General features: G+C 35.1%; 1 protein-coding gene across 2 annotated transcripts; it reads left to right on the top strand.

Moving 5' to 3' along the window:
* Positions 1 to 45,902: 45,902 nt before the first annotated feature.
* Positions 45,903 to 134,477, top strand: LOC124082247 (transmembrane protease serine 11F). 2 transcript variants are annotated; one of them, XM_058574045.1, is made up of 11 exons: positions 45,903 to 46,061; positions 64,098 to 64,177; positions 95,881 to 96,032; positions 103,068 to 103,186; positions 115,827 to 115,894; positions 117,479 to 117,642; positions 120,757 to 120,795; positions 121,779 to 121,980; positions 123,577 to 123,836; positions 124,299 to 124,441; positions 130,960 to 134,477. In XM_058574045.1, exons 2-11 carry the CDS (start codon positions 64,167 to 64,169, stop codon positions 131,116 to 131,118), a joined length of 1,317 nt encoding a protein of 438 aa, XP_058430028.1. In that variant the 5' UTR covers positions 45,903 to 46,061; positions 64,098 to 64,166; the 3' UTR covers positions 131,119 to 134,477. The 2 variants fall into 2 exon arrangements, with proteins under 2 accessions (XP_058430028.1, XP_046284677.2); XM_046428721.2 differs by lacking the exons at positions 45,903 to 46,061; positions 64,098 to 64,177 and having other exon boundaries at positions 95,743 to 96,032.
* Positions 134,478 to 144,179: the final 9,702 nt, after the last annotated feature.

Genomic DNA, 144,179 nt, shown 5'->3' with positions numbered 1-144,179 from the left:
ACAGGTTTAGACTCAGTGAAACATTGTGGTTGTCTTAACAAGAGAGTTCCTTTATTCCCAGGAGCTGAGTGTCTGAAATTAAGGTCCAGGCTCATAAGACTCTAGCACAGAGCCTCCTCATGAAGGGCATTACCACAGCAGCTAGGCATTTTGTATATATTAGTTCTACACTTGATCGTCGCCAAAAGGCTGAGAAGCGATGTATTAGTTCTAATTGACTGGTTACTTTGAGAAACTGCAGAATATTCCAACAGTGGAAAACAAAACACCTGCCTGTTATTCTTTGGGAGTTTGCTCACCAGAGGAAATTTGCTGTCTTGTACATTTCACAGCCAGTATCATTACAAAAGACACTTATAACTCAACCACTTATATACCTGAATATATAAGAAACATCTGAAGTCACTAAATCTGACTTCTCATCCGGTAGATAGAATCGCTCTTCTTTACTTGAGCACTACTGATAGCAGAGATCTCCTTACTCCTTTTTTTAAAATTTGTTTTAATAAGTTACACATGACAGTACAATGATCTTGACATATCATACATTTGAATCAGATGGGGTATAATTTCTCATTTTTCTGAGTTTTCAGGTCGCAGAATCACATTGGTCATGCAGTCACGTATAATCATACAGCAATAATAGAATCTATTTTATTCTGCTATTTCATTACTCCTTAATGGTGTTTTTCCCACTTAGAGTGCCAAAAATTAATAAAATTTACCAGCTTAAGGATAGCTACCAATAGTGTGATTTTGAGTGAAATTGCTTAGTTTAGGTTCATTTCTACCAGCAATTCTCATGGTATCTTAAGGATATACTTACGTTCATTTAAAGAAACTAAGACACATATCAGATACATTTCATTTAAGATTAGTATTTCAACTGAATCCAACTACTGGAATTTTGACCAAAAAAATGTTTATCCCTTGTAGCAAATCTTAAGGTGCAATTACCTTGGAGATATTGTTTGTAGATTTGGTTATAGATAATAGCAATACAGTGAGTATCATAATAAAGTGAGTGTGCAATAGCATTATGTTTAAAAATTCACATACCTTAATTTAAAAAATATGTATTGTTCCAGAAATGCTAACATTCACCTGAGACTCAAGCAAGTAGTAATAATTTTTCTGATGAGGGATTTTGCCTCAATGTTGATACCTGCCGATTGATCAGCATGGTTGTTGCTAAAGACTGAGGAGGCTGTAGCAATTTATCAGAAATAACATAATGGGGCTGGGGATGTGACTCAAGCAGTAGCTCGATTGCCTGGCATGCATGGGGCACTGGGTTCGATCCTTAGCACCATATAAAAATAAAATAAAGATGTTGTGTCTGCGGAGAACTAAAAAATACATATTGAAAAATTCTCTCTCTCTCTCTCTTTAAAAAAATAAAATAAAATAACACAATGAATATTGCCACATTGAATTGATTGATTTTTTTCTTTCACGAGAGTTTTCTGTAGCATGCAATTTGGTGTGACAGCATTTTACCTGCAGTAGAAATTCTTTCAAATTAGAATCAGTCCTCTAATTCCCTTTGACCACTTTACCAACTAATTTTATGTGATATTCTAAATTCTGTGTTATCATTTCAGCAATGCTCCTTGCATGTTGACAAGGAGTAGAGTACACTGCAAGAAACCCCTCTCTTTATTCATCCATGAGAAGGAACTCTCCATCCACTTAAATTTAATCAAGCAATTTCAGCAATTCAGCCACATCTTGAAATTCCACTTCTAATTCTGGTTCTCTTCCTATTCCACTATATCTGCAGTTACTTTTTCCACTCAAGTCTTGAACCCCTTAAAGTCATCCATGAGGATTGGTATCAACTTCTTTCAAATGTTGCTATTTTGGCATCTTCTAATGAATCATATATATATTCTTAGTGGCATCTAATATGGTGAATCTTTGCAGAAGTTTTGATTTTGCTTTGCTAAGATCCATCAGGGAAGTCACTCTCTTTTGCAGCTATAGTGTATTTCTTAAATAATTAGGCTTGCAATGATAAGGTTGGGAATGTAGCTCAATGGTATAGCATCTATCTGCCTAGGATGCATGAAATCCTAGGTTTGATCCCCAGCACTACAAGAAGGAAAAATAAATTAAAAATAAAAAGACCTCAAAGAAAAATTACTCCTTGATTCATGGGCTGCATAATTGATGTGTTAGCAGGCAAAAAAAATATCAATTTCCTTATGTGTATCTGTCAAACCTCTGCATAACCAAGTACTTTGTCAATCAACGGTCATATTTTAAGAGTCCTGTTTTCTAAATAGCAGGTCTCAGTGGGGGGGGGGTGTTAAAATATTCAGTAAGGCATGTGGTAAAGAAAGGTGTTGTCCAGGCTTTGCTGTTTCCTTTATAGAGTACAGCAAAGTAGATTTAGTAGACCTTAATGCACTGGGGTTTTTCAGAATGAAACATGAGCAATGACTTTAAAGTCACTGGCTGTATTATCCACTAGTAAGAATTATCTTGTCCTCTGAAGCTGTAAAGCTGGACACTGAGATTTTCTAGCTATGCAAGTTCTAGATGGTATATTCTAATATAATGCAGCTTCATCTAAATGGAGAAATCTGCTGTTTAGCATAGTCACCTTTATCAATTATCCTAGATAGATCTTCTAGATAATTCACTGCAAATTCTTTATCAGCTCTTGCTGCTCTTCCTTACACTTTTATGTTATGGAGGTGTCTTCTTTCCAAAAACCTCAGGAACCAACTTCTGTCAGCTTCAAACTTTCCTCTGAAGCTTTTTCAACTCACTCAGACTTCATAGAATTGAACAGACTTAGGATCTTGCTCTTAGGGTCTATGCTCTGCATAAGGTAATGCTGTGGCTGGTTCGATGTCCTATTAAAAGAACACTAAAATTTTCCCCATATCAGCACTAAGGCTATTTCACTTTCTTATTATTAATGTGTTCACAAGAATAGCACTTTTAATTTCCTTCAAGAATTTTTCTTAACCAGGAATGGTGACACATACTTGTCATTCTCACAATTTGGGGGGATGGAGGAGGAGGATCACAAGTTTGAGGCCAGCCTCATCCTGTCTAATATAAAATAAACTCAAATTTAATTTAATTTAAAAATTAAATTAAATTAAAAATTAACTTAAATTAAACATTAAGTTAAATGGACTGGGGATGTGATAAAGCACTCTGGGTTCCATCCTTAGTATTAAGAAAAGAAAAAAAAAAGAAAAACTTTTGCATTCACTATCTGGCTATGCAAGAGCCTTCCTGTCAGTTGATGCCTTCCTCACTTATAAGCTCAACTGTTTTTCCTTTTTATTTAAAGTAAGAGGCCTATAATTCTTTGTCACTTGAATACTTAGAGGCCATTAGAGAGTTTTTAATTAGCTTATTTATGGTGTTGCTATGTCTCAGGGAATATAGAGGCCTGAGGAACAGGAGAGTAATAGAAAAACAGCCGGCAGTCAGAACAAAACATTTATCAATTAAGTTCACCATCTTAGATGGGCATGGTTCACAGTGCCCTCAAAACAATTATAATATAGGGATGAGAGATGCATGGGAATGGGAGAGAGAAGGGGAATTGCATGGAAGATGGAAGGAGACCCCCATTGTTATGCAAAATTACATATAAGATGGTGTGAGGAAGGGAAAAAAGAGAGAGAGAGAAAAGTGTCAAAGAGTGGGTAGATGGAGGTGATGGGAGGGGAAGTGAGGAGAGGGGGGAATAGGAAGGGTAGCAGAATACAATAGACACTAATATGGCTGTATGTATAAAAGTGGCTGTAAAACCAATGTGATACTGCAATCTGTACACGTGGAAAAAAAAAGAATTCATACCCCACTTGAATCAAATGTATGATATGTCAAAATCATTGTAATGTTTTGAGCAACTAATAAAAAAAATTACACCCAAACAAAAACAAAAAAAAATTATAATAATAACATTGAAGATTCTGAATCACAGATCACCAAAGCAGATATAATGGTAATGAAAAGTTTTAAATATTGTGAGAATTACCAAAATATGACACAGAGTGAGCACATGTTGTTAGAAAATGACTGCAATGGACTTGATCAGTGCAGTGTTATCACAAATCTTCGATTTGTAAGACACATAATATCTGCAAAGCACAATAAAACAAAGTTCAATAATATTGGGTATGCCTACATTATTCTCAGGTCTCAGATCTTTGTACAGTGCCAGTGACTGTGTGCACTTCAGTGTTTTCCTTAAAACTCCTGTGTCCTTCTGTTGGATAAGCTTATAGGAGCTGTTCTAACGATTTGCTGGAGTAACTGCTCAGAATACCTAAAACTTTGTCAGCCCTTTTGATATCTTGGAATACTTGCAGATTTTTTTTCTAATTAATGATTTTATCTCAATAAACATCCTTCAATTCCCCAAGAATAAGAGACCTTGACCACCCCCCAACCCCCCACCCCCCACCTCCCATGGAGTACCATTGCCTTCTTTCTCTCTCTTGCCAGAGTCCCTTTGAGTCTTCCTGGATGGAATCTTTCTGTCCCTTAGTTCAACCCCCACTCTACTACCATGTTTTGCTGTTCAGTTATATTCTGCCTTTGGGGAACTGAGATCTGCCTTTCTCTAAAAGCTACTCATTTGTCCTAGCTTTGTCCTCAGAAATGACATAGAATAAAATTAATCTTTCTTTCCCAGGGTGGCTCTTTAAACACCATTAATGTTCCTTTAAATATTCCTTTTCAAATAATGCTCCTTCATCAAGGGTCAGCATAATAATGAGCTACATACTGTACCTTCCTAAGGCACATTTACAATTGTCAGTGGTTGTCTTTAAATCTGGTCCACAAAAATGAGTATCATCTAGTGGCTGCATAACCGGTAGAGAATACAGTAGAATATTCCCTTTTTGATCTAATGTAATCCTCTTAAAATTGTATTCTAAGAATTTCTAATGAACACATTGTACTAGGCAAAAAAAAATAGCTAGTCAAAAATGGAAAATTTAGCTTTTTTTAATAGCAGTTTTGTCATTGAGATTCCACTAAGTCAATTCATGTTTTTTTCTGCTTTTTTCCTTCTCATATTCCCCCAGATTTATGTGTAAACATAGTTCATCTATTTAATTAAAGATATAGAGCCTTTCATAAAAGTAAATGATAAGTTGGCTTGCATAGCATTGCACTTTGCAGAAGCAAAGTTCTTTTTATTTCTCTGCCATGGATTTAGACTCTTTTCCAGCACTTATGATTATTATACTTATGATAAGATACATTTGTTGCTTTAAGTATTTATTAAATTCAATAAATACTTTCTAAGAATCACCTTGCAACAGGTACTGTGTTGCACGTTCTCAAAATAAAAGATCAATAAAAAAGAATCCACATTTTCTTAGATTCACAGAGAGACAAATACATAATCCAAAATAATGTAGGCATTGTTATAAGATCATATAAGGACTTCCTAAAACTTCTGGTAGATCATGAAATTCTCCTAAAAGGAGATATTTTAGCTAAATTTAACAACTAAACAATATTAAGCTGTCGAATGTATTTATTTAATTAAGTGAATAGAAGACATACTACGCTAAGAGAAAAATATGCACAAAATAAAATCAGTATATAAGCATATACCTGTTTGCAGAATTGCAATCACTTGAGCAGAAAAGGCTGAAGGAATTGTGAAGGATGAAGCAGGAAACCTAGATTGGACTATTGTTAAGCTGATTGAGAAAATAACACAAAGAGGGAGAAACATGACACAAGTATATATTTAGTGATTAATTACCAAATATTTTCTGAAATTATCTGTCTTCATAACATTAAACATTATTATTGATTCTAGTAAAGAAGGAAAAATATATGACAAAATATGACCCTTACCTACAATCTTGATAAAATATATGAAATGTTAGTGGACAAAGCTAGTCGGGATAAAGTTAGAAAGTATACTTGTTGTAGGCCTTCTACAATAAAAACAAATCAAGAAGAAACAGCTGTCTTGCAATGGTCTAGAAAGGCAAATTAGAATACTGGTTTAAAACAGCAACCTGCACTGGAATTCTGTCGTGCAATTGCCTACATGAACTTAAGCAAATTAAACTTTGCAAGTCCCCATGTACATCAAGACTTGTACAAAAACATAATCAATGTAAAGCATTTAGCACAGTTCCTAGCACACTGTAAGTTTGTGGGGGAAAAAAGATGATCTGTTGTTAAAGAAACTAGTCCTTGATGGGAAGAGAATTTGAATAGGTAGTTAAGTAAAGGCTGGAATTTCGGGTGAGAGGAATTCACAACTAGAAAGCCTGTACTACAAAACATACTCAACAAAATATTTCATGAAGAAGAAATGAAAAATAAAACTGAAAATCAGCAAAGGGAGGAACTACACTAAAAGAATATTCAATCAAAGGAAAAACTAATTCAAATTAAAAACCAGAAATAAGTCAAACAGACATTATATTATGTATTTATTTGCTTATTCTTTGTCTCTTCTCTCTTAATATAAGATACCAGTAGAGAGTATAGTAGAACATTACATTTTTTAAAAATTTTTATTGTTGGTTGTTCAAAACATTACAAATTTCTTGATATATCATATTTCACACTTTGATTCAAGTGGGTTATGAACTCCCATTTTTACCCCATATACAGATTGCAGAATCACATCAGTTACACATCCATTGATTTACATATTGCCATACTAGTGTCTGTTGTGTTCTGCTGCCTTTCCTATCCTCTACTATCCCCCCTCCCCTCCCCTGAACATTACATTTTTGATCTAAAGCAATCCTCTTAAGTTTGTATTCTAAGAATTTATAAGAACTTTGTTGTATTTACCACCATCATTCCGGCAACTAGCACAGTGTCTACATGTGGTAGACCTGCAGTAAATACTTCTGAATAAATAAAAAAAATTCCACAAAACACTACTTTTAAAGGCATGATCTAAGTTATGTTATATGTAGCCATTTTTACATTATCAATGAATAATTCAAATTACAAGATCATTAGGGCTGGGCATGGTGGCTCACATCTGTAATCCCAGAGGCTTGGGAGGCTGAGGCAGGAGGATTGCTAGTTGAAAGACTAGCAAAAGTGAGGCACTAAGCAATTCAGTGAAACCCAGTCTCTTTGGTTGTGGCTCAGTGTCCAAGTGCCCCTGAGTTCAATCCGTTCCCCCTCACCCCCCAAAAAAGCATCAGAAGACTTTTTACTTCCTCTTTATTGTCACTGTTAGTGGCTCTTCTCCTGAAGGAGAAATTCTTATTGGTAAGTGAGATACTACAGAAAAATTGGCTAGTTATACTAAAACATATGAGAGACTCTTTGCTCTAAAACATGCAGCTTAAACCTGTAAAGAAGCATTGCTTTTTAGATACAAATACATAACATAACTGTTCATTTCAGGGGTCAAATGATAAAGATATTAATCAGAACTTCCTCTAATATCAAATAGTTAAACCTCTAACATGCTATTTACGATTAGATAATGTGTGCTGCCACTTGGATGCCTACACATTTTGAACTTTTACAACCTCAGCCACAAGACAAAGTACACGTCATGAGATTACTTATGTATAATAGAAACAAGATCTATTATTATGTGTTAATCAGTCATCAAACCATATATTTAGCATTTGATCAGAAATTTGATATGACTGAAAGTACTCAATATATGTATATTCATTACACACACACACACACACACGTAAGGATCAGAGACTATCTGAATTTTTACTATCAATGTCACATTACTTGAACCCTTGTCATGTTGGGTCCCCTGTCCTTTATCCTGACACCTGCATTCTCAAATCAATTAGATTATCACTAATTGCAAGGCAATAATTGATAGAATTGCTAAAAGTATTTTATGTGACTTAACTTGCTTCTATCAAGAATTTGATAGGATAATGTTTTCACCCTATTCTCTCCCTGTGAGAGAAACGTAGTGTGCATACTATGCTCTTTTTTTCCTCCTAATTTTGGCTATTACTATTTAAACACAGTGCATTGGCAAATTTGCTCTGGATATTTTGTAATGAATGCATAGTATGCAGTGATATAAATCACAATAGCAAGCAAACGATTACATGTGGGATAATCTGTTTATCTATATTGACCTATTGCTAAATCACAGTTATTTCTGACATGTCTATTTCTTAAAAATCCTAAGCTCCACCTCTTGCAAATCAGGGAAAATATTTTCAGTGCCAGTGACTTGAATAGTTGCATGTGTAATTCCCTTCCACCCACCATGCTGTCTCTTACATACAAAGTGCCCAAGCAGAGTCAGAAAATTCCCCATGGTTCTTCTAGTGAGATAACCTTCTCTACTTTTTTGAAGCTTAATGAGCATGGTTTTCATTTCTGTTCCCTTTTTGTCTTTCAGTCAATTAAGTCTAAAAAGATTGCCTTTTTATAATTTACAGCTGTTACTGTTTCTTTTTAATAAGACAATACAATTTGATTCTAGGAAAGGAGACTAATGCTGGATTATCTTAGGATCACAATTATCTTCATTTGATTTCCTAGAAAAAAGACCCTGAGGCAAACAACAACCACCACTTATTTTTTTCTTTTTTAAGATAAGCAATTCTAGGGAAGGACTGAAAAAGAGATGGAGATCAAATGTAAATAGTAAAATACCAACCTCACTAGAGCTTTAAATCAGGCCAGTGGGATATCGTTGGAGAGACTGTTGGATCTGCTGTGTTTCTGCATAGTTTATGCAGGGATAGAAAGACAGGCACATTCATTTATGTCCTCTTAACTGCCATTGGAAAAAGTTCATCTTATAAACTTTTGATAGAATTATGACATACTTCAGAGTTGTACCACTTGGCTCTTCTTGCAGTAATGAGGAGACTATATCTCAGAATAGCAGAGAAAGCAAACACAGTAGCAGCCATACAGCATAGAGTGAGCTAGTAAATGGAAACAGGTCAGTGACACTTGACATCTGTCATGTACTCTGTAGCTTCAGACCAGTTGGTCAAGTCAATGCATCTCTACAGTGTCTTAAAGGCAGCAGGAAAACATCAGGTGGGAGGCAAGAAATGGAGCATAAAAAGTGAGGCACGATTATTGTTAAGTCTTATTTGAGACATCTCATGAGGAACTGAGAACAGTGACCTCCTAAGAAATTAGCTGGAAGAGTATTATGAAAACAGAGTCCCCACTGTTAATACCCCATTGAAGGTACCAACAAGCTTTCCCCAGCAAAGTGTGAAATTCCTCCTATATCATCTACCCTACTGTGGTAAGTATTGTTAATCTTCTGGAGTACCATCAGGAGCATTCTACAAAAAGTCAAGAATCCAAAGAATCCATAAAATCTGGGTTCAGCCAGTGACCTAGTAAAACTGGAATTGCATGAGCCCATAATGAAGGATATAGGTGTTATAAGAAAGAACTGCTTCTGGAAATTGAGCTTGTAAAAGAAGCAGGAGAATAAATTGTTCTTGCTTAAATTAACCTTTAAAAGTGTATCAATCATTTTGCATTTTTCATAAAAGCAAAGGAATGTTAACCAAACTAAGTAAATAGTACCTGAACCATGGGAAATGTGAGGCACTGAGAGACATGAAGAGAACTCTTTGGAAGTATAAAAATTGGATTCCAATCCCAATTATTTTACTCATATTATGAACTGATAAATATACTAATTTCCTGAATCCAGTTTGGTCTTCAGGTCAACAGTGATAATAGTGTACTCTTCACATCACTGCAAGAATTAAGGAAATGAGGTTCTGAAAGTGCTCTGTACAACAACAGAAAATCAGCAAATTTAATTAAATCAAACCTACTCTTGTGTCATACTTCTTCAGACATTTTTATATCTCAAATATTTGATTTCATGTACAAATATTATGCAAGTCTTTTCCACCAACTACATAATTCCAATTATTTGCATATTAAAGTGATTTTTCTGTGAAATAATTAAAAATCTACATATGTGTTAAGAATATTTTCTGAAGAATGATGGTTCTTGAGTATTACTATCTGGCCACTGTAAATAACTCACTAATAATAGCATTTATCAAGCACTTAAGTAACAGAAGGGTTAGCTAAGGATTAAACATGGATGATTTTATCTAACTTTCCATTAGCTTATTAGGTAATAACAGACCAGTTACCTAACTTAGAGTCTAGTGAAAAATGAAAATGCAAAGCTCTCTGCCTCTACAGGATGCATTCTGCATTTCCATTAAGTCAAACATGAGCTCATATGGATTTTCTCTAAGTCTAACCATTGCCACATGGGACATTCTAGTCTTAAAATTTTCGAGCATTTGTAATTTGAAAAAGCCCTATTTTTTCTCAAAATTTAACCAAAACTTTTACTGGATATGCTACTGGAGATGTTAAATGTACTTTATCAAACCTGACAACATTAGGGAAAATTTCTCATAAAGTATTTCAAAATATACATTCTAGTACATCTAGAATAAATTGGTCTCATAGAAGAATTTTTCTAAAAAGGTTTAACTTTCATAAAATCAGTTTTGTGCAAGACTAAATTTAATTTTAAATATAAATTTATACAATGATGTTCTGTTTCTTTTGACATTTTCTGTAACTTATAAAGTAATATGAGAAATTTAAAAGACTTCATGATTTCCGCATAGCTCAAAGCATCTGAAAAGTTAATTTTAAAGTTGTCTTTCTCATTAATAATTGTTACATACAAAGCTTCACATGAGGGCTGGGGTTATGGCTCAGCAGTAGAGCGCTCGCCTCACACATGCAAGACCCTGGGTTGGATCCTCAGCACCACATAAAAATAAATAAATAAATAAATAAATAAAGTTAGATAAAAAAGCTTCACATAAAAGTAACATTCTTTTCCATCAAATGTGATCATTGTTAAATGTAATTTCTTTTTTTTAAAGATATTTACTTTTTAAAGTTTCAGAACTTTTTAAAAAAACCAGAGATCCTAACTGCTTTGGAGAATTTTAATAACTTCTTGATAGGCCTCATTAAAATGCCCTATGGAATGTGAGAGACATCATTATCCAAAGTGCATGTATGAAGACATGAATTGATGTGAACATACTTATATACAAATAGAGGTATGAAAAATTGTTCTATAAGTGTAGTAAGAATTGTGAGGCATTCCATTGTCATGTATTTAAAAAATAAAAGCAGTAAACAAAAATAAAAAAATGCCCATGTATATGCTTTTATTTTGTAATAATTTATCAGTCAAGTTTATTGATGAATTGTAATAGTCCCTATGCCAATATTCAGACTGGAGAGTTAATATTTGTGCAGGCACTGAAGGGACAGTTTTAGGAATGAGCTGATCTTCTATAGGTCATTTCAGCCCTGTCTTTATGTGGAGATCTACATCTTTCTTGTGTCACTGTTAACTGCTGCTGCTACCTCTGTTGCTATTGCTACCATTGGTATGATCCATCTGAGCTCAATCTCATTCTGGCAGCTGCTCAGGTCTATAGTATCCTGAACTGCCCCAGGTATTCATGTACACATGTACACAGAGGACAACCAGGCCCACAGCTTTCTGCCTCCTTAGCACCATATGCTAAGACTATCATCCATATATTGCCTCTACTCTATATGCATGTTGAAAGATAAGATCATTATGAATTTCAGAACAGCAACAGAAGAACATCAAAACAAATAAGGGTCCTTCCGGTGGGAGGTACTTTGGGAGATTACATGAGTTGTACTCCTCTGAAGTCATCTCTGTGGTAGAGACTCATTAATCATATTAAAAATTTTGGGGTTGGGGTTGGGGTTGTGGCTCTGTGGCAGAGCACTTGCCTAGCATGTGTGAGGCACTGGGTTCGATCCTCAGTATGACACAAAAAAATAAATAAAATAAAGACATGCTGACCATCTACAACTGTAAAACAAAATTAAATTTGTTAACTGAGATTCAAAAAGTCAACTGCCTAAAATTGTAATCAGTAATAATAGGGCTGGGAATTAAATCTCAGCATATCCAGTTGAGAAATTAAGCTCTTAGTTATGGTACTATGTCATATGGAAAACTCATTACTAAAAGATTTTTTCTTAAACCTCTGGTTAATCACACAAACTGCAGATGTTTATTCTAATGAAGCAATAGCACTGTTTTAGTACAGGAAAATGACTTGCTCCTATCACTAAGAACAAAATGAGAAAACAAAAAAGAGGTATGTGGTACTTGTATCCATTTTTTCTCTTTTTAATTAACTAATTTACTTATTTGTTCAAATTTGTTATACATGACAGCAAAATGTATTTTGATTCATAGTACACAAACGAAGCACAATTTTTTCATTTCTCTGGTTTACACAAAGTAGAATCATACCATTCGTATCTTCATACATGTGCCTAGGGTAATGATTTCCATCTCATTCCACCATCTTTTCTACCTCCATGGTCCCTCCCTCTCACTTCCTCCCCTTTGCCCTATCCAATGTTTCTCCATTCCTCCCATTCTTCATGCCCCCTGGACCCCCATTATGGATCAGCATCCACCTATCATATAAGAGTACAATTCATAATACCTAAATTGTAGAACCATGTAGATGCCCTTCAATAGATGAATGGATAAAGAAACTGTGATATATATATATACACAATGGAATATTACTCAACATTAAAAGAGAATGAAATCATGGCATTTTCAGGTAAATGAATGGAGTTGGAGAATATCATGCTAAGTGAAGTAAGCCAATCCCAAAAAAACAAAGGCAAATGTTTTCTCTGGCACTTGTATCTTTAGCAAATACTTTTAGAATGAGCAAATGGATGTAAATAAAGCTCATTCTCTCAATGGAAGCTTTGGAGAAGCTGTATAGTACATACACCAGTCCTAAATCACAGCTGGGCTGCTTACTTGGTAGGTAGTCTTGGAAAAGTTGCTTGATTTCTCTTCTCCTATCTGTAAAATGATAGAAAAAGTAGTACCTACCTCATTGGGTTCTTACTGAGGACATGGTAAGGTCATTCACAAAAATCACTTTAGTAAATTGCCTGTCATATCTTAAGTAATAATTCTAACATTTATGTAACTTTAAAATTTCATAACCATTTCATATTTGTGGGTATAAGGAACAGAATTAAGAAAAATTGGGGTAAAACCCCAAATTTTAAATGGTGAGATTTTTTAAAAAGATTATACTTCATATTATTACTTATTTGCTAAATCATACATGGACTGATGACAATATAAACTCAGAAAAATATAAACATATATCAATCTATCAATCATACACTTTGACTAAAATTTCCATATTAATATATATTACATGTATACATAAACATGTATAAGTAATGCTCACTTCCCCCACTATTTTTAACTTCATCTCTGATAAAGTTAAATGGGAGAAATTTCTTTCAAATTTTTAAAGTGAGGTGTGAGTGAAATTTAAAAAAGCTATACATATTTAATGTATGCACCTTGATAAGTTCAAAGACAAATTTCCACCCATGAAACCATTACCATAAAGCCACAAATGTAGATATCAGTAGCTCAATATTATTCCACAAAATAAAGCAAAATTCTCAAAGATTAAAACACATAATTCTGCTCACCCTCCAGCCCCAACCTCTTGTTCTATGATACACACTCGGGAAGTCATATGCTCAGGAATATTCCCCCCTTTTCCACCACACCTCTTTCTTTTCACCATCATAATGACCCATTGTCTCCATTATTTCTTGCGGTCCATAATATTTTTTCTAAGGGAGTAAGAAAACATAGCTAAAACATAATACTACGGAAGTAAAGTAAAATAGTTTGAATCAGAGTAACATATCCTGTTCTTCCTGTCCATTTGTGTTTGAGCTGTCTCCAATTACTGTGTGAGTCATGAACCATGGTCCTTCCTCTGCTTTATTGAATCATCAATGATAGTTCTTGGGCAAATGCTCTGGTATCAGTTTTACTGACAAAAGACTTTTTTTTCTTTAAGAGTCAAGTTGAACTTGAGTTGATTCTTATATTCTTTATCTGTTTTTTTCTTTATTTAGCATTTTCATTGGTTTATTTTCAGCTGAAGGATCACCCTATTTGGGTATCAAGAGTTGCAACTTATTCTTGCTGTACGTACTATTTATTTTGGGTAGTAGTTCCTTTAAAATTGGTCAAGAGATATTTGCCATTTGAGCTTCTCACCTGACTCTTAATCTCACCTATCACATCACATTTTTTTAGACAAAAGTCATTAGATATTTTTTTAAATTAACTTTCAAAAAATAGTGGTGGAGCCAAGAATGAGTTAAATCTCTTCATCTGAGAATCAGCCTTGTATATCTGGAGAAGTCTCATATTTACCATCTTTGATTTAACAGTTCTTATACCCGTGGAATTGGAGACAGAAGTGAGATATTGATAGTTACTGATACTTCACAGCCATTGCTTAACTTTTGGAAAGGAGACATATAGAAAATTTTAGAACAGAAGAAAGATCAACATATATTAATATCCCTCTCCAAATTAATAGATAAAATAGTATAATAGAAAAAGTAAATATTTGCAATGTAAAATCTTCACTCTACTGTTTATTAGCTGTATGCCTTCTAGTTTGTTCTTGGAGCCTTGGTTTCTTTATATTTTAAAGAGTATAAAACTTTGTGTGTGTTCTTCTGTGAATTAAAGGTGGTATAATGTGGCACATGGCACATTATGGAAACTAAATAGTTCTAATCTTCTACTATCCTAACTGAAAATTCAAGGTTAAGTATTTTTAATAAAATATTTTCTTGAATGAGCAAAACTCTTATTCCAACTGTGAATTTTAGCTTTCCTAGTGATTTGATTACATCCAAAAAAATTGACATATGAGAAACTGAGGGAAGCAATGATGTGTCCTTTAGCTATTCTGATAAGGCCATATGTCATATATAATTTCATCACAAGAGAACTCCTTTGAATACACAGTGAATAATTTTACAGTGTTACTTAAGATCCTAGTTAGGGAAAAACCCAGAGGCATTGTAAATGTCAGTCTTGTTTCTTTTTCTTTTTCTTCTTCCTTCTTTCATTCTTTCTTTCCCTATTCTTACTTGTAGCCTAACCAAGGTATAAATTAACCATATCCATATTATGTTGGTACCTCAAACCATAATCTTTGAAGGCATTTTAGGCACATGGTTTTTAATAATGTACACCATTGCATTTTAAGAGAGAGAGAAAAAAAAGACATCAGATGATTTGAGAAAAAAATTCAAAGAGTTCCAGAATATAAGATATTTAAATTGATACCCTTTACTTCCTGTAAATTTCTTGATTGGAAGTCCTAGGACTATAGAAATAGGTTAAAAGATGAACCACAATTGATCACAGAAGCCTATTTCCAAGTAAGTCAATAAGGAGATGCATAGTGAGGTTACAGATGAGGTGGTGGTGGGGAGGATCAAAAAAAGAAGATAAGTGACTAAAAGATCTAGTCATTTTTATATCTCAGAAGAATCTATTAGTTTGTTCTCTAAAAAGTACAGTATTGAGGAAATAAAAGATGTCATATGTAATAAGATCTTTTAAAGTTACAATAGTATGCTTTTCTTTTTTTACCTTTTTTCATGCATGAATGCCTTTGCCAATGCCAAGCATATTCATTTGCTTTGGATTAGGATTTTTACAATGAAAATTTTGTAAGAGAAATATACAACTTTTAAAATTCAAGGTAAGATTAGTGTATAGTTGAGACGATGCAAAAAATTATGAAAGTTAACCTTTGTTTAAAAAGAAAAGCATTTTCTAAATTTTTCTAGCTTTAATTATCAGTTCTAAATCCAAGCCTGGAAAAAATTATTAAATTCCTTCCACAGTTGTAAATAGTATATTCCTTCTTTAAAACCAAACTGAGAATTACTCCCTCGGGGAAGGAAATTATTAAGTAAGGTAAATCTATGTTGGAGAAAAGGAAGAAGTGGACTCTCCATCCTTTCTGATTGGGTGAATTTTGGGGTTTCCCCCCAAAAAGCGGGAACAGAGTATGGAAAAGGATGTTTGATACTTCCTCATGCTTTTTCCTGTGGTGGAACTTTAGGGTGAGTGGAGAGACAAATAAGAGGAGTGGGTGGCCCACAAACAGAGCTGTGAGAGCTAAGGCAATCTGTGAAGTTCTAGATGATGCAATATTATGGCTTTCAAGCATGATATTGTAGCACTACTGCACACTTGATGGGGGAAGATGGCTATATAGACAAACCCGAGGCCTATTACTCATTGCCTATTCCATAGGTATAGGGGAAATAACTATCCCATGAACTTCATAGGGAAATATGGAGATGCTTAGGGTCCAGGAAATGATAGCAACTGAGGTTCAAACTGTTTGACTCTGACCAGAAGCAAATGGCCAAGACCAGCCTACAGTGGGGGATGCCAGCATGGTATCCTCAAAGCCAAATAAGATGTGTCACACTTCAGTGTTAACAAGTCTAAGGGTGAGATCAGAGAACAACAAAGATCACGAGTATCCTCCATGACTCTGAAACCACTACTGCTAAGCTGCTGCGGTCACAAACAATATTTACCCATACATAAATATACTGTCTTATAGAGAAGCAGGATAGGATTAAGAAATAGAGAAAAGAATCATAATAAAAATACTTATCCGATAATAAACATTTAGACCAGCTCAGATGGGAAATTGAACTCTGGATTAAATAAATAAATATAGTCCGGTTAAGAAGTAAAATACTGAAAATTTGTAAAAGAAAAGATGTGGGCATTCAAATCATACTATATACCATGCAAGGCCAAGGAGCATCAGGAGAAAGATGACATCTTTGACAGAAAAAGAAAAAAAAATATTTCCTTACATATCTGAGTGCTGTGACTAAATTTTGATTAAACAACATTCATAAAAAAGAAAAATAAAGAACAAAAGAAAATATGTAGATCCAATCTCAAGCCACAGTCTTTTCTTATATCTGCCATCTCTATTTACCAGATATAAGCAATATTTTCAAGTTAACTTTGATATCATGCACTATCAGAAAAGAAATCAAGGGCAATGACAAATTATAAATTCACAAAAAACTTAGTATTTTACAAACATCATTTCCTACTGGGGCAACAATCCAAATCATTCTATCTTAAATACAAAAGAAGGAAACTACAAAAATAATTGAAGGCTCTAACAAAACAAGCAACCAAAACATTACTTAAGAAGGAAGAAATCATGTATACTTTGGCCCATTTGTGATTTTTAATTTTTCCTAATTTTACATAAACAACATTATTTGATCTTTGATCATAAATTGTTTTCTTCATAAACTCATAAGTCTTGACATAGCCATTTAATAAAATACTATTCTTAAATAGGATTTTTTCAACATTTAGAAAGCACATGGTCAATATCTATTTGTTTTAGGCAAATTATCTGTAGGTAGAAAAGTTTAAATTACTGAAGAACTATAGAATAAATGTAATTCATCACATAAATAGAGTTAAGGATAAGAATCATATGATTATCTCAATTTATGCAGAAAAAAGCATTTGACAAAGTATGACACCCATTCATGTTTAATATACCAGAAAAACTAGAGATAGAAGGAACTTACCTTAATATTGTAAAGGCATAGGACAAACCCAAGGCCAACTGTACTGAATGTATAAAAACTAAAAGTATTTCGTTTGAAAATAGGAACAAGACAAAAATACCCATTTTCACCACTCCTATACAGTATAGTCCTTGAAACTCTAGCAAGAGCAACCAGGCAAATAGAAGGAAATTAAAAAGATACAAATAGGAAAAGAAGAGCTTAAATTATTCTGCTTGCTAATGATATGACCCTATATTTAGAATACCCAAAAAATTCCACCAGAAAACTTCTAGAGAGTACACATGAATTAATTCAGCAAGATAGCAAGACACAAGAGCTACATAAATCAATCATGTTCCTATACTCCAATAATAAATTTGCTGAAAAGAAACTAGGAAAACTATCCCATTCATAATAGTCTAGTAAAAACAAACAACAACAAAAAAGAACACAAAAAAGAATCAATCTAACGAAATAGGTGGAATACATCTACAATGAAAACTATATAACACTAAAGAAAGAAATTGAAGACCTTAGAAGTTGGAAAGAACTCTAATGTTCTTGGATAGGCAGAATTAATATCATCAAAATGGCCATACTATCAAAAGCACTATACAACTTCAATGGAATTCCCTTCAAAATTCCAATGATGTTCTTCAAAGAACTAGAAAAAGCAGATCTGGAATTCATTTGGAAAGATAAGAGAGCCAGAATAGCCAAAGTAATCCTTAGCAAAAGAGAGCCATACTGGATGCATCACTATACCAGACTCTCAAATTGTACTATAGAGCTATAGTAATAAAATAAGCATGGTACTCACACAAAACAGGCACCAAGACCAATGGAATGAATAGAAGATACAGAGAAAAACCCAAATAAATAAAGTTATCAGATACTAGACAAAGGTGGCAAAAACATACAATTGAGAAAAGAGAGCTTTTTAACCAATGATGCTGGGAAAACTGGAAATTCATATGTAGAAGAATGAAATTTTACCCTCTCTCACCCTGCACAAAATTCAATCCAAAGTGGATCAAAGTCCTAGCAATAAAACTTACACCCCGTAACTGTTAGAAGAAAATGTAGGCCTGACATTCCAACTCATTGGCACAAGAACTGAATTCCTTAACAAGATTCCTAAAGTGCAAGTAATACAATAAAAATCAATCAATCAATGAGATGGAATCAAATTAAAAGACTTCTGCATAGCAAAGGAAACAAGAGCATGAAGAGAGCCTCCAGAATGTGAGAAGATTTTTGCCGACCGCCCCTCAGAAAGTTCGTTCATATCCAGAATAAACAAAGAACTCAAAAAACTTAACACCAAAAACTCAAATAACACAATTAATAAATAGGCAAAAGAACTAAACAGATACTTCTCAAAAGAAGAAATGCAAATTATCAACAAATATATGAAAAAAATATTCAACATCTCTAGCAATTAGGAAAAAATATTCAACATCTCTAGCAATTAGGAAAAAACTACATGGAGATTTCATGTTATTTTAGTTATAATGGCAATTATCAAGAATATGCATAATAAAAAAGGTTGGTGAGAATGAAGAGAAAAAGGTATATTCATACATTGCTGGTGGAACTACAAATTAGTGCAACCACTTTGGAAAACATTTTGGACATGCTTCAAAAAACTAAGAATGGAACCACCATCTGACCCAGAAATCCCACTCCTCAGTATATATACAATGATTTTTAAATTATCATACTACAGCGATGCAGCACAATTCACAATAGCCAAGCTATGGAACCAAGCTATGGAGGTGCTCTTCAACAAATGAATAGATAAGGAAAATGTGGTATATATATATATATATATATATATATATATATATATATATACAGTGGAGTACTACTGAGCCACAAAGAAGAATGAAATTATGGCATTTGCCAGTAAATGGATGGAACTGGAGACTACTAAAATAAGCCAGTCCCCCAAAGTCAAAGGTAGAATGTTTTCTGAGATATATGGCAGCTAATCCAAATTAAGAGAGTGGTAGCGGAGAAAGAGAGAATAAAAAAAAATGAAAGGAAAGGGAATTTCACCAAAATAGAGGATAAATCAGTAGAGTAGAGGAAGGGGACTGAGAGGGAGATGAGGGATGGGATAAGGGAAGAACAATGGAATGTAAACTTTTGTAGTTTTATACATGAATATACCATCTATATTCATGAAATATATACATCTCTCTATACATTTCACACAGTGAATCTCAATTATCAGTCTCAAGTCAAGTATACCTTGACTCAATATCAATATCAATCTCAATATCAAGTATACCTACAAGACACTATTTATTAAAAAAAAAAAACAATAAATAAATTGCAGAAAGATCAGTAAAGTAAAGGGAAGAGACCAGGAAGGGAAGAGGGGTGAGAGGAAAAGTGCTGGGGACTGAATTGGAGCAAATTATGTTTCATGCTTTTGTGATTATGTCAGAATGTATCCTAATGCTATTTATAACTAGAAAGAATCAATTAAAAAATACAGAAAACCAAAGAGATAATATGACGAAATCAATACTAAACAAGATTTTCAAACTTGCAGATACAAGTTCTAAAAACCTAGTAGAGTTGCATAATTCAATATAAGCAGATATTTATCTGCAACATTAGCATAACCAGAATTATCTAAGATGATTGAGTGGCCTAGTAAACATCAAATCGTGCCAACTCTTGTTAAGAATTAAATCTTTCTTTGATTTTCATGACCTTGATATGTTGGAAACCATAAGCCACCTATTTTGCAGGATATTTGTCAGTTTGATATTTCATATTTTGATAGAAACATCACAAAAATAATGCTATTTTTTCCCTGTTATATTCTCTCAGTTAGAACACAATTTCAATTTTTCCCATTATTGGTGATATTAACATTGAGCACTTGATTAAGAAGATGTTTTTCAGAATGTTCCATTGTCATGTTTTTTGTAATTAATAAGTATTTTGTGGGGGATATGTTTAATCTATGCAAATTGTCTATTCTTCTTCAACCTTTTGCTTACTATATATAGCACCCATTTGTGTTTGAATCAACCACTGTTAGGCGGCAACAAAAAAGTGATTTTTATAATTCCATTATTATTTTTACATTTATTGATAGAACTCTTCCTATTAAAACACCTCTTTGCCCATTTCTTGGTTCATTTACTTATTTATAACAACACTGTTTTTCAGTTTATGGTTATGTTTAATGGATTGCAGTACTATTATCATTTATTTTGATTTTAAAATGGTCCCAAATTTGGTCAGTGGGAACCCCTTCATACTGGCTTTTGCCCTTTTTGACATGTCCCTACACATTTGAGTAACTCCATACTTTCTGGATGAACAAAATGTTCCAAACTCATTTTGTAATTTCTATGACTCAACCTTAGAATCAGCTATTTCTCCAAAGAACTCTGGTTCCTTTGGTGAAGCATAGGATTTAAAAATTAAGACTGGAATGCTGGGTGTGATCACCACTTTTGAGGTATTGCTGCTTCTCAGACCTCTTAGTGGACCTTGAAATAATCATCTATCTAAATGGAATTCTAGGTTCTGTTATTTCCTATTAATCTTTAAAAATATTATTATATTATTCTAGTTTTATCAAAAGCTCAGTGGTTTTCCCCAGTGCCAATATAATACTGAGAACAATTTTTTGAAAAAAAGAAAGAAAGAAAGAAAGAAATGTTATTGCTTTGCTAGCAAAGAAGAAACAAGGGGGCTCCTGTCCCAGATGTTATGATTCTAACCATTAGGGGCAACAGAGGACTTTTATGGAAGTGATCCAAAGGCTACATTTCAGTTGTGCCTTGTCAGGGGTCATAATTCACTTGAAGGCTTGAGAGGTAATTATTTCTTAGATCTTCTTGCACCATTGTAATCCAAATTAGCTCATTCCTGTGGAGTGTATGCTTGTTCAATATAGATAACTCAGCCTAAGATGGAGAGGTTAACCTTGCTTCTCCCAAGGTTAGGGAATGGAAGAGGGAGAAGAGAAAAGAAAAGAAAACAAAACAAAAAATCCCACCCATCTCAGATTTAAAATAAGCCACTGTGGAAGAGCAGCAAGTGTTATGTTCAAAGCATGACGTAGACCCCTATTACATTTTCCCACTGTCAATTTCTACCTTCAATTTCTATGGAAAAATGGGTGATAACATCAACAAGCTACTTCCTGCTGAAACCTGGTGATGAAGGGAGTCTTAGAATGGAAGATTTTTACCTGTTTTCATTTTCTTCTTTTCGACTTTTACTGGAAGGGATGAAAAGGTGACTCCAACCTTGGTGGGGACCTGGAAGAAGCACACTCCTGTACAATAATTGATATTTGATAGTTTTACGTACCATTTTAATCTAGTTTCTTTCACAATAGTCAGATTTTCCCCTCTCCCCAGGGTACCAAGATGGGTCTCTAATATACTATTTATTTCAAGGTAAGCCTACTTCTGGAGATACCTTTATTAAGGAGAGAAATTGGCCACAACTTATCCCATTGCAGGTAGGTTTCTTGGCATTTTTTATCCACAGTATGTCTCCCAATGTCTATAAGAGAACTTTAAGAGTTGTATCTTGTTATCCATTCATAGAGTCTTAACTTCTTTTGTAAGTCAGGCTGGCCTAGAACTGAGGCTATCATAAGGTTTGTTTTAAATTCTCAAAGGCAGTTTAGCATTCTGGGGTCCAAATCAAGTTCTATTTATATTCTATTTAAAGACTCATATGAAGATTTAGCAATTAATCCAAAATTAGGGACACATATATGGCAGAATTTATATATTCCCAGGAGCCCATATAACTGTCTCTGATTCCTGGCTTCTCTAAGGCTCAAGATGGATTGCTTTCAGTCTGACATTCTGGTTTGCTGGTTAATCCGGAATCCCAGATTGTGATTTGTTTTCCAAAACCGAGTCTTTTTAGTGGATACCTCATATCTACACGAGGCAAGAAGGTTTAGTACAATAAAAAGGCAGTGATCATGGTTGGAGCTGACTAAAAGTGGATCACCTACATATTGCAATGGCATTCTTTGATCCATCTGTAATTATTATAGGTCTTTTGTTAGACTCTCATTTTACAGAGTAGGGGAGGTTTTAAATCCCTGAGGTAGGACAGTGTAATAATATTTATTAATTATTTTGGTATCAAGTTTCTGCCAATCAAAAGCAAACAGTAATGGGCATTACTGAAAGCTTGGTCCTTGTCCCAGATGACAATTTCATAATGAGGACATGAATTTGAGAAAAAGGATAAAGTTTTATTGCTTTGCAAGCAAAGGAGAAGCACAGGGTACTCCTGTCCCAAAGGCTGGGATTCTGCCTATCAGGGAGAACGCAATGTTTTTTTAAAATAGGGTTTAAAAGCTACATTCCAGATGTGCCCTGATGGTAGGTTAAATTTTACTTGCTAATTTGGGAGATACTTATTTCCTAGATCTTCTGGTGCCATCTCCTTCCTGTGGTGGGTGTGTGTTCAAGGATAGATGAATAAGTCTAGGCTGGGGAAGAAAAGATAATCCTGTCTCCCCAGTCCTATTAAGAAAGAGGAGGAGAGATAGAGAGAATAAAGAAAAGAAAAAAATGTTCTTTAAAAATAAGCCTCAGAATAGCAAAGTCTATATCCCAAAGGTGACTCAGACCACTGTTAGTTAGGACTTTTCAGGGGAATAGAAAAGAATGCCTCCTTTAAATATAGCACTGTGAATCCACCATTCACAGTCAGTGGAGTATAGTTTTGGTACTGTGGGTTGAATATCCTAAACTATATAATTTTTTAGTTCTCAGTGGACCTTTATTTTATTTATTTATATGCGGTGCTGAGAATAGAACCCAGTGCCTCACACATGCTAGGCAAGTGCTCTGCCTCTGAGCCACAACCCTAATCCCCTAAACAATATTTTTTTTATAGTTCTCAAGTCTTACAAATTAGTACTCATCAATGTAAGTTTTTTTTTTTAACAGAATAGACATATTGTAGGTTATCTGGTGAAGCCAAATGTTTTATAATTTTAAAAATTTGTCCCAAAGCAGTTGGATCTCTATCAATACCTCTCTCTTAAAGGGGATATTGTTTTTTCCTGGGGTGAGTTACCTCCTCCTTAAACAAAATCGTAGTTATGATAAATTCATCTCCCATGCCAGGGTCCCTTCAGTTAGTAGACCTGCAGAAGACTTAAGTTTCCATTTCCTTTCTCAAGTGAGAGCTAGAACCACAGCATGTATTCTAGTGACTCTTGCAAATGGAGATATTGCTTTTTTGGGTGAGGTTATCTGAGTATTTAATTTACACAATCAATTTAGTCTCAGGGGAGGGATCAGACAATCTAACATATACAAAATCGAACAAACAAAACTGAAAATAATCTTGAGCCTTAATCATTTTTTTCCTCAGTTGTATTCAACCATTCAAGAGGTTGGAGGACAGAATATGTTAAGCTTGACTTGTCACTCAACATTGCCACAATGCCATCAATTTTAAATGAGTTCCCCACTGTCAATTGTACCCAGAGGGTCTTGTTGAGCCTTTTATTTACAGTGGGTATATTGATATTTAATGAAGGGAAGCCATATCCTTCCTTTTTTGTTTTAGGCTTCCTTGAAGATCCATTGCAGGGACTGCCAATAAAACATGAGTTTTCTGGGCCGGGGCTGTAGCTCAGTGGTAGGGCACTTGCCTAGCATGCGTGAGGCAGTGGGTTAAATCCTCAGCACCACATAAAAATAAACAAATAAAATAAAGGCATTTTGTCCATTTACAAACAAACAAACAAACAAACAAACATGAGTTGTTGTGTTGGTTTCTGTTCCTTCTAGGCATTATGCACCAGAAGGCCTTAATCAACTAGCTATGAGGGACTTATGTCAGTTTGCACCCACCACCCACTGAAGCCTTTTTCCTTCTTCTTTTGTCCAGTGAACTCTGTCCAATGAAGTTTACATGGACTATGGAGAGAATTTTTAAGAACTTCTCTCTGCAGAAACCATCAGAGTCAAGAGGCAGGTGCCTGCATACTTAGGGACTTCAGGAGGTCCTGGTATCTGAGCTCTGCAGGCAGCAGGTAGGGGTCCACTCAGAAGTGTTTGCTGGTAGGTGAAAGAGCTCAGTGATTGGTTCAGAGCATACAAGATAGGGGAGTATATACAGGGGGCCTTACTTCTCCTGGGATGCTTTACCCTCAGATTATAGTCAGGACCTGAGGGTCTTTGACCCTGGTGGTGAGGCCAGACAGGTGGCTCCTCTTTATGTGAGTGTGGCACCCCTACCTGTTGTTTGTGGGATAGTCACAGTATAGCCAGAGCAGTCTAGGGTCTTTAATTTTGTTGTTGTTGTTGTTTTTGGTGGACTTTAGGACACTGTCCTTACTGGACTCAATTTTCATAACTATTTAAATTGTCCAGAGCTCAAGAGTTTGCAGTTTTTTTTCTCTACTCTAGCCATTTGCTTTTGAGCCATAGCTGTTTCTTTCCTTTTTCATTTTCTGCATACAGTTGTTTATCCTACTCGTATCCCCATGAATTTAGGTTGATGAAATATTTTCATAGCAAGAATTGCTCTGCCCAAGTGATGGGTAATCCCTGACCAAGTGTGTTATCCTGTCAGATTTTGAAAGGGAAGACTATTCCTGTCCCCATATCAGAATCTAGCAAAGCTGGTGCTCGTTGCACATGCTTTTTGGCCAGCCACCTTTACTCTGTTCCCCATGGGCAAAAGGGATGGGAAGGCAGGGCAGAGGCCAAGTCGTCTTTGCCCATTTTTCTACAGCCAGGAAGCTCTTTTGGGATTTTCCCTGAGCCCAGAGCTGGTGTTCATGACTCACAGCGGGATAATCTATAAGGCAAGGCTAAGAAGCAGTGCCAGGTCTACCAGCACTGCATTGAAAGGATTTAAATCTTTGTTAACCTTTTCTTCTGATGTCCTGCTATATTTGCACACCAGAGGCAGTAACTTTTTGCACAATCAATTTAGTTTATGACTGTTTTTTCCAGGCCTCTGACAGGCCAATCCCAACTGATAAATTATATAATTGAGAAAAACATTAAATGGCCAGATTGTGTTACAATATAACATCATCATTTTCTTAGATAGGCTTATACCTAGAGGTGGCCCTTATAGCCAAAATCTTTCCCAAGAGACTACCAGGAGGATCACGGAAGCATTGCCCATGTCTTAAGAACCAATAACAGATACAAACAAAAACACAGAGACATACAAACAAAGGAGATGCCCCAAACCATGGCTCACAGACAGAAACCTTTAAAACAGATGGGGGATCCCTAAATTTCTACTCCCACTCATCTATGACTCCCACTCCAGTGGTGGAACAGATGTTCCCACAGAGGGACCAGATGTTCCTACAAAGAGGAACCAGATATCCCTGTGAAGGTCATATGTGTGGCATCAAGGGGCTCTGCATACATGCTGGGGGAACTTACCAGATGGCCAAGGTGTCATGACTTCAGTGAGCTCAGTTTTCTTTTTCTCAAAGTAGTTTAAATGGTGGAGCAACCCATACCATTCAGGAAGAAAATGTGAGAGTTCACCAAAGGAATAGGAACCTTGGCAGCTACTAGGACTATCCTCAGTCCCTCTTTTACTTATAGGAATATCTCCGCTGTTCCCTGTCTTCTGATTCTCCAGCCATGAGCTCTCAACTAGCTTACAAGCCACCTTGTATCCTCAACATGGAAGGGGGATGCTCAGACTGCTAGACTTGCCCAAGAAGTTTGGAGTGGGGATTCTTCTCAGGCTCCACTTTAGGTGCCAATTTGTTACCAAAAGCTTGGTCCGGGAGCTGGATCCAACATGGCGGTGGGCGTGGAGAGATCAAGTTTCTGACCTCTTCAGCTGCGCGGGCATAGGGAGTCTTAAACCGTCGAAATGCTGTTTGCTCAGGATCACTAGGCAATGCTGAGCTGACGTGGATCTGGGGCGAACAGTCTGTGCCTCTCAGAACACACACTGAGCCTGGATCAGCTGAATTCAACCTCCCGTTCGCCTGCGTCTCACAGACAAACCGCTGTGACTCAGCACTAAACCATCCCACTGAAACAACTGGTTGGCCCTTCTGAACCTGCAGAGGTTAATACCAACCGAGCCTTCATAGGCGGTGGCCACAGGATTGAGACGAGGCTTGGGAGAGCTAGTCAGGACCTACCCGTTGCATTGTTCACCCGGCAAAGGGAACAAACTGTCGCCATTTGCATGGGATACCATCATGGCAGAGAACTGACATCACCAGAATGCGGCGGAGGAGATAACTTCATTGAAACCAGTGGCGACAGGTGTGTAACCCCCTAGCCTTCCCTCTCCACACAGCGGGGAAACCTCAAGGGCCCCTCCCAGCTCTCCCATAAGGGCCCCTCCCAGCTCTCCCGTGAGCGCAATAGTCAGACCGAGGGAATTAGGAGTGGCGCGGGACCCGCGACGTGGAACCCCCGGCTACCGCTCCCACCAGTGCTGACAACTGAGATGTCTTGCACCAGCTACTAGGGGCGTGGTTACTGGAGGGCAAGCAAAATATGCTGAGGGTTCTCAGCCCCAAGCTCCACAAACTTAGGGTCTGAGGGAATGGCAAACAGGGAGAGTGTGCCCAGTCGTTCAAGAAAATAGGGCTCCAGGGAGCAGCAGACCTGGTGGACAGCCAGTATTGTGGTGAGCATCACCGGTGAGCGGGGCCTGGCTGGAGGAAAAGTGGGGAAGTGACTAGACACAGAAAAGGCCCTAGGCACTCAGGATTGGAGACTTGCCCAGTCTGGGAGGAGGAGCTGCTGCACAGTGATTGGTTCCCGCGTATTGAGAGGAGAAGCTTGGCCCGGTGGGCACAGCTCCACCTACTGGAAGAGAAGTTAATCAAACTCTAAGACTGCATTTATTAATTTTTTTTATTTGGGTTTTTTTCATTTTCATTTTTAAAATATTTTTTATTATATTTTTATTTTTTTAATTATTTTTTAAATTTTTTCTTCTTTTATTTTCTATTTCTTTTTCTTTTGTCTATTCATTTCTTTTCAATTTCCTTATTCCCCCTTCCTTGAATTCTACCCGTTTACTCTCATTCTCTTTAGTGACTTCTTCCCTTCCCTTCTAATACCTTTCCTCCCAACCATCAAATAAATTTATAGGAGTAAACACTAACTCAGCAGTCAAACAGAACAAGAAGTAACATGAGCAGCATGAAAAAGCAAGGAAGAAAAGGAGTAAAAACAATGCAGGACAGCCTAAATATTCAGGAGGACCTACAGGCATCAGAAAAATGGTCAAATAAAGAACTCAAGGAATATCTTAGACAGATGGAATGGAATCTTAAAGAGGATATGAGATAGCAAATTCAAACAATGAAAGAACACATTGAAAATGAATTACATAAACAGATAAAAGAAGCAAATAAGCATCTTTATCAGGAGATAGAGATTATTAAAAAAATCAAACAATAATTCTAGAAATGAAGGAAACTATAAACCAAATTAAAAACTCAAATGAGAGTATCACTAACAGAGTGGAGCAAGTAGAAGCAAGAATGTCAGATAATGAAGACAAAATATATCATCTTGAAAAGAGTCTAGCCAACTCAGAAAGGCTGGTAAAAAATCACGAGAAAAACATCCAAGAGATATGGGATAACATAAAAAAACCAAACTTAAGAGTCATTGGGATAGAGGAAGGTATAGAGGTTCAAACCAAGGGAATGAGCAACCTGCTGAATGAAATAATTATAGAAAACTTTCCAGAAATAAAAAAGGAAACGGATGTACAAATTGTAGATGCATACAGGACACCGAGCATACAAAATCACAGTAGACCAATGCCAAGACACATTGTTATGAATACATCCAATATTCAGAACAATGAGAAAATATTAAATCTACAAGAGAAAGGAGGCAGATTACATTCAGGGGTAAACCAATAAGGTTAACAACGGATTTTTCATCACAGACGCTGAAAGCGAGAAGATCTGTGGTGAGCCGCTTCTGCCTTTTCTGCAGATTATGGTCGCCATTACAAGATGACGCTGGCTCTGCTGTGGTCTGTGACAAACAACTTCTTATCTGGGAAAGTTGGCACATGATTTTTCACCACCCTGTGAGAAAGCTCCACGCGGCAGCTTTGCATTGGGGCTTGGGATGCTTTATTAAGGCTGGGAGGGGCATCCGGGAGAGAGAAGAAGAAATATCCAGGGCCTGAATAAACTGTTGAAAGAAGATTCCCGAGTTGCGTCTTCCTTGCGGGCAAGGGGTCGCGACAAGTGGTGCCGAAACCCGGGAACCAGAACTTTCAACAGTCAGGGGTGGTGCACCGGTTAGTCCCAGGTAAGTGGGATCCGCGATCAAAGCGGGGTTAGTCCCAGGTAAGTGGGATCCGCGACCAAAGCGGGACAGCTCCTCTGTAATGAAAGAGAGAGCCTTACATTTTATTGCAGCTGCACTGTGTACTTTCGCTCCTACTTTCGCTTTCTTTTTTTTGTGCTTCCTTTGTTGTTGTGTCATGGGTGCCGCATCTTCAAGTCTGCTTCTCCTGGCCCTAGATGGCCTGTTACGTTCCAAGGGACTGGAAGTGAAACATAGTACTTTACAGAGATTTTTACAAAAGATAGATATCGCTGCACCGTGGTTTGCATTTTCGGGCAGCCTTACTGTGCCTAGTTGGGATAAATTAGGCAAAGATCTTGACTTTGCTTCTGAGCAGGGCATATTAGAAGGTGGGGTGATACCCCTTTGGAAAATGGTCCGTGGTTGCCTTACAGATGACAGATGTCAGGAAGCACTTACTAAAGGACAGGAGGTTTTAGAGCAATTGCATGAGGAAAAATCGGAGACGGCAGAAAGTGAAGTGACTCGGGAGGATGGGAGTGTGCGGAGCATGAGACGGGGGAGGAAACGGTTGTATCCAGATCTCAGTACGCTGCGTACACCCCCATGCGAAAGTGGGTCAGAGGAGGAGGAGGATGAGGAGGAAGAGCTCGGGAGGCTGTCTCGTCAGCTAGGGAGTTTAGCTATAGGAGAAGGGAACAAAGATAAACAAGGGCTCAAGAAAAGCGATCCCCCGGATCCACCGCCGTATGGCGGGGGCGTTTCGGGAAGAGCTTTCCATGCCCAAACATGGAGGGCTGTTCATGCTGAGATGGGTCTTGCTTATCCAGTTTTCCAGGATGACAACAGGGGAAGAGTCCATGAACCCTTAGATTTTAAAATTGTGAAGACCCTGGCGGAGTCTGTACGCACTTATGGGGTGGATGCCGCCTTCACGCTGACTCAGGTGGAAAGTCTGTCTAGATACTGTATGACTCCCTCTGATTGGGCTAGCCTTGTTCGGGCTTGCGTTTCCCCGGGTAAATATTTGGACTGGAGAGCATTCGTGCTAGAGGGCGCAATAGAGCAGGCCGCCCAAAACCATGCGGCGGGACACCCCCATTGGGACAAGGATATGCTCTTGGGACAGGGTAGATTTGCAAATCAACAGACAGGATTTCCTCTTGAGGCATATGATCAAATTAACAACATTTGCATTCGGGCATGGAAGTCGCTTCCAAATAGAGGAGAGGTGTCTGGTAATTTGACCAAGATTCTACAAGGCCCTACAGAACCCTTTTCAGATTTTGTAGCAAGGATGGTGGATGCCGCTGGAAAGATTTTTGGGGATCCTGATAGAGCCATGCCCCTTATCAAGCAATTGGTCTTTGAGCAATGCACCAAGGAATGTAAAGCGGCAATCACTCCTTATAAAAATAAGGGCATAGAAGCATGGATGAAAGTGTGTAGAGAGATTGGAGGACCTTTAACTAATGCAGGTCTTGCAGCTGCTGTCCTTCGGGTGGCAAAAGGGGGCAATCCTGGTGCCGGAACATGCTTCCATTGTGGTCAGCCCGGTCATTTCAGACGTGAATGTCCTAAAAAAGATAATTTTACTGGACCCCCTCACGGTGGCCCTTCCAATGGCCTTCGTCAACCGGGGCTGTGTCCAAAATGTAAAAAAGGGAAGCATTGGGCAAAAGAGTGTAGATCAGTGAGGGACATCCATGGACAGCCTATTTCAGCTGGGCCAAAAAACGGCCGAAGGGGCCCCCGACCCCAGGGCCCACAAATATATGGGGCAATGGAGAATGTCACACCCAAACCCGAGACATGGCCATCTCTACGCCATCCCATGAGACGCGGAGAGCCACTACAGGTGCCGCGGGATTGGACCTCTGTTCCACCTCCAGACTCGTATTAACACCTAAGATGGGAGTCCAATTGGTGGAAACTGAGTTCAAAGGGCCTTTACCGCCTGGCACTGTAGGTTTGCTAATTGGACGTGCATCCTCTACTTTACAAGGTCTTCATGTCTTTCCTGGAGTCATTAGCCCTGATACTGTAGGGGCAATAAAGGTTATGGTGGAGGCTCCAAGGGGCATTGTGTCTATTTCCCCAGGAGACCGGATTGCCCAATTGCTACTTCTACCCAGTCTGCATACCCGCTTTCCTGCTGATTCCTTTTCAAGGACAAGTGATGAGATTGGAGTTACTGGAGGGAATTCTGTTTATTTGTCCTTAGATATGAATGACCGTCCTACTTTAAACTTAACCATAGAAGGCAAATCAATTTTGGGATTGCTAGATACTGGAGCAGATCGTAGTATAATTGCACAAAAGGACTGGTCAAAGGGGTGGCCGGTGCAGCTCTCAGATCAATCACTAAGAGGTTTGGGATATGCCCAAGCCCCTCAAATCAGCTGTAGACATCTATCTTGGAAGGACCCAGAAGGACACAATGGCACTTTTCAGCCTTATGTACTTGATTTACCTATCTCTTTATGGGGTCGTGATCTGATGAAAGACATGGGGTTCACTCTTAGTAATGACTATTCCCCGGTGTCTCAACAGATTATGCAAAATATGGGGTATAGGCCAGGTCTAGGACTAGGAAAACACCTACAGGGGCATAGGCATCCTGTGCAAGGTCATCAAAAGCTTAACAGATTTGGTCTGGGTTTTTCCTAGGGGCCACTGGGGCTCAAATACCCATAACATGGCTCACCGAGGAGCCTGTTTGGGTGCCTCAGTGGCCTCTTCCCTCGGTTAAATTGGCAGCAGCCCATAATTTAATCAAAGAACAACTGGACTTGGGTCACATCCAACCTTCTACTTCTCCATGGAATACTCCCATATTTGTTATTAGGAAAAAATCAGGAAAGTGGCGCCTACTGCATGATTTACGAGCAGTTAATGCTCAAATGCAACTTATGGGGCCCATTCAAAGAGGGCTGCCTCTGCTCTCCTCTATTCCTCAGGGCTGGCATATTATTGCTATTGACATTAAAGACTGTTTCTTTTCTATTCCTTTGCATCCTAAAGACTCACAACGTTTTGCTTTCACCCTTCCCTCGTGTAACCACGAGGAGCCAGATCTTAGGTTTGAGTGGGTAGTGTTGCCGCAGGGAATGGCTAATAGTCCCACGATGTGCCAGATGTATGTGGGGAAGGCACTCGCACCTCTCCGACATAAGTATTCCTCCATCAAGATCATTCATTATATGGATGATGTGTTATTGGCCGCTAAGTTAGAGCAGATAGTTAATGAGGCCTATAAAGACTTAGTAAAGCTGTTAGCTCAATATGGGCTACATATCGCACCTGAAAAGGTTCAAACGGGGAATTCTATTGAGTATTTGGGAGCAATAATTGGGTATGACAAATTGAAACCACAAAAAATCACCATAAGAACTCAGGATCTCCAAACTCTGAATGATTTTCAAAAACTGCTGGGAGATATTAATTGGATAAGGGGATATTTACATATTCCTAATGGTGTGCTCCAGCCTTTGTATGCTACCCTTAAGGGTGATCCAGATCTTGCTTCTCCTCGTAGCCTCACCAAAGAGGCTAGGGCAGCCCTTATAACAGTAGAAGAAGCTATACAACATGCTACTCTATGCAGGCTCCACAGTGATAAACCTTTCCAGTTATGTGTGCTTGCCACTATGCGGCAGCCTACTGGAGTACTGTGGCAAGATGGGCCTTTACTATGGATCCACCCACATATATCCCCAGGAAAATCTTTAGAATACTATCCTGATGCTGTTGCAGCGCTAGCACTTAAAGGGATCCACCAAAGCATTCAATTTTTCGGACAATCACCTTCTTCTCTTATTATACCCTATACTAAGGCTCAACTTAATGTTTTGTGTGCTACTCTAGACAACTGGGCTATTCTATGTTGCTCGTTTCAAGGGGATATTGATAATCATTACCCTTCCCATCCATTACTCCATTTTGTTAAAGAACATCCCATCATTTTCCCTAAGGTAACTTCACCCAATCCAATTCCGGGGGCTGTTAATATTTTCACTGATGGTTCCAAGTCTGGAATGGGAGCTTATGTAATTAATGATTCTCCCCCTGTTCAGCATCAATTTGCTCCTGGTAATCCACAATGGGTTGAACTGCAAATTGTTATTGAGGTTTTTAAACAGTGTTCTTTTCCTTTTAATCTTATCTCGGACTCCATTTATGTGGTACAAGCACTCAAAGTCCTGGAGGCCGTGGGAGCTATTAGTAATGCCCATAATGTATCTGCTTACTTTAATCAGCTTCAACAACTTATCTGTAGCCGCACTGCTCCTTTTTATCCAATGCACATACGGGCTCACACCTCTCTTCCTGGTCCGTTATCACAGGGTAATGCCTGTGCGGACTCAGCCACTAGAGGCCAGTTGATATGCTTGGCTTCCTCCTTAGAGGGGGCTAAATTATTTCACCAGAATTTCCATGTTAATGCTTTAACGCTGCGCAGGCGTTTTTCCATTTCAAGAGCGGATGCTCGTCAGATAGTATTACAATGTCCCCATTGTGTCACATTTCTTCATCCCCCTACTTATGGAGTGAACCCACGGGGATTGAAGCCATTGGTTGTCTGGCAAATGGATGTGACGCACATACCTGACTTTGGTAACCTCAAGTATGTACATGTTTCTGTTGATACGTGCTCTGGAGTTATTCATGCCTCTGCTTTGTCGGGAGAGAAGGCACGTAATGTTATTACTCATTGCCTAGAAGCATGGGCAGCATGGGGTGCTCCTGCATCCCTTAAGACTGATAATGGACCTGCTTATACTGGCAGACAATTTACATCCTTTTGTTCTACCATGGGAGTGCAACTTACTCATGGTCTGCCTTACAATCCTCAAGGACAAGGCATTGTTGAGCGTGCTCATCGCACCTTAAAGGAAACTTTACAAAAACAAAAAGGGGGAATAGGAGCTGAACACACTCCTAAAGAACGCCTGTCCTTAGCTCTCTTTACCATTAATTTTTTGAATTTGGATATTCATGGTCACTCTGTGGCCGATAGACATGTGTCCCCTCAGCCCTCTGTGATTGGCTATGTTAAGTGGAAGGATGTTCTTACGGGCCAATGGAACGGCCCCGACCCCGTGCTGACATGGGCACGAGGATCTGTATGTGTTTTTCCCCAGGATCGCACGGAGCCGTTGTGGGTCCCTGAACGCCTGACAAGAAGAGTCTTGACATCAACCGACCAGCAACAAGAGATACCACAGCAACCCTGTGATGAGGATCTTCACTCTGCTACGTGCTCTGGTTCTGGTGCTGGTGCCGATGGCACAGACGACACCAATGCAGTGGTGGGCAGTGGCACGGGCTTGGCCAATGCCGATGCCGGTTCATGGTAGTTCTAGTGTCCTCCCCACTCTTTTCTCTACCTCATGTGAGATGTCTGCTCCCTGTGCCTCTCCTAGAGGGGACGTGGAGAGCATTTTTAATCAATCTCAGGTTAATCTCACAGGAGTTTTTTGTTTCAGCCTTGGAAACGCTAATTGCATTAGCCTTAAGACCAAAAATTTGACTAACTGGGAGGACCCATTGCGGTCCAATCAGGTCTCAGGGAGTATTATTAATGCCGTACTGAGCCAAGTAGTTTCAGGGAAGCAATCAGGTTCAGGGACCCCTGTAAATAGCTCTGCTTTAAACATAACTACCTTGGCTATGATCTCCAAGGTACTAATCCCAGTGCCTCCTTCTTCTAATAGTACTTACAATGCCACTCATTTCAAGGCCTCTCCTTACTGTACCCCTAATCTTGGTTTCCCCCCAACATTTACGCCTTGTCAGGATCATTCTTGGGAGAAACTTCAAGTTGCTAAGGGTTTCTCCTTTTCCCCCTCTCTTAAGAGGTATGTTTATAACTTTAACCATAGTGCCAACTCCTCTACAGGAGTAGGTTGGTCCTGGTTTCAATGGCTGATTTCCAATGAGAAGGGGGCTTCAGCTGATATTTCTGCATTGGCTCAATTGCTGGGAGCCAGAAGCTGGCTGGCTAATGTTTCTGGCACTGTTAGGGAGAGTGAACGAGGTAATAGACTTACATCTGTTTCGTTCAACTCTTTGCTATATAATGCCACATTGCCCCCTGCAATGGTCTGCGTCCAATCCCCGTTCTTGCTCCTTTTGGCTAATGACACCTCGTCGGGGATGCTGGATTGTTCTAGTGTTACCTGTCTCTTATCTGAGTGTTGGAATGGTTCTTGGACTGTAGCAGTGGTTATGAAAATTCCAACCTTTGTCCCAATCCCAGTCACTGCGGACCCAGATAAATTCCCCATTGTTGAGCTACTTAGAGTCCGCAGGGATTTTGGAATTACAGCAGCTATAGTGACAGCTGTGGCAGTGTCTGCTGCTGCAGCGGTTACGGCCGGAGTGGCCATGGCCAGTCAAGTACAAACTGCTGCCACCATTAATCAAGTTGTTCAACAAACTTCCACCATACTTGAGTCCCAAAATTCAATTAATCAACATATTTTGTCAGGGATTTTAGCTGCCAACCAAAGAATAGATTTACTCCAAGCTCAGGTAGAAGAATTGGCCAACTTGGTGCTTTTGGGTTGTGTTGACCAACGTGCACATTTATGCATAACCTCTGTCAGATTTAATGATTCCAGGAATGCCTCCCGCATCATTGGCGAATATTTGGCCGGAAATTGGTCCATGGCAGCAGAAAACTTGATCCAGTCTCAACTAACTCAGATTGCTGTTTTGAATAGTACCCGTGTTGAACCAGTGACTTTGGGTCAATTCACCGATTGGATATCTTCTGCTTTTTCCTTCTTTAAAGAGTGGGTGGGAGTAGGCATTTTTGGTGCAATGTGTTGCTTCAGTGTTGTACTCTGTTTGTGGTTTCTCTGTCGCCTTAAAACTTGCCATGCACAAGAAAAGGCTATGATCATACAAGCTCTTGCAGCTTTAGAAAATGGCAACTCGCCTCAAGTCTGGCTTGCGCATCTTAAGCAGTAAACCTTTGTCATGGTCGTTACACCCCAAGTTATTATAACATTGCACTGGGATCGACATGACTTTCCTTGTTATTCTCTTAGTGTTGGAAAGCCCTTGCACTCTGCCGGTCTTACTGCCATTGCACGCAGATGGGTTTCCACACTAGTGCTTTTCTATCGCCTTAAAGTCCGTGCCTTTCTTTCAGGGTGCTGTCAACTTGTTTGTCATTATAAACAGCCACAGTTCAGCCTCAGCTATCCCCCTTCGTCCACCATCATCACGATACAGGATGCGAGGCAAGGCACTGCACTTGAGTGATCCTTGACGAGGACCTCAAGGAGAGCATGTCCTATTGCATGCAGGTTAGACGCGTCCACGCCCCACCCCACGAAAAAAGGCGTCGGCTGATATGGCTTCAGATCTGGGGAAGGCGCCTCCTTAGGACTGAGTCATACTATGCAGCCACTTCTGCACAGTGGGATAGGACCTCTACTCTCGCCTGTATTGTTTTAAGAAAACAGAAAAGGGGGAACTGTGGTGAGCCGCTTCTGCCGTTTCTGCAGATTATGGTCGCCATTACAAGATGACGCTGGCTCCGCTGTGGTCTGTGACAAACAACTTCTTATCTGGGAAAGTTGGCACATGATTTTTCACCACCCTGTGAGAAAGCTCCACGCGGCAGCTTTGCATTGGGGCTTGGGATGCTTTATTAAGGCTGGGAGGGGCATCCGGGAGAGAGAAGAAGAAATATCCAGGGCCTGAATAAACTGTTGAAAGAAGATTCCCGAGTTGCGTCTTCCTTGCGGGCAAGGGGTCGCGACAAAAAAGACAATGGATGCCAACCAAGAATTTTGTATCCAGCAAAATTAAGCTTCAGGTATGACAACAAAATAAAAATCTTTCATGATAAAAAAAATGTTAAAAGAATTTGCAGCCAGAAAACCAGCATTGCAAAGCATCATGAGCAAAACACTACACGAGGAAGAAATGAAAAACAATAACCAAAACCAACAGTGGGAAGTACCTCAGTACAGCCAGAGGGCAGGGGGAAAGCTAATCATGGAGAAACAAACCAAATTAAAAAAAAAAAGATAAATAATCAAACATGGCTGGAAGTACAAACCATATATCAATAGTAACTCTAAACGTTAATGGCTTAAACTCTCCAATAAAGCGACATAGGCTGGTAACATGGATTAAAAAAACAAATCCAACAATATGCTGCCTCCAGGAGACACATATGATTGGAAAAGACATACACAAGCTGAAGGTGAAAGGTTGGGAAAAAATATACCACGCACGTGTTCCTTGTAAGCAAGTAGGGGTGGCCATCCTCATATCGAATAAAATCGCCTTCAAGACTAAGTTAATCAAAAGGGATAAGGAAGGACATTATATATAGTTAAAAGGAACCATTCACCAACAAGACATAACAATTATCAATATTTATGCACCAAATAAGGGTGCTGCGACGTTCATAAAAAAAAACTCTCCTCAAGTTCAAGAATCAAATAGACCACAACACAATAATTATGGGTGACTTCAACACACCTCTCTCACCATTGGACAGATCCTCCAAACAAAAGTTGAGTAAAGAAACTATAGAACTCAATATCACAATCAATAACCTAGATTTAACTGACATATATAGAATATATCAACCATCATCAAGTGGACATACTTTTTTCTCAGTAGCACATGGATCCTTCTCAAAAATAGACCATATATTATGCCATAGGGCAACCCTCAGTAAATATAAAGGGGTGGAGATAATACCATGCATTTTATTTGATACTAATGGAATGAAACTGGAAATCAATGATAAAAGACAGAAGGAAAAATCCTACATCACATGGAAAATGAACAATATGTTACTGAATGATCAATGGGTTACAGAAGACATAAAGGAGGAAATCAAAAAATTCTTAGAGATAAACGAAAATACAGACACAACACATCGGAATCTATGGGACACAATGAAAGCAGTTTTAAGAGGGAAATTCATTGCCTGGAGGTCATTCCTCAAAAAAAGAAAAAACCAACAAATAAATGAGCTCCCACTTCATCTCAAAGCCCTAGAAAAGGAAGAGCAAAACAACAGCAAATGAAGCAGAAGGCAAGAAATAATTAAAATCAGAGTGGAAATCAACGAAATGGAAACAAAAGAAACTATTGAAAAAATTGACAAAACTAAAAGTTGGTTCTTCGAAAAAATAAATAAGATCGACAGACCCTTAGCCATGCTAACGAAGAGAAGAAGAGAGAGAACTCAAATTACTAACATACGAGATGAAAAAGGAAATATCACAACAGATGCTACAGAAATACAGAAGACAATTAGAAATTATTTTGGAAACCTATATACCAATAAAATAGAAGATAGTGAAGACATCGATAAATTTCTTAAGTCATATGATTTGCCCAGACTGAGTCAGGAGGATACACACAATTTGAACAGACCAATATCAATGGATGAAATAGAAGAAGCAATCAAAAGACTACCAACCAAGAAAAGCCCAGGACCGGATGGGTATACAGCGGAGTTTTACAAAACCTTTAAAGAAGAATTAATACCAATTACTTTTCAAGTTATTTCAGGAAATAGAAAAAGAGGGAGCTCTTCCAAATTCATTCTATGAGGCCAACATCACCCTGATTCCGAAACCAGACAAAGACACCTCAAAGAAAGAAAACTACAGACCAATATCTCTAATGAACCTAGATGCAAAAATCCTCAATAAAATTCTGGCGAATCGGATACAAAAGCACATCAAAAAAATTGTGCACCATGATCAAGTAGGATTCATCCCTGGGATGCAAGGATGGTTCAATATATGGAAATCAATAAGTGTTATTCACCACATCAATAGACTTAAAGATAAGAACAATATGATCATGTTGATAGACACAGAAAAAGCATTTGACAAAGTACAGCATCCCTTTATGTTCAAAACATTAGAAAAACTAGGGATAACAGGAACTTACCTCAACATTGTAAAAGCTATCTATGCTAAGCCTCAGGCTAGCATCATTCTGAATGGAGAAAAATTGAAGGCATTCCCTCTAAAATCTGGAACAAGACAGGGATGCCCTCTATCACCACTTCTATTCAATATAGTTCTTGAAACACTGGCCAGAGCAATTAGACAGATGAAAGAAATTAAAGGCATAAAAATAGGAAAAGAAGAACTTAAATTATTATTATTTGCAGACGAAATGATTCTATACCTAGAAGACCCAAAAGGGTCTACAAAGAAACTACTAGAACTAATAAATGAATTCAGCAAAGTGGCAGGATATAAATTCAACACGCATAAATCAAAGGCATTTCTGTATATCAGCAACAAAACTTCTGAAACGGAAATGAGGAAAAACACCTCATTCACAATATCCTCAAAAAAAATATTTGGGAATCAACCTAACAAAAGAGGTGAAAGATTTATACAATGAAAACTACAGAACCCTAAAGAGAGAAATAGAAGAAGATCTTAGAAGATGGAAAAATATACCCTGTTCATGGATAGGCAGAACTAACATCATCAAAATGGCGATATTACCAAAAGTTCTCTATAGGTTTAATGCAATGCCAATCAAAATCCCAATGACATTTCTTGTAGAAATAGATAAAGCAATCATGAAATTCATATGGAAAAATAAAAGACCCAGAATAGCAAAAGCAACTCTAAGCAGGAAGTGTGAATCAGGCGGCATAGCGATACCAGATTTCAAACTATACTACAGAGCAATAGTAACAAAAACAGCATGGTACTGGTACCAAAACAGGCGGGTGGACCAATGGTACAGAATAGAGGACACAGAGACTTATCCACAAAGTTACAACTATCTTATATTTGATAAAGGGGCTAAAAGCATGCAATGGAGGAAGGATAGCATCTTCAACAAATGGTGCTGGGAAAACTGGAAATCCATATACAGCAAAATGAAACCGAATCCCCTTCTCTTGCCATGCACAAAAGTTAACTCAAAATGGATCAAGGAGCTTGATATCAAGTCAGAGACTCTGCGTCTGATAGAAGAAAAAGTTGGCTCCGATCTACATATTGTGGGGTTGGGCTCCAAATTCCTTAATAGGACACCCATAGCACAAGAGTTAAAAACAAGAATCAACAAATGGGACTTACTTAAACTAAAAAGTTTTTTCTCAGCAAGAGAAACAATAAGAGAGGTAAATAGGGAGCCTACATCATGGGAACAAATTTTTACTCCTCACATTTCAGATAGTGCCCTAATATCCAGAGTATACAAAGAACTAAAAAAATTAAACAATAAGATAACAAATAGCCCAATCAACAAATGGGCCAAGGACCTGAACAGACACTTCTCAGAGGAGGACATACAATCAATCAACGAGTACATGAAAAAATGCTCACCATCTCTAGCAGTCAGAGAAATGCAAATTAAAACCACCCTAAGATACCATCTCACTCCAGTAAGATTGGCAGCCATTATGAAGTCAAACAACAACAAGTGCTGGCAAGGGTGTGGGGAAAAGGGTACTGTTGTACATTGCTGGTGGGACTGCAAATTGGTGCGGCCAATTTGGAAAGCAGTATGGAGATTCCTGGGTAAGCTGGGAATGGAACCACCATTTGACCCAGCTATTGCCCTTCTCGGACTATTCCCTGAAGACCTTAAAAGAGCGTACTATAGGGATACTGCTACATCGATGTTCATAGCAGCACAATTCACAATAGCTAGACTGTGGAACCAACCTAGATGCCCTTCAATAGATGAATGGATAAAAAAATGTGGCATTTATACACAATGGAGTATTACGCAGCACTAAACAAAATGACAAAATCATGGAATTTGCAGGGAAATGGATGGCACTAGAGCAGATTATGCTAAGTGAAGCTAGCCAATCCCTAAAAAACAAATGCCAAATGTCATCTTTGATATAAGGAGAGCAACTAAGAACAGAATAGGGAGTAAGACCATGAGAAGAAGATCACCATTAAACAGGGTCGAGAGGGGGGAGGGAAAGAGAGAGAGAAGGGAAATTGCATGGTAAAGGAAGGAGACACTTATTGTTATACAAAATTACATATAAGAGGAAGTGAGGGGAAAGGGGAAAAAACAAGAGAGAGAAATGAATTACAGTTGATGGGGTAGAGAGAAAAGATGGGAAGAGAGGGGAGGGGAGGGGAGGAGAGGGGAGGGGAGAGGGGAGGGGGGGGGGGGGGGGATAGTAGAGGATAGGAAGGGCAGCAGAATACAACAGACACTAGTATGGCACTATGTAAAAAAGTGGATGTGGAACCGATGTGAATCTCTAGTATGTATACCGGGTAAAAAATGGGAGTTCATAATCTGCTTGAATCAAATGTATGAAATATGATATGTCAAGAGCTTTGTAATGTTTTGAACAACTAATAATAAAAAAGAATATATAATTAAAAAAAAAAAAAAAGCTTGGTCCTTGTCCCCAGTGCCCATACAGTAATGAGAGTAAACTTTTGAGAAAAGGGAAGATGAAGCATTATTGTTTTGCTATAAAGGAGAAGCAAAGGAAACTCCTAACCCAGAGTTGGATTCTGATCAAGGGGTATGGAGAGCTTTAAAGCAATAATTCAAAGGCTTGATCACAGCTGTGCCTTTTCAGAGGTCATAATTCACTTGTGAACTTGAGGATAGCTATTTCTTAGGTCTTCTGCCACCATCCCAAAGTCTGAATTACTTCACTCCTGTGCTGTGCGTGGTCATTGACAGACGACAAAGCCTGAGGATGGGAGAAATGTTAGGGAAGGGGAGAGGGAGAAGAGAAAGAGGGAGGGCATGTCAGTCTTAAAATAAGCTGCAGTGACTGAGTAGCAAGGGTTATGTTCAAAGCATGAAGTGGACCCCTGTTGCAATTTCTTTCTTTTCCATGCTGTTTCTAATAGTAAGCTGTTTTACTTTCTAATGTTTTTTTCTTAGTCATCAGTATTCCTAAAGTCTCCTGAAATATTTTATGGACAAGGGCTTAAGACATTTTGTTCTACTTAAAATTCTTTGTGTCCTCTGATCTGCAAATTTACACCTTTATTTCTTAGAAATCTCTTCAAACATTGTTTCATCTCCACTATTTCCTTATATAATGCCAACGAAATATGTTTTTCATATTATTGGTTTCTTTATGGGTATTTTAGCTTAATATCCTTGCCATTTTAAATAAAAATTCTTGGACCCAGAATATTAACTATTGCTATTAAATTAATGTATTCGTTCTAGATATTTATTTTTAATTATTTTTTTAATTTATATATGAAAGTGGAATGCATAACAATTCTTATTACACATATAGAGCACAATTTTTTATATCTCTGGTTGTATAGAAAGTATATTCATACAAATTCTTGTCTTCATACGTGTACTTTGGATAATAATGTCCATCACATTCCACCATAATTTCTAACCCTATGCTCTCTCTCTTCCTTTCCCAACACTCTGCCCTATCTGGGGTTTGTCTATTCCTCCCATGCTCCCTCTCCCTACCCCATTATGAATCAGCCTCCTTATATCATAGCTAGATATTTATTCATAGTAATACTTGGAGGTGTTTTTTAACTCAAGATTTTAAAGACAACAAAAATATTTAATGAGACACTTTTAAAGTATTATTATAAAAGCAAAATATTTAAAAAGTGTATGTCATCAATTGTACATAGCTTATTAAATATTTATCTAGCAAGTGTATACAAGTAGAAAGTATACAAAAATAGGTCATTTAGAAAATGGAACTCTGACCCATCACCTGCAGCAACTAGCTCAGAGAGCCCATCCAATATCTGCAACAACTACTCCAGGAGGCCAAAACCCAACTTTCATAGCAATTGCCCCCAAATGTCTAGGGCTTTAGATTATATTGGGCAAAGATGGTGAGAAGCAGTCAGATTTGAAAATACATTTTGAAGGTAGATACTCTAGAATTTTCCTTTTTATTAATAAGAGGTTTTTTCCCCCACATTTTTATGAGATCTTTCCCCACCTTTATTTTCCTTTTTCCTCTCTAGCTTCCACATATGAACGAAAACATATGACCTTTAACCTTCTGAGTTTGACTTATTTCACTTAACATAATGGTCTCTGGTTCCATCCATTTTCCTGAAAATGACATAATTTTATTTTTATTTATGGCTTTATATTCACAAAGCTCCGTTGTGAATATATACCATGTTTTCTTTATCCATTCATCCACTGGTAGACACCTAGACTCCATAGTTTGGCTATTGTGAACTGTGCTGCTATAAACATGGGTATGTATGTATCACTGTACTATGATGACTTTAATTCTTTAGGATAAATATCCAGGAGTAATATAGCTGGATCATATGGTGGTTCCATTCACATTCTTTTGAGGAACCACCACACAGATTCCCATGGTGTTTGTACCAACTTACAATCCCACCAAAAGTGTAAAAGTGTTCTTTTTTCTCCGAATTCTTTTCAACATTTATGATTATTTGTATTCTTGATGATTGCCATTCTGACTGGCATGAGATGAAACCTCAGTGTAGTTTTGATTTGCATTTCCCTAATTGCTAGTGATGTTGAACATTTTTCCATATATTCCTTGGCCACTTGTATTTCTTCTTTTGGGAAGTATCTGTTTAATTCATTTGCCAATTTATTAAATGGGTTATTTGATTTTGGGGGGGGGGGTAAAGTTTTTTGAGATCTTCATATGTTCTAGATATTACTTCTCTGTCAGAGAGTACTCTCAAAGACTTTATCCCATTCTGTAGGTTCTGTCCTCATATTCCTAATACTTAGCTTTTCTGCGAAGAAGATTTTAATTTGATTCCTTCCCATTTATGAACCCTTGACATTATTTCCTGAGCTTTAGGGGTCCTATTGAGAAAGTCGTTGCCTGTGCCGATATGTGGAGTGTTGACCCTACGTTTTCTTCTAGGAGTTGACTAGTATTGGTTCTAATTTCTAGGTCTTTCATTAATTTTGAGTTGATTTTTGTGTAGGGTGAGAGAGAAGGATCTAGTTTCATTCTTCTACATATGGCTATACAGTTTTCCTAGCACCATTTGTTAAGAAGGATGTCTTAGGTTTTTGGCAACTTTGTCAAGGATCAGTTGACTGGGGATATGTGTCTTCTATTCTGCACCATTGGTCTATGTGTCTTTTTTTATACCAGAACCATGCAATCTTTGTTACTATAGCTCTGTAATATAATTTGAAGTCAGATATTGTGAGGCCTTCAGCATTGCTTTTTTGGCCTAGATTGCTTTAGCTATTCTGGGTCTTTTATTCTTCCGAATGAATTTTAGGACTGCTTTTTTCTAGTTCCATGAAGAATGTCATTAGTATTTTCATGGGGATTGCATTGAATCAGTATTGTATTGAATCTGCTTTTGGTAGTAGAGCCTTTTTAATAATTATAATTCTGCCTACCCATCATCATGGGAAGTCTTTCCGTCATCTTGTGTCTTCACTTTCAATTCCTTTCTTTAATGTTCTATATTTTTCATTGTAGAGGTCTTTCACTTCCTTGGTTAGATTTATTGCTAGAGATTTTGTTTGTTTGTTTGTTTGAAGCTATTGTGAATACAATTGCTTTCCTGATTTCTTTCTCAGCAGACTCATTGTTGGTACACAGGAAAGCTATTGATTTTTTATGTTGATTTTGTAACCCACTACTTTGCCAAATTTATTAATTCTAGCAATCTTTTTGTGGATAAGAGTAAATGTGATAGAAAAGATATGTGAAAGCTGAGCCTGAGAATTTGAAAGACTTAGTGGCTGGAAAGCAGTAGAGGATTCAGCAAAAAGTTACACTGTAATAAGCAGTTGTTAAGGAGGCTTATAACTCTTAGTTGTTTCACCTTTCAAGTATTAGATACGATCTACTACTGCCAAAGTTACGCTAATAGCATAGTATGTGGTTGTTTAAACATACCGTCTTTGTTAATTAGCAATAATTTACAGTCAAAATGTAGCTCTAATTATTTTCTTGAGATGGTTGCTCAATAACCTTTTGAACTAGAGCTCAAATCAAACACTAACAGTATTGTGAAAATTTATGTAATACTAATATCACTCGATCCTTCAACTCTTATTGTCTTAGTGCAGCTTGTGTCTTTATAATAAAATAAAGCTTACTGGGTAATTATTAAAAAAAATAAAGAAACTCAATTGGCTCACAGTTGTGGAGAATGGAGAGTCTAATATCAAGGAAGTCCCTTGCTGGCATCTGGTAAGGGACATCTTGCATCATCTCATGGTGGAAGGCACCAAAGAGAAAGAGAGAGAGAGGTGAAAAGAAAAGGTAGAACTCACTTTTATAACAAGCCCACTCTCAGGATGACAATGCTATTTCCATTATAGCGACATTAATCTATTCATGAGCACAGTGCCTTTATTACCTAAGTACCTCTAGAGGCTGCCGTATTAACAGTTGTTTTCAACACATGAACGTTAGAGGACACATTCAAACTATTTAAGTGACTAAAAGCACATTTTGCAATAGTAGGAACTGAATAAATGTTAGTTTTATGAGGGCATGTTTCATCAGCAGACATTTAATTACTGCAAAGTCATTTTATGTACTAGCAAAAACACCAAAAATTATTATTGTAGAGATTACTTCTCATTCATTTTCGTTAGGAGCACAAAAGCATACAGATGAGAAACAAAAAGATATTTCTTGAAATAAAGATCCCATATCCACAGGGCCAAGGTTGTGGCTCAGTGGTAGAGTGCTTGCCTAGCATTTGTAAGGCACTGGGTTCGATTCCTGGCACCACATAAAAATAAAAGGTATTGTGTCCATCTACAACTAAAAACAATTTTTTTTATAAAAAGATCCCATATCTAAGGTCTTTGATATTTTTTTTGCCTTTGAGATTCTATGAGATTTTGATCAAATTTTTGGACCCTTGTATAAAATGAACACAATAATATTTCTTTCTACATTTTGGAAGCAGTAAGACCTGATGGAATATATGCTGTCCTCAGATCTCTCTGGAAGAGAGCCACAGATAATGACAGATCATTAGATTATGTCTTAATTGAGTGGTTGTTGTTTTTAGCATGGCTCTATGATTGGCTAAGCAAAGACGGCATGTGACTTGCTTCAGTTAGATAAGAACACTTTTGAATCTGTAGCCCATGGCTGAGTCAGGCTTAAAGGATTAAGTCCTGGAAGAAGGAGGGTGACTACATGTCATTCTTCTATTTTGGATCTCAGGGGTAAGATTCTAGACTTTTCATTCCAGGACAGTTTTCAACTGCTACCAGCTTAAAAAAAAAGCAAATTCTATCTGATGTTGGAACTATTTCAAGATTATAAACTGCAAGGTATGGAAAACAATTAATACATTATTTAAAAATCTGTTTGTATTCCTTCCCTCTGCTCTGTTAAGTTTCTTCTCGTGGGTTTAAAAAAATATTTCTGATACTTATATTTAAACTCTCACACATTCAAAATTCATTCTTGCTGCTCAAACCTTAAATGAATAATTACACATTGTCATTTATTGTTAAGAAATGTTATTATTGTCAATTTAGAAATATTTTCAGAAGTTTATAATGGCATTTGTTTTGAGTATGAAAAGTTTAAATCAGTGCTTCTCAAAGTTTGTACCACAGTGACCTATGGATCTCTGAGATTCTTATGGATTGTTGAACTTAACACCATTTCATAATAATATTCAAGTATCATTTGAGATTTTCACTCTGTTAACATTTGTACTGACAGAGAAAACCAATGAGGAGTAAAACTACTGATATTGTAGGGTGAATCAAGACAGTGTCAACAAATTGCCAGGTATCATTAAATTTGAAGTCCAATTTCACTTAGGACTATTCTTGGTGAAGCAGTGAAAATTAATAATTTATTAAACCTTGATAATTTTGTACAGATTTTATTCAGTTGGTTGGATGACAAATTGAAAAGCATGTACAAACCTACATACTGAAGAACAGTGACTGTCTTTAGGGAAGTTTTTGGTCAGTTAAGAGCTTAAATATCTCATTATTTAATTTGTAACACCATTTTTACTTGAAATAACTACTGACACACCATGATTATTTAGACTTTGGGTTTTGGCAGATAGTTTGTTAAAAATGAGTGACATGAGAGTATCGCTTCAAGAAACAAATTAATAATTTGTCTTTAGTGATAAAATCCAAACTCTTATATGAAACTTGAAATTTTTAATAGGCTTATGTACTTTCTTGTGAATTTGAGTGTTTCCCAATACTTAAAAGATTTTTTAATAATGAAATTGATGTTGATATTAAGGAATGCTATTTTTATCATTACATAATGAAATGTCTCAACTCTTGGGAGAACTGCATGATTGTAAATGAAATGAATCAGTACTTTATCAATAGCTAGTGCATGATATTACAAAACAATATAGAAGATCCACTCATTGTGATTGAGATCGATGAGTTTTAACATAACAGAGGGAAAAACATTCATTTATAGTACTTCAGATTCTGTATTACAAGTAACCTTTAAGAAATCAATCTTTTCCTAGTTTTAGGGTACAATCAGAGCATATCCACAATTATTTAAAAAACCTATTAGAATATTTCTTCTAATTACATATCTGTGTGAATCAGGATTTTCTTAAAATGCTTCATATAAGACAAAACATTGCTATACATTGAATTCAAAGGGGAATAGACAGAAAATGGAATTCATAATTTAGGGGGGATAAAATATAATTTCCATATAAATATGATATATGTAATTCTTCATTATTATTTCAAATAAATTAATCAATACTTTAAAATTCCTTGTTGAAATTTTTAACAAAATAAGTATTGATAGCTCATATAAACTCTAACTCTTTGGAGTCCTTAATAATTTTTAGGAATATGAAGGGATCTTAATATCAAAATGGATGGGCAAACCTACATTAATTCTTTACTCTGGTCATAACAGAATTACGCAATTATAGGGTGTTCATTTATTAGACTTAAAGCCAGGTTACAAAAACAGATAAGCCCACAAAAAAGTTACTGTTATTTTTTCATTCAGTGACTCAATTCATCTGTATTTATCATAATGATGATGCATCTAATGACTAGACAGATCAAATGCTTTAAAAAAAGTGTAATGCTTGTGTTCTATGTGGTATTTTTTTTGTTTTAATTAATGTTTATTTCCTGTCCCTAGGCATTTAACATTTTAGTCATTTCCACAATCATACTGAGGATCTCTAGCAATATATACTTCTTGATGATCAGAACTTTTTTTCATTCTCATAAAAATAGTCCTAGGTTTTTCCTAGATTAGGTTATTAGATTCAAAAAAGTATAATTATTTTAGAACAGAAAAAGATAACAGAAATAATGAAGTTTAAACTTGCTTTTGGCAGAAATTAAATCAGATCCAGAAAAAGGCAGAAATATATGAGGTAGTCGGTGACTAATTTCAGAAATTGGTATCAGGTTTCTTAATTAAATGCTTTTTAAAAAAATCTTTAGTGTTACTTATTGTCTATAGTTCTCCTCTGTTTGGTATGCATAATCTTTGATACTGAGTAAGAAATATTGAATCACTACTTTGTAGCAATTCCATAGACCCAAATCAGTATTCTCTGAAACTTTCATTACTCTTTCAGCCAGTCCACTAGTAGGGGTTAATTTTATTAAATTAATGTTTTGAGGCATTAGAGTTTGGCAAATTCTGTGCTGAGAGTCAGACTTGCCTTAGTTGTTGCTATGACACTTATTTTTTTGAAAAAAAATATATTTTACTGTGATTATTTGGAGAACATTGCTACTTAAGTTGGTGTCTCTGGGAGTTACAGGAAATAATATTTGAAGAGCTATGATCTGAAAACATTCTGAAGTTTATACCTAAAGAAACTTTTTGAGTATTGTAATCTCCAGAATATTTTATGTTTTTTTACCTTCTTTAAAAATTGTTTCCTACCCATTTTCTTCTCTTTTTTACTACTCATCATCTTCTTCATCTTAAAATCTAGTATGAAGTTTGCATTAAAAATAGATTAGAGGGGCCGGGGTTGTGGCTCAGGGGTAGAGCACTTTCCTAGCATGCATGAGACACTGGGTTCAATTCCTGGCACCAAATACAATAAACAAATAAAATAAAGGTATTGTGTCCATCTACAGATTAGATTAAATAAGTGCCTATAATGAGTGATTGCACAAAGAAATTGAATATTATATAAATGTGTCCTTTTTGTAATATTTTTCCAAGTACTTTATTTTCCCTTTAAAATGCATGTATTTTTTTCCCTACATGGATCCAGCACATTTCTTAAGGCTATTACTAGTTATATTGTATCATTCTTTGTTCTCTTATAAATGAAGTTATTTTATTACTTACAGCTAGCTAATAATGATAAAGTTATTAAATTTGATATATTTATATTTTTGTATTAAGTCTCTGAAATTTTTTTTTATATTTAGTTTTTAGTTTTAGGTGGACACAATATCTTTATTTTATTTTTATGTGGTGTTGAGGATCGAACCCAGTGCTTCGCGCATGCCAGGTGGGCACGCTACCACTTGAGCCACATCCCCAACCCTCTGAAATATTTTTTCTTAGTAGTTTTTCTCTTAAGTAGTTTATATGTTCTATGAAAATCTCATCACCTGCAAATAATATTTTAACCTACCCTTTATTAGTAGTTAAATGTCCTTTTATGATTTCTTGTCATATCATAGTATCATGGACATGTAGAAAACTGTAGATATTTACATTTCTCATTGTAATAATGAGGAAAAAAACACAATTCAGGAGAAATAATAGCCTATATTAACACTAGCTAGGGAAAAAAAAGTATATATATCAGTAATCAATGCCTGTAATTCTTATGGACATAGGTTTGGAGTTATTGTCTCCTTGATGTAAAATAGCTGTCTTGACTATTTATATAGAACTAGGAATAAATAATCCTCTTTTAAATCTTTACCTGAAGATATTTGATAAATTTTAATTATTTATAATAAATTTGTGGAAATTATATAATACTAATTAAGACCCTGTTTACTACTGGTCTTTATCCTCAAGCAAAGAGCAGATAAAAGAAAATAATTTATATAATATTTGAGATGTGTCACTAAACATAGCTTTCTCATCTTGCTGTTAGTTGGGCATCTAACTATAGTTTTCATAAAGAAATCCCAACCAGCAAAATTGCATCATGACTGGTATCATTCATGAATTACAGGCATAAAGTAACCTCTCCAGTGACAGGTACTTGGATTATGCATAGATAATGAGAGAGATAACCAAGGAATTAGCACACTCACTGGAGATGAATGAAACAAAACACATGGTTTAGAAAAGGATAGATAGTAATGAACATCAGTTTCATGTGAATTGGAAATCAAATAGGAAATTGGCCAGAATTCAATGAGAGTAAAAAGTATATTATGGATAGGGTTTAGGGGTGGAGGAGAAATTGAAATGAAGCCCAGGACAGGGCCCAACTTGATACAGGAACTTCAAAGGGTAAAGATGGAGAGCCTTTGGGTAATACCCACCCCCCATCCTAGGATTTGGCCTTCCTGCTTATTATCTCTGTTTTCTATGCTGCTCCTAAAAAAGGCCAAATAAAATAAATCAGCATTTTCATTTCTGTTTTTGCTCCTAACTAATTAGCCTAACTAATTTCAATTTTGGAAATTGAAATTATGAAATCTAGTTCAGAAGGCCCCAGAGAAACTAATTCTGGAAATGTTTCTTGGTAATTCCCATTTGGTTGGCGAAAGATTTTTCAATATTAATGCCATTATCTGTAAATAATATTTTATTTTTTTGCAAACATATGTATATCTATGTGTGTATAGTTCTGTGAAGTAAAATGTGGTTTTACTGTGGAAAATAGTAAAAAAAAAATGCTGCACTAAGATGTGTCAGAACCTCCATATTGACCAGAAAAAATCTTATTTTCACAAAGATAAATTTAGAGCAATGATGAAGGAGGTAGGGTGGGGGTGGTTGTGGGAACTATCCACCTCCAGAAGGGAGGAACATTTTATCAATGATATTGTTTAGAACTGCTGATACAGGGTGGTGATAATAACCACACCAGCTTTAACTGGTTTCCTTATAGTTTAAATTCTTTATAAATAATAGACTCCCTTATTTCCTGTATGCAGAATAGACTGCTTCTATAATACCTAACTCCAGCTTTAATAACAGCAATGGAAGTTCCATGTTATTACATACCAAAGTCAGTCTCTTTCATCAAGTTACAAGTCTTTATTTAAGTCACTAGAAAAACCTAAATCAGCCACCAATAAAACAAGGAAACTGTTTATCCTGATCTTAAGAATAATTTCTTATAAGATTCTTTTTTATCAGTTAAGAAAGAAAGTCCTTAGAGAATTCTAGAAAGCTAAGAATGTAATTTGTATATATGATTTTTTTTCACTTCCTAGGCCAAAGCAGAAGAGGGAACATACCATAGTTCCAAATTCCAGAACAGTATAGGACAAATCAACCAGAGTTAATTGATTGCCTACCAAGGTCTGTACCAGACACTAGATGACAACTAAGAAACAAAAGTTTCCATTTATGTTCTTCAGGATTTAAAATGGAGCCCTAGAGACAAAACTAAAATATGCAGAACAACAATAAATAACACAAACCTGCATATAATTCAGGACTACATTGTGCAACATTGATTATAAGTGATAAAACAGTATACCAGAAGAGAGGCTAAGAGTTCTGGAATAACATAATAACTGCTAAATTATTGATGATGATGTAATATTTATTGAGTGATACTTTCGTCATAAACATTCCAAGGCCTATACATTCATTATTTCATCTGTTATTAACAATTGTTCTAAAATATAGATGCTGTTTTCATCTTCTTGTGCAGATGAAGAAATGGAGGCACAGAAAGATTAAAGGACTTACCTGAGGCCACAAAATTAGTGGCAGAATAAGGATTTGGATCCAAGCAATCTGTCTCTGGAACTTTACCTTAAAATGCTACTTAAAATGTCAGATTTCATTGAGGAGGTGATAATTAGGTTGAACTTTGACAGGATCATATTTAAATGAGTTAAAGTAACAGGGAGAACACCTAAATGTGAGGGAGGCTGTGATAATAGAAAGGAAATCACATAGTTAGAATAAGTACTACATATTTTAAGGATGACAAGCTTAATAAGACTTGGAAGTTTGTGATGTAGTATATCATGAGAAATGAAATTGCAATGAATTCGATTCTTACAGGATCCTGAATTTCATTCATCCAGTTCTTGATGAGTATAAAATAGGGAGCCATTAAAATATTTTAATAGTCATGTGTCAAAATCCATGTATATGGGCAATTTGTTTTTGAATTGTTAGCATAAATGCCAGGAAATAGAAAAGAATAAGGCTTATGGAGCTCAGCTAAAAAACTGTTCTAACAATATAAGCTAGGTTAGGAAGAAGGGAGAGGAAAATATGAGCTAAAGAAACCACTTGAAGAAATAATTATCCAAATCATTGAATGGATACAGAAAATGACACAGAAACCTAGATGGAGGATACCTTTCATTTTTTTTTCTTTTTCAAAATTTGTTCTAATTATTCCTAAAGATAGTAGAATGCATTTTGACACATCAGCATACTACAGTGGTGCAACCATGTCAATGCTTATAGAAATTCAATTCACAATGGCCAAACTATGGAACCAACCTTCAACAGATGAATTGACAAAGAACATGTGATATATATATATATATATATATATATATATATATATATACCCTTCAATTTTTTAAAGCAAGTGATTAGACATAGGATGGTGCCACTGACTTACACAGATAAGCTTGGAAGTAGAAAGATGGAATATGAGATACCTGACTACTGTAAATTCTCTCTGAGCGGAGTGGTGTCATATTTACCATTTTAGCTGTAGTTTTGCTCCAGGCACCATGCCTGACACATACTAGGAGAATAAAATATTCTTTAAATATGTTTTTCTAAACAAAGTCATGGTAAAATAATGAAACCTTAGTAAGGTATCTATTAAAACTACAACTATAGTGGTTAAGTGAGATACAGATTAAGGAGTTGTCTGAAAGAAGAGACTTCTATAAGATCATAAGAATGGATTAACTCATGAAAGACACATTGTTTTTTTCTTTTTGGAAAAGAAAAATTCAATGGCCTAGTGTGAAAACGTCCCACTTAAAGTCTTGAAGACATGAATGGAAAAAGAGCTATCATTAGAAAGATAAGAACAACAGAAGAGTATGCCAAGCCTCAGTTTCTATGTATCACTCTCCAACTCTTTGGGAATTGAGAGACTTTTGTATGTGAAGTATGTGAAAAAGTCATTTGTAAGCTACAATGTAAGTGATATTCACAATGATCATGATCATGACTAGGATTTCATATTGAAAGCAGAGGAGATGAAAGGAACTAGGAAGAAGAAAAGGTAGTTAAGAATCAAATATTGGTGGCATCAGTCATTCAGGGAAATATTTCTTGAAAGTGAGAGAAATATTACTTATCATCTGATACTTGTCCAGCAAGTTGGAGGATTATTCCTAAAGTAACTATTCATTCTTTCACTTGTTATTCAAATCTGTAGAGTAGATATTAGAATCCCTCTTTTACTGATGAGAAAACTGAGATTCATTGAGTCAGGTAAGCTTGCCTAGTTTTACAAAGCAGGTAATTAAAGCTTATTCAAAAGAGATATCTTTGGGGGCTAGGGATTATATAGCTCAGTGACAGAACACTTGCATAGTATATGTGAAGCCCTGGGTTTCAGCCATAGCACTACGAAAAAAAAATTTAAGTGTGATATGTTTTAATTCAAAAATCTTTTTCTACTATACCACACTGGGGAGTACTTACAACCTGAAAACTAAAGAAGTGAATGAAAAGAAAATGGAGAAAGACATTATAGATTTTTTTTAAGTAGGCAATACATTATATGGAAAAATAGATTACTAGATAAAATAAAACATCCAATTTACTATCCAGTATGTACACCTACAACAAATACAAAATAGCCTTAGTAAATTTTTTATTCATATTCTGTTTAAACATTTCCAGGGAGTATGAAATCATGGTTAAGAAGGTAATTCCATTTTGGTCAACACTAATTATAAATTGAATAAAAACTCTTCTTTAAAAAATAGCAAATTATCTGTCTCTGTAACTTCCATTCATTGGTCTTTTTATCACTACAGGACAGAAGGAAATAAGAGAATCTCTGAAGAGAGATAGGCATTTGACAGGCATTCTTTGTGGTGGGGAGGCTGAGGCAGAAGAATTGCAAGTTTGAGGCCAGGCTCAGCAACTTTTTGAGACGCTGTCTCAAAATAAAAAAATAAAAAGTACTGAGGAGGTAGTATGCTCAGTGGTATAGTGCTCCTTGGTTCAATCCTCAGTACCAAAAAAAGAAAGAAAAAAATAAAAGGTATTATTTCTCTTCTGTGTTTTGTTTTCCACGTGAAATAATCTCAATTTATTAAAAAAAATTGTTTCAGTTGTTCATAGATTTTTGTTGAACACCTATTATATCTTAAATTTTATTGTACACATAGTGATAAAAATGTGTTGAAGGGGAAATCCTCATAAAATGGATTTAATAGTTTCAGAAGTAGGAAGATAAAGCATCTCATCAACGTGAGACTGAGAATAATATTAAAACTGAATGTTTATATCAAGAGTGTCCAAAGTCGCCAGTCCTAGTGGCATACTCCTAAAATCCCAGCAATGTGGGAAGCCGAGGCAGAAGGATCACTAGTTCAAAGCCAGCCTCAGCAAAAAAACTCTTAGCCAGACCCTGTCTGTAAGTAAATAAGCACCCTTGGTTCAAGCCCCATTACCCAAAAAAAAAAAAAAAAAAAGAAAAGAAAAGAATATACAAAGTAGGGGAGGGAAGAAAAAGTGCTTTTGAGTGATACTGGACAAATTATAGTTATATTGTTTACATGTACAAACATGTAATAACAAATCCCATCATGTACAACTATAATGCACCAAAAAAATGTGGGAAAAAAATATACAAAGTAACCATTGTAGGGAGTTTCAGTCAGAATGAACAAAGGAGGAATAAAAGTAATATTGTAAAGCAGGAATGACCCAAATTAATCTGTTTTTGTTTTCCAGGGAATTGTTTCCATCATTGAGAAGTAAAATTACCCATAATATGAAATGTTAAGCTGGTAAACGTTATTTTATTGGATGTGAACACTTTGAATTTTTGAGTTAAAAATATGACCTCAGATGTTCATAAACTTCCATTTTACCTTAAAAGCACAAGTAGAAACATATGACTTACTGGGCCATTTGTGTAGGTGTTCAGGACAATTTTTGTGTCTGTATATTAGAACATATCTACCCATTCACCAAATTTTGATAGCTAGGAAATTCCTTGAACCTCTTTATTATATTCTACTTCACTAAATTTTTTTAATTCAGAGTTTACTTTATTGATGTTACAAATAAGTTTGACATAGTCCTCATTTTCATATACAATTTCATTTGTAGGCAACTTTGATTTCTTAGTAGATAGGAAACATTGGAGATAATCACACAAGTGCACAGGCACATATGCACACCCACACAGTTTACATTAGAAATAAAGAATCAGTAGTCAGTACAATGGAAACAAGGGAAAAAAAATACAAAGATCTACAATTGTTTGAATTATATTTTCCAATATTGATTCTGAACACTTAAATTGAAAAACTTAAATAAAATGTATTTTGTGAGTATTCAAAGACCTCACAGTTTTTAATTACAATCAAAGGTAGCACCACACATATCGGGGAGCTTACTCTGACAGCAATGAAAAAAATGGTTTTCTGTGGAAAACGACTGCTTGCTTTTTTTTTTTTTAAAGCTTAACTAGACATAGGGACTCTTGTACTACCTTTTAATTCATATTTTATTTCCACAAATACTCTTAATACCTTTTCTATTTTGTGAAGGGACTTCAGCTAAATCCAGATAAATTTTTTTCTTAAACAATTCACTTAATCAAATACACATTAATTGCAATGCAACAAAATCTGAAGAAAGCAAATCAACAAATGTCAGTGTCAGCATCAGCTGAACCATGAGTCTTTCATCAGGTATGTAGGATACCATATGTGCCACATGACCGTCTGACATCCAAGACTGCATGAAGATGCCAATGTCAGAGCATTTCATCTTCTCAGTATTCTTTATATTTAATTAATTCATGTAAAAGTAAGTTCTAGGAGTTTCCTCCCACCTCTCTGCTAATGACTTTGTGCCTCACCTGTCTCATTTAGATGCTTTCCAAATGTCCGTAATTAGAAGTAAACTGACAAAAATCAAAGCTTACTCTTGGAAATGGTTCAGAATTTCTGAGAGCAGGAAATACTTTCAAGATATAATCTTAAACACAAATCAACAAGACCATGTTGAATGTGGACTTCTCATGAAATTACAGCATCCTACTGAAGTCTAACGATTTACATAGCAGAAATACAACATGCTTGACTAGTACAGTGAAGATTCTGGGGTTCAGAGGAGCCAAACAAGCCATGTTTCCTCTAGGAGAATACTCACATAGTCTTATTTCATTCTGTATTTAAAATATTCAAATATTACTGGCTTTGCATTTCATATTATACCAAATAGGATAGTCTTTAATCTCTGTAAAAGCTTTAGGAGACACTTATCATATGCATCTATGGGATATTTTATAGATATAGATTATTTATTTTCATAATTCATGAGTTGTAATCCCGATTAAATGATACAGTAGAAAGGATGGGGGAGAGGAATTTTTACCCAATCCTTTGTTTTATATATTGTATGTAAATAAGCTGATGGACTCATAACAGGTTCTGGAAGTAGAAGTCAGTTTTCTATTATCAAACTGTATTTACATCTTACTTGCTCTCCCATCATTCTTTCAGCTCATGATTAATTTAACTTCCTCTTAGGTAGCAGTAGCTTAGACTCAAAAGTTCAATAATAATAATTGTAATTGTTAATTATTTGCTTGTTACTGGTCATCTTTGCTCAATGTCAAGCCTTTGTAGACAGAAATAAATGTTGTTTGCTTAGCAATTAACACACTGTGTGGCACATGGCAGGTGCTCACTAAATATTGCTTAATGACTGCATGAATAAATGAAAGTTTGAGTCTGGTATCTAGAAATATGCTTAATTTTAAAATTTTTAAAAATGACAAAATAATTTGATTATTTTATATAAATGTATGTTTTAGACTGAGAACCACAGAAAAGTATAATTATTAAATACTTCAAAAATTAAAAACAGGGGGGCTGGGGATATAGCTCAGTTGGTAGAGTATTTGCCTTGTGTGTACAAGGCCCTGGGTTCAATCCCCAGCACCATAAAAAAATTAATAAAAAATAAAAACATACATCCATCTATTTACATTCATACACATATGAATGTGCAACCATATAAGATATAATCTAAATGTGCATTTTTATTTTCTTATGAAAGATCTTAAAAATCTTAACCACATGTCCAAGAGACTATTTCTGTTGTACTCTTGATTGTCTCTTCCCCAATTCCTTGCCATCCATTTCCTTCTCTCCCTTTTTTTTTTGTTTGTTTCTTTTTCCTACTTCCTCCTCTTCATTTTCTTGCTAGTCTCTGGGTCTTTTTATTTTACTGTTGCTCATGTCTTTCTTCATCCTGCTTCTCCTGCATTTGCTTCTTCTAATGTCTGGAATATTCATTTCTATTCACACCAGGTAGTGCAGTTGCATGTACAGAATGAAAGAAAAAGAAAAGGAAAAAAAAAAAAGAAAAGAAGAAAGAAAGCATAGTGCAAGGGGACATGTGTCATCAAGACTATCCTGAAAATTTGGAAACAACTTGTTTCCCCTGGAGAAACAGTATTCCCTATGCACTTTCCTCCTGAAGCTCCGAGAGGAGAAAAAATTGTCAAGCAAATAAAATCCATTAGCACATCAGATTAGTGTTGGATTGGGTACTACATATTAGAAAAATAGGACATAATTAACCAACAGAATCTCAAAGATAATCTGTTTCAATAGTTCTCTCTCTGTCTCTTTCTTTAATTTATTCTAACTAGTTACACATGAGGGTAGAATGCCTTTTTGCACACTGTACACAAATGGAGCACAACTTCTCAGTCCTCTGGCAGTACATGCAGAGTCACACCAGTAGTGCAATCATAGATGTGTATAGGGTAATAATGTTAGTCTCATTCCACCATCATTCCCATCCATCCCCTCCTCTCCCCTCCCCTTGCTCCCCTCTGCACAATCCAAAGTTCCTTCATTCTTCCCTACCCTCCCAACATTATGGATCAGCATCTGCTTATAAGAGAAAACAATCAACCTTTGGTTTTTGGGGTTTGAATTATTTCGCTTAGCATGATATTCTCTGGTATCATCCATTTACTGGCAAATGCCATAATTTCATTCTTCTTTAAGACTGAGTAATATTCCATTATGTATATGTACCACATTTTCTTTATTCATTCATCTGTTGAAGGCCAATCTAGGTTGATTCCATAGTTTAGCTATGGTGAATTGAACTGCTCTAAACATTGATCTGGCTGTGTCACTATAGTATAATGATTTTAAGTCCTTTGGGTATAAACAAAGCAGTGGGATAGCTGGGTCAAATGGTGGTTCTATTCCAGGTTTTCTTAGAAATCTCCATACCGCTTTCCATAGTGATTGAACCAATTTGCAATCCTACCAGCAATGTATGAATGTACCTTTTCCCCCACATCCTCACCTACAATTATTATTGTATTCTTGATAATTGCTGTTCTGATTATAGTGAGATGAAATCTTGGAGTAGTTTTGATTTGCATTTCTCTAGTTGCTAGAAATGATGGACATTTTTTCATATTATTTCAATAGTTCTTAATGAGTTTTATGTCATATACTCTATGGAGAATCTGATAAGAATGATAAAACTTTTAGAAAAAGGCACATACATACATAGAAACAAAATTTTATAATTTCAGTAAATGCAACTGAAACACATCAGCATAGCCTGGACCTAGTGCAAGCCCTGAAATTATAATTCTTTCCCTCTCCTCTCCTCTCCTCTCCCTATCTATCTATCTATCTATCTATCTATCTATCTATCTATCTATCTATCTATCTATCTATCTTCCTCCTTATCTACTTGTTTATTTATCCACAACCCTCTACCTACAAAATTTGGTCTAGAGAATTTATCCTCATGTTTAGACATACAATTCTGGGGTGGCATCCTAGCTTCCTCCTCATGGTTTTTCTATTCCTTATCCCAGAAAAAATTAGGATTTTTCCCCCACATCTCTGACATTGTCATAGATGTACTTTTTGGGTAGTTACTGCCATCTATTAGTAAACTAATATATGTTCCAATAAAAGATTGCTTCAGTTCACACATCTCTTGAAGAAATCTTGTGATGTGTTAGATCACTGCCAAAGGGTTCCTGTAATTATTTCCTGTGGTTCTTGGCATACTTTGCTGACTCAAACAGAGGGAACATTATCAAATGCTGCATTTCCAAAGTGTAACTTCATAAATAAGAGAATACAAATTCATAAATAAGATGGCCAAGTAGATAGTATTGTACCACTATAGAAGGAAAAAAATATCCTGCTCCAGGAGAGACAGCTTAAATTTGGCAAAAGCATTCTGGCAAGGCTCAGGATTGTCCCAGACTTGTGGTTCAGCAAGTTGCCAACTGCGACAATAAGTGGAGACCAAGTAGCAAATGACTTGAAAACATATCATGACTCTCAAGCAGAGTGAATACCAATAAAAAGAATGAAAGGCAAAGATGACTCTTCCAGGAAGAGCATCAGTTCTTGAGGAAGACTACATGCTTGGATATACCAACTTGGGAGATGAAGCAAAAACCTAGATGTGGAGTTCCCAGTTCATCACTTTGATGTATGGAAGAAATGCAATCTTGCCTGGGGGTCATGCTATCCACTTCAGAGTTTTGCACAATTACTCAAACATATTATTCATAAAGCTCTTCACTATGGGGTTTGTTTTTTGCTCCCCATGAGTTTGGTCACTCTGTAGTCACTGGCTATTTGAATGATCCAGGGCATTAACTATCTGTTCTGTCTGATGATGGAGAAGGATGAACAGCCTCTCTGTGAGCCCTAGGGGATTCTTTCCTGCATAAGTCTCTGGCACATTAATATTAGATGCCTGTGATTTTGAGGTTTGGTTTGGATGCTTTCACTGTGCTTAGAAGAGAAATTTTGAAGACAAATTCTTTTGGTAGAAGGATCCTTTGCATTAGAAGTTTGTATTAATTTGAATTTTCCTTTATTGTTAATCACGTTTTAGCATTAAAACTGGCTATAAAGTTGTATTTTATGCTCAAGATTTTTGTATAAGATGGCAAATGTTAATCAATCAGTAAATATAGCCAATTACCATGCAACCCCAGAAACATACATTCCTAGACTACTTTAACCACATAAAAAATGTTAACACAGATGTTATTAAGCCTTTTATTTATGAGACCTATTGTTTTAGCAAACCAGATTGAAAGTGTTATGAAAGGAGAAAATATATAAATATAGATTCTGAAGATATAAATAATTGCCCCCAAATTGTCTTGAAGCTGAGTTCTGTTACAACAGAACCTACTAATGTTTTGCAAAGAGAAACCATTTTCACATGAAATGTTTTTTCATAAAATCACTCGATAATAAAAATAAATGGCTATTTGACTATTGTAAACATATTTTCAGTGTTACTAATATTAGTTTATTAACTTTAATATAACTGCTAATTCTTAACTTATCTTCCATATTCCTAAGTTTTAGGTAAGAATTAGCTAGATCACAAAATATAAAAAGTGAATTCTACGTATGGGGTTACAGAAACATCTTATAATTATCATAAAATAACTCAAATAAATATAGAGAGTGCTCAATAATAAAGACTGAAACTGTAAAATTTTCAAAATTTGAAAACTTCTAGGACATAAAAAATTGATATATCACTCATTATTGATGAACTTGATTATAATACTACAAAGATAGAAAACAGAAACCCAAAAAACCATGAGGAGACCATCCAAAGAATGCTGTATAGGTTAGTTTTTTAAGTCTTGCTGGACTCTTCAAACTGATAGATAAGTTGTTTTAGCTACAAATACAGATATTTATAAGGACATCATTTTAATACTTTGTTTGAATGTTAATAGAACTTGTCTACAATTTGAAGGTAGTTATAAACTATTTATGTGATAATTTCAATGTGATTATTTTCTAATTTGTAAAATATATATTTTGCTTAACCATAAAGTTTTCTCAAACAAGCAATTAGAATTCAAGAAAAAAATCTACTTAAGCATCAGTGTGAAAACTCCAAGTCCTACCTTCTTGGGTTAAAAAAAAAAAAGAAAAAGCACATATGTTTTGAGCTTTTTAATTCAAGAATTTAATTGAGCACATGGAAATGATCCATAGAGATAAGCTAACCTTACAGTAGTGTCCTGAAATTGAACTGTCTCTAATTATTTTATAAACAAATAGTGTTAATTAATTGCTAAAATATATTAGATAAAGGCCACTCAGTTTAGTCCCTTTTTCTAAGGCTTATGATACATGCATTCTAATCCATGAAGCTCATTCAGGCTAGTCTCATTTTTCTATCCTAGCATCTTTTAGATCCAAGTGCTCACACTTGGGAAGTTGTGGTCTTGTATTAAGCTGTGATCTTATATTCCTTCTTTATTGAAAAAAATAGTATATTGATTGCTTTATAAGTAGAAGCAAAACTGAAATCAACCTTTAATTTGTAGGCTACCAGTAGGTATGAAGTTAAATTATTTATTTGCTCATTACTCATTTATTTACTAAGTTTAAAATTTAATGAATTTAAGATCTGCAATTACAGTTAAGTGTCCACAATGTTTTTATAGCTTGTGCTCTAAAAGTTATATTTTATATTCCTTTCTTTTCTTTTAGACAAAACAGATGTGATTCACTTGAGAGTATTTTAACTTCTCCTGATGTCTTATCATAATAGCATTGTTGACTTTTCCCCATTGGCATTTTATAACATATACTCATTTCCTTTTGAATGATAATAATATCAATCAACAATGTAACAATAGAAACCACTAAAGTACCTGCCCACATGCTGCAACATGTGTCTGAGTGTATCGAGAGCCAATTAAATAAAATTCACATGTAATAATTTCACTTTTATAATAGAAATTACTAATGCCTACCAACCCTCAGAATTAGTTATCCAGTCTTATGAAGAATATTAAAAATCTTCATATGCTACATTAATTAGTGCCTAATACATCTATGTCTTTAATTATTTGAAACAAAACAAAGAACTCAAGGCAATATGAAAAGGAAGACATATGGCAGAAGAGCTTGGAAAATATCACTTTTGAAGTCTATTGAAAACAATTAACAAAAGAGTGCTAATTCTAGGCGGGGGTGGGGGTGGGGAATGGAGTTGAAAAAAAGTACCTAAGACTTTGAGGTCTTTATTATGGCCCAGACACTAATTTTATTATCAAACTAATTATAAGTGTCATCTACATTTTACAGAGAGACAAACTAAGAGGTTAGAAGTTTAAGAATATTCCCAAGTATATTCCTACTGTCATCAATGACAGTGCCAGGAAATGAACCCAGGCCTGTCTCCTCCAGGAGCCTAGTGTACTGCCACCTGACCATGGCAAAGACTTTACCTCACAGAATATAAAAACAAGTCATCTTTACATATTTATGGAAAGCAGAAGGATTGTGTGGGGGGAAGACTCAAGCTTTAAGACCAAATAAAAGAAAATTTGAAAGAATCACTGAACAGGAAGTTTTCCTGAGATAGTTAACCTATTTTTGACCCTTTAAATATTAGACTGCTTCTGTTGCAATCTTTGAGTGCTTAAGGATGGTGAAAGTACATATTGCTGTATCACTTAAGCTCTTCTCTCGTAAGTGCTATGATTCAATATGAAAATGCTGATTTGGTTAACTAAGAGAAAAAATATGTATATACCACACCTCATTTCAGAATCCTCAAAGCTGATTCTTATACTTACATGAACTTGCTTCTTGTATGGCATAATTTTCTCCACCTAAGCCACATACTTTATTTTCTACCTCATTGGTTTGTACTAATATAGAGGGCTGGTAGTATTTTTTAAATTTTAACAAGTAAGGATTATGAGAACAATAGTAGAATATAGTCATTTACTAAAATTGACACGATTTTTCTAGCACTTTTTTGTTTGATTTTATAAATTTTACTTTTGAAATAAATCAATGTTCCAAAGAGCAAAGTTATTTTTGCTAAAGTATAGTTTTCAATGTAGTTAAAGTTATTGGTAACTTTTTGTGAATTATTTGTTTAGAAATTTTTATTGTTACTAAAAATTAGGTCTTTTTTTCATATTGTTGATGGTTATACAAACTGAGAATCTGCTTCATTTTTTTCATTTGCCAAAAATCTTGGGAAATGTATTTTTTACTAAAGAAGAATATTATTATAAAATGTTAAGATTAGATTCATTTTTGCTTTGAGTATTTTAGACAAAATTATTCTGCATGAATAACAAAAGCGTACATGTACAGAGTTGTTTTTTTCCATCTTCTCACTCTGAATCTTTAAAAGTACTTCTTAAATTTCCAATGTCTATGCTACAGTTTTACTGATCTTTATTAAAAGTTCATGTATTCATTCTAAAAACTCCATAAATATATGCAAATATGTAAAGGGACTAATTATAAATGCTGAGGAATTCAACACCAGTAAAATGGACTAAGCTATTCCTGATTATGGGAAGGTGAAACAAAGTTTTGATTTTTTTTTCTTTTTCTATTTTTTTTTGTTTGTTTTTGGGGGGGCTGAATAAATTTTTTTAATAAAATCATTTATTTCAGAGTGAAACAGGAAATATTAGAAAAGACAAATATAGCCCTGATATATTATTAAATATAAGCCCTTTTACTTATTAGGAAATAAGTCTCAACAAGCTAAGCAGCTTGCCCATGGTCACATTACTAAGGTGAAACAGGTGCTCTAGTCTAGAACCCAAGACTTCTCTCCACCACACCTTCATGATTCCCTCAAAGGGAAGAGAAGGAATATTTTAATGAGGAAGTAAGAAGTGTACTCTAATGTTTTGTATATTTTAAAACAAATTGGGACCACACCTCACCTCAATGCTGATCATACCTCCCCAACCTGAAAAGTGTGGCCTTCTGAATCATCACCAGTTGCACCTTATGAGCCCTCTACTGCTTGGAGTTTCTCTGTGCAGGTATTTACAGTTCATTGTGTGGAAACAGCTGGCACAGAATTGATCATGTTCTTATCAGACTATATCAAGATGGTAAACCTCAGTCATTAAACTGGCCAGACTTGTTTCTTTTCTGGTGCTAGTGACTGTCATTATTTTACAGCCTCCCAACCCTGACCTGGCTGATACAGATCAGATGGTGACTGAATAGAACCTGCCCCAGTCCGGGTCCATGATGTACTCGTAAGTACTCAGCTTTTCTCAGTAAGAGTTATCAATGGGAACAGATGCTGGCCACTCCTGAGACAGGCTGTGCAGATGCTGCCTCGTACAGATTACTTTAAAAATAAGATTATTTTTATGTGTGTTATTGTATTTTGTGGCTTTTTTGTTGTTGTTGTTCAATGTAAGACTTTTGAAACAAAAGGTGCCATTGTCTTTTCTTTTTAGATAAAGGAAATAGTAAGATGTAGTAGTATGTGAACTGTATTATATTTAACACAGAAAAATCAGTACTTCAAAACATAAAGTGCTTAATATATTTCGTTTAATTTCTTTAGTATTGTCAATAGCATGATGTAAGTTTTATTACTTTTTTTTTGAATTATCTCTTGAGACAGCAAAGCATAAATTGAAGAAGACAATCTATTAGAATTTTTGTTTGAATTTTACTTAAAAGAAAATGTAACAGAAATGGAATTATTGTATCATATGAATTAAATATTAAAATTAATATATAATTATTAAACTAACAAAACTTAGGTTCCATATAACATTTGTCATAATTAAACTCCAAAATAATTGATAAATTAATGATCTTAAGGTAAAAACATTTATATGTATATTTACATTTAGGTAATATCCAGGTATTGTTTTCAGACTCAGAAATGAATAAATGATATTTAAGAGTGATTTCATTCAAACTCCTGCTTAGTCTAAACTTGTTTCTCAAAGAGATGTTTATATCTCTACAGATACAAACTTCCTAGTATTAATCATGATTCTCTGATAATTGCAATTGCTTAGTGATTTGTTTTCAATTAAATAAAATATGTTAAGCCTGTGGGCTCTTGCGCTCTTAAATGAAGAGTGTTCTTCCCCTCCCTATTTTACTTTTCAATAACAGCACGAACCTTAACGACTGTCGATTTCATAAAGCTTCCCCCACAGACCCTTTCATGACAGCACCTTATAGCATAATATCTGTACTTTTTCTTTAATTTCCTCTTTCCCTTCCCTCTTTTCTCCCCTGGTCCATTTCCTCTACTCTAATAATCTCCCCTTTGATTTTTTTAAATGTTAAATACAAGAAAGTATACTTGTTATATACCAAGATAAGGGCAGAACAAGGTAAAATGTGCAGTACATAAAAAATTTTATGTTTAATAAACATTCATATAAATATGACATCTAACAATTTCAGTTTCAAACAGTTAACAAAGAACTTTAAGATCTTTCATGTTCCTTTATTTCAGGATTCTGCAGTATGGCTTTTCTACCAACTGGTTCTTCTCTTCCCAACTTATAGTATCATCTCTACTCACTCACTTTACCGCTCTGAAAGTATCGTTATAGATGTATGAAATGTCCATATTGAAACCTCATCAGCTTTGATTCAGAGTGTATAGGTCTGATGATTTTATGTATCCTTTCTAATTGGATTCCAGACCACTACTGTTTTTAACACACATATTTTTCTAAAGTGTACAGATTGTCATAAAGACAAGATTCACTGAACACATTAGTAAAAGAATTTTGCCCAAGGGATATATAGTCTCCTAGAATAAAGGAGTCATGTGTGCTGTAGCTTCTTAGCAAAGTAAAAAGAGAACCAGCATGATATTTAGATATATTCTAGATCCAATTTTGTGCTTACTTTTCTTACCTCTCTCAAGACTTCACTTTTACCTGTAAAATGTGGGGAGAGTCTACAGCTAAATAAATAGTATGAGGAATTTGCACATTAATGGGACTTGAAATCATTTTTTGTGGATAAACAGGAAAATAGGAAACTGATTTTGGTTTCTTTTGACATTATAAACTTTGTTACATTTAGTAGTAATGCAAAAACATTTGATATTAATTTTGCTATATTTTTAGTAGTAAGTCTAAGTGTTATGTAGTGGAAGTATTTCAGATTGTAAATCTTTGCATGTACCATGTTGTGATGTCAAACATTTCTTCTGTGGATCATGGTCAAAAATATTTTTGAAACACTTTATTAGATAATTTTAAAGTCCTTTCAAATATTTTAAATCTATAATTTCAAACAGCTAATTGCCAGTTAATATGGAGAACATTAACTTAAGGCATAAGTGAGCCATCTAAATTATTCCAGAGTATAGACTATTTAATTTTTTTTCAGTAATACCTACATTTGATGCCCTCCAAAAGTGAGGCAGAGATAAGAGGTATGAGTGCCAGAAAGTAGATCTTGGTGTCAAAAGGCAATTGAATAAGCCACACCTAATGGCACAATCTGATAAATCAAAAATAAGAAGCATAAACAGGGTGTTGTGGGGAGGGGGGGGTAACCTCATTAAAGCTTTTCTAGATATGTAATAATTGAGTTTAATCTTTTAAAAAGTAGAAAGTGGTTGGAGGAAAAGAAAAATGCATTCTTGACTAAGACAACAGAGTCCTTGTAAAAGCTATGAAACTTTAAATATGCTTGCAAATAAATGTTGAAAACTGTCTACTGAAACTAAAGTGATCACTTTTATGAAGAGCTTTGTGTACCAGATTAAAAACTTCTAAACTTTTATACAAGAATTCAGTAAAAATTTAAGCAAAAAGAAGAAATGATGAAATTTGCAAACTAGAACTGTTAGGGGTACCAGTGCACTTGGGTGGTTCCACTGTCATCTGCAGAATTGGAGGAAGAGAGTGGACAGCAGGGAAATTACGTGTTCATGTGCTGTTTCCTCAGCCTGCAATGAGTCTTCCTCCTCACTTTTAATAAGACCCCATAGTCCATAGTCTTCCTTCAAAATTCTAATCAAAGTTTCCGTGCCATTTTTCTCATGCTCTGACATCTTAAGTATTCCTGAAACACAGCCATTCTCCTCAAACTTACATAACACATGTGCGTACTTCTGTTGGCATTCTCTGTATGTTTAGTTACTTGTTTCAAATCAACTCCCCAGTGAACTAGAGAGCTCTCTGTATTACTAGTGCCAAACACTTTGCCTGTAGAGTCTTAACATTTGCATGTTGCTTTATTATTACAAATGACTAAAGCCAAAGAACAGATACTAAAAAAAAAAAAGAGGAAAGGCTAGGAGTAAATGAAATTTTAAGTTTACTTTTTATTACATGTCTATTAAAGAAGGCCTATGAAATATTTGAGATACAGTAATTCAGTAGGTGAATAAAACCGTATAGACAATTTATTCCAAGTAAATTTATGTTTGGTGCTGGATGAGGATTTATTGTTGAAGAGATTAAAGCATCAAATAAATGCTCATAAACGATATTTTAAATTTCATTCATTCATTCAATAAATTCCTATTATACTAGTCTATAGTGTGCTAGAAGTAAATTTACATCTATATGTAAATACCTACAGATGTTGTATATACTCATGTGTTGTGTGTATATAGTGTATGTAAACAAATGTATATAAATGAATACACATGTATAAGATCACAACAAATATGGTCACTACTTTTACAGTGCTTACAATCTTAAAGCAAATAAACAATTAGACAAATCATGTGAATTAAAAACGAGACAATTACAAGATAAAATTTTGTACTTTTTCAAAAAAATTTTGAGTCCTGTGTGGTGGCGCACACCCGTAATCCCAGCAGCTCTGGGGGCTAAGGAAGAAGGATTGTGATTTCGAAGCCAAAGCTGGCGCTAAACAACTCAGTGAGACCTGTCTCTAAATTAAATACAAAATGGGGCTAGGATGTGGCTCAGTGGTCAAGTGCCCCTGAGTTCATTCCATAGTTTGGTTCACTTAATTTCTTTAACTGGTGCCTTTTTAAAAAGTAGATTTTCAGTTTTTCATTCTATGACTCATTCTTGTCTATTTGCAAATAAATGAAAGCTACATTTGTGAAATGTGTTTTTAAAATATTAGATACTGATATAGTTTCCCACTGTGCTTGAAGAAGCCTTGAGAAAATCTAAATAGAACTTCTCACCATCATTGAATGAGTGTAGCAAGACAAAAATGGAAACCAGTATTTTGATGAGAAAGACCATCTCTATGGCTTGCAACAACTGTCTGCAGTAGTCTTTTAAAAAAATATTTTATTTTTGGAGTACTGTGGGATTGGATATGTAGGGGAATATAGCAAGAACATTTTCATATTTTTGAATCATACAATCATTAAACCGTTGTAAAGCCTTAGCATTTTATAGACATATTCAAAATCCAAGTTCAATGTCCAATACAAAGACCATTCAGATACATTGCTATTTGTTGCTGCTTTGGATTCTATACATTATATTTTGTTCCAATAGTGTGTGTGTCCAAACTGTGACTCTTAAAAAAATTCTCCATAGTTTGACATTGTCATTAGATGAGCAGCCCTCATCTTAGGTATCTTATGTAAAGCAAAAATGCATTAATTTAAGATATAACTTTAGAAAATGCATAGTATGATGAACAAGTAAGAATCATATGAAATAGTTTTGCAGATTAAAATTTATTATGTACTAGGTTCCATCTTTCACACTGAATAATATGTGTAAATCTGAACAGGTTGTAGAGAACCGTTGAGCACTGAGTTTGATCTCTTGGTAGAGATATCACCTCGAAGCTATATCAAAGGCATCATCTTAGCTCTCCTCTCTACTACACTGGTGAGGCCCCATTATGACCCTACTGCACGTCTTTCTCTCTTTCTATTCATTCATCCTTCCATGATCATCTTAGCCTTTGGTGGTTACTAGTACTTGATCATAACTTCATTACCATTCTCAAACTTTAGTTGCTTTAAGGGGTATGGGTCACCATTTCTGCTAGGTAAAGGAAAGATCAATTTATTTTTTCATAGCTTTTATATCATATCACTTTTTTAAAAAAGTATGAACTAATGAGATAATATAATTGAGTATTTGGAATATTGTCATATAAATTAGTCGAGGCCAGGTGAAGTGTTGCACATCTGTAATCCCACAGCTCAGGAGGCTGATGCAGAAGGATTGCAAGTTCAAAGCCAGCCTCAGAAACTTTAACAAAGCCCTAAGCAACTCAGATCCTATCTCTAAATTAAAAATATATATATATTTAAAATATGGGGATGTGGCTGGGGATGTGGCTCAGTGATTAAGTGCCCCTGGATTCAATTCCTGGTACCACCCCTATGAAAAATAAATAAACAAATAGTTGAGATAAGTGTCTTTGTCTTTTTCTCAGAATGAGCAGAATTATTTTCACTAGTTAACTCATGAAATCTGTCCTTTTTAGAGAACACAGCCTTAGATTCCTTGCAATTCATAATTCATTCTTTTTGGGGCAATTAATTCTTTCTTAGGATTGCTCCTGTGTTTTACTCCCTTGCCCAATGAGAGAAGCAAGAGTTTAATCAGTACTTTCTACTTCTTCAAAATTGACAAAACCATTATTTTTTTTTCCAGCTCATCTAGTTAGTGACAGCAGCTTAAAAAAAACACTGAACATTACTTGTAACTAAATTGTGGAAACCTGGAAAATATGGCTTATTGATTTCTTCTATATTCACAAACTTATAAACTTTAAATCAACTTTGGAGTAGTTCTGTGTATATCTATTTGTAGTGTGGGGAATGTATATCTTCTAGAGATGTCCATTAGTTAAAAATTTGAATGTCTAAGGTAAAGTTGCAGTTTATTATCAAGGAAACTAATATAATATTTTTATTACCCAACCTGAGCTAGGTATTAATTCTGATATGAATATTCCCAAGGTCAAAGTTAATCATCACCCTGCATTCACACACACACACACACACACACACACACACACACACACACAATCGAAGCAAACCGAGAATTTGGACAGCACTGAAATGTCCATATCTCTCAACCAATAAGAATAAAATGCTCCATATTCATGACTGTCTTCCTGGAAGTTATTTAATAAATTTTACATAATGTACACAGGCATATATCAGGAGTTGTTCTGGGTGACTAGAACTGGAATATCTGCGTGAATTAGGTGCTATCTATGCATTAGAATAATTAACATAAATATTATTTAGAATGGAATCTACTTATTAGAATTGCATTTTCGTTGATTCATATGCTGATATTGAGGAAGCTAATCCTGCATTTATAATATTTAACTGCTTGAACTGCATAGGAGAAAATATATGGAAACTAGGTTCCAAATCCTACAATGAAATATGGCTATCACTATTCCTACAGCTGTGAAGTAAGATTTTTTTTCTGACTGGAATTCCTTTTGGGATTTTATCTACATCCAGATGTAGCAGTATACATTGATTAATGAATCTTCAAGCAAAGTAAATTTCTGTTGATCTATTTACATAAATAAAAGTTGTATCTATCAGAAAATAAGATGTAATAATGGAACCCTAGGTATTCTTATACAAATTCTCTTACATTGCTTAAACTACACAGCACAGAGTTTATAAGTTATCTTTAAAAGATCAGAAGTTTAAATTAAGTTATTATGTTGTTATTCCACAATTCTTGGTATGATTTTATGTTTTTATTTTAAATTTAAATTTAATTTTTTTGCAGTGCTAGAAATTGAACCCAGGGTCGTATACATGCTAGGCAAACACTCTACCACTGAACTACACATTTAGTCCTAGGTAACTTTAGGTATCAATGAACCACTTAATGTACACTCAGACCTTCAACAAATAAAAACCGATTGTTTGAAAAAACTATAAATCTGATGAAATAGCATTTGACTTGTGAGCTTGTTTAGTTAATTAGTCAAGTTAAGGCAACTCAATATTAGAGGGGAAAATTACAAGAATGAGAGGCTCGTAAACTTCTTTGAAGGGAGCATTCTAACCTGCTCATTATCTCTCACATGACCCTTCAGTAATGTGGTGGACAGATTCTGGGACATGCTAATGTTGTTTATTTAATATGTATATTACATGAGTTGTAAATTAGACATTGTTGATCTCTTTTATCTAGGACATTTATATCTTAATCATAGCTCCTCCCTCTGGAGGAGATTGCAAAATGCCACTAAAATACAAAATTTATACCAGGCAATCAAACAGGAAGTTAAGTGAAGAACATTGACTGCTAACTAAAACAACTGTGTTTTAAAAACACATATTTACTTATTTTGTTATTTTGCCAGAAACTGCAGAGCAATCGCACATTCTGTTTGGCATCTATACTTCATATATAAGCACAGATTATATGCATGGAGTGTAAATAAATGTAGATGTAGATATAGAGAGACAGAGAAAGAGAGAGAACTGGGATTTATTATAAATTTAAATTTATTGCAACTCATAGCTCTTTATATAATTATTTAATTTTTAAATAAGAAACAAAATATTTAACATTTTAAGGATAGCTTATCAAAAATATTCAACATCAATAAGTAATACAAATACTTTCCAGAAGAAAGTGTGGCTAACAGTTTATGAAATATTTTTCAGTCACTATTTTAATTCTGCCATTGTATTCTGACATATTCACGTAGACTCAGTTAACACAATTAACAAATATTAAAATTTTATTTCTGGAAAAATGTTTTATTGGGTAGGAGATGAGAATGGTTAAAATTATTTTAATCGGAACAACTGGGTTTGAGTTAAAAAAGATAATTTATTGAGAAAGAATGCATAATAATGCAAGATTATTGGCCAAAAAAATACCAAAGAATTGGGTTAGTTGGTAAAATTAAAAAGAAGTTGGCATGAGAGGTTTGGAGGTATGGATTCAGTCAGCTTGGTTTGTCATATAGAAGAAGAGGTGAGACTTGATATGTACTTCCCTATCATTTTGCATTTTTCTTTTCGATTTTTGTTATGTCAGTATATGAAAATAAAATCTCTGAGGTCATATTCGAGGGAAAAAAATAAATGCTCTGCCTTTTGCCTTATCTGAAGTTTAAACCCTAGGAAAATTCTTGCTGTTCTCCATATTATATTAGAAGGCCTGTCATTATTTGTTCACAGTCTCAGAGAACGAAATAAAACACAATTCTTGATTTGATTGTGGGAAGTTATCATGGTTGTTCTTAATTGTGGTGTGCCAAACATTGAGTTTATCTATGGGAAATTCTGGCAAGCTGTGAGCCTGATGTTCATTCGAGATTCAGATTCATATTCACAGTTGAAATTTTTCTAGTCAATAGGATTTTTTAAGTAACTGACATTTTATATATATATATATATATATATATATATATATATATATATATATATATATATTACTGTATAAAAGAAGCAGAATACAAACCTGTCTTTCAGGAGCTTACATTTTTGTTGAAGAAATAAACTTTGCACACATAAGCAAAAAATAAATTAGCATGCAATCGAGAGTACAGTGTAATAGACTATAAAATACAAGAGGGAAGGACAGAATAATCTTTATAATATGCTAGGATGTTTATATTATAATCATCATGGAAATTATTGCTAGAAAGTTTCCCTTTGTACAGCATCCCAGTTATTACTGAGTTTTTCTAACATTTTCATCTTTACCAAAATTTAAAATATTCAGAGAAGCATGATGCAACTCTATATATTTACAGTATTATTCTTTGATGAATTCTATATGCTGTGACATTGGTAGATTTATTCTGCTTATTTTCACATTCAAATCCAATTTTTCGGAATTTATTTTGCATAGCTCTTTGCTTTATTCCAGGTTGCTCTTTTCCCACTCACCAGTTTTATCAACACTGATTTATTTCAGGATATGAGCTTGTCACACACCTATTCATGTAACATGAGCTGCCTCCTCTGCGTATTCTGCTCCTCCCTCTAAATTTCATATAATTAGATGCTCCTTCAGGTCATCTTAGTTTCAATGTCTTTAGAGACACCTTCCTTAATCCCCTGTTGAGATAAATTTCCCTGTTATAGGCTTATAAGAGCACCTTGCATTTCCTGTGCCATTTTTCATTGTGATAATTAGACACATGTCTCTATGATTTTTTAAATGTGTGCATCTCACTTTAGCTGTAAACTCTGGGTGTGCTTGGTTAAACATTCCAGCTCCAACCAGCAAAAATTTTCAATTATTATTTGTCAAATAAATACATATATGTGTGTGTGTTAACATTCTTTACTAAGCATAGGATTGAAGACCTATTTTCAAAGAATTGCAAGAAATATGTGTAATTAGCATATCCAACATATATAAAAGTTGCTTCCAAATTGCATTAAATATAAATGGAAAGTTTTTTTCTTTAATAAACCTGACCTGCACACTATTGCTTTACCCTTGAGAATAGCTTCCTCACCTTTGGTATTCGAGAAAATTGAAAAACAAATATTTATAATCACAAATTTCTATTCTCCATTTGAAATATGGGGTCCTTCTAGATTCTAACCTAGACATTTCGAAACAATAAGCACTGAAAATTTCTCATGCCATTGTGCAAAATTTAAGTGAACTCTATTTTTATATTTTTTTCCCTGTTATAATTTAGCCTGTAGAAATGGAATGGTCTAAGTTTTACTTCATCATTCACCTAGTAAGAAGAAAGGTCCTAGTTGAAGAGATTCTAAGCAACAACAAAATGACAAGTATAATGCACATGGAATTATGGAAGGATACTTTCCACATAAGCATGGAACCCACCAAGATATTTGCTTGAGAAGAAAATTAGCTTTTCTTTTCTTAGATTTATGGGGCTCATTTTGATTGTAAGTTTGCCTAGCCAATAACTTCACTCCTAGGAGCCCATTCATCTTAATGACATATTGCCAATGGCAACACCAGGAGATGTAGCATATCGTAATCTGATGTCCTTCCTATTATCAATTCTGAAGATTAAATATACCTCAACAGTATTTTAGTTGTCATTTATGGCTTCAATATTTACAAACATATACAAATAATCTTTTTCTGTGCTGATGTTTCCTATCAACACAACTTCTTTTGCTTATTTTAACTCAATTGAAGTATGATTTACATTAGCTTTCTGTCATTGAGACAAAATACCTAAGATACTCAACCTTTTCTAGGAAGGAAAAGGTTATTTTGGTTCATGGTTTGGAGGTTTTAGTCCATGACTCTTTGATCTTGCTGTTTGGGGCCTGTGGGGCGTGACTCATTAAGGCAGGAGCATGAAGTGGAAGAGGTAGGCTCACTTTATAATGGCCAGGAAGAAAAAGAGGGAAGAAGGGGTCTGGTCTGGATGTCTCCTCTAAGGGCACATCCCCCAACATCCTTCTACTAAATTCTATTTTCTCCCAGTAGTGCCACTGTCTAGGGTGCAAGCTTTTAATAGATGGACATTTCTGGGACATTTCAGATCTAAACAAATTGCTGAAAGCAGGTACACATTTGTTTATACTAATTGATGAATTTGAAGATTAGTATATATCCATGAGACTATCACCACAATCAGGGTTATAAGTTTGTCCACCATCTCCAAATGCTCTTTTCTTTTAAAGCCCTTTTATTTTATTTTTTTCTATTTAAGACATTTTTAAATGATCTTTTCTTTTGTGGTCTGAGTAATGAACATAAGATCCACCCTCTTAAAACAAACTTAAAACTATAGAATACAGTATTACTAACAATATGCCCTATGGTATAGTAGATCTACAGAACTTACTCATCTTGCACAATTGGAACTTTGTACCCTTTGGCTGAAGCCTTCCATGTCCCTCCCCCAAATTCCTGGCAACCAGTATTCTACTCTCTTATTCTGTAGAAGTTTGAGTACTTTGGATTCCTCATATAGTGGGGTCATTCAGTGCTTATTTTTGTGTGTCTGGCTTATTTCACATAGCATGGTGTTTTCTAGTTCCAAATATGTTATCACAAATATCAGGATTTCCTTTTTTAAAAAAGCCAAATAATCTTTCCCTCTATGTACACCACATTTTCTTTATCTATCCACTCATTGATGGACATTAATGTTGTTTCTATATCTCAGCTATTATGTATGATGCTGCACAAAACATGGGATGCAAAGATCTTTTTGATATCCTCACTTCAATTATTTATGGTTTCAGGTGTGGAATTAGTAGATTAAATGGTAATTGTATTGTGTGTGTGGTGGAGCAAGTGGTTCGCCCACGCTATTGGCGATCAAACCCAGGGCCTTCTGCGTGCTAGGCAAGAATTCTACCACTGAGCTACATTACTGATTATTTTTTATTTTTTATTTTGAGACAAAGTTACAATGAGTTGACCAGGTTGGCCTTAGTCTTGCTATCTTCCTGCCTCAGTCTCCCAGGTGGAAGGGATTATAGGCATAAACTACCATGCCTGGCTTTACTTTTAATTTTTTAAGCAAACTTCATTCCTTTTTTAATAGTGGCTAAAACAATTTATATTTACACCAACAGTTTACAAGGGTTCTCCTTTCTCCATGACTTCACTAGCACTTGTTGTCCTGGCTTCCTTCCTTCCTTATTTCCTTCCTACCATCTCACCTTATCTTTTCTCCCTCTCCCTCTCCCTCTCCCTCTCCTCTCCTCTCCTCTCCTTCCCTCTCCCTCTCCCTCTCCCTCTCCCTCTCCCTCTCCCTCTCCCTCTCCCTCTCCCTCTCCCTCTCCCTCTCCCTCTCTCTCTCTCTCTCTCTCTCTCCCAATCACATCATCATTATATGTTTAACCTTATTACAAATTTCCAAACCATTTTCTAGGAAGTACCATTCTGCATTTCCAATGCCAATGTGTAAGTGCTTCAGTTATTTTCCATTAAAACAAAAAAGACTTTCACTTCGGTTCAGTAGTGGATTGTGTATTTCCTCTCTAAGAAATATTTTCTTGCTTCAGGGTCAGGAATATTCTCTTCTGTGTCTTTTTATAAATTTTATACTTTCAGACAATGTTGGAAAATCCAAAAGAAATTCTAAAGTTTATATGGAAAAGCAGATGACTGAGGTTAGCCAAAGTAATTTTGAAAAAGAAAAAGGTGAAGGACTCACATTTTTCTGATCACATTTTGTGGTTTCCTTCTGAGAATCTATAGTTCAATTTTGGGATAATTGTCAAATTTAACAATATTGAGTTATTAAATCAATGAACATGATATATTGCTCGATTTTTAATGGTTTTCTTTTTTTAATCAATGTTTTAAAGTTTTATATATATATATATATATTTTACAAATTTTATTAGATTCATACATAAATACTACATGATTTTCAATGTCATTGTAAGTTATTCTGCTTTTGTAATTTCAGTATCCATATGTTCAGTAAGAGTATATGAAAATAGTTTGATTTTTTATATATGACCATCTACCTTTGTAAATTTATATATGAGTCCTTCTATGGTAAATTCTTGGGAATCTTCTATATAGTAATGTTAATAAAAGCAGTTTATTCCTCTGGGGTTTTTAAAATTTCTTTTTCTTGCTTTTCTGCATTTGCTAGGACTTCCAACATGAATAGAAGTAATAAGAGCCAACACCCTGCTTTGTTTTCAATCTCAGGAAAAAGCATTCAACATTTCATCATTCTATATGTTACAGAATTTCCTTTGAAGACCTTTATCAAGTTAAAAATTTCTCCTCTCTTTCTAGTTTGGTGAACATTTTTGTTTTGTTCTTTTTTAAATTTAAATCACAAAATAGTCTTAGTTGAATTTTGTCAAATACTATTTCTGAATCTATTAAGATGATCACTTTTTATTTTCTGCTTTTATTTGGTTTGATTTGGACTGTAAATAGGATGAGTGATAGTGATAAATTTTCAAATTTTAACTAACCTTGCATTCCTAGGATAAATTCCACTTATCTTTATGTAATAACCATTGTAAACATTGCTGAATTTCTTTGGCTAATATTTTGTTAATTTTTTAATTTATTTGATTATAGGAATTTGTCAGATTTTGAAAATAATGTCTTTGGATTTGCTGTCAGAATAACATTCGTAAAAAACATGGGAGGTGTTCCCTTCTTTTCTGGCAGAGTCTGTTTTAATTGTTATTATTTTGAGGCATGTAATTTGCATCCTGTTGAATGAGCTTTTGTAGATTGTGTATTTCAAAGATTTATCTCCTTCATCTATGTAAGTGAATTTATTGGCATCAAATTTTTCATAATATTCCTTTATTATCCTATTGATGTTCAAAGAATCTATAGTGATATTTTCCCCTTCATCTTTTCTTGCAATTAATTCTAGGTAGTGATTTGTAAAATTTCATATAAGGTTATAAAGACCTTTTATTTTAATTGATTTCTTTATTTTTTTCTGTTTACAACTTCATTTGTTTCCAATATTTATTATTTCCTTTATTCTGCTTTTTTCTTGGTTTACTCTGATGTTTTTAATGTATTAAGGTGGAGACTAAATTATTGTTTTCTTCTTTTCTTAGGTAAGAATTTATAAGTACAAAATTTTCCCTAAACATTGCCTTAGGTACATCCAATAAATTTTTTGAAATCTTTTTACTTAATTCAAAATATTTTTTAAGGTCCTTGAGTCTTTGTTTTAAAAATAAGTCATTTAGAATAATAATATTTAGTTTCCCAATATTTGGGGAATTTTCCAGTTGTCTTTATGTTAACAACTTGTAATATAATTCTTTTATGATCAGAGAACATATTTTATAAGATTTTTAAAAATTTATTGTAGTGTGTTTATAGACCAGATTTTGTTCCTTTTTGGTGAATGCTGCATATGCAGTGGAAGAATGTATACTATACAGTTGTTGGGTGGAGTGTTCTATACACATCAACTAAAGAGAAAGATGGCTAATAATGTTGCTGATTTATTACACGGCCTTACTATTCTGTTCTACGTTTTATCAGTTAATGAGGAAGCGTGTTGACTTCTTAAGTTACAAATGTGTATTTATTTGTCCTTTTTATCATAACTGTATTTGTTTCAAGTACTTCGAAGTTTTGTTGTTTTTTGTGAACACATTTAAGAGGGTTATGTCATTGTTATTTTGGTGAAGTTACCCTCTTTATGATTATGTATCTTCTTTCTTTGGTCGTTGGTAAATCTGTTGATTTAAAGTTGATTTTGTGTGATTTTACCATAACCATTGTAGCCTTCTTTTGATTGGTGTTTATATAAACTATATTTTTTCTGTCCTTTCACTTTTTAAATTATCTTTATATTAAAAATTGATTTGTTGTACATAGCATATAATTGGTCTTTCTTCTGTTGTAGTTAAAGCTTCGTCCCAGGGTTTCATAAACTGACTTCCAGACCACTCACGTATAATCGAATCAAGCCTTTATTGAAGCACACCTGTGGTGGCTGACCAGAACATAAAGCTATTCCCCTGATCAGCCCCGAACAATTGCAAAGGCACTCCTTATAAGCCTGAAAACCGCAAAAGGGGTGTTCAGGGGGTCTAGCCAATGCAAGCAAGCCAGGTTACAGAAGCAGGACAGTGCAGTCAAGTGGAGGGAAGCCTAACCAATCACAGTTAGCCCAGTCACCCCAGTTACAGAAACAGAGCCCTGTTACCCTAGTTACAGAAACAATACCCCATTAGGTAGTTCCGTGTTCTTAAAGGTTTCTATAGCAAAAGGAAAAGAACATCTTGCTCCAGTCATGACTCTTCTACTTGGCATGGTTGTTTTACAGGATGAAGTCATAAAACAAAATGGAGTCACATTTGCTCCTACTATCACACTTCTATATTACTTGGACAATCTCTGCCTTCTAATTGGGATTTTAAGATCATTTACATTTAATATAATTGTATGCCTGGATTTGAATCCAACTGTTTTTCTGATTACTTATTTTTTTCTCATCTGTTCTTTATATACTTTTACTCTTTTCTAACTTATTTTGGACTAATCAATTATTTAGATTTTCCATCATTTCTATTTTGGCCTTTAAGTTATAACTCTTTCTTAAAATTGTTAAATGCCATTATATGATTTACTATATTTTTTTCTTAAGAATTATTTTTAATATTACCCACATCATCAAAATTCAGTTGTCAGTATTTGAAGCATTCTTAGGTTGTTGAACATTTTATTCCCCTTACAATATACCTTTTAAAATTTTTATAATTTTACTTTCAAATAATATTATATTACTTTTTATAATATAAAAGTGTATGCTACATTAATTTTATTTCAGTCCTTGTGTTATTCCTTGCATGCATTTTTCTTTTTCTCATATTATAAGTCTCACCATACGTACACCCCAAAATTGTTAATAATTTTGCTCTGTTTATACTATTATCTTTTAAAAGTAATTAAAAATAATGAAGTTATCCATCATGCCTACCACTATTTACTAGGCTCATTAGGTACACTCTGTTTCAGGGTTGTTGCATAAGGTATTGCCCCTACCTGAGAACACGTTTCTCCACCCACCATCTGCATGTGTTATTCATGCAATTAATTATGGTCTTACTCAAGTGTCAGCTTCCTAGTGAGAGTTTCCTTGACCACCCTTTAATTCCAGCTATCTGGATCACTATTAGGCTTGCTCTTTCTTTTTTCGTCCATAGGAATTGCCATTATCTATTATGCCATGTATATTTTCCTCATTTATTTGTTTACTGTTATTCTGACTTATTTTGGACTAATAAATTTGAAATCTTTTTACTTAATTCAAAATATTTTTTAAGGTCCTTGAGTTTTTGTTTTAAAAATAAGTCATTTAGAAAGAAGAATAATATCTAATTTTCAAATATTTGGGGAATTTTCCATTGTCTTTATGTTAACAACTTGTAGTATAATTCTTCTATGGTCAGAGAACATATTTTATAAGATTTTAAAAAATTTATTGTAGCATGTTTATAGACCAGATTGTGTTCCTTATTGGTGAATGTTGCATATGGAGTGGAAGAATGTATCCTTTGTAAACTATATTGGGGTGGGTTTTATCTGTTGTGTTCACTGGTATTATCCTTTTGCCTAGAGCGTACAGCAGGTAACTATTTGCTGATTGAAAAATTGGGGAAATAAAGGTTGAACGAACACTATTGGAACATTAGGTTAGCATTAAAAGCATGATTCACTGATTGTTGGTCTATGTAATGGTCTAAATGTTTGTGCCTCTGCCCACCCCTACAAAATTTATATGTTGAAATCCTAATCTTCAAGGTAATGGTATTAAATTAAGCCTGTAGGAGTTGGTTAGGTTTTAAGGGTAGAGTTCTCATGAATGGGATTAGTGCCCTTATGAAAGAGACCAAGGGAGCTTTGTCACTTCTACCATGTGAGAACACCGAAAGAAGTTCTTATCTATGAGCTAAAATTGGGACCCTCACTAGATGTTGAATACCTTGATCTTGGACTTCCCAGCCCTTAGAACTGTAAAAAACAAATTTCTGCTTATAAGCCACCCAGTTATGGTATTTTGTTTTAGCAGCCTGAATAGATCATGACAATCGATATTGAAAAGTGTTTATGCTTCGTTAAATACTTAATTTCCAAATACATAGGCTTCTTTTAAATATTAGAGGCCAGTACAACATCTGTCATTACATTGTAATAACTCTGCTTTTAATAACAAAAAGGAGGTGTATCAAAAAAAAAAGAATGAAAGAAAATGGCATTATTCCTGCAATTATTATTATGAGTCTCTAGAGCAGTTTTAAAATAATGAGTTTCAGGGTTGATGTTATTATGACTAACCTGTGTCCATAAGTGGTTCCATGAAGTGCAATTCAAACTAGTAACTTATTATTGTAAGAAATTTTACTGAAGCCTGGTGTGGTGGTGCACGCCTATAATCCTAGCAGCTCAGGAGGCTGAGGCAGGAGGATTGTGAGTTCAAAGCCAGCCTCAGCAAAAAAGCGAGGTGCTGAGAAACTCAGTGAGACCCTGTCTTTAAATAAAATACAAAATAGATCTGGGGATATGGCTCAGTGGTTGAGTGCTCCTAAGTTTAATCACTGTTAGAAAAAAAAATTACTAAAATGCTCACTAATGCAACAGTTTTATTACCAGTCCTATCTATCTTTTACACAGATTTTTAAAATATTTTAAAATTACCAACTATGATGCAGGTGCTTCATAAACTGCTTCCCCTTAGAGTTAAATGTTGGGTAAATTGAGAGGAGTTAAATTTTTTTCCATGTGGCTTCATTGTGCAGAACAAAACAGATGAGTGTTATGTAACTCCTTCCTTCAAGATACTTAAACCAAGTGACCAAAGGTCTCTTCCTATATATGTATATTTGAAAAGTAATTACATGTAGTACTTGTCTTCCTGAGTCAGTTTTATTTCAGTTAACATAATGATTTTCAGTTCCATCCATTTTGCTGTGATTTTGTTCTTCTTTATGACTGAATAATACTCCATTGTGCATATATATCACAATTTCTTTATCTGCTTATCCATCACTGGGCATCTAAGCTGATTCCATAACTTGGCCATTGTGAATAGTGCTGTAATAAACATGGGTGTGCAGGTATCTCTTTTTTAATGCTATAATCATTTCCTTCAGATAAATACTCAGGAGAGGTACAGCTACATCATATGGCAGCTCTATTTTCAGTTTACTGAGGAAACTCGCCACTGGTTTTCTCTCACACATACAAAAAAAAAAATCTAGGGAAAAAAAAACAGACAACATGAATTAGAAAGGGAAGTATTGGGGGACAGGATGGAAATGGGAGACTGATAAGAGAATAATAAAAAGGGTAGATATGATCAAAGTATGTAACGTATGTGTAGAAAATGTTACACAGAAACCCATTATCTTGTACAATATATACTCGTGATTATAATAAAAATTTTATATAAAAAATTAATTCCAAAAAACTGAATATATCTTTGGCAGAAACTTGTAATTCTACCTAGTGAAGAAGTTTATACATTAAAATAGTGAAACAGCAATAGGTGATTTTTTTATGAAAAACAATTGGTACAAAGCTTAGTTCATTCCCTCATCAAATAGTTACTTAACACTGACAACTGTCTGCTACTAAGCACATATACTTTAATGAAGGAGACAGAAAATAAGCAAATATATGTCAGAATTTAGGTAGTAATAAATAAAACTAAGAAGAATAAAGACCCAGAAGCAACCTGTGCTACTTTAAGATAGTTGCTGACATCTACTCTGAGGGGATTTTTGAATGGTCACCTATAAGGGAATAGTGATACCGCCACTTATCGGTGACAAATTCTGCTCCCTCACATGTTGAAGTATAACATTAGAGAAGCACACTAAAGCAAGCATATAAAGCAGGGTTTATTTAAAAATGGGTAACATAGACTTATCCCAGGAGGGAGAAGGGGGCCATAGCTGGTATCCTGGTATCCCAAGAAGCGAGCTGTTCTGCCTTTTTATGTGTCTCAGGCTTCCTTTGTTCTCCTGCTCTCTTCCCCTTATCTTTCTCCTTCCTGTGTAGGTGACTAGACCCAGAAGATGCTTGGTGGGATGGCCAATAGTGAGAAATAGATGGACAGGGGAAGAGCTGGATAGAGCAGCCCAGGACAACTTTAATTAATTAACAACTTTATAACTCCCTGTAGGGAGGGGCAATTCCTGGGACAGGTTGCTCTAGCAACAGGTTGGAGCAGAGGCAGGTTATCTTAATAGGGTGAAGAAAGGGCTCTGAAGGAATTACGTTTCAATTCCTCCATTCTCAGGATCTGACCCTTGTCTATCTGCCTGTCTACTTCTGGCTTCAATAGGATGCACACATTTCTGGGGAAGGAATGTTTCAAGCAAAAGAAGAAAACTTTTAGTGTTTTAAAACAAGAATTAGTGAGTTAATAGCATTTTAATAATAGCAGTAACTTTTATAACACTTTATTGTTTTGCCTCCTTTTATTTTCACAAGGAACTTATAAAGTAGGCACTGTTATACTCATTTTGCAAATGAAAAGTGTGAGGCATAGAGAAGTTAAATATCTTACCTAAAAATCACACAGCTAGTAAGTGTCAGGTTAGAATTTACAATATAACAGCTTGACTCAGGAATCTGTGCTTCTCATCACTATGCCATATTCTTTCTCATCTAATCTGTCAAAACAAAGTCCATGCCAGAGAGCAGATCACAATCAAAGACAGTCCATCCTTGCTTAAATTCCACTCTGCCACATATCTGTGGGTTGAACACTGAGGAGCAAGAGTCTGAGTGTGTGGATATTACTAAGAGTCACAGATTCCCTGTGCATTCAAAACTGAAATAATATGAACATTACATTTGTTTTCTGTTGGTAACTTTTTTCCATTACCATGCATGTATCACTGTGTGTTAAGGAAGATCATTAACCTCAGTTAACCCATGCTAAAGAGATGTTAATGAAGAGATGACACTAATCACAGACTTTCCCAGAAATGAAAGCTTTTTGGCAAGAAATAGAGAGGACTGTGCCCAAGTAGAATATCTAATGCATATCTATACTCCAGGTTGAATACAAATATGTTAAGACATGTGTAAGACATAGAAAGAATTTCTCCTCAGGGTTGCTGCTGTGGCAACATCTGATTAGCACCCCGATATTTATGTTGCACATAGAAGGGTGTATAATTTATGTTTTGTTATTTACATTTCATTAGTACCAGGGATAGTAACACACTTAAAACTTCATCTTGGTTGCATCGGTTACCTGACTGATTTACTTCACCCAGTTCAAATTAATTGTACAGTGTTTCCTTGTAACATTTTAATGACATCAGAAACAAACATGGGAATCAGCCCAATGAGAAAGTCCTTTAAGGGTGATCATAAAGATTTGAATAATATTGTCATACTTTATCAAAGGTTATTTGCAAAGTACCCACAAAAGAGCTTCCCATCTGTACTTAAATTCTTTCCCAAATTATCCTTCTTTCCATGTTATTGAGTCAAATTAATATACAAATTCATTCAACAAAAACTCTTGTGTCTCTCTTACCAAGAGGCATCACATGGTTGATTTTAAAACAAAGCCAAACCCTTGAATTCTAAATGAGCAAAAGCAGGCATCAAGTTTACAGGGGTTGTGGTTTTCTCATTTACATTTCTCTGTTACATAATTCCTATTAATACTTGTCAATTTTTGAAAGATACGTGGAAATTGCTTTCTTGGCATGTCCTTGACATTTTCCCCATGGCAGTAAAAATACTTAATCATGGAGTTTGGCTTACTAGTAAAAGGAACTGTGAATGTCCAACTGATTTTAATTTATTTGACAACAGAGACCTTAGGTTGTTTATTAGTGAAGAGCCAGTGCCCAGAATAGTGCTAAGCACACAGTAGGTGTTCAGTTAAAACAACTTGGAGCAATTACAGAGGTTTATTCAAAAGGATTAGATCCATGTTGTATATTCTAATAAAATAGCAAGTGTAATAAATGTAAACTTTGGGAATGCATGTCTAAAAAGCAGCATCAGTCTAATTCAAAGTGAGAGGAGATTCCTCATGAAGTTAGGGAGAAAGGGTTTTTAATAATCATCTAGACAACATTTTGGTGGTGTTACGATAAAGGGTATTTGAGCATGGATGATTAAAGTTGATAAATTATAACATGTTTTTATTATACATTTTATGATTATGTAGGAGTCCTGGGTAAAATCAAGAAAGGAGTCCTTCCAATCCTTAGTCCCATACTTAAAGTTCATTTATATCTGCTGATTATATCTGCAACCAGGCTCAGAAGAAGTAGGTCTTTTTATCTTGTTTACATCTCAGTCTTTCTTTTTACATTGCTATAGTTTGGGTCTCTAATGTCTTCTAAAGACCCATGTGATAAACGTTTAGACCCCAACTTGGCACTTTTAGAATGTGGTAGAGTCTGAGATGTAGTGCCTCCTGGGTGAGATCAGGTGACTGTGGGCATATCTTCCAGGGGGATTTGGGGACCACAGTTTATTCCTCTGGTTCTGCTTTCCATCTGTGCTAAGGTTAGGAGCTTCTCTGCCATGCCCTCCCCCCATCACATGCTATCTTACCACAAGCCCCAAAGCAATGAAGCCAACCCAACCACAGATGGAAACCTCCAAAACTGTAAACCAAAATAAACCTTTTTTTATTAAGTTCACTATCTGAGGTATTTTATCACAGGGATGGAAATCTAATTAATGCATACCTCTTCTGAGACCTCAGGACAGAGAGGAAATAAATAGCCATGGCTATAATTACTGCCTGTCTCCTTATTTTCAAACAAAACCAAGACTACCCAGGAGTTTCCTATGTTGAAAAGACTTTATAGATATGGCACCTATAAAATGAAGATGTGTTCCTTGGGTGCATGGCAGGTAAAGGCTTGAAAATCAAGTGTAAGAGAAAGGAGCGAAGGCTATGTGCTGGATTAGATTGATAAGGGCTCCATCATGGATGACCTTCAAGTTTGCTAAGGAGTTGGTATGTCGATGTGAACTTCAGCAGGGCTCTCACCAGTGTGAAGATCATATACTGGTAAAGTTCAGTATATCCTCTCCATTTCAAGACAGCTGTGTTTTGAATCTGTATTATTCCACGTACGATTAATTTGAGAAATGAGTCTCATCACTTTTGAAGTGTTTCAAAGCCACTAGATCATCACATATTCCCCTGTTCAGCTAAACACCTTGGAATACTCCTTAACAATTCTCTATCACACTCTGCAACCAATACATCAGCATGTTCTGTCAGCTATGACTTTGATCTATGTTAGGAATCAATGATATATTCTGATCTCCTCACTTAATATCCTAGTGCAAGTATCCATGGTTTCTCACCTGAATTATTGCTTTACTACTTCCACCTTTCATCCAAAACCCCCATGTATTCTCCACAGGATGGTTTTTTTTTTTAAGAATCATTTCAATCCACTCATAAAAACCCTTCTTACTGAGAATAAATTGAAGAAGTCCTTATCATGGCCTGCCGAATTACAATCTGGTCCATAATTATCCCATTGTCTTCCTTTCTCTACTTGCCCACTGTACATTAGCCACACAGACTTTCTGTTCTCCTAAAAATTCACCTAGTTTTCTCCCACCCTGGAATCCATATACTTACCTGTTCTTTTTGCTGGTTGCACTTTCCCTTTGGATATCTGCATGGTTCTATTCTTCACTTTGCTCATGTCTCTCTTAGCTTTTCAGTGTTCTTCCACCTCCCACACTGCACTCCATTTGTTCTCTAGCTTTCTACGTGGAACTTTCATTTATACATTGTTTATTTTACATTCTGTGTTTCCCACTGGGAGACATAAGGTATAGTCTATATCCACAGTACTGTTATATCCTTAGGACCTCAAATAGTGTCTGAAACATAATATTTAGTGAATTTTTGCTAAATGCACATGTGTTGAGTGAAGGAGATCATTGCATTCATGTAGCATGCTTTTCTGTTCTTCACAATATGTTTGTCATGGTTACCGTAATGTCTTCTTGAACTGAAAAATGTAATCATTCTAGTATAACTTATGTAGTGATCCAGAAAATTAAAGATTTTTAAAAACCCTGATAGGTTTTTGAGGACATAGGAAAACTAAATAAATGTTCCTCATACTTACATAAAGTAAATCAAATCACTAAATATAGTTGCTCATGTAGTTAGCATCAGAAGTGGAACTGACCTTTCAAATACTGTTGTATGGGTGGAGTTCACTTCTGAGTGCTTACAAGATGGTAAACATGATTCAGAAGGTCAGCTCCAACAGACGATGGATCTTGTCTGAATCTAGAAATCCAAACATTAGTAAAACAATTTTTTAAGTAATTTTTGGAAAACTCATGAAATCATTGTAACTAATTTCTTAAAATGTCTTATATTATATTCTGTGAAAATAGAATTCAGTTGGACTAATATCTTCCCCCCACCATTCTCAGCACTTTCCATATCCTAATAAATACACTAGATACCATGTAATTTCTGTTCATACTTTGAAATTTTGTCCTTCCATTGTCTGTCATATTAGTCATTTCCAGATGAGAGGAAGATAATTTAATGACTAAACCATCCTTGAAATTCCTACAGTCTTCTCTCACATTACCTGTTCTAGATGCTTCTGAAGTCATTAATCATCATGAGGAAGTGGAGTTTAAAATGAAACTCCATGCACCGCGTCTGTTGATGGGTGAAGTCTGTAAGCTGCAGGTCTCCTCAGTTAAGAACGCCTTTTTTAGTGTTAGCAGCTAATCACAGAAGGGAGGGCCCGCCCCCGTCCTCATTTGTCCTGACCCCCTCGCCAGCAAGGAAGACACGACACAGGATTCTTCTTTCAGCGGTTTATTCAGGCCTTAACTCTAGGTTTCTCTCAAGCGCTCTCTCTTCCGCACCCACACACAGCCTAATAAAGCTTACTCAAGTCCAATCCAAAGCTGCCACGTGGGGTTTTCTCATAGGGTATTGAGGGACAGCGCGCCAACTCTTCCTAATAAGGAGTTGTTTACCAAGATCCACAACGGAGACCGGCGCCATCTTCTAATGGCGGCAACGGTCTACAAACACGGCTCACCACACTCATTGGTTCCAAGGGTTGCACTGGCAAAGCCCATTCTTCTACACTATTGCGTGGCACGTGGCAGCTCTAGGCATTACGGCTCTAAATGGTGGGCTATGCCCTCCAGTATTGTAATAGAGTCCAGCAGCTCATCACCAACTTCTTTCCAGGTTCTTGTCTTGCAAGTTCAAAGAATGAAATACATGGGCCAATGGAAGGCAAGAGTGAAAGGACTAGGATTTATTTAAGTGTGAAGAATAGAAACAGAACTCTTCCAGCGGGAAAAGGGGACCTCTTAGCAAGTTACTGGCTGAGTGTGCTAGTCCAGGGGTTTATATATAGCACTTGGGTCAACCCTATCGGTCCAAACTGATGCTAATCAGGGTTTGAAAAGCACTAATACTACTGATTAATTCTTGAGTCTGAACTTCCATTTAGGTCTGCCCCATTTCCATGTTCTCACTGTTGTTCAGGAAGGGAGTGTAGTTTGAGGTCTATGAATGGTGGTTGGATGTCATAGTGTGACAGGTCGAGGTGACCTGCCTTGTTTCAGCCCTGGCTTGCCATGCCTCAGGTCCACACTAGCATGGTGGGTTCTGCAAAGCTGCTGCCTGTGCTTTAGCCCACCTAAGCCATGGCTCCACAGCTCCAGGACAGCTTCATGATACAGAATGTGCCTCCATGTGCCTTTTGGCACAGTTTTCATAGTCCTCTGATTTATGCTCCTTGTCTTTGAAATTCATATCAAGTCCATAGGAAATTTTGCCTCATCATGAAAATACCAATGCCATCACAACTTAAATGGATGTTATTAGTTTAAATGCTGCAATAACACAATTAGTTCCTCACCACTCCATACCTTTTTTTTAATGTCTGACTGGATTATTTCAAAAGATTGTCTTTAGATGCAGAAATTCTTTCCTGTGCTTGATCTAGTATGTTCTCAAAGGTCTCAATTGTGTGTGTGTGTGTGTGTGTGTGTGTGTGTAACATTCATTGATTTCTTCAGATCCAAAATTTTTATTTGGTTCTTTGTTATAATATCTATCTCTATTGAATTTCTCATTCAGATCAGGAATCATTTTCTTGATTTTGTTGAATTATCGGTATGCTCCTGTTGCTGAATTTTCCTAAGATCATTCTTTTGAATTTCAAGCATCTCATACATTTTTTTTTCCTTTGGGGTCCATGTTCCTTTAGAGGTGTTATGTTTCCTTAATATATCATGTTTCTCGTGTCTCTATCTATGCATGTGATCAAATAGTCACTTATTCCAACTTTATGGAATACTTTTCAGCATGAAAGACTTCCTGTAGCTATGTTATGGAATTTAGTTGGGTGGGTGCTTTGGCTTTGGTTCTGTGAGTACAGTAGTGTAGCCTCCATGTGATTTTCACTTTAGCTGCAAGTTTCTCAGTGGGCTAGATGGCAGATGTTTATAAAGGTAGTCCTTTGATTTTGCTGGGGCTGCAGAGAGGGTTGATCCTCAAATCTTTGGGAGCATTTTCTGAGTGCAGTGGGACTGGTGGTGGAAGGGTGGTGGAGTCACTAGAGGTAGGAGCTTCCTGGTGGGCAAGTCTTCAGGCCTTGGAGGGAACACACATAAGATCTTCTGGTCTTGAGAACAGCCTCATTGTTCTGCTGGATACTTGTTCCTTGGAGTTGAGGCCATTGTGCAGGCTAGGGTGCTGGGGTCATTGTTGTACTGCTGGGTCTGGTTGAGGTCATGAAGTTGTAGTTTTCTGTGTGATAGAATAAGAGTAGAGCCTCAGGGGTTGGGCGGATGTAGTGACTACTCCTCTGGGGGAGGATGTATTGTAGCAGTGGTTCCATTCTCAAGATGGTGCCATACTGGGTAGAAGCTTGGATCCCAGGAAGCTGGGGACACAACGTAAGATCTTTCTCTGGAGCAAGGCAGCTTCCAAAACTGGGCTTGGGGTCTGTGAGGACTGCAGGACTCTCCTGTAGTTAGGACTATAAGTATCTGCCATTGTAATGGAGGCTGGTGGGGATTTTGTGCTTACCTTTTCCCTGCAATGGGGAGTCCCCCTGGCTGTGAGCTGATCCAAGCTAGGAGCCAGGGTCATAGCTGCAGAGTGCCTCTTGCCCTTCTCTATGCTGCCATCCTGAGTTTCCATGCCACACGGGGGTCCCTATCAATCCCCTGCTCAATTGTGGTGGTCTCCTTCAGAAGCTTTCCTTGAAGTATAATATTTTTTTGTTTGTTTCTTTATTCATTTGTTTGTTTTCATACTATGGAAAGTAACTAAGCCTGGAGTATATCTTTTCAGCTGTTCTGATGAATCACTCTGCTCTCCTCTTTATTATACCCAGTTGTGGAGGTTCCCAACTCTTGCTTTCCACCACTCCCAACAGCCTTACCACAAAAAGAGCTTCCAAAGGGAAGCCCACAGCCTGTACCTGAGCTAAAGACTGTTTAAACTACCAAAATAGCTTCTCAAATTGTCTTAAATTTTTATTTCTAATTCTTCATGTGGTACATATGGCTTTGGTTTATTGTTGTGCGGTTTTGTTTTTTTGTTCAATTTTATCTCTAATCCTTTTGAAGGGTACTGAAAAATACTTCTAATTTGTGGGATCTGCAAGCAATTTATTTGAACTCCAAATAAACTCAGTGGTCATATTATTTAACCAGTTTCATTTGGGCTAGAAAACTTCCTTTGTCCTTCAAAGGCCTGCTCAGCTGTCACATCTGAGCAGGAGTATTTGTATATTATTCACTATATTTCTAATATTTTCCCTTAGTGATTAAAACATAGTAGATGGTTCTAAAATAATTGTTCAATTTTAAATAATAATAACTCTTTCATTACTTAGCCTATAGATATAAACAAATTTTCTGAAGCTAGGATTTAGACTTAATTTCTTTCATTCAACATTTGTTCATTCATTCATTAAAATAGCAGAAATATTTATGTCAGGAATTATGCTAGATACCATGGTTAGATACAAGAAAGTGCAGCACATTGTTCTTTTCTATGATTTCTGTTAATTCTGTTCATATAGTTCTTTAAGTTTTGTGAAGTATCTTGATAATTTATTCCTCACAATAACCTTGAAGAGGGGATATCATAATCCTAATTTCATAGATGAGGGATTCTTAGAGAATCCATACATGGGAAAAGAGAATTGATACATGAACAGACTTGAACCTAGAATTTCTGATGCTAAATTTACTGCTCTTTTGAACTGTTTTCATATGTACTACATTACTACAAACTTTAAAGGATTATTTCTCTGCAAAGTACCAAAAAGTTTTTTTTTTTAAATATTTATTTATTTATTTTTAGTTTTCGGCGGACACAACATCTTTGTTTTATGTGGTGCTGAGGATCGAACCCGGGCCGCACGCATGCCAGGCGAGCGCGCTACCGCTTGAGCCACATCCCCAGCCCCAAAAAGTTTTATTTTGTTTCTGTATTTCATTTATTGAGCAAAATTTTTAAATGACAGGGACTTCTAAAGATGGTAGTTGTTTTATATATTATCTCAGCACTAATATAATTTCACAACACTGCCATTTTGCTTTGTATTTACTTTAAATTATTAAAGAAAAAAGTCAAACTAAACTATAAACACTTCTGGGCTTATATATTCAGGAGATTTTTAAAGCAGAAATGTGAGTATTTTTTTAAATATCGTGGGTTTGTTACTTCAGCCTGAAGCTCAAGTCTTTTAGTTCTGTCAAGTATTTGATATATAGAACCAGCTAAACTAGTCAGAGAATTTTGGCAATTAAAACTAACAGATTTATATCTTTGATGCTTATCCTTCTAGAGATCAGTTTGTTATTCATTTGGCAACAAATCAAAAAACAATGGTTCATATAAATTATGAAGAAAACTAACATACATGAGTAATTTGACAGTAGTTGTACTAAGTTTAGATTATTCTAGATAAAATATAAAAATATTCTTTATGATAAGCTGTCAGATTATCTCAAGAGTTATATTTAGAATCAAGACCAAAACCAGAACAAACCATTGCAAAACACAGCCCTTGCTTCAATGAAGGAATGGGCATGACTGCCCTCAGAGTCTACTTGCATTAACTATTTGGAACATTCATAAAGCCTTAAAGGCTTTAATTCTTCATTGTAAAATGAGAAGATTGACGTCCATGATTTAACTACCTTGTTGATAATAACAAAGTCAGAATTAAACTCAGTTGACCTGTGTTTATATTTCCATCATTAAAGCCATAGCCAATTTAGAAGATACACATATTCCATTTAACTGTAAAGATTGCTTAAATAGAATAGTATGTTTGAGTTGTATTTTTCTTCTCCATTGATTTATACAATTCCAGGTTTTCATTATCATTTTACTTTGACATAAAGAAAAAAAAAACAAAGCAAGAGATACAACATCTCCTCCCCCAAATAACTAAGAACAAACATGCTTAATTCCTTTATTAGAACAGATGTAATATGAAATAGCATAAAAGACTGTTAAAAAGTTCCACTCGGCATCCAATTCATATTTGGATTTAAATAAACAAATAATTGTCATTTACAAATCATGGAACCATTTAGGAATATTTAAAAGCATTAAGAATTCTAAATATCCTACAAATAAAGCAATCTTTATTGAAGGTTTAGCCAGTTATATATTTAACAATCATATCTAACATGTCATAGCCAGATTCTCAAAGTTCACTACGTACATAAGAATCCTTGCAGGAAAAAGGGAACTGTTAGTGGGAATGTAAATTAGTATAATCTTTATGGAAACTAGTATGGAGTTTCCTAAAAGACTAGGAATGGAAACACAGTTTGATCCAGATATGAAACTCCCCAGTATTTATCAAAAGAATTAAAGTCAGCATACTGTAATGATACATGTATAACCATGTTTATAGCCACATAACTCAAAATAGCCAGGTTATGGAACCAGTCTTGGTACCTATCCACAAATAAACAGATAAAAATATCTGGTATATAGTCACCAGGGAATTTTATTTAGCCATAAAAAAATGAAGGCATTTGCAGGAAAATGGATGGAATGAGAGAGCATCATGTTAAGTAAAATAAATCAGACCCAGAAAGTCAAGATTCATATGTTGTTTTTTTTTCTCCATTGTGGAAGCTAGAGAGGAAGAAGTTGGGGGGACAACAAACAATAACAAAAACAGAAGGGACAACTAGGATAGAGAAAGGAGATCAAGGGAGAAGGGAAAGGCAAGAGGAATTTCTGGTGAATGAAATTTAGCAAAGAAAGTGATATGCATGTATTCATAGCTATAATCGATCCCACTATTATGAAAATTTTATGCAACAATAAAAATTTTTAAAATAACATTTATTTCATTGGATAAAATTGCATTGAATGCATTTTGATTTGTTGTTATGCCCACTGCAAACATTTCACAGCAGACTAACCAACAAATTGCTTTATTATTTTTTGAATACTTTGCTGGATTTTTACCCCCCCCCTTACATTATACACCATTTCTTTTGCAATTTTTGGAAATGGTAATTACCATTTCCTTTGCCATTATCTGCATACTGCTTCTGTTGGATCAAAACACAAAAATGAATATTTGGTAATATTTCAACTTCTACATCAGACAAAAGTTTGCATTCCAGTTATACCACACTGAAAATAGCTGATCACCAATAGAAGAAACTTATTTTAAAATTAAATGTGACCATGAGAAAAGAAAAAGAAAATCATCTTTATAATGATGCATTGTTAACATGTTGTGAAACTTGGTTATCACTCCCATGAGTTTGACAAAATTTGATTCTCATCATTTCTCACTTTAGAAGGGCTCAGGGTACAGCAATGAAATCTTCAAAGCTTAAGGGAAAAGGGAATGGGAACAAAAATGAATTGCTGCAGTCAAAACATCTATAAAATAAGTAATGAAGAAATGCATTGCCATAGATTTTGGAAATAGAGATTTCCATCATGGGTGAGAAAGAAGGCAATGCATTCTTTTGCAATTTCTAGTAACCTTTTTTGGGAGGGGGGTATACTTTCTACATTAATACTTGCTTTGATTAGAACCATGTAAACAGGCATTTGTGACACAACTAAAATAAAAAGAGTCACAGAGAAAGGACATAAAGCAGATTCTCTCCATTTGGCTCAGGCTCAGATATAAAGACAACAAATTTTTCTTTATTAACAGTATTGATGTCTATATTGGAAACTCTTTAATCTTCCTCATCTTGCCTGGAGGCACAACATCCAAATAAGTGGTTCATTAATCCTTTCCATATCCCACACAACAATAAATCACTCAACAAAGCTCAAGGACTAGAACTAAACTGATCTTCTCCCCTCCATCTCTCACCATGGCCTTAGTTCAAGCCTCCACCCTCTCTAGACCTTCAATAAGACTTCTAACCTGGTCTGTCCTCTTAGCTCATCCTTGTCCTCATTCACCTGTGATTATTCTAAGTTCACTGTCTGATTAAATTTTTATTAATTCTGCAGCTCCTGCAGGGTAAATTTCTAACCCTTTCCTTTGGGTTACGAATGTCCTCATAAACTCTACAGCCACTTGCTCTGCCATGTCCTCTAGCAATGTGCTGGGAAAGACTTATAGTCTGTACATACTTTGCAAACCCATGTTTTATTTTTATTTCCAGTATTCATTATTAGTAATGAATGGTTTTTCATACCCTATCCTTTTTGTTTATTTCTGTTGTTCTACATGCTATTTTCTCTGTTCTTGTTTCTTTTTTTTCCCCCAATCTGGTCTGCTTTTATTCCTCTATGTTTAGTAGTGTCATCTTACAGTTCACACTGTAAATCCTTGTTTCCATATCTTTCTCCCCTTTCCAAATGTAAATGTCTTAACGGCAAAGAGAATATTTTGAAATCTTCATACTTCTAGAGATCTAGAACTGTTTCTGAAACATTATCCTGATGTGATAGATTCTATTCTAAGGATTTTCCATTATATAATTTAATGAAAATTTATAATATGTATTTACTAAATAAAAATTAAAAGTACAAAAACTTTTTAAGAAACTCACTTGCAAAATATCATAATATTGAATACTGTTTTGGGGACTCAGAAAATAAAGTAAATAAATGACAACTTATAAGTTGGGAAAAGATAATATAAATGATATAAGATGTGGGAAGAGAAGGTAGTGCACAAGTGGGCATAGGTAAGAGTTGAGTGAAGATAATTGGTGTTTTGAATACTAGAGTTCTATCAAGTTAATTCACAAGTTGTGATTTCACTGGGAGATGCTAATGGAATGCAAAGAACCATGATCTTCAAAAGTAGTATTGTTACTTACCTAAGTAACACTATAACCACCACCATTGCAATAAGTAACAACTTAACAATAGCTTACTTAACAAGACATTAAGAATTTTTTTTTCCTTTTTATTGGTGCATTTTAGTTATACATAATATTGAGATTCATTGTTACATATTTGTACATGCACAAAATACAATATAATTTGGTCAATATTATTTTCATTATCTTGAGTTTTCTTTCCCTCCTCCCTCCTCCTGGTCCTTTCTCTCTACTCTATTAACCTCCCTTTGATTTTCGTGTGATTCCCCCACCCCACCATGTCTCTTTTCCTTTTTCCTCTCTAGCTTCTACATGAGAGGAAATATATGACCCTTGACTTTCTGAGTTTGGCTTATTTTACTTAACATAATGATCTCAAGTTCCATATATTTTCCTGAAAAATGACATAATTTCATTTTTATTCACGAATGAATAAAACTCCATTGTTTTATTTATATGCCACATTTTCTGTATCTATTTCATCAGTTGATGGACCCTAGCCTGTTTCCATAATTTTGCTATTGTGAATTGTGCTGCTATAAACACGGATATTCATGTATTGCTATAGTATGATGACTTTATGCTTCAGGATAAATATGGAGGATCAGTGATGCTGGGTCATATGGTGGTTCCATGCCTAGTTTTTTAAGGAATCTCCATACTGATTTCCACAGTGGTTGTACTAACTTATATTCCCATCATTAGTATAAAAGTGTTCCTTTTCTCCACATTCTTTCCAGTATTAATTATTGTTCATATTCTTAATGATTACCATCCTGACTGGAATGAGATGAAATTTCACCACTAAGAATTTTTCAGGTCATTTACACAATAGTCATATTAAAATCTCTTATTTTTTTAACCTAGTAAAACTGGTGGGAGTATTATGTAACTTTGTTGCTTGAAGTTCCCTTATTTAAATAACATCAAAATATTATTTCTAAATTACAGTTTTAAAAAGTTGAGTCTTTGTGTTTCACTACCAAAATTTCAAATTGCCAGTATGCCAGACACAATGTGGTGGGGCAACACTGTCACTTGAATGTCAATATCATTAGAACTTTAAAATTTGTACTGTATTGTGGTGTTGAGGGAGTATATGCAAATTAAAACCTACTGTTCTTATCCAGATTTAAGTATACTATTGTTATTTTGCGAAGTAAGGTATTTTCAGAGGATCACAGCAAGTGGATATAAAGCAGAAATGCAATGCATTTTGTAATTGTGATACTATTTTCTCACAGACCAGTTGAAATTTCAGAAGCTGAATATCCACAAGTTGAATATCAAAGAAGACAACAGTTTTGGGACCCAATAAGGCTAGCTCTTTTCACGTTGGCGATTGTAGCAATCATAGGAATTTCAATTGGTATTGTTACTCATTTTGTTGTTGAGGGTAAGTATCCAGGTCATATTTCCATTTCCTAAGTACTCTATGACTTAGAGTCTTGAAATTCTTTCGTGTATAAAAAATTACATCTGCGTGACATTAACATTTTGCTGTTTAATTGTATTTTGTTCCCACAATTAACTCTATGTTATGTATTTCTACCCAGTTGAGGTTTAAATATATAGTACATTGGTAAATGCCTCCATAGGAAACATATATTAAAAAAAGAATAGTAAAAACAATCCTTAAACTCATCCTATGATAAGTAACATATATAAACATATATAAAAAAAGAATAGTAAAAACAATAGTAAAAACAATAGTAAACTCATCCTATGATGAGTTTAATATACTGTTATCAGAATCACTATATTATTGAGTTGCCTCAATAAAAGCTTAAGTAATATATAAAAACTTACCTTAAAAAAAGTCTTTAGTGGCTAGAAATCAAGCATTACTTTTGAAGGAAAACTAGATTTGTTTCATGATGGAGGAAGTTCAGAATTACTTTCTAGTTAATTGAGAAATGGATAGCTAATAGGACTAAGATTCATTTACCTTGGCTTTTGATTTGTGTTTTTAATTACAGAAGATCAAAGCTTTGCTTAAATTTTTAGGCACCCATGCCAGTCATAACAATAAAACCACATTTGAAAGTCCTCCAGAAAAAAATATTGTCCAACATTTTCAGCTTACCTGCTACCCACTTTTCTTGGGGCATTGATAATATCCACTTCCTAAACTGTAATAAAATAAAAACATGAATGGAGTTACACCCTACAATTTTATTTTTTTTGTTAATATTTCCTTTGGGTTAGAAAGTAGCCAAGTAGTTTTGTATTTAACATACCCCAGACCCAATTATATAGGTGTTTGAAAGAAAAAAAGTGAAGAAATAATATACTAACAATAATGATGATGATGATGATGATGATAATAATAATAATAGAAAAAAGCTAAGAAGAATTTCCCATAGAAGCTGTAACAGACTGAATAAATGCCTCATTCTCATCCCAAGTTTTCCATATCCTATTACCTATACAGCAAAAGAAACATTCCAAATATCTCCAAACATTTTGAGATGGGGAGATTATTCTGGATTTTCTAGAAGGGCCCTATGCATAAATACAAGGGTCTTTATAAGAGAAAGGAGAAAAGGTGAAAGGAGGAGAAAAACAATGATATATCAGAAGGGAAGAATGGGACAATGTGATGCAGGGAATGAGCCAGGAATGAGGATAGTCTCTAGAAAAAAGCAAGACACTGGTTTACCCCTTAGAGCCTCAGAAAGAACCAACTCCACCAACATACTCATTTTAGGCTATAAAACTGACCTCAGACTCCTGACCTCCAGAAATGTACAAGGTAAGTGTGTATTAGCTCAAGTCAGTAAACAGGAGCAGTAAGAAAATAATACAGAGATTAACACTCAAGGATTTGAGAGATTCAGTACTAGGACATTACTTGAGGGTAAGTGAACAGTTTTCTGAGATGGACATTTAGTAAAGGAAGAAGGTGAACTATAACAGAGGATAAGCAAATTGAGATAAGTCAGGGTCATCTAAGATGATGTACACAATTGTATAAAGGAAATACACATTTTCATAGCACAAAGGATCCAATAAAGGAATCACATTTTAGTAACTAGGACAATAATAAAATGAAAAATTATGTTTTTAAATATTGCTTTTAAAGGTTGTAAATGAATAGACCTGAAGATAGAAGAATAAAAATATATGTATGTAATAATTGCAATGGAAATAAGAATTTTAGAGGAATTATTGATAAAAGTTGTATCACCAGGGTTGAAATATATCTATTGGAGATATTTTGATCCTAAAGAGCTCAACAGTTATGAAACTCGCTTTCACTGTATTAAAATCTTGACCAATTATTCACTATCCATTAAAAATGGGCCATTTCAAAATAAACAATGATAAAATAATCCAGTAACTTTTAGAATACATTTAGTTTATTAGTGCATTCTAGCTGTGGATCATGAGGAACATATCTATGATTAGGTTTATTAGTAGTTGCAGGGAAGAGCATATCCTATAGGAAACCACAGAGCTACTATGTAAGAGATTATTTACAATGATGCACTATAAAATTTTACTTTGTGTTGGGTGATTTGGGGGAAAGTTGAAGGAACTATGTTTTTCCTCTGGATTGGATGCTCCCAGGAAGCTAGAACAGTGCTATTATTGGGTATTATAATAAATCTCATCTATGAGGCAAAGTACAATGAAATGAAGCAAAAGCTCCAAGTAAGGATTAAAGAAGCAGCAGACACCCATATTAGCCAGGATAGATGGTCTTTCTTTCTTTGTTTCTTTCTTTCTTTTTTTTTCCTTTACTTTGTGGCTTTGAATAACGTTCTTGTCTTTGAGTTCAGACATACTTCAGAATGGTCTTATTTTTGTTTTGATCTAATATGACCAAAGAAGGACTTTTTCTGATACTGATGTTCAACAGAATTTCAAGACCCAACTGGTAGCACCAGATCAGTTTTTGAATGTTAGGAGATACTTTTTTCTCTCCTATATTCATTATAAAGTCATGAATATTTATGCTAATTGGGTATTACTTTAAAAATTAATTTATCTTGTTGTTGACTCTTAAGTACTTGTCTTAGTCCCTGTTATGCTGCTATAGCAAAATACCTGAAATTGGATGCTTATTGGATATTTATCTTGCAGTTTAAGAGAAAAAATTCCAAGGTGAGGCAGCCCTCTTGGTTTGGCACTTGGTGAGGAACCCCTTCACTGGGTCACAACATAGATAATGATGTCATTGCAGGAGCTCATGAGGAAGAAATTACATAGGGAGAAAAGAAGCTATAAATTAAGAAAAAACAGGCTTACTCTTTAAAACAACACATTTTTAAATTAATTTTTAAATTAATATATAGAGTGAGCTAGTTCCTTAAAAATTAGAGTGTTAATTGCTTTCTAGTGTAGTTCCCCCATAATCTCTCTCTCTCTCTCTCTCTCTCTCTCTCTCTCTCTCTCTCTCTCTCTGCAGTGCTAGGGATCACAGGCTCCATGCACACCAGGCCCAGGCTCTAGCTCTTAAAGTTTCTACCACCTCTCATCTCACCACAGTGGAGACTAAGATTCTAACACATGAATACATTTTTTAGGACAAACTATACCTAAATCATAGCAGTGCTTGGTAGAATTCATATCTCTAAATTTTATAACATATCTTTATGAAAAGACTGATAAACTTCTTGGGTATTTATCCTCAGGGTTTTCAACTGGATCCTTATTTTATTTTGGCAAAAAAAAAGTGAAATCCCATTTGACCATTAACTATAACAGCATTTAACATATTATGTGAGGCTGGCTTCTATTGAAAGCTGTTGCAGAAGTCATACACCTTGATGCATTTATTTTCATTATTTTTTTGCTAGTACATTGTCTTAAATATTCAATAATTGTCTTAAACATTCTATAATTAATTTATGTATTCAGTGTTTGTGGACATTTGAATTGTTTCATATTTTAGGTATTAGAAAAACATCACTATGAACCTTATTCTGCATATATTTTGGTACACACATGCAAGAGTTTTCCTATGTAGATATAGAATTAATTGCTGGGTCATTTTTATCTTTATGGTTAATACCAAACTTTCTTCTAGCACCTTATGGCAATTTCTATAGCTCCATATTTCATCACCCACACTTACTACTGCATATCTTTTTATACTTGCTAATTTGGTGTAAGTTGTAGTGTTATCACTGTAACTTCAATTTGTATTTATTTGCCTGATCAACAACAATGCCTGATCAACAACAATGTATCTATCAGTTGTTCATTTGGGTTTACTATTATTGTTAAGGGCTTAAGTTTTTTTCTCATTTTTTATTGAATTATCTGTCATTTCTTATTGATTTTGAATATATATATATATATATATATATATATATATATATATATATATATATATATATATAAATATAACAAATATCTTGTTACAAATATCTTTTGCCAGTGGAAAAGTTCATGGCATATATGTACATGTATGATTGTGATAGCTTCATACTGTAGAACTATTTGAGAGTCGTTTAAGATTAATGAAAAAGCCAGTCACTATTACCACCATTCCCATGAAATATGGCATTAACTAGGGAAGTACAAACTTTGAATTTGCAAGTTGTCTGCTTTTGGGGTTTATTTTGGTTGTTTTATTTTTGTTGCTGTCGTTTTGTTTGTTAGTTATTGGAATTATGTAATAAACTATATTTTCAACAAACATTTTTATAATTTGGATTAATTTTTAGGATTAATTGAAATTATTATATTTCTTATTATGGAGAAAAACGTAAACCTACTTTGTAGAGTTGCATGAAATTTCTAAGAATTTAGTAGTTAGAACTGGACTTTCACATTAATTTTAATCTTTTTGTAATAGAACTTCAGCTATGAAATTTTATCAAGATATGCACAGATAAGTAGCCTGGATCCATTAAATTTAATAAGGCAATACAATGGAGAGCTTAGTGACTGTTAGGCCCTGGAAAATATTATTTAATTATTCATTCATCCATCAATAAGAATTAAGCCATAATCTTAAAAATAAAAAGAAGCAGAAAACAACAAATTGTCACATAGTATATATTTGTTTTAAAAAAAAAAAAAATATATATATATATATATTATACATACATATATATATATATACACATATATATATAAACATATCATTCTTGGTGCATTTTTCTCAACTAATTTTGAATGAACAAAATACACTTTTTTAAGAAGTAAGAAAATGCTTAAGTAAAAGAAAGATTCAAAACTGTGGTGAAAATCCATCTCAGCCAACTAAACAATATTTTTAATAAGAGAAAAATAAACCAAAATAATAATATCAATTACTTCTAGGTATTAGGATTATATATTATGTATATTCTCTTATAAATACTTCTCATGATTACAATGTAGCATTTATAGTCTTAAAAATTAAAAATGAAAGTCTAACTAAATTAGAATATTCAGTGCAGAGTCTGACACATTATACACTTAATAAATGTTTGATATTAAAATACTTAATTATTTATTATTTCATTACTTTAAAAAGTTTAAGATACTATTCTTTTTGTTAACATTACTTGAAATGTTGCCTCCCTTTTGAATGAAAAATTGCGCAATATCTCCTGCCAGAGACTGATGTTCTATTATACTACAATCTATAGATCTTTATGATGCTATGCCAAGTGCAAGGCAAAGCTCTTCAAAAGAGAGCTCCAAAAGCTATACTTAGCCACATAGGTGAAGTCCCCATTTCAGTCTGGATGTTCCAGGGACTTTCTTGGTAGGTGTTGACATCAGCGATAGGATTGGAGAAGTCCAGAGAAAGGACATTTCGGGTCAAAGTGAAAACAAAAGCAAAATCCTAAGGAAAGAAAACACCAGAGTAAATGCAGACAAATACAGTTTGCCGAGGTTTCAACATAAATTCTAGGGAGAACATGACAGTGTATACTGAAGCGGTAGGCAGGCTCCAGGCCTAGAAGAACTCCATAAGTCATTTCCATTGACGATGGATAATGATTTCATTGGAAAAGTGATAGTGTCAAAATTGCAGCCTAGCAGATCACTCTGGAAAATGGATTTGAGGAAAGCAAGACTAGATGCAGGACACTAGTCAAAAAGCTATTATATTTTGCAAAGAATGATGAGGGTATGAACTGGATCATGCAGTGGTGGTAGCAGAATGTGTGAGGAGGATGTATTAAAAAAAAAAAAAAAACCTTAGTTGGCAATATTGTCAGAATCTGATGATTAACTAGGAAAGAATCAAAGATTAAGATATCTAGTCTGAGCAATTAAGTAGATTGTTATGAAGTAGATTATAATTTAAGATAGAGAACATAAGTGAGAGATTTCTTTTTAATAGAAATGTCATTTTGTTTTGAATAAGCATTTTGGGTGGTTAATAAGAACATAAGTAAGAGATTGGAATGATTAAATGGGCTGCACCCATTGGATTTAAAGACTGAAAGATTAGTTTGATATTGGAATAAGGATAAAGACATGCCATGAATGACCATGTGTACTGTTCACAAAGAGAAATGCAGGTAGCTGAGCAATTTGAGTAAAGGAAGCAGTAAATGATTATTTCACTCTAGGAATATTATAGTATTTGAGGTACCTATTGAATGCACAGTGAATATTCTGAAGTGAATTGATATGGAATTGAAACTCAGGACAAAAATTTGGTCTGGAAATTAAAATTTAGGGGACACCAACAAATAGTGGTTAAAGCCATCCTAGTTAAGATCACTGAGAAGTGCTTAGTATGAATACCTGTACCAAGGATGGGACCTTAGGAAGGTAAGAATGAGGACAGAAATAAAGAGCCTTCTATTGTAAATGAGAAGTGGCCAAGAAGGAAGAAAGAAAACTACATGGCTTCGTAGAGCCAAAGATGAGGTTTTAAAGAACACAATTGAGGTTGCCAAAAAATCAAGGAGTAAAACAAAGAAAAAACCCAAAACAGTAAACAGTAAATATTATAAGTACTGTCCTTGACAATGGCTATTTGAGTAGTATATTGAGAGTAGACTGCAGAGAATTAACAGTGAATGGGAAACAAGAACATGAAAACAATAAATATAGAGTTATATTTTATAAGTAAGCTCAGCAGTGGTAGAGAAAAAAATTATACTTTATTTAATATATCTTCATATTACAGTGTATGTGTGATATAATATATGTACATTAGCAATTCTTTGAGGAAATAAATTATTTTTACATGACTTTTCAGCCATTGTGTTCAATATTCACTTTCCATTGTATGCTGCATGCCCAATTGTATGAAAATTGTGATATACATAAACATCTATAAATGGAATATTTGGTAAGTGATTTGGGGACCTGAATTTTCTATTTTCGCTGACAGCAATGATGAAATTAGAAAATATTTGAAATGTATCTACACTGATTTTTGTCCTAAGGGGAAACAGATTGCATCACAGTAGTCTTTTTAGCAGGCTTGTTACTTTTAACCGTAGATCTTTATTTTATCTTTCAGATGATAAGTCATTCTATTACCTTGCCTCTTTTAAAGTCACAAATATCAAATATAAAGAAAATTATGCAATGAGATCCTCAAGAGAATTTACAGAAAGGAGTCATCAGATTGAGAGAATGGTGAGCTCAACAGAAAATTTAAATGTTTATGTATTAATTTTTCTGTCACTTTGAGTGTAGGAACTTGGTCTCTCTGTGTCAGTTTTCTTTGACTGTAAAATGGAGAATTTAGGCCAGACAGCTATAAGAATTATACAAATATATAATATTATAAAAAATTTAGAATAGCGCTCTGTACCAGCAAATGTATGTTGCAGATTATCGAGTGGACAACTAATTATCTTCTGGAAATATAGAGTAGACAATTAATTAGCTTAGGAAAGTGTTGGTTGAAACATATTTTCCCTGTTTTTAACTCTTTGATTTGATCTTCTTCGTTCATTTTCTTTAGCCTTCTTTAACAATATAGAACTGGCATACTCACCTTATCATTTTGCTTACTTTTGTCTTTGGAAAGTACTAATAGGGTCATATAAAAGGGTGTGATGTGTCTACAATTCTTGGTATCAATCTCAAATTTAGTTATGCACCTAAATATTTTTTTTCTTGATAGTCTCTACATTTACTGAGGCATTTCTAATTTTTAAACTATATTTGATGAGCTAATCCCTGCTCCTCATGGCCAAATGTCAAATAGAATAAAATGAAAAGAATGATTATGGAGAACATTGTTAGTAAACCCCAACATATTAGCTTAGAGTGTACTCCTTTAAGTGTACAGTTATTCTGGAAAAAAGAAGCAATGGCTGAATATAAAAGACACTGTATTAGTATGATTCTTTATGATTAACTATAGACATTCTCTTTTTAAATTAAAAGTTGAAGACTTTAGCTGTCCTACCCTTCTCTGATTATACTCTTCTCAGTATGAACAGTGGGGGTGGATATTTGCATTTTATTCTGTTATTTACCTTTACACAGGCCAATTCTAAATTTCAAAACAGCATTTTCCTTTCCACAGTTAATTTAAATAGTATTTGACATGTTTAGTATAACAGTGCTTTTGTTTTTTTACAATTATGCCACAATTCTTTGCCATTCAAAGAATATCCCCAGAGTTAAATTTGAATATTTCTCTTCTCCATCCGCCTCCCCCCACCCCCACCCCACCATCTTTTTTTTTCCTTCTTTTAACTATATTTTCAGATGTTTTCAAGGTCTTGATAATTCTTTATTTCTTTAAATATATTTTCTAAAAACCTCATGTTTCCTGCTCAACTTCAACTGGTTGCTCCTCAGGGCTACTTCATACAAGTAAATCTGGGCTAACACAGTCCTGCCCTTGAGTGTGGGAACCATTGCTTCTTGAATCCCATGTTTTACGTCTTGTGTTGTGTTGTGTCCTTAAGCCTTTTCCTATGCGGGAAAAAATCATGGGAGGTAAAATCTATGAATTATCTCTTGTTGGGAAAATCCTTTATTCTATGTTAGAATGAATTGATAGTTTGGATGTACAATTTTAAATGGAAACTTATTTTTCCTCAGACCATTTAAGGACTTCAGTTTTTACTACTTTATCAAATGTGACAGATGAGGAATTGTGTTGCTTTTTAGATGACTTGTTTTTTCTCTAGAAGCTTTTATACTTTTTTTTTCAGTTTTCTGAAATTTAGCAATAATATTTATTAATGTTTGCTTTTGTTTTCTGTCATCACTTTTGTTTGGATGTAATCATGCTTTAAAAACTATGTAAATCATTTTAAAGAACTATAAATTGAATACCTAATTAAGAAGTAGAACTTTGTCTACTCTCTGTATGTTCTTTCTTTTCTTTTCCTCAGAAGTAAAAACTCTTGTTTGGAATTACTCTTTGCAGCTTTATTACTTATGTATATTTCTCTAAACAATGTACTACTCAATATTGCTTCTTTTGAATTTTATGTAAATAGGATCATTTTCATCTGTGACTTCACTCACATTATATTTTCAAGATTTTTCTATTTTGATACATAAAACCAGAGCTTGCTTATGTTACTTCTCCGTAGAATGCCCTAATAGGAATAGAATATTTGCTAATACTTTTCATGGTTAACAAACATTTCTTTCCACTCTTTATGACTAACAAACATCCTTACATGCCTCCTAGCACTAGCATGTGTGCTAGAGTCTTTCCAGGGAATAAGCCCAGTAGGGGCTTATTGTGTCATAGACTATGCTCAGTCAGACTCTAGTGGATTTTGACCATTCTCCAAAGTATTTGTAAACATTTGCACTGCTACTGGCAAAGCATGAGAGTTCATGTTGTTCTGCATCCTCCTCAAAACTTATCAATTTGATTTTCCAGTTTGCCATGCTGGTAACGTGTGATAATATCTCATTATGGATTTCATTTGCACTTTCTGATTATTAATGAGATTCATCAATGATCATCAACTATTTGTAATTCATCTTCTATAAATGCTTGTGATTTTTTTGTAATTTCTTATTGCATCTGACTTTTTAAAATTTATTAGAAACACGTTTTCCTGAAAATGAATCATCTGTCCATTATATGTAATAAATGCATATTTTTTTCATTTGTGACTTATCTATTATATTTAGAAATAGATGAACAGAGGTTCTGAATTTTGAAATATTGAAAGGTATCGTTCTTTCCTTATCAATACGTTCTGTGATTGTGTAAGAAATCTTTCCTGATTCTGATGTTTTCTATCCTCAAAAAAATCTTGGTTTTGCATTTTGCATTTAAGACTTACTCAGTATGAAATTGATATTTGCACATCAGTTTAATTTAGGGATTGACTTCATTTTCCTTTATACATTAAGCAGTTCTCTTAACACTACTGATTGAATAGCCAATCCTTCTCTATCTGACTTGCCAAGCCATATCTCCCACAAAACAAGTTTCCCTAAGTGAATTGAGTGTTACTGGGCTCTCCAACCTGTTCCATTGGCTGCCTTGTTTCTCACTGTGTCATTACCACCCACAATACTTTGACCTCTATTGTCTGACAACAAGCATTGGTCCCTGTTTTATTGGTTTTGGGGCCTGCTATAGCAAATTATCACAAAGCTAGGTGGTGAAAGCAACAGAAATTTATTCTCTAACAGTTCTGGAGGCCAGAAATTTGAAATTAAAATGTTAGCAATCCCTAGGGAGACTCTAGGGAGGATCCTTCCTGGCCTACTCAAATTCCTGATAACTCTGGGCATCTCTTGACTTGTTGCTACATAAAATGGAACCTCTAATTTATGTCTCAATCTTCACATGACCTTCTTCTCTGTCTCAGTGTATTTCCATGCTGATAAGGGCCCTCGACCTTGGATTCAAGGCCTCCCTGGATAATCCATGATGTTTTCACCTGAAGATCCTTAACTTAATTACATCTACAAAGATTCTTTTACAAATATGGTCACATTCACAGATTCCTGGATTTAGATTTATCCTTCAGGGACCCACCATTCAACCCAGTAAACCTGGGAATATCATGTTCTTCTTCAGGTGTATCTTAAGTGTTAGTTCAAACAGACCAGGCCAGACGCAAACAGATCAGCTCAGCACAGCTTTTATTCAGGAATGGAGTAACACTTCTGATGGACCCATTTTTTTCTGGTGGAAAATGAGCCACCAGCCAAAGGGGGTGAGGGTTAGGCTTATATTGATTACACTTGGAGGTGACTCAATTAATGAGCATATCTGTTTGGGCTATCTTTACTGGGCCAGATGGAGGGTGTGTGGTCTGTGGGTGTGGAGTCAGTGGTCAGTACCAGGGATTTATCTTTACTGGGCCAGATGGAGGGTGTGGGGTAAGTTTTAGGGTGGGATCAATGCTTTGGCCTCTTCCCAGAAATTGTCATTTCAGACTATATGGATATCTTCTCCCCAGGGTCTGTCTTGTCACGGGGAAAGATAGTGACTCCCTCATTCATTCTCACTGGGCCACATTATTTTGGGGTTTGTCCTTTACTATACCCAACATTAGGTATTTTTGGTTCTTTGTTTTTCTATGTCAAGTAACACACACACACACACACACACACACACACTTCTTCATATTGGGATTTTGATTTAACTTGTTTCAAATCTAGAGTCCAATGTAAAGATAATTGATATCTCAATTTATTTAGAATTTATTTGATGTTTTCAACAAAACGTTTGTTTCCTTAAAAGTCTTAGTCATTCTTAGTTAGCCTTAATCCTAGGTACTTATTTTTTTGTATTTACTGGTTCTATTGGCTGAAACTCTTGGATTTTTGTCTATTTTGGGAGGTACTAGGGATTAAACTCAGGGTACTTGGCCGCTGAGCCTCATCCCCAGCCCTATTTTGAACTTTATTTAGAGACAGGGCCTCACTGAGTTGCTTAGCACCTCACTTTTGTTGAAGCTGGCTTTGAATTTGCAATCCTCCTGCCTCAGTCTCCCAAATCACTGAGATTATAGGTGTGTACCACTGTGCCTGGCCTCTTTTAGATTTTTTTTTAGAGCAGATGAATTCTTCCCTTGGCTGAGTTCTCTTGACTCAGAGTGCTGTGTAGTAGTTCTCAATAAGGAGTAATTTTGTCCCCAAGAAGACTTGGGAAGATCCAGAGACACTTTTTGTTGTCACACTATGGGGAGGGGGTATTAAGGGCATATAGTATGTAGAGGCCATGGAGCTTCTAAAGACCCTACAATTCAACAGGACAGGTTCTCTCCCCACAATAAAGAATTACCTGGCCCCCAATGTTAATGGCCAAGGGTAAGAAACACTGGTCTAGTCTGTGTCTTCTCCCACTTTATCAGACTCTTTTTTCCCCCATTGGCATGAGTTGAATCTCTGTATACTAAAGAAATATCTCTTATTTTTGTCAGCATCATGGGTTTAGCCTTATTTTGATATATAATATAATTTAATGGGGTCTTCAAAAAAGAGAAATTACATGTCATTTTGTCAAAATGTCATTTTGAACCAAAATCTCTTCATTTACATGTATCAAAAATTAGCATTTTAAAATTCCCTAGTCCTTAGAATTATTTCTTTTATAATAATATCTTCATACTCCAGAATGTTTTATTTCCCTTTCTCCTTGTCATTTCTCATGCTATGCCAATGCTCTTCTTTAAGGACAGTAAATAAAATAAGGTGTTTATGCAGTAAGGGCTTGTGCATAGCAGGCAAGCGTGAGTTTTTTAGCTGACTCCAATATTTTTTGTGACGACAGTAATATGTTGGTCTTTCATCTTTTGTCACCAGAAACTATTAGACTAATAGCTTCTCAAAATGTAAAAATTTGGGCTGGGGTTTTCGCTCACTGGTAGAGCATTTGCCTGGCATGTGTGTGGCCCTGGGTTCGATCCTCTGCACCACATAAAAATAAATAAGGTAAAGATACTGTGCCCAGCAAAAAAATTAATATTTTTTAAAAATGAAAAAATTATCACATGTTGTTCCAGTCTTAATTACTATTCCTTTTGGCAGATTCTTTTCCTGATTTTAATAGATTCTTTCCATTCCAGACAAATATAGATTTGACTTTCATGATTATTGAAGATAATGATATAAAAGCATAGCCTATAACTCATTCATCCATCTATCCATTTACCTGTTAAGCCATCAATCCATCAATTAATTTGCCAAAGTATTTGTTTAATGAATATTTAGCAGATGCTAAACTCTAGAGTTCTTTCAAATGAAGGGTATTATAAAAACCATGCTATGTTTTATTAGTGGCCAAGAAAGTAGGTGGTAAATAAAACATATCCATTTCTAACAATTTCTTAACATTTTAAATTATTATTAGTTTAAATCATGTTTCTTCAGGAAAAAAAATGTTAAAGATAGTTATTGTCTTTAACAACTTTCTGTTCTCCAGAGCCCACCTGAAATCCCAGAGCTAGATATGTGCTAGGGTTTATCATGAAACTGTTTTGCTTAAAAACTGGATGTATATTTCAACAATACTTCATTGTTTTTGGCAGACTTAAATGTGACAAATATAGTAATTAAAGATAGTAATTGTTTACATACCAAGAATTGCTCATTAGATTAAGTTTAAGGACTATAGTATGACTCTAATTTGATGCAATACAAAAAGGACTTACTGAGTGCTCATCCCAAAACTAGCACTGTACTAGATGCCATTCTAAAACAGCCCCATTTCCATTTTCTTCTTGGGAGCCTCAGGTAATTAGTGAATTTCTGCCAGGAGTCTACATTTCAAAGCTGTAAAAACTTGTTTGTTTAGGTTAAAATAAATATAAATAGCAGTTCTGATATTTTTCCATGATATCTATAATATATTGGCTTTGCTTTAGAAATACATTCTCAGAATAACCCCAGAACTTAATACTATAAATGAATGAATTGACAATCAAAATGCTATGCTGCATTTTTAATGTCAATAAAGACATTATTTAGAGCCTACAGATGCTGGCTTTATACTTGTGTAACCTCATCTTTCAATAACAGCTTCCATAAAACCTTTTTTTGTAGGATTATTATGTTAAAAAATTACAACATAGTTTAAGGGACCATCTTTAAGTTTATTCTTTCTTTTTCTTTTTTTCTTATTTCAAGGAAATAGCACTTGCAATACAAAAACTCCCTTGAAAACACCTAATATTAAAATTAATATTAAAGTTTATTCATCATTTTCCTAGTTATAAGCTACATCTCATCTAAAAACCAGAAATGTAAGATCTCAGATCTTCCAAAAAAAAAAAAAGAAAGAAAGAAAGAAATAGAGACAATGAAATAGATTGCTAGCACAGCATTCTCTAGCTCCAACTGAGTAATTCTTGTACAGGTTTGATCCCAAGAATCAGGATCTGTGATTGAATGTTCTTAGTTAAGTGGTTCATTAACTAAGAGCTTTCAAGAAAACATTGTAAGGAAGTTGAGACATCAGAAAAAAGCAAAGGAAGAAGCTAGACAAAGATGTGGTTTCAAAAGTGCTGTCTCAGCTGATTTCTCTTGGAGGGATAGGGCTTAGAGTACATCACAGAGGTGGTTCTTTGCAAAACTATGAGGGCTGGGCTGTCTGTTTTACACTGAAAAGGTTTTCCCAGGGAAGGTGGAGCATTACCTCCCAGATATCACTGGGCGTGGTGCAGGTCAGGCAAGGGCAAGCCTCTGGGGAAGTGCAGGTATGAGTTGATATCAGTCAATACTTACAGAAGCTGGGGATGTGTACACACATCCACTGACTGCAGTTGGGTAGAAAGCAAATACATGCTACAACTCTGCTTTCATCACAATTCATCAACATGTAAGTGAATCCAACTTCTTAAGAAATTTCTAAATAAAAAAGATTTTCATTTGTTTGCTAAGCAATATAAACACTAAATCCTCATTGGCCCAGGCTTGTAGATCACCCAAGGTGTGATCCTGGTTTGCTTCTCTTTCTTCTGGTCATCTGTAAATGATTTCCTCCATTTCCATAATAGGACACTTTTGGTGGCAAATAACAGAAACCAAATTAATAACTTAAAGTAAGATATTTAGATAAATAAAATAAAGACTACTGGAAAACCCTAAAGACTCATCTGGCTTTGGGTATGACTGAGTTAAGGAGATCAAACCAAGCCTTTGGGCTTTTATTCCTCCTTTTGGTTATTCTCTACATGATAGTTGTGATAGCTAACAGCTGCTTTATATTTGCATTTTCCTAGGTTAGAATTGAAGCAAGAAAAAAAAATTTTCAAAATTGGCCTTGAATGCATTTTTGAAGAAGCAGTCTTGTCAACTGGTTGGCCTAATTGACATTAAACACTGTTACCAAGAGGACAAAACTGTGCCACCCTTATGGGATGTGGGAAAGGGAGGCAAATTTATCTCCTTTTGAACCATGTGGATAAAGCTGTGTCATACCTGTGCATTTGATAGTTTACTTGATATTTCCACTTGGATTTCTCAGAGGCATGGCAAAATTACAGTGTCTGAATTTTATTATTTCCTCTTCCATCGTCTCACTCTATAATTTGGTTCCTGCTCAGCAAATGTCATCTCTGTCCACCTAATTGCTAGAATGCCTATGTTTCTCTTGTCCTCGTGTCTAATTCATTCACAAGTCATGTTTCTATTTCTAATTAATTCTTTCCATTCTGTACCTACCTAGTATCTTCCTTTATATGGGCAAGTCGCAGTTATCACTAACATCTACATAGAAGTCAGAATGATCTTTGAAAACATATTTTGTTATTTATTTGATTAAAATTTCACAAATGGCTTCCAAATGTACTTAGAATAAAATTCAAGCTCCTCACTAACTGTGGCTATCATTTCTTCATTTTATATACTTTGCTGCTTCCTAACTGTGCTCTACACATATTGGTCTTCTTTAGAATTTTCCGTATACTCTTTTTCCACTTGGAAGATTGCCCCACGACCCTGCTTTCTGTTGGTCACTGTTCATCTTTCAGATATCACTTAAATATCACCTATTTTCAGAACCCTTCCTCTATTACAGTTTGATAATTTATGTGTCTTGATTCTGTCTATCTCTCTATTCTAGGAATTTGGGGCCTACACGTTTTTGTTTAATACTCTATCACAGTGTTTCTACATCGTCTATCACAGTGACTCAACATTGGAGATTCATCATTGATTGCGTTGAATGAAAAAATAAATGACAAAAATGAAAAAAAAAGATACACACATATAATGAAAGGATCACCAAGGGGTCCAAAAGCCAGTATTTTTTTTTCCTCACAATGTTGCTTTAGTTTAACCACAGCTGGAAATTCAATCATTAGTGAAAATATTACTGTACACCTACCTTGTACAAAGCTGTGAAGAATGCCAAGGTCAATAAAGTTTGGTCCCGTCCCTAAAAGAGTTTATAATATTGTTTCTATATGGAAGTTTATGTGTGGGAAAGAATACAAAAAAAATTTAGATAATACATAATATCAGAACTGCCCCCGTACAACATATAATTGCCAAAATGTGTGACTTGAATGATCAGTATTTTCTGAAATCAGAGAAGGGGAAATCCCTTTGAGGTAGTAGGAAACTTTCCTGGAGAAGAAAGGGAAAAGGAATCAGTTTGATGGTTTATTTTTTTCTTTGCTGGTATATATTCTACTGAAAGTAACAGGAATCCTAAAGAATTTGATTTACTTATTTTCATGGATGGACCTCAAAGGGATTCCCTAGCTGGCATCTAGAAACTGCCAGCATCTAACGACTACTGATCTTTCTTAAAGACTTAATGTGCATGCAGTTCTCAGCCAGAGGAAAGATGCAAGCTCAGGCTTGCCAAAAACAGTAACTGGGTAGGTACCAGACCTCTTAGTCAGAGCCACCCACATTGTTCCCAAATTTTTAATGCTGGAGTTCAAATCAAGGACTACAATTAGGTTCTAGTTTTATGGTGAATACCTGATTTTATCAGCACTATAGCCACTATCTTTTTTAAAGGGAAATAATAACTAGTAAAATCATCCTCCCCCTCAAAAGTAGACAACTGTATTCAAGTATGTAACTAAGGGTTTTCTGTGACAATCAATGTAGTTAACACAAGATCTAAAGCCAGATTCCCTGGGTTCACATATCAGAACTACCACTTCCTGTACCACCTTAAACAAGTTTAAGCCTACTGAGCCTCAATTTCTTCATCTAAAAATAGGGCTGACGAGAATAGCACTTTCCTCCCAAGATAATGTGATGTTTAAAGAAAGGAATCAGTTTAATCCCTGCCATGGAGCATTGACTTAATACATACGAATTAGTCGTCACACACCATTGTAATTTACTAGGTTCTACACGTTTTTAAATATAAATCAACGCCTTAGGAGACCAGTGTTTGATCATATCAGGGTTTGAACAGATTCTTGGAATTTTTTTATACTCTGATATGATAGATTCCTCATCCTTTCCCAAAGTGTCATATTTAAACAGTTCAAAATTTCAGAGGACACTTATCTAAATGAAGTTCTCGAAATTAAAATTGATGTTTCTTCCCATTCTTTGAAATATAGAAATGATTGAGCTCAGAGAAGTTCAATGAAAGCCTAACTAGCATGATTCAGAACTACTGCAACCCTTGGGATGACCATCCTTGTGGACTTATCCCTGGGGACTCTTAGCTCCCACACTGTTTTGGGGAGTTACACTTGGAAACTTTACCGTGTTGTTGATTCTTAATTAAACTCATTTATTCATTCATTCATTTACTTATCAGCCATGCCAGAAGTGTTTATACTAGGCCTGACAATGTGTGGAGCACTGGAAATATAAAGATGAATCAGATACACTCCGACTTCACACAGCTCATAATCTATACCAGGAGAAAGATTATATATACCAGTGCAAAAATTGCTATAATAGAATCATGTGCAAGATTGCTGGGGTGGCCTTAATAAAGGAGACAAAGTAGAAGCTAACTTAGTTGTCATTGGAGTTCTCAAGGAGACCAAAGTTTAATTGAAAAAATTCACTTAGGGGCAAAAAAGTGTGTTATTGGAAGAGGTAATTGAATGTGCAAAATCATTCAGGTGCCAACCAACCTAGTGTATTAGAAGAGAGCAATTGATTGGTAGCCGCGCCTTCCCCACCTCATGCACATCCTGGGATTCTGTGACAGCCAGAATAGGACCAGCTCCCTGGCTGAGGCAGGGACAGGGTGAGGGAGGGATGGGGGCCTGGGTGGTGAGTGCCACTCATCTGTCCCCTCCCCCACCCTAGCAATGTGTGCACTGGGAACTTTTGCCAGCAGGGCCAGGTTGTCTCCCCACCTCTGCCTCTTGCTCTTACTCTCTTCAGATGGGCACCCAGCCATTAAGGCCTCTTTGCACATCCACTTGTGGATCCCTGGAGTCACCCCAGACAGAATCTGACTGGCCTATGGGTCAGTCCCCTGCCAAGGCAGTTGTCTATAGGATCCTCAAAGGAGCTCTTCCCAGGACTTGCGGCCGGAGGCTGCTGAGCTAGCTGCATTCACAGGCTTTGTGTTCTTAGCATAGTCCATGATGTTTGTTATTAGCACTGTCAGTGGACATCTGGGCAAAATTGAGGGAAATGCTGTGAAGCTTACTGTTTTGGTTGTGAATGCTGTTGGGATTTCATCTGAAACCAAATTAGCTTTGGCTTGTGACACACTAATGTGTCAATCCTTTGGAGACAAGAACGTGAAATGCATGAGGATAATTCTTCAAAGAGGAACCCTCATCTTGATGTCGTGTGGTCTACCTTACTGGGCTGTCCTCTTCAATATGGAGGATATTCTCTAGCTCTTAAAACCCTGAAGTCTTTAGGATGGTCTAAATTTATATAATTTTATTCCTGCTCTTCCAGCAGCATTCCTGTTCCAGCTGCAGACAAGATATATATGAAGTGAGGTCATCACTGTGCCTCATGACATTACCAGGATCACAGTGGATGTCCAAAATGTGAGCATGAATGTGCTCTTGTATGCCCTGGACCTTAGGGTAATAGGTTCTGCCAAAACCACTTCCTAGTTCTTCCTGTCTGCTCTGTTTTTTTTTTTCCTCATTGTTTGGTGGAAAAAATTCTACATTCATACCTGGGGAGGTTGGACTAGGAACTGTTTCCAAAAGTGGACATCTGGCATCAAGCTAGCTAATTCTCAGAATGTTCCTGGTGTACATGGAATGGTGGACCTTCGTGTTTGGACCCTTCTTTGCAGCACTGGTTGATGTGGAACAGTTAGGAGTCCAGGCCATCATTTATGAACTAGCTAGGCTATGTATCAACTAGCTAGAGCTATCATTGGTTATTAGTATTATGAAGGAACAAATGAGGGGAGAAAAGATAGGGTAGAACCACATAAACTTGAGTTTCTGAGGACTAGTTTTAAAAATAGCAATGAAATAGAAGCAAGGGAGGTAGATTTAATATTTAGGAGGTCAAATCTACTTGACATTGTTACTAATTCAGAGGAATGGGGTGGGGTAGGGAGGAATCTTGTGGGAAGGGAGATAATATTTCCTGTTCTCAAAGGATACAGTAATAGAGAGCAAAACTTGTTTCCAATATGGACCTTATATAAACTTGCATGAGTCTGTAAGTTCTTCTGTCTGTCAATCCAGTGCTCTTCCACTCTAAGGCAGTGCTTCAACGGTCAACTGGATTCCTTTAGGGAATCAGGACTATTTAGGAAATTAGTTCACTGAACATACAAAATATTTCAAAGTTTCATGCTGGAAAATTGAGGAATGAAATACTCTTGGTATGAAGTGTGATGAAACTTATAATCAACCCCTGTACCAGTTGTGAAATCTGAGAGCATAGAGATATGACTAACAATGTGAGGAGTGTCAGTCACATGACAGATGTTATAAGTTATGACAAATGATCTAGTAATGGCATAATAATTTAAGAAATCAACAAACAGAGTAGTAGACTAGATGGCATACTCCGTATTGAGTGCAGAAACAGGATGGGCTTTTTTAGAGATAAAGATGCTTCTTTTAAAAATAGCACATACTTTAATTCATTTGAAAGTGATTAAAAATAACATTATCAGTCATTTCCTAGAAAGCAGACTGGTTGAAATATGTGACATAATTTTATTAAATTCTCAAATCAACTCTTTGAGGCAGATATTGTTATCTCAGTTTACAGAGACTTTGCAAAGTTGAAAAATTTTGTTAAGTTTGTTTAGTTCCATAAGAATTAAAACTCAGGTTAGACTTACCATTATTTAAAACCAATCTACGTGATGAGTGATTAACTAAAAACTTTCTTTTCCCAAGTCTCTAGTTAACACAAGGAGTAACATTTTTCTTAAGACTAATACATTTTTTTTTTAAATCAGATGTCTAGGATATTCCGACGTTCTTCTGGAGGGGGTAGATTTATCAAATCTCATGTTATCAAAATAAGGTATGTAAATTTGGTTTGTAACTTCAAACCAGTACTGCTAAGATGAAATATTTAATCAACATGGTTTCTGAGCTGCTCTTAGCAATTCTGTGTAGAGACACAAAGATTTCAAGAAACTCAAGTTATGTGACCTAACCATTTCCCAACCACAATAGAAAGATGTAAAGTGTGCAATGACAAAAGAGTCTCTTACAAAAAAAAAAGAGAGAGAAAGAAAAAGATACACAAAGGGGAGCGACGGGACTATGAACACCAATGTGCCTCGTAAGCAAGGATCTAAATAGAACTTAAGTTTTTTAAAATTTTCCTTATTTACAGTTACACAACCATCAGACTATGACTTTCTGTGCAATAGGTTTTTCTTTAATGCCAGTGCATATTTGATATTATTTTAAATGTCTTTCTATTTTGATGTTTTTGTGAAAGGTAATATATTTAAATTAAACATGAATTATTATCAGAGACTAAATTTAATTACTAGAATCCCGTTTTTGTATGTTTGAAAGATTCTATACTGGGTTTCTATACTTAGATTCTATACTGTTTTGTTTTTGTTTTTGATGTGTGTGTGTGTGTGTGTGTATTTGTAAAATTTGTTTACTTGGTGGTGATAAAGTAAATACACATATGATTAAATGATTAAGGGCCTTATCCCTATTTTTCACTCTTGCCCTTCTTTCTTTTGTTTCTTTACTTTTCTTACCCTTCTCCTTTTCCTATCTCTCTTCCTTTCTTTGTTTCTTTTATCATATAAGTTAAATTCATTCTGAAAAAGGTTATTGGAGGTTTTCTAGTCCTACACATCACAATATGTATTATGTATTTGAATCATTGATCAAATTATCTCCCTTTACAAACTTCTTTCTCTAATTCTCCATCTATTAACTGGTCATGAAATGCCTAAATATCAGTGCTTTAATACAATACAATTTTATTTCACTTCCTGGTGAAGTCCAAAGAGGCAGAAATGGGGACAATGTGTGCCAGGCTCTGCTGGTGGTCATTGTGGGATGGAACTGCCCAAAGGACCTTCCACTTCCAATTGGCAGACCAAGGAAGAACAAGAGCATGGAAAATAATATGGGAGTTTTATAAATAGTCAGGCCTGGAAATGGGGGAATATTGCTTCTGCCCACATCCAATTGTCCAAAATTCATTAGATCATTTCAGTCAATTTCAAGAAGGGTTAGAAATGAAATCTAGCTCTGTGTTGAAGAAGCAGAGGACATTAGGTTTGTCTCTGCCACACCACTCTGAAGAATAATGACCTCAGTTACAAATTCTGCTCATAATTCTTTAAAAAGCAAGTCAAAGCATGATTTCATGAATATGTCTTCCCAAGAATCTCTCTAAACCCATTAGCTTTGGAAGGACGGAAGAAAAGATTTTTCAGAAATATCATTTACCTAATATTTCTAGCATGTTACCTTTCCTTCCAACACTTCCTGATCATTACACAGCCATTCTTATTCCCTTTATCTAGAAGTAATTTAAAAGCATTATCATATATCATCCATTATGTTTCTTTAAATTCAGTGATTCTGAATAGGTAATGTCACCATTTGTCTGCTGTTTTGTTCTTAGTCCAGATGAACAAGGTGTGAACATTCTTATGGTGCTCATGTTTCGATACCCATCTACTGACAGTACTGAAATAATCAGGAAAAAAATTGAAAGGAGTTTTTACCAAAGTCTGAAGATCAAACAATTGCCCCTGACCATAAATAAACCATCATTTACACTCACACGTAAGTCTTTTTCTTTAATTTCTTTCTTTTTGGAGGGGTACATTTTTGTAGTTCCCTTCAATCTCAATTTCCTTTATTTTTCAAAAGAATTTGGTCAATGTATTCTCTCATTTAAAGAATTCACTACTGATAAATATATCAATGTGGAATTAAAGTAAAATAAATATTCACTATGAAGGGAAATTTAGTGTTACTTTCTTTACATTTTACTAGGGTTTTTTGATAAAGTTTCTAATTTTTTCCCATATAATATGATACTTGGATCCTTACAAAAGCACCAAAGGGTAGCTACTATTTTCACTACTTATAGGTAAGGAAACTGAGAAGTTCTGAGACATAGGATAAGCAAACCTTGGGGCTAGAATTAGACATAGGTATTGTGAATCTGGGGGTTCATTTTTATAGTGTCAAAGAAACAGACATCTTTATCAAGGTGTGCCTGCCTAATAATAAGTGACATGAATTGTAAAGAGGTCCTGTATCTTGTTCCCGATTAAAACTATTTTTCACTTATTTTCTTATTGTTTTCACATACGTGCACACACATACAAATTTTAGGAAAGTTCTTTTTGTTTTTCCCCCAAAGTAGAAGAAAATTAAGTTTAGAAAGTTTAGGAAACTAAAATGAAAATCACCTTACATCTAGTTGAAATCCAAGTCAAGAGGCATTTTTATTTTCCTCTACAACATACAATTAGTAAATAAAATGGTGTATTTCAAATAATATTTTAAGTGTCAAGGACAGGAACTGTATTTTTATCTTCTTACCTCTGACTCCAATTGTAGCATACATCTCACATGAAATAGGTATTTCAGCTCTGTTCCTTATTTTACGTTATGTATTTCCAAGGTTAGTTATTTCAAATTTCATAAAAAATGTTTTATAAAAACATTTCATAAATGTTGAGATAGAATCTCTCCAGATATTAGGGATAATTTTTCTTGAAGTCATTAGAAATAATGAAGAGTATGGTATTCACCTTGATTGTTAATCAGCTATATTCCAAAATAAAATATAATTTTTTCTAACATTCTGTAAAGGGAGATCTCAAATTTAATCTCAACTCCTGATAACTGTTCTTAAGGCATAATCATATCTTCTAAAGCAAAATATCAATTTTAATAGTTTATTGAGTTTTTTAAATGTAGACTTTTTTATTTTACAATTATAAAAAGTAATTTTGGGCCTTGCTGGTCATGCACAGAGACTTTTTATTATACAGGTTGTTTTAATGCCAAAATAACTATATTCTATGATCATGCTCAATCATGCATATGGTTTCTTCTGCCATATACATATCATTCATTAAAAACATAGACATATCCAGGAAATCCCTAGAAGGGATTGGGGCTCACATCCCTCTGTGAGATGTTATGGCTCAGAACAGACTGCCTCAAAGTATGGTGCCTTGTCATACTGATTATTTTGAACCAAAGGAAATCAAAAGGGCCTGAGAAACAGAGTATGGTGGCATAGCCTCCTCCAAAGACTATTCAGCCTGAGACAGGAGGATCACAAGTTGGAGACCAATCTTAGCAACTTAACAAGACCTAATTTAACTTAGTGAGACCCTATCTCAAAATGAAAACTTTAAAAGGCCCGGGGATATAGTTCGGTAGTAAGGTGCTGCTGGGTTCCACCCCTGGTGCCATTGAGAGAGAGAGAGAGAGAGAGAGAGAGAGAAGAGAGAGATTTTTTTTAAAAAGGCTTTAGAAGTGAGATCTTTCTGAAGATCTTTCTGTCCTTCTCCATCCCTTCTTTCTTTTGCTGGCCTTTCTCCTCCATGGTAAGTCATAGAAGCTAGAACTCTTCTTTCCCCAAACTAATGGTAAAACCTAAAAATATTATTCTAACCTTCCCTTGCCCTTCTTTGTAGGAGTTGGCCATAAATAAATTCTCTGACCTATGATTTCTAACTATAGATCACAAAACCTTTTTTCCTGAGGGGCCTGCCCTACACCCAGGAAGAAGGAACTTCACCTAGAGAGGTTAAGAAGACTGAATTGTCAGGCCCTGCTGGGTCGGTCCCCTGCCCACCTTAATGCATTAGCATTAGTTCACACCCTTCAGTTCGGTACATTTCTACAGTACCTGACTGTTCATTCTTCATTAGACACAAGAATAAAAATAGATGGTTTTCCCTGGGTTTTTCAATCTGAAGACTCCAAGATACAAGCACTTTTTTTCCATAAATGCATATACTTTCTCCTGTTAATCTACCCTTGTCAATTCTATTTCAGGAACCCTATAAACCTTTAACCTATAAAGGTTAAAGAAACTTTTCACTTCTTACAAGGGAAAGTCATTTTCCTTGAGAAAAGCACAGTATAATTCTCCATTTTCTCTGACAAATAAAACAAAATAAATGGCCACTATACCAACACAAATCCAATGTAGCTGAGTTAAGAAGAATAGGAAAAAGTAACTCTGAAAGGAAAAATGTCTTGAAAGGAAAAGATGTCTTGAAAGAGAAGCATAAAGTATAGTGAGAGTTTGTGCATGGGTGGGTTCTTTGGACTGTTGTATGTGAAAGAGCTCATGACTTGAGTCACAAACTTACCTAGCACTCATCAGGAGGAACAATCCTCAATGAGAGAAGGTTATCAATTTACCTAGACTAAATCCCTACCTTTTGTTAGACCAGGGCCTTGAAATTGGGCCCCAAGGGATCTATGGTACCTTTTGCTTCTTAGAGATGCCCCCTGCACTCTGGTCATTGGGAAGTTGCTTTAAACCATATAAGTTTGGTAAACACTAACTACAATGGGACTCGAGGTTGTTTCTCTGACTTATACTGGGGCCTTCAAAGAAAGTAACCAGGCATATTCATTCCTATTCTTTCTTTCCTGATTTTCTGATTTCTTTTTCTGTTTCTGAAGCAAAACTAGAAAATAAAATGCTCTCTGATTTTATTTTTAAGTGAAATTTTACACTTTGAACCAAAGTAGAGTACAGGGTTATTTGTATATTATTTGGTTATAAAAACATCTTATACCTCTTGAAATATAGATGTCTCAGATAATTAACTTTTCAATTAATGATAATTTAACAATATAACGTGAAAATGCAAATATGTTATTCTTCCAACTAACTTGTGTTTTTGCTTCTTCCAGCTATTGACAGCAAAAAGATGAGGAATCTTCTCAATAGTCGTAAGTTTCAAAATCCACAATTAACTATTTATTTCACCGTAAAGATAATAAGAACCACAGAAAAATCAGAAGTATAATTTACTAAGATTTTTTTGCTCATTTATATTTTTATAAACCATGTATTCCTTTAATTATACTTTGCTATTTTAAGAATTAAGGTTATATTCATAACTTTATACTAAATGTAACTTGAACTTTTATGATCCATGGGATGAGTTAAAAATTACATAGTATTCCAGATATTATATTAATACATTCTTTAAATATTTCTCTTTTAATATTCTCTCACAACTCAAGAGAGTGTTTTAAACTGGTAATAAATTGAGACTTTGTTATTTTTTTTCAGTTTTCTTGCATTTTAATGGAATATCTGATATGCATATTTTCTGCCCCCTTCTCAGCCCTGCCCACCCCACCCATGAAAACTTTGGGTCTTTTGTGGACAAATTTTTGATACTCAGTAAATTATCTATTTATTGATAAAATACAAGTCAAAATGTCTGGGTAACGGTCAAAAGAACAGAAATCTTTTTCTGCACTTTAGAGCTGCCCCACTCACCTGTCTTGGTTAGAAAAGCCCAAGCCCATGGCAGAGTGCTTGTCCAGTCTGGCTGTGTTTTCCAGTTTCTGAATCTATTCTGCACTAAATTAAAACTGTCCTTTCTTGTAATTTAATCTCATTTATGATTTAGTTTACATTATCCATCTATATATGTTTCATAGAAAGATGGAAATCAATTCTTGGACTGAGTGCCTCCAAATGTTGGTAATATTTCTTCTGAGCCTCAATATAATTAGTAAGAGCTGTACAAAATATAAAATAACCTCAGAGGTTGAGTGCTGGGAATGGTTTAGAGGGCTGAGACAATGAATTTTCTAAGTATCTCCACACAATACAAATGTGTGTGTGTGAGTGTGTGTGTGTGTGTGTGTGTTTTTCCTCCTTTTTCCTTTTTCAACTAACATATATTTCTGTGTGACAGGCTGTGGAATAAGGATGACATCTTCAAACATGCCATTACCAGCATCGTCTTCTACAGAAAGGATTGTCCAAGGAAGAGAGACTGCTATGGAAGGGGAGTGGCCATGGCAGGCCAGCCTGCAGCTCATAGGGGCAGGCCATCAGTGTGGAGCCAGCCTCATCAGTAACACATGGCTGCTCACAGCTGCTCACTGTTTCCGGAGGTAAGTTCACCAGGCTGTTATGAACGTTATTTCCCCAGTCTTCTCTGGCCTTTGATTCAATGCATGGGAAGGGCCCAATCTCACTATTTTGTCCTCTGCTCTACTCAATATGTACCTGGCACTGTCCCATAAATGCATCATGCTTGCTCTATGTCCCATCCATGATGCTTGGTTTGAATTATTGGTAGTTCTTACCATGGATTCCCCTGTGTCATCATGATTCCGGTACTATCTTTCCTATGATATCAGATGATTTTAGTGCAAAGATTAAATATTATACATGTAACAAGTTTAATCTCTTCCATATACTCAAAGTCATCCATTTCTGTTCTGTCCTTTCCTCCCAATTAATTCCTCTAACTTCCCTCTGTTAATATTCAGTGTGACTTTAGAAATAATAAAAAATGATAATAAATATCCCTCTTGACACTCTCCATTCTCACTGCATTATCCAAGAAACCCTAGTGGGCTTGTATAATTTGGAGAGGTGGAAGTTGGGCAAGACCTGCTATTTTGTCACACTGCCCTCACAATAGCAAAGGCTGGTCATTTATAATCCAGCGGGAGCTATCTCCTTGGGCTTTCACAGTTGTAGCTCTCAAAATTTAGCTGTGTCAATTCTATACACAGACATACACAGGCACCCTATTACCCTGGGAGATAAGGGAAATAACCATCTTTTCATCCAGAAGTTTTATCCTCAGGGTACAGAAAATTTTCCTTTAAAGTCTCAAGATAGAAAGGTTCTGAATAAAGCCCCTTTGCCTGGCCTGAGCCACTATTTGTATACCCTTCTAGAGAATCCTATCCTTGGTGATCCAAGATTGTTTTCATTCTTCTAAGGGTAATAACCCAAATGATTCCAGGATATTTACACCATTTTTTATGTGGTAGACGTAATGCGAATGACCTAATGAATTTATGGTGATTGTCTGTCACTCCCTCACTGAGAAGAGACTCACTTATACATATTTATGAGACCCAAAAATAACTAGCAACATGCCTTAGAGGTGAACTTGAATCTCCCTCACTTGTTAAGGCTTTCTGATTTACTCATGTTCTCATAGCCTACTAATCTTTGTGCTTCTCTTTTTGTGAAAGTGTTATCCTCTTTAGTTTATAGTGGATTTCTTTTAAAGTAAACTAAAAAAATAAAACAAAAAAACAAACAAACAAAAATCAGAATTATGGCTTTACAGAATGAATCTTTAAATAATGAAGAATATAAGCTGTAATGATTGAAATACTTGCTTCAGTAGGTCTCTGTATGCTGACAGACATACATGGCAATTGGCTATTGAGCTTGATAAAGTAAAGATTACTGGTGACTTTGAAGAGAGATATTTGGTAGTGTAATTGGAATGGGAAAGGATTCAAGAAAAAATGGATGGAAGATAGGGTGCAGTATGTTTAAAGACCACTTTTAGGAATTTTTTTAATGAGAAATATGAAGTTGATGGTAGTTGTGATGAAAATGATGATATTTTTAAATATGGAAGACAAAATTATAGTATAGTTTACACAGATAATAATACGCCAAAAAAATTAAAAGGTAAGATTTGTTGTGCTTAACTTTATTTTTTAAATTTTTTGTAGGAATAAGGACCCAAGTCAATGGATTGTGACTTTTGGTACAACTATAACACCACCTGCTGTGATACGAAGTGTGGGGAAAATTATCCTCCATGAAAATTACCATAGAGAAACGAATGAAAATGACATTGCTTTGGCTCAGCTCACAACTCGAGTTGAATTTTCAAATGTAGTCCAGAGAGTATGCCTCCCAGATTCATCTATGAAGTTGCCACCTAAAACCAGTGTTTTTGTCACAGGATTTGGTTCCATTGTAGATGATGGTGAGTGGTTTCAATCTAATTTTATGCAGCTATGTCCTGGTATCAATGAATTTCCTTGGTCTGAGTTTCCTTATACCAAAAATATACCAGTTGGACAAGACTGATGTGATCCATCGCTATGAGAATCTCATGAAAACTGTAGAAACTCCCCTCATTAAAATATACATGTGTAAAATTTGCATATATTTTAATATTTTCTATAATATACAAATATGTAAAATATATAATATTTTGCACACAGTTTTAAGGGTGCCCTGAAAGATCCACCAATATGATACAAAATTGGGTTGTGATTATTATTTTTCTTTGTGTGCACTTACTATATAGAACATAAACTTAAGGAATAACTGAAGTTAAAAAAATATCCTTGTGATTTTGCTCCTAGAAATATATAACAATGCAGTCTCTCATGTCTTGTATATGATATTAGAAATACACATTGTTTGTTTGTTTGTGTAACAGGACCTACACAAAATAAACTTCGTCAAGCCAGGGTGGAAACCATAGGTACTGATGTATGTAACAGAAAGGATGTGTATGATGGCCTGGTAACTCCAGGGATGTTGTGTGCTGGATTCATGGAAGGGAAAGTGGATGCGTGTAAGGTAAGGCTAAAGTCAAGGCCAAAACTTTAAAGGAAAAGTTTTCATTATATATTTTTAACTCTGGCATATATTTTACCTGGAAGGAAAAAAATGGCATCTACTTCACTAAGAGCTAAGTTTATCTAATATACAAATATTATTGTATTATGTTTAGTGTGTGCTAAGGCAAAAACAAAGAACTTGCTGGGGGCTGGGGATGTGGCTCAAGCGATAGCGTGCTTGCCTGGAATGCGTGGGGCTCTAGGTTTGATCCTCAGCACTACATAAAAAAATAATAATAAAATAAAGATGTTGTGTCCACCGAAAACTAAAAAAAAAAATATTAAAAAATAGAATTTGCTGCATGTTATTTCATTTAATATAATGAAACATAAGCAGTACTATAATTATTCCTATCTAACAAATTAGGAAATTAAAGGCTTGCTCCATATTTCTGTTCACACAATTACTTTTATGATCTATTGTTGCTTTCTCAAAGTCATAAACAAAAGACAAGGAAACCTCTTCTCTGAAGGGCACATCACTCATGTCTTCATAACCTGTCAAATATGTTATCATCCCCCAACATCTAAAACACTCCACTCCCCTTTGTCCCTCTTACACACTGTAAACTTTGTCGTCTAAAACATCTTTCCTCTCAACCTCAAACTCTGCAGTATCAATACTGACCCATTTAAATGGTGGACTCTTAGTTCCTACATTTCCTTTCTGGTGATTGAGGCTTTTCCTCAGTCACCTTAGATCCTATTCTTTTTTTTTTTTTTTTTTAGGGATTTAAATCTTCTTGTTTTAATTAGTTACATATGACAGTAGAATGCATTTGTGCACTTCAATATATCATACATAGAAGGGATATAATTTCTCATTTTTCTGAGTGTACATGTTGCAGAATCATATTGGTCATGTAGTCACATATATACATAAAGTAATAATGTCTGTTTCATTCCTATCCCCACATCCCCTCCCCTTCCCTCCATCACTACCTAATCTAAGGTAACACTATTCTTCCCTAGTGCCCCCTGCCTTATTATGAATTAGCATCCACATATTAGAGAAAACATTCAGCCTTTGGTTTTATGGGACTGTCTTATTTCAAACTTAGCATGATATTCTCCAACTCCAACCGTACTGGCAAATGCCATAATTTCTTTCTTCTTTAAATCTGAGTAATATTCCATTGAGTATATATACCACATTTTTTTATCCATTCATCTATTGAGGAACACCTAGGCTTGTTTCATAGTCTAGCTATTGTGAAGTGGGCTGCTATAAACATTGACATGGCTATGTCAATATGGGTATTTTAAGTCCTTTGGGTATAAACCAAGTAATGGGATAGCTGGGTCAAATGGTGGTTCCATTCCCAATTTTCTGAGGAATCTCCATACTGCTTTCCATAGTGGTTGCACCAATTTACAGTTCCACCAGCAACATATGGGTGTACCTTTTCCCCCACATCCTTGCCAACATTTATTGTTGTCTGTATTCTTGATGATTGCCATTCAGACAGGGATGAGATGCAATCTTAGAATAGTTTTGATTTGCATTTTTCTAATTGCTAGAGATGTTGAACACTTTTTCATATATTTGTTGATCAGTTGTATTTCTTCTTCTGCGAAGTGTCTGTTCAGTTCCTTAGCCCATTTATTGATTGGGTTATTTGTTGTTGTTATTTATTTATTTATTTATTTATTTATTTATTTATTTTGGTGTTAAGTTTTTTGAGTTCTTTATGTATCCTAGAAATTAATGCTTTATTGGAGGTGCATGTGGTAAAGATTTTCTCCCAATATGTAGGTTCTTTTCTCACGTTATTAATTGTTTCCTTTGCTGAGAAAAAGCTTTTTAATTTGAATCCATCCCATTTATTGATTCTTGATTTTACTTCTTGTGTTTTAGGAGTCTTGTTAAGGAAGTCAGATCCTAGGCCAATGTGGTAAAGATTTGTGCCTATTTTTTCTTCTCTTAGGCACAGGGTCTCTGTTCTAGTGCCTAAGTCTTTGATCCACTTTGAGTTGATTTTTATGTAGGGTGAGAGATAGGGTTTAATTTCATTTTGCTACATATGGATTTCCAGTTTTGCTAGCACCATTTGTTGAATAGGCTATTTTTTCTCCATGAATGCTTTGGGCACCCTTATCTAATATGAGATAACCATATTTATGTGGGTTTGTTTCTGTATCCTCTATTCTGTACCATTGGTCAACGAGTCTATTTTGGTACCAATACCATGCTGTTTTTGTTATGATAGCTCTGTAGTATAGTTTAAGTTCTGGTATCCTGATGCTGCCTGCTTCACTTTTCTTGCTAAGGATTGTTTTATCTATTCTGGGTCTCTTATTTTTCCAAAGAGATTTCATGACTGCTTTTTCTAGTTCTATAAAGAATGTCATTGGGGTTTTAATATGAATTGCTTTAAATCTATACAATGCTTTTGGTAGTATGGCCATTTTGACAATAATAATTTTGCCTATCCAGGAGCATGAAAGATATTTCCATCTTCTGAGGTTTTCTTCAATTTATTTCTTTAGGGTTCTGTAGTTTTCATTATAGAGGTCTTTCATTTCTTTTGTTAGCTTGATTCCCAGGTGTTGTCTTTTTTTTTTTTGAGAATATTGTGAATTATATATCTGGCCTTGTTATCATAAACACTTTCATCTTCAAAGGCACAAATTCCCATCTTCTATTTGACTAGCAACCCTGTATTTCCCCTCTGCCCACTATCTTTCAGTTGTTCCTGGTTCCTTATATATAATCTGGAGGGAAGAGCTACCTCTTCCATGCTTTTTTGGTGTTCTTTGGCAATGGCAGTTCACTATTTATTCTCACCTGGACTTCTTTTGGGGCCAGCTGTTAGTGATTCCATCCAACTCGTATTGTGTTCACTAATTGTAATGGGATGTTACCTATGCTCTGTGGTCAAGTAGAACTGCTAGCTGTGCTCTGTTGTCTAGTGAGACCATTGGCTGGAATCTGTATTAAAGCTGAACTATTATTTGGACTCTGTAATTGCTCTATTTGGGCAGTGTTATAGGTTGACTTTCCCGGCTAACCTGTTCTGCAGTTGGATATCTATAGTTGGGCAGGGCCATGTTCTTGGCTCAGAGGCTGGGAAAGAGCTCTGAGATTATTACTAAATCTTGTGAGCATAGGTGAAGAAAAGCCAGAGGCTATGTTACACAGATATATATGAACATGGGGTTGTCTCCTGTCCTACTGTAGACTTAAGCAGAGTACCAAGGCTTGGTAGCATAGCATTTCAGATGATAGGCTTGGGCAAAGTCAGATGCTTTCCTCAGCAGACATTTGCTGACCTGGTCTTGACTTCTGCCTTGGCAAGGACTTTTGGAGACATTCAGGGTTTGGATGTGTTAATGCTTAGCAGTTGGATATGGGTGGGGTCAAATGTTCACTCAGTAGATATTCACCAACATATTTCTGCCTTAAAGTTGGTGGAAGAGTTAAGGAGAGCACCAGAACACTGGCTGGGGAATCTAGCCAGGGTCTCAAGTCTGGGAGACCCATTTACCATGTTTCCTGCAGCTTGATGCTATTGGCTATGCTCTGGTAGTGGTGGTATGCCCCCCACCCCACCCTATGGCCAGAATACTGAGTCACCAAGATTAGCCCTCTGGTCACTGTGAGCACCACCCAAGTCCTTTTGTTTCTAACTTACCTCAGTTAGTCTAGCTTTGCTGATACTTCCAAAGTTCCAATGGGGTGGGACATGAGAGGGTCTCTTATGTTGGTACCCAGAATAGTGGGGAAGCAAATGCCTGTTTCCACCTCTTTCCTCCCACTACAAAAACAGGGTCCCATAGAATCCCCTGTGTGTGGTGCTATGCTGGCTTTCAGGAGGGCCAACATGGCCAAAATGGAACTGCTCCTGTTATACTTCTTTTATTGCTGTCCTCAGTTCTGTGGTCCAAAAGGGTGTTTCAGTCTTATTCTCAAACTCTTGATATTCATGAGAAAATTCTCATGTAGATAGTTGCTGGTGGAATTTCTGAGGGATGGGGAGTTGAGCAGGAAAATTCTTATTCCATCTTGCTGACATCACTCCTACCTCTTATTTAAAAAAACAAAAACAAAAAACTTGTGCGTATACTCCAAGTTTATTGTTGCTCTTTCTCTGTGTGTGTGTGTGTGTGTGTGTGTGTGTGTGTGCGTGTGTCTGTCTGTCTGTCTGTTTGTGTATCTGTCTTCTTTCTCTCTGTGTTTCTTGACTTTCACCCAAGCAGTTAATTGCTCCTGAAAAAAAATAAATAACCTCACAGAGAACCTTAGTTTCACTAGAGATTCCAGATAACAAAGCTGATGGTTCTGTTCTGTTTCATGTTTGTTGTTGTCTGCTTTCTTGTTTTGTCCCCCCCACCACCACCCGATCTACCATTGTCTGAAATTTAATTAATTTCCACTTTTTCCTACCCCTTACTTTCAGCAAATGGCTGTTTTCCAATTTTTGAAGAAACCATAAGAGGGGAATTTCCCCCATTCCCAGAACCAAGCATGCAGTCCTTTCTTTGCTTGGACGCACTGCTTCCACTTTCAGCTTAGATCTCAACAGAGTAGCTATCTCTTCTCTAAAGTTCTCTGCTTATGTTCTCACTGGCCATTTGGGGAAGATTACACTAGCAATTACTTCCTTTTTATGTTTATAATCAATGCTTATCTTACACTAGATCCTTCTTTACTCAGATGCTTTAAAGTAGGGGGGGAAATCTCTTTCTTGACTGAGATGCTTCCAGATAGCATCCTGTCTTGTTACTTTATTTGGGGAGAAATATTTGGGAAAAATTTGACACTAATTTTCTTCACACCAAATAATTTTTTAAACTATTTCTATATGATTTTTGCCTTTGTACATCAGCAAAGTAGCTCTTTCTAAACTTTCCAATGACACCAATGGCATTCATGTTTTTAAAATATTTGTGATCCTATTCTTTCTGGGTTTAGTAGCAATATTTTATGATGTTCATCACTCCCTTTTCTTCGAACAGTGTCTTCCCTGATTTGTAATTATTTTCAGCCCAGCTTTCCTATTCCATATCCAGTTGATGATCTAATCCCATGCATTTTACCTTCTTCAATATATCTCCATCACTGTCTTCCATGGTCTTCCTCCCCTCTTTCTGCCTTCCTTCCTCTATCCTCAGTAGACGCTATCAGCCATCCTGTTAATTACCCAATTTTTATTCTTAAGCTCCTCAGTGCATTAATCAAATGAAAGCCAGCTTGATTTCTAACAAGATGCAAATTTGGTCATGTCAAACCCCTCCTTAAAATACTTCAGTGGCTTTCTTTTTTATCTTAAAATACAAAACAAAACAAAGAAACACGCCTACACAAGACCCATAGGGCTATGCATGGACTCATCACCCCCTATCTCATCACATAAAACTGGCCTGCCTTGTTCTCTTTCCACACCCCACCCCAGCTACATGTAGGCCCTTGAACATTCCAGGATTCTTTATGCACAGAATATTTGCAATACTGTTCTCTCTGCCTGGAACGCATTTCATCTCCATTTTCTTTTTCATGGTCAACCTCACTTCCTTCAGAAATCAGCTCAGTTACGCTTCATGGGGGGAAAACTTTCCTTTCTCGCCCATCAGTCACATTCCCCTATTGTAATATTTCCAAAGCACATATCACAGTTTTAATTTTGCATTTTTGTTAACACTGTATTCCAAACATCCCTAAAAATTGCTGCGACACATAATAGGAAATCAATAAACAGTTGAGAAAAGAATAAATTAAAGAGTAAGTGGCAAAGGCTCAGAAAGGTAAAGTATTTTACCCAAGATTACATAGTCAGTAATTAATGGAACTAGACCTAAAACTCAGGCAGTACAACTACTAAGTTCATACTTTTAACCTCTATGTGTATATTTGTTTATTTATTTAATTTACCCTGTTCCAAACAGATTTAAAGGAACATCTGTAAGATTCAACAAGAAAACATGAATAAGAAAGAGTTCACTAAAAGAAAAGGAGACCAAGAATAGGTCTAATAAAGTAGTCAAGCTAACAATATTCAAGAGAAATCATTGAAATTTTCAATCACAAATAATAATTTTACATTTAGCATTTTTATGAACAAAATGTTACTAAATCAAACTAATCCAAAAAAAAAACTCCAGGGGTTGGGGTTGTGACTCAGCAGTAGAGCACTTACCTAGCATGTGCAGGGCACTGGGTTCAATCCTTAGCACCACATTAAAAAATAAAATAAAGGTATTGTGTCCAATACAACTAAAACAAAATATTTTTTTTAAAAAATCCAAAGATTATGGACCAGACATAATGTAACCATTCCATGTAAATTAGTTACATTCCATGTAAAATTTTAGCACAAAATTGAAAGAAACATTGAATAGTCTATGTATAGTCTGGCTGTGTGTTTTATGTACCAAATTTTGTTTTATTTCCCCTGTGGAAAAGAGATGATTACAATAATCATTCTACGACTTAAATTAGAATTAACAATTTCAAATATGTATTTGCTTTTATTCCAGGGAGATTCTGGTGGACCTCTGGTTTATGATAATCGTGACATCTGGTACATTGTTGGTATAGTAAGTTGGGGACAATCATGTGCTCTTCCCAAAAAACCTGGTGTCTACACAAGAGTGACTAAGTATCGAGACTGGATTGCCTCAAAGACTGGTATCTAGCATGGATGGTCCATGAGTTACACTGACGGCAAGTAGAACTGAAACATCTACATCTTTTATATTATCATTTAGACCCATGTGGTTTGAATCAGTGCTTTTGCTACATGGCGAGAAACTCTTGAGACCTGAACCAATCTAATATTCTGAGGTGGATCTTGTGAATTTTTGAACAAACTCTACCTCAAGGGAAGAAGACAACACACATGACAGTTAGCACTGATTCCTCACTCACCTGGGAAACTGTGATAGTTCTTAATGTGATAAATACTTACAAGTGGTGTAATTCCTTGATGGAAGATGGGGATCATCATTTTTCACAGGATATGAAGTGCTGCCAGGCTGTCACAATCTTACCTTACTAACACCTGAAGCATCAGGGATTCTTCTAGCAAAAAGTCAAACAGCAGTCTTTCCTGAAGATTCAGAGCTTCAAGATTCTACACTGGACATTTCATAGCTGGAATGAGGAGCATGGGATCTGCAATATAACTTGAACTTTAACCTGGGTTTATATATAGCAGTACAGAGCATTATCATGTATCTGAACTTGCCATTAATACTGCATTAGGCACTCAAGGACTAGCTTCCAGAAGCATGTTGTGTTGTTAAGAAGCATTTCTTATTTATTCTTCAATGATATCTTGCCATCTATACAGAGTCAGAGTCAGCCCCAAATGAAGAAGACTCTTGGGAACAATTTTCCATGAGTACAAGGAAGATATAAAGAAGGGGACAAAGATTAGCAGAGTTGGTTTTGAATGATTATTTGTGGAAAAAAACACTCTAAATATTTGATGGAATGAGCCATCCACTTATTTGTTTAGTGATATCTACATCAGCATATGATATCTGGTGCTTTTTTAAGTCAGCAGCTCAGCTTTCCAACAGATCAGATGTGTATCAGAACGTAGGCTGTAGAACTAATTTGTATGAAGTACTTTGGACAGTGCCTGGCATACACTAAATAAAGGGAAACAAATGCCTCAGCAAGCTTTAGATAAACGAATTCAAATTTGTCAAATAACTGAATAACCTTAGGGCTTAAATATAGCTCAAAGCCTAGTGATGGGTATAATCATACAGAGCACAGACTCTTTGAAACAGGGCTGCCAGAGTTTGAACCTTGTCTCTGCCACATTTGAACTATTTCCTTCAGCAAATTACTTAACATCTCTATTCATTAGCTCTTTCATCTCTAATTGGGACTGAAAAAAAGGTACTACCTCATATGGCTGTTATGAGGACTAAATGCATTAACTTAAGTAGAACACTTGCATCGGAGTCTGCAAACAGTAAGCTCTCAAAATGGATGATTACTGTTAATCATTATTAATATGCTTTGGCCCTAATAAAACTTACTATACTTTTTAAAAATTGCCCTTTGCTTCTTTAAAGTGATGCAATCAATTTCAAATTACTTTAAATTACATTATAAAAACATTAGGTGAAGTACTATGCTAGATTACCAAAATTACTTTTATATTCCTTAATTTATTTCAAACTATGTCTACTTATAGATAAACACTCAGGATGACCATCTGGGGCCATGGTTGTGGCTACAGAAGTGCATCTGTATTCATTACCACTTCAAATGTGAGACAAGATTTTTTGCTCTTATTTATCAGAGAAAAACTTGGCCCATCCAGTTCTTTAATGATCAAAAGTTTTGTTTTATTTTGTTAGTTTGTATGTATATGTACTTTTCTGTAATGTGTAAATAAGATAAACATAACTAAAGAAAATCTCCTAGTTATTGTTTGTAAGACCATAAGCACAGAGGGTTCATGCATACATGCACACTTCATTTTTTAAAAGGAAAGTTATCAACTTTCTGATATGATGACTAGTAACAAGTAAATATTATCAGAATAACCAGAGTAAAAACTTAAATTCTCATACTTCCTTAATTCTAAGTTCCTATACTCTGCAAATAGCACAAAAACATCTAAAGCTTTCAAAAGAACATTTGGCATAATAAAGATGTGCTTGATTGATCTTAGACATTTTTTATATTAAAGGTAAACACCTCTTCTGGTACATAGAAGAAAGCAAACCTGCCTCAAAAAAACAAATTGCTTTCTTCCATGTAAGTTCTGAAATAATGGATGTGTAACATTGTGCAATTTTTTTTTTTATATTTCACAAGACTGTGATAACTTTTGTGCATATATATCTGTGAAACTGTATACTTATTTAAATATTTCTATGCTTAATTAAAATCAATTTGATGACATTCACAAATGAGGAGAATAAATACAAAAGATCATATAGAAAGCTGAGCAATGGAAAAATGGAATTTTTAAAGGAGGATTTATGTGTCATCTTTCGAGTTTGGTATTTGACCTACTGAATGGTGTTATAGGAATTATGCAGTGTCTTTTACCTCATGTTTTCCTTCTGCCAAATGGGACATTAAGCTATCTACCTCATGGCATTGTTGTGAGGCTTTCCTGCTGAGTGATAAAGATGAAAGTCAAAGAATATTTAAGACTTGCTTAAAAATACAAAGTATATTATTGTAAACTGATATCAATACAGCTGATGCTGAAAATGCATTAAGATTATAAATAAGTTTGATTTTTTTTACGGTGTTGGCATTTTAATGCTTTGTGAATTTCGCAAATATATTTGTGGTTAAAAACAAACAAACAAACAAAACATTAAAGTTTGCCTCCTGTGTGGTGATGTTATATTAACATTCACATTTTCTCATAGAAAAAAGCCTGCAATTTGTCAAACTCATTTTAAAAGACAGATCAAAACTATGATCTGACAGTAAATAATGCAAAATCTACTCCCTAAAAATCTTCACAGAATTTTGTGCAGCATGGGTACTAAAGAGTTAGTTTACATTTTAAAACCTAGAAGAAGCTAGTTTATAACCTAGAAGCTAGAAGCTAGAAGATTGAACCAAAATTTTTGCTAATGGTTAACTATCTCTCAGTGACATTTTCACAACTCAACAGTAACAACAAAAAATATATTAATGGGAATCTGCCCTTTTAACTGAACAAATTTGTTAATGTTTTTATTTGTTTGTTAATCTATTTGTTTGATAGAGAATGTGTGGGAGACATTTGTTCATGCAATTGTGGAAATAAAAAATAAACTCATCATAAATGATTGAAATTAATGCTGAACTCATAGCTTCTAGTACTGGGAGAAACTTAAGTGATTATTTACATCAACCTCCTATTTTGAGTAGTGTGATGTCAAGACCAAGTGAATTTCTTCAAGGTTGTACAGTAGGCTATTGCCAGTGTAGGAACAAAATCTTGAAGTTCTTGTTATCCATTCCTATCTTCTCCCAAATGTTATAACCTGAGTTGTGCAGGCTCAGTAGGCAGGGACATTGTGATCCTAGAAGTCACTGAAATTAATGAACACTGCCAAACCATTCCTTCTTTACTTCCCCAGTACCCCCACCACCCCCGCTCCGCCAAAAAAAAAAAAAAAAAAAAGGTGAGATAAGCTAAATGTGCCAAAGTACATTAGGGATCAATCCACAAGTCTTATACTTTAGATAACAACCTACTTTTTATACCTATACCTAAGGAAATGAAGGATGTTATGTGTAGGCAATACTGCCCAGCTAATTAAATTGGAAAGTTATAATACTCCATGGAAAATTTATCCTCCAAATTCATACCTCAGTCATTCCTTTTCTCATTGTCTACACTAAGCTTTATAATTATGAAGTAATGTAAAACCTTTATATGCTACAAATAAAAAAAACATTATATTTTAAAATGAAGAGCAGTAAAAATTTGAAGTTTTTAAAAATGACAAATGTAAATTGCTCATGTTCTTTGTAATGATTCATTAGAAAATCTGTTTTACCAAGAAAACTATAGAAACCCAAAATATGTAGAAAAATTTTTAAAAGTTTTAACTAAGCTGCTTTCATAAATGCTTAAAATGAACATTCTTTTATAGGTTTTGATATTTTCCTTGCCTTAAAGTTAAGTCATCTGATTTTTGACAAAGGTACCAAAAATGCATGCTGGAAAAAAGTTGGCCTTTTGACAAATAGTGCTGGGAAAACAGGATATCCACATGTATGAGACTGAAACTAGATCCCTATTTCTAACTCTGTACTGAAGTCAACTAAAAATGGATCAAAGACTTAGGTATAAGACCAGAAATAGCGCACCCCCTAGAAAAAAATCATAGGGGGGAAACTCCAACATAGAGGCAGAGGCAATGACTTCCTAAATAGGACTCCTTTAGTTCAGGAAACAAAACCAAGAATTGATAAATGGGATAGTATCTAATTTAAAACCTTCTTCACAGCAAAGGAAATAATTGTGAAGAGATCTTTGCCAGCTCCTCTTCTGACAAAACATTAATATTCAGAATATGGAAAGAACCAAAAAGAAAAAAAAAACATGTAAAACTAATTAAAACATCAAAAAGCCATATAAACTAATTAAAACAAATTTTTAAAAAATTTTAAAAATACCAAATAACCCATTTGATAAATGATTGTGTGAACCATGCAGACACTGCTCTAAAAAAATGAAAATGGCCAACAATTATATGAAAAAATATGTTCAATATCTTCAGCATTAGGGAAATGAAGTAAAAAACCACATTGAGATTCTATCTCACTACAGAATGGCAATCATGCAAGGAAACATCAAACTCTCATACACTGTGAAAATGTAAATTAATACAACCACTATGGAAGTTAGTACAGAGTTTCCTCAAAAAAACTAGAAATGGAACTACCATATGATCCAGCTATAAGCACTCCTTGGTATTTATTCAAAAGTATTAAAGTCTGTATATTTTAGAGACACATGCAAACCAATGTTTATAGCAGGACAATTCAGAATAACCACATTATGGAATCAGTTTAGGTATCCATCAACAGCTGAATGCATAAAGAAAATGCGGCATAATCACAAGGGAGAACAAATGAAATAATGCCATTTGTAGGAAAATAAATGAAAATGGAGAGAATAATATTAAACAAAATAAGCCAGACTCAAAAAATTAAGTGTATGTTTTCTTTCACATGTGGAAGCTAGACGGAATAAAAGAAAACAGGAATGTCATGAAAATAGAAAGGAAACCGTGAAGTAGATTAAGTGGATAAAAAATAGCGAGATTAGGAGAGAGGGGAGGTATTTGGGAGTAAACTAATCAAATTATATGCAGGTATGACTATGCCACAATGACACAAACTATTCTGTATAATTATCATGCACCAATAAAACAAATGAAAAGAAAAATCAGAATTCAGATGGGTTTAAAAAATTTTTAACTACAAAAAATAAGAAATGTGGAACATATAGTTATATCACAAAATTTAAAAGGAGTAATATACTATTGCTCCCAACTATCTTCAAGCTGTCAAATAGAACATCATTATGGGACCTCATGATGTTGTGAGGATTTTTTGTTGAATCATAAAGTGCAAAACTCAGAGAATGTTTAATGCCTACTCAAAAATGCTAATATGCTATTATGAACTGATAATTAGCACAAGTGCTACTGCACCTGTATTAATATTGTAAAGAAGTTTTTATACAATATTTCTATTAATAGCATGGTTTTGTGTATTCACAAATACTGCATTTTTGAAATTATATTTAACATTTTTATGAGAAATATATTATAGCGTATATATTATAATAATATATGGTGGTTGATATTTGTTGAAAAAAAACAAGTCAAATGAAATTGTTAACTTGATAGCTTTAAGAATTAAGAATAAATATAATTAAGAATAAATATAATCCAACTTCATTTTACTTAAAGCATATTTTACTATATCATATCCATAGTTGATCTACTTGGAACATTTTTGGTCTATTATGTATCTGACAGTGGAAAATTCCAAAAGCATTCTGGAGTCAGCAAAGTAATATTTTAGTCTATACTGAGAGTATTGAAGATTCATTAACTGAAATCACAGATCCATGAAAATAATGAATATGTTAACCAGATATCATAGCTTCCCTGTTAAGTTCTATTTTTATACATTTTGTTCTACTGTCAATATCTGTGTTCCCCATTGTTATTTAAAAATGCAGTCTTGAAGATAAGGAGATTATTCCATTTGATTGCTTTCTCTTCCCATCCCCAAACCCAGGTAGTTTCCATTGAAGATATTTAGATGCCTCCTTCTAAATATTTCTAGGAGAAATTTCATAAACATGTGGAATTGCCAACTTAATGATTTTAATAACAATCTTTAATCTGTATTCCAAATAAGTAACTTTTGTAAAACTTCAAACATTTATCTTTCTTTTTAGGTCTAAGTGGAGATTGCTGAATCTTGGAATATTTTTTTTTAATCCACCAGTATTTTGCCCTACAAATGTTAATGCTTAAGGAAAAAGGGTTAGAAGTTTGAATGAACAGCAGAGATACATTTGAGAAAAAAGGGAAATTTAAAAGTGAAGAGAAGAAATAAACAGAATTTCAGAATAAAAAAAGAAGCTATTGGGAAGAAAAATGCTCAGTCCCAGTATTGTGATGAAATATTTTATAGAAAAAAAACAAATGGGTTTCACAATAAATATTATTTTTTAAGAAGTTAAGGACAGCAATTATTTGTTTATCACTTTTAAAAAAATAGTGTTATAACAAATATTAGTTGGGGGACAGAGAGCACACAATTGTATCAACTTAATACTATTTTTAGTTTTTATTTTCTAACCCTCACATATAGCATACATATTTTACAAATTGATATAATAGCATGTTGTCTTCATTGCCTATTATTCAAATGTCCCTATATATTCAACCTCTTTACAGATGCTCCCTCATTATCTTACTAAATTTTGGACGTCACTTTCTAAAACATTACTTTGTTTTAGCTCTCAAGTGATTTTTCTTTCTTCCTGGATTGAATACAAAATCAGAATTCTTCTAAGTCCCAATAAAAACTTCCAAATACTTATGTAATGTTCTAAATTTTTTTTTCTGTATAACGGTATAAAAATATATTTCTTTGAGGCTCATGCCTCAAGCCATACCACATATTGTCCCTCCATATTATTTCCAATCTCTAGATCACTACTGACATTTAAGGCACTAGGCATCTGGCTCAAAATATATCTCTATACCCAACTCCCATCTTCATTGTGGTAAATTTCAACTTCCTATTGGATGGCCCACACTTACCCCTAATTCTTTGAGTTTATATATCCAAATGAAGTTAATTTCTATTCTGCTCTAGAAATCTAATTTTCTAATTTACTAAATTTCCTAGGTCCCCACATTCTCATAGTATGTTTACCTCCTAAAAGCCACACTCCCCTGAATGTAAACTTGTTGGACTTCATTGCATGTAGTATAAACAGCTTAGCCATAATTATCATTTTCCAGTTCCCTGATCCTTAGTTTGCAGCCTTCCAATCCAGCAAACTCCCAGTCCTATCAATCCCAGAACTCAGTGGCTCTTTTATGCCTGAAATTAGTGAACAGACTTAAAAAAAATTCATTCATTCAACCGTATGTATTAATACCAGTTATAAATTTGGAAATTTATAATACCTGTTATAAATTTAAATAAGCTAATTTAAATTAGCTGTTGGTAAAATGGTAAGATGGCACCTGACAATTCTTTACATTTTCTTTTGAAAACACATGCTTCCATTCTTCTCTTACTACAACTATTGCTCCAAGAAGTCAACATTTCCCCACCATCAGTACTCAGCCCAGGCTTTCCCTCCTCTCTTTGGTTCTAATTATGTTGAGGGGGAAAAAAAAGGAGGACAAAAGAGATTTTCCAAAACTTCCTTGGTCTCACTTTTGCACTAATAAATGTTTGTATTTTTTTTGCTCCTTCCTTTCTGTATCACCAAAGTGTTTTTTCTCAGTTAACCAGAATCTCCATTTTACTATTACCTCTTTCTGTTCTGGCTTAGATCTTGGTTCATTGTTTGCCCCTCTCTCCAGGGTTTTCATCCTCTCTTTTCATCTCCAAATTCCATCTAAAAAAGCCATAAACAATAGTAAAAGCTAGAGAGGAGGTGGGGGGGGGGAAACACTTTTACACTGATGGTGGAATGTAAATTAGTATGACAACATGGAGATCAGTATGGAAGTTCACAAAAAAAAGTGAGGAATGGAACCACTATGTGACCTAGCTATACCATGCCTCAGTATTTATTCCAAAGAAAAGTCAGCATACTACAATGATAGGTGCATACCCATGTTTATAGTTGCAAAATTCACAATATCCCAGTGATAGAAACAAGCCAGGTGTTTCTTAATAGATGAATAGAGAAAAAAATGGTATATATACATAATGGAGTTTTATTAAAAAATGAAGAATAAAATTATATCCTTCAAAGGAATAAGGATAGAACAGAAGAACATTATGCTAAGTGAGATAAGCCAGACTCAGAAAGTCAGGTGTTGTATGTTTTCTATATATGCAAAAGCTAGAGAGAAAAGAAAAGAAAGAAAAAAAAAACTCATGAAAATAGAAGAGAGACCAGTAGAGTTGTAGAAGAAAACTGGGGAAACAGAAGGGGAGAAAAACTGAAGACATGGTGAAATAAACAGACCAAATTATACTATGTACACATATGAATATATCATAGTACATCCCACTATTATGTATAATAATGCCCTAATAAAATTACTAAAAAATAAAATTAAATGAAAATAGGAAGGCTATAAAAATTTTCAAAAATTTTCTATCATAGTAAACAAAGAAAGAAGAAAGAAATGAAGGAAAGAAGGGGAAAATGGAAGGAGGAAAGAGGAAGAAGAGTCCAGAGAAGGGAAAATAATCAGTAGTGAGGATGAGAGTGAATCTGGATGAGCAGCCACCTGAACCTTTGATTTCAGCAATCGGTGAGGCTGACAGACCCTCCTCCTAATATCCCCAACTGCATAGGCCCTTCCCATGTCTGACCCATACTTTAAAACTCTGTGACAGGCTCTATTTTAATTTTAAAAGAGTTAAATCTCATAGACACTGTGTAACAAACATTTTGTAGCTCTTCTATCTCCTACTGGTGGGGATTTAATACTGGGTAAAACACTATAAAATATTTGTTTCCTGTTTAATTTTATGCATATTTGTGCCAGCTGTGTATTGTATATTGTGTCTACATGCGTGCTTATGTCTATATATTGTGTACATGGTACCAAAATTGGCTTATAAATAAATGGGTGCTCATAAATGTTAAAAAAAAGAATTCCTTTTAATTCACATGACTTAAATTGGTCAAAAAAAATCAGAGTAAAGATGTATTTAATGTTACCAACTCACATATTTTTCTAGGTGGTCAACCAATCAAGAGAGCACTAATTTCTATAAAATGTTTACAGTGAATGTCCATTGCTCTTAGGAAATTTTTTTTTTACCAGAAAAATGATGGCTTAAAATGTTAACTAGGTTTGTCTAATATCTTGGTTCTCATGGGTAACCTAAAATTAACCATTAAAATGGGTAAATTATAAAAGATATTTACAAGTTTTAAAAGAGTTTTGAAAGAAAGTAAAACTTGTATATGATTACAAATGTAATTGAGTTGACAAATATGGGCCTAACCTGGGGTAAGTAGACACCAAGGACACATTAATATTATTATAGAAATTATGTTTCTTGGTTCAAACTACCATACAAACTAAATATGTTTTTTCTTTTGCTAATTTAATTCTTTATTTTTCTTGTAAAACTTTATAATTGTTGCCTGTTAGTGTTAATGCAGATGTACTATTTCTAACAGAATAATCTGAGTTAAAGGTAAACCATCACCTACAATACAGATAGAATATTATACTGACTCCCACTACTAATACTAACTGAAATTAAACAGAAGGGAGGACTGTAAATTATAGATATTAATATTAAAACCCATTACTCTCCTTCAAAACTGTCTAAACTGTCCTGCTATGCATAAAAGAAAAAATAGAGACCAAAGGCAAAGAATTTAAAGGACTAAGGAGAAAGCAGCCAATATTTTGACCCTCACACTCTTGAGTTCAGTCAGGATTCAGGAAATGAAGTAATCAATCAAATGGCCCTGAAACTCCAGTGTGTCACCCAACCTCCTGATCATAGGGATTGTGAAGACCCTAGAGAACAGGAAGCCAACCAGCACACATTCTGCAAAAAGGAGGATCATTTGAGAGAGAAATTTCTCTGGTGCTTCTAAGGTAAGCCACATGTGGTCAGCAAGAATTTGACCCACATTGAAAGATGGCACAACTGATAGATAAAGAAACTAAAAGAGACACACAGCAGCTTCTCACAAGTTTCCAAGATTTACCCCTGAGGCATCTCAACTGAAATTAACAGTACATAAGAACAAGTTCAATTTTTGACCAACTTGGTCTTAAATACCTGGCAGGAAAGTATAACCAACATATTTATACATGGATATTTAAAAGAAAAGACAATGTTCTTTTAATGTACTTGAGATGTATATTTGTGTCAGTCTGCCCAAAAGTAAGTAAAACTAGGAGATTATAAAAAAAAATGGTTCCTGTGTGGAAGTTCCCAATAATAACTATCACAAAGGACTCAAAGTCACAGGTTTGTTCTGAGTTAACTTAGCTAAATTTCATAAACTTACAAATCTTCTTTAACTCCTACACAAGAAGATTGTATTTGTGTTTCTGTTTTATGCTGGTATGTTTATCCAGCCCAAATATCTATCCCTCAGATGGTCTACAAGACGTAATGTGGCACACTAATTCCCTTTACCAAGAGACCCCTACATTACACAACTAAGAGAGATCCCTCAACTAAACACAGGAATAATGCTAATGAAAACAGTTATTTTACAGAAATCAGATGGCAACCTCATTACAGATTCCAAATGTGGGCTCCTTCCTGGAGCAGTGTCTTCAGAGTTCATGCACAGATTTTCTGGGAGGCAATCTTTCCCAAGATTGGGAAGGTCATGACCATTATAACCCAATTCTACGAAACCATGAAATAGGACGTTCAATTTTTAGAGGCCACTTCTGGTTTGCAAGTTTCCCACTCCTTGAACTATGGAAACTTATTTTTACTATAATGGTTCATACATCCTAGAAGGCTAATGTAGCTGCCACTGAAGAAGAACAAGTGGCTATCAATTTCCTGACTGGCATAGTCCTTGAAAATTGGTGAGGATTAGACTTCCTTACAGAAGAAGCCAGAAGGCTGTATGTGCTCCTCAGCAAGATCTGTTATTTTTAGATGAATGCTACTGGACAAGTCACAGAAAAGATTGCCAACCATCCTGAGAAGCATGTGCAGAGACTCCAGGTTTGACCTAGAGTCACCTAAGAAGGGGAAGTCTCTGTGTAAGACCCTATACATATTACTTGAAACTCATTTTAATAAAAAAAAACTGTGAATAAACATTTGGTATGTGTGCAATAAGCATTAAGGGAAAGCCACAGGAATCTGTCAGTAACCTCTTGCCTAGCATAAATTACTTCTAGCAAAAAGTTTGCCAAATGCAAATAAAGAATTCAGAGGCGCATGAAGCCCAGATCTCTGAGTCCACGGACAAGTGTCTTTGTTGTGTCCCCAATGCACCCTTACAGTGTATCTTTCTCCAATAAACTCTCTTAACTGCTTATCTTTGTCTTGGTGAATTCTCACTGCCCATATACCAGCTATCACCAGATCACCCAGGTTCCACCATAATTACCATATCTTATTATTTAATATATTGGTAAAGAAGTTGATTTATTACTATTACTATATCACAATTTTTCAAAATATTTTGATGGCTATAGTTCAATATATTGGTTACTTTATAATTCTATGTATTCTGTTTTGTGTATCTAAAACATTATTACAGAAAGGGGTACAGAATTTTCACCAGATTGCCAGAGATAGTCATGTGTATGATACAAAAAGAGATTAAGTACCTTTGTTAAAAAGAAAAAGGACCTTTGTTACCTAGGGAAAAGACAAAATTCATTTTTCATTTTTAATTAGAACTTTATAGTTACACATATTAGTTGAGTTCATTCTGACAAACTCATACATGCATGGAAATTGATTTCAATTCATAATCCCCTTCTTTTCATTCCCTCTTTTCCCTCCCATCCTCCCTCCCCAGTCCCATTCTCCTTCCTCTACTCTACTAGACTTTCTTTACCTCATATATTAATTTATATTTGATTGGTTATTTATGTCATCCTATTCTTCCCTCCTCCTTTCCATTTACTGGAAAATGCCAAAATTTCCTTCTTTTTTTTATGGTTGAGTAGAACTCCGTGTGTGTGCGCGTGCGTGTCTCACAATTTCTTAAACCATTTATCTATTGATGAGAACCTGGGTTGATTTCATAATTTAGCTATTGTGAATTATGCTGCTATAAACACTGAGGTGGCCATATCACTATAATATCCTAACTTTAGACCTTTTGGGGAAATATCCAGGAGTGAGATTTCTGGGTCATATGGTGGTCCCTAGTTTTTTGAGGAATCTCCATACCCAGATGGCTTTAGTAGTCTGCAGTCCCACCAGCAATATGCAAGTGTACCTTTTTTCCACAACCAGAATTTACTGTTGTTCATATTCTTAATCATTGTCATTCTGACTAGAGTAAGATGAAATCTTAATGTAGTTTTGATTTTCTTTTCCCTGATTGCTAGAGATGTTGAACATTTGTTTGGATATTTGTTGGCCATTGGTATTTCTTCTTTTTTTTTTTTAATTTTTTATTGTTGGCTGTTCAAAACATTACATAGTTCTTGATATATCATATTTCACAATTTGATTCAAGTGGGTTATGAGCTCCCATTTTTACCCCATATACAGATTCTTTTGAGAAGTTTCTGTTTAGTTCTTTTAACCATTCATTGATTAAGTGATTTGGGATTTTTGTTGATTTGTTTTGTGTTGTAGTAGTAATTTTTTTGAGTTCTTTGTGTATTTTGTATATCAATCACCCATCAGAAGAGTAACTGAACAAGATTTTCTCCCATTTTGTAGTTTCTCTCTTCATGTTCTTTTCTTTTCTTTTTTTTTTTTTAAGCTACACATGACATTACAATGATCTTGGCAATTCATACATCTTCATGTTCTTAATCGGTTACTTTGCTATGCAGAAGCTTTTTAGTGTGATGGCATCCCACTT

This window comes from Marmota monax, unplaced genomic scaffold (genome assembly GCF_021218885.2).
Source record: "Marmota monax isolate L192 unplaced genomic scaffold, Marmota_monax_Labrador192_F-V1.1 WCK01_AAM20220418_F8-fsc00132, whole genome shotgun sequence".
NCBI lineage: Eukaryota > Metazoa > Chordata > Mammalia > Rodentia > Sciuridae > Marmota > Marmota monax.
This window is presented reverse-complemented; position numbering and strand designations above follow the sequence as displayed.

What these genes read in the sequence shown, in the direction of transcription:
- LOC124082247 (XM_046428721.2), top strand. Translation starts at nt 95,846, where the DNA reads ATGCATTTTGTAATTGTGATACTATTTTCTCACAGACCAGTTGAAATT. An exon ending in GTCATCAGATTGAGAGAATG is followed by an intron (nt 103,187 to 115,826) that starts GTGAGCTCAACA and finishes TTTTTAAATCAG; the next exon opens with ATGTCTAGGATATTCCGACG. An exon ending in GGAAAGTGGATGCGTGTAAG is followed by an intron (nt 124,442 to 130,959) that starts GTAAGGCTAAAG and finishes CTTTTATTCCAG; the next exon opens with GGAGATTCTGGTGGACCTCT.